The sequence below is a fragment of the Phyllobates terribilis genome, unplaced genomic scaffold, assembly GCF_046119375.1.
Source record: "Phyllobates terribilis strain yellow unplaced genomic scaffold, ASM4611937v1 Scaffold_11__3_contigs__length_659146591, whole genome shotgun sequence".
Taxonomy (NCBI): domain Eukaryota; kingdom Metazoa; phylum Chordata; class Amphibia; order Anura; family Dendrobatidae; genus Phyllobates; species Phyllobates terribilis.
In genome coordinates, this window is record NW_027362771.1 from 353,146,076 (window position 1) to 353,290,254 (window position 144,179).

Sequence of the window (144,179 nt, forward strand, 5' to 3'; positions counted from 1 at the left end):
ATTTTTATCTGCATCTAGCTCTGAAAAAAAATTGGGCTTGTAGCAGTGTGTGGGACTTGTTCTATTAGTCCATCTATACTAACCTCCACCAGGTTGCAAATTAAAAATAATTTTTATCTGCATCTAGCTCTGAAAAAAATTTGGGCTTGTAGCAGTGTGTGGGCCTTGTTCTATTAGTCCATTTATACTAACCTCCACCAAGTTGCAAATTAAAAATAATTTTTATCTGCATCTAGCTCTTAAAAAAATTTGGGCTTGTAGCAGTGTGTGGGACTTGTTCTATTAGTCCATCTATACTAACCTCCACCAGGTTGCAAATTAAAAATAATTTTTATCTGCATCTAGCTCTGAAAAAAAAATTGGGCTTGTAGCAGTGTGTGGGACTTGTTCTATTAGTCCATCTATAATAACCTCCACCAGGTTGCAAATTAAAAATAATTTTTATCTGCATCTAGCTCTGAAAAAAAAATTGGGCTTGTAGCAGTGTGTGGGACTTGTTCTATTAGTCCATCTATACTAACTTCCACCAGGTTGCAAATTAAAAATAATTTTTATCTGCATCTATCTCTGAAAAAAAATTTGGGCTTGTAGCAGTGTGTGGGACTTGTTCTATTAGTCCATCTATACTAACCTCCACCAGGTTGCAAATTAAAAATAATTTTTATCTGCATATAGCTCTAAAAAAAAATGTGGGCTTGTAGCAGTGTGTGGGACTTGTTCTATTAGTCCTTCTATACTAACCTCCACCAGGTTGCAAATTAAAAATAATTTTTATCTGCATCTAGCTCTGAAAAAAAATTTGGGCTTGTAGCAGTGTGTGGGACTTGTTCTATTAGTCCATCTATACTAACCTCCACCAGGTTGCAAATTAAAAATAATTTTTATCTGCATTAAGCTCTGAAAAAAAATTTGGGCTTGTAGCAGTGTGTGGGACTTATTCTATTAGTCCATCTATACTAAGCTCCACCACCTGTGTATGTAATAAAATTGTTTTACTGCATCTAACCCAGCCAATACTTTTGGGCTAATACCACAGTTTGGCCACTCAGCTCTGTTCGGTTCCCATCCATTGTTTTTTGTACAAACAACTCCAGAGTTGTCAATTAGTTAACCACCGAAATGAGTGGAAAAAGGCTTGCTGATGGTGGAAAGGGGAATAGGCATGTTGGGAAGGGAAAAAAAGATTGTGTCCGTGGGGTAGGTGTTAAAGCAACAGTAACATCTGCAGAAGAAAGACCATCTTCCAGCCAAACTAAGATGTCTACTTCTTTTAGCGGACAATGTGATAAGATCCCTTTCTTACGGCCACGCCAATCGCTACAAATTCCAGATGAGGCACAAAAACAGTAGGTGCTTCAATGGATATCAAGTGCTCCTTTAAGTGGGCTCTCCTCCAGCTCAACTTCAACATCACAAATACTCCAGTCCTCAGAGGTGTCACCCCAATCGCACTTGCTTCCTCACAGCTCCCAAGTCTCCAGCTGCCCGTCTGAGTATGGGGTAGAACAGATGGTTGAGTATGCAGAGCTGTTTACTCATACTATAGCCTGGGAATCAGAGGTCGGCTCCAGAACTTCTGTGAATCCAGACTAGGAAATGATCTGCACTGATGCCCAGAATCTTTATGAGTCGGATCCAGGAACAGACGCAGAAGGTTCTGACCATAATGTAGACCCTCGTTCCCAAACTGTAACTCCTGTTGGTGGAGACAATGAGGAAGACGATGATGAGACTCAAATACCTGATTGGAGCGACAACTTGAGTTTTTTGTCAGGGCAGGAAGAGGTTGGCTCTGAGGACGACGGGTGTGATAACACACAGGGTGATGATGACGAGGTTGGAGATCCCACTTACTGTCAACCCACAGTCAGCCAAGAGATGAGGTCAGCAGAGGAGGTGGAGGAGGATGCTAGTGACGATGAGGTCAGGTTGCGCCTTCCTGAACAGAGACATAGTACTGGAAGCACGTCAACAACTGCATCCTCAAACACAACTCTGCCTCTGACCACAAGTCGTGGTGGCTCTTCAGGTCGCATGGGTGCTAAGCCTTGCATAGCCTGGGCATTTTTTCAGATCGATAAGGATGACCCAACTCGTGTTATCTGTAGTATTTGACAGCAAAAGCTAAGTAGAGGCCAAAAAATATATAGTTTCAGTACTTCATGCATGAACCGGCACATGGATATGAAGCATAAGTTGCAGTGGGAAGCTCACTGTGCTACAATGCGGCCTAGCCGGCCGGGCCAACCACCGTCTGCCACATCTTGTGCATCCGCGGCCTCTTCATCCTCTGTGACTGGGGGGACAGCAGTCACACCTGTTTTGGGACACAGACCTGCCACCTCTTTACCCGCAACAGCCAGCGTGATTGCCAGGTCATCATATTATTTGGAGGTGGAAACACCAGCTGGTGTTGAGCGCTCTCCGACATCGATGGCACCACCTTTGGATCAAGACAACCTAACATGTCCGCCTGCATCCTCCTCACAGACCGGCAGTTTACCGGGGACACCCTTATCAACCCCGTCTAAGCACAATAGCCAGCCCTCTGTCCCTCAGATGTGGACAAGTAAAAGACCATTTCCTCCTAGCCATGAGAAAGCTAAGAGGTTGACTTTCACCATCTGCAAGCTCTTGGCTACAGAAATGCTGCCTTTCTGCCTGGTGGAGACAGAGGATTTTCGAGACCTTATGTCCGTCGCAGTGCCCCAGTACCAGATGCCCAGTCGGCACTACTTCTCAAAGAAAGGTGTGCCTGTGCTCCACCAGGATGTCGCACACAACATCACGCTTCTTTGAGAAACTCTGTGTGTGACAGGGTGCATTTCACCACAGACACTTGGACAAGTAGGCATGGACAGGGGCGTTACATGTCGCTGACTGGGCACTGGGTAACTATGGTGACAGCAGGATAAGGGGCTGCTGTCCAAGTCTTGCCATCCCCACGAGTTGTGCGTCAATCCTCTTTATCTCGAAGTTCCTCCACTGCTTCTGCCTCCTCAACCTCCTCTCGGTCCTCCACCTGCACCCAAAGCCTGTCTTGTCATGCCACAAGCTTTCTAACTGCGCAGAAGGGATCCTGCACACCTCCTTACCATGCTGGCAGCAGGGCTCAACGTCATCAGGCGGTTTTTACTTTGAAATGTCTGGGAAATGTGAGTCACACAGCTGAGGAGTTGTAGTCAGCTCTGGAGAACCAGTTTCATGAATGGTTGTCTCCACTGGACCTGAAACCAGGGAAGGCCGTGTGCGACAATGCTGCAAACCTGGGTGCGGCCCTTCGCCAGGGCAATGTCACACACGTGCCTTGTATGGCTCACGTGTTGAACCTGGTTGTCCAGCAATTATTAGGCCACTATCCCGGACTAGATGGCCTTCTGCAGAGGGCACGGTCGCTGTGTGCTCACTTCCGCCGTTCGCATCCCGCAGCTCAGCGACTTACATCTCTACAGAAGTCTTTGGGCCTGCCACTTCACCGGCTAAAATGCGATGTGCCTACCCGGTGGAATTCAACTCTGCACATGTTGCAGCGACTGTGGCAGCACCGACAAGCCCTGGTGCAATACGTTGTGACGTATAGCCTGGGCCAACGAGATCCAGAGGTGGGGCAAATCACGCTGGAGGAGTGGTCTCAGATCAGGGACCTATGCACCCTTCTGCACAGTTTTGAAATGGCGACGAAGATGTTTAGTGCTGACGATGCCATTATCAGCATGACTATTCCGGTGATTTACATGCTGGAGCACATGTTAAACAGAATTCGGAGTCAGGTGGTGGCACAAGAGGAGGTGGAGGAAGTAGAGGAGGAGTTGTATGCGGAAGGGCTAACATCTGCAAGGTCCAGACGGTCGGCAGCACCAAGGCGGAAGGCATGTGAGGGTGGAGGAGATGGTTTTACCAGGGCGCATGGTAGCAGCCAAACTAGTGAGGAAGGTGCAGGAGCCCAGGAAGAAGTGGAGGACGAACTGATCGAAGACTCATCAGATGAGGGACAACTTGATCACATTTCTGTTGTGCGAGGTTGGGGGGAGAGGGCAGAGGAAGGAAGCATGATTGTTACCTCACCAACACAACAGGGACATGGTGCTCCTGGATGCGCAAGACACATGAGTGCCTTCTTGCTGCACTACCTGCAACATGACCCTTGAATTGTGAGAATTAGAAATAATCCTGACTACTGGGTTGCCACACTGTTAGATCCCCGGTACAAAAATAAATTTGCAGAAATTATTCCTGCCATAGAAAGGGATGCACGCATGCAGCAGTATCAGCAGAGACTGTTGCAGAATCTTACATGTGCTTTTCCACAAAACACCAGTGTTGCACGTAGTGAATCTCACAGTTCCAACTTGCCAACCGTGGGACCGTCGAGTGTTCAGCACTCAAAATGTAACAGAAACACAGTATCTGCTGGTAACATCAATTTTGCGGAATAATTTCACCACTTTTTTAGCCCATCCTTTGCAAGGCCACAGGAGACAAGAAGTCTGACACATAGTCAACGCCTATGGTCCAGGAGTATCTCCAAGTAAACATTGAAGCCATGACTGTGTCACTGGACCCTTGCTCTTTTTGGGCTTCCAATCTGGATAAATGGCCGGAGCTCGCCACTTACGCCTTGGAGATCTTGTCATGCCCTGCAGCCAGCGTTCTGTCTGAACGTGTGTTCAGCGCTGCTGGTGGTGTGCTGACAGATAAGCGCACGCTGCTGTCCACTGAGAATGTAGACAGACTCACGTTCATAAAGATGAGCAAATCATGGATCCGAAATGACTTTTCTACCCCTGTGTCATCCTGGGGAGAGTAAAAGCTTGATGATTTGCTAAAATCACATCACCAACCGTTTTAAGCTTTCAAATTACTAATCATGTTTATCTGTATCTTGCCTGTATAATAATTTTGGCCTTGTAGCACTGTGCAGTACTGATTCTGTTAGGCCATCTATACTAAACTCCACCAGATTTAAAATTACTAATCATGTTTATCTGTATCTTGGCTGGAAAATAATTTGGGCCTTGTAGCAGTGTGCAGTACTGATTCTATTAGGCCATCTATACTAAACTCCACCAGATTTAAAATTACTAATCATGTTTATCTGTATCTTGGCTGGAAAATATTTTGGGCCTTGTAGCAGTTTGCAGTACTGATTCTATTAGGCCATCTATACTAAGCTCCATCAGATTTAAAATTACACTGGTCAACGCAATTTTTCTGTCAAAAGGTTTTAAAACATATTTTAAGTCAATTTTGGCTGCTGATTACTAATACGAACTCCGTTTTTGGCTATCACATCAGGATTTCGAGATATTTTTAATGGAAATTACTCCTATCGAATGTTTTTTAATAAAAACCTCATAATATTCATTTCTACATTTTGTATATTTTTAATCAAGTAATAACAAAAATTGCAAAGTCTGTGTACAGCAAATCAAATATACTTACAAAATTAAAACTACAAAATATAAAAACACATATATATGGCACACAGATGAATGGCAAATGGCAGTTATTTGAACTTTCTTTTCTTGGCTGATCTGTGATGTACAGCTTCTGGGTTGTCTCTCATCAAGCTCCAGCAATAGTCAGCCATCATATGTGAGTCCCATCGGCCTTGATATTGTTCTTAAAGTCCATGCCAGAAAAGTTTTTTTTTTTTTGTACACCAGTGTTATTAATAATCATGTTTATCTGTATCTTGTCTGTAAAATAATTTTGGCCTTGCAGCAGTTTGCAGTACTGATTCTATTAGGCCATCTATACTAAGCTCCACCAGATTTTAAATGAATAATAATTTTTGTTCTCTCTGAACGTGTGTTCAGCGCTGCTGGTGGTGTGCTGACAGATAAGCACATGGGGCTGTCCACTGACAATGTAGACAGACTCATGTTCATAAAGATGAACACATCATGGATCCGCAAGGACTTTTCTACCCCTGTGTCATCCTGGGGAGAGTAAAAGCTTGAGGATTTGGTAAATTCATCTCACCAACCGTTTAAAGCTTTCAAATTAATTATCATTTTTATCTGTATCTTGCCTGGAAAATAATTTTGGGCATAGTAGCAGTGTGCAGTACTGATTCTATTAGGCCATCTATACTAAGCTCCACCAGATTTCAAATTATTATTAATCTTGTTTATCTCTATCTTGCCTGTAAAATAATTTTGACCTTGTAGCAGTTTGCAGTACTGATTCTATTAGGCCATCTATACTAAGATCCTCCAGATTTCAAATTATTACTAATCATGTTTATCTCTATCTTGCCTGTAAAATAATTTTGGCCTTGTAGCAGTTTGCAGTACTGATTCTATTAGGCCATCTATACTAAGCTCCTCCAGATTTCAAATTATTACTAATCATGTTTATCTCTATCTTGCCTGTAAAATAATTTTGGCCTTGTAGCAGTTTGCAGTACTGATTCTATTAGGCCATCTATACTAAGCTCCACCAACTTTCAAATTAATAATAATTTTTAGCTGCATCTAGCCTGGAAAATAATTTTGGGGCTCCTAGATGCGCAAGACACATGAGTGCCTTCTTGCTGCACTACCTGCAACATGACCCTCAGTTTGTCAGAATTCGAAATAATCCTGACTACTGGGTTGCCACACTCTTAGATCCCCCACACTCTTCGATCAACCTTTTCATTTTAATAAAGAACAAAAAAATGGTCATTTTTGAAATTATAAGCATTAGCAGGTTATTAGAAACTGAAATCAAACAGTTTTCAACTCAAAACTTTATTCTAGGTGATGTTACATTTTCACATAGGACCCCTTGTTCGAAAGGAGCTTCTGAACTCTCTCGTCCTTTGAATTTGTCAGGTTTTGGATGGTTTCTGCTTCAATTGTTTTGCATGAGGACAGAATACCCTCCCAGAGCTGTTGCTTAGATGTGAACTGCCTCCCGCCATCATAGACACTCCTTTTGATGATGCTCCAGAGGTTTTCAATGGGGTTGAGGTCAGGGGAGCATGGGGGTCACACCATAAGTTTGTCCCCTTTTATGCCCATATCAGCCAGAGATGCAGATGAGTTATGTGCAGCATGAGACGGTGCATTATCATGCATGAAAATGATCTTGCTGCGGAATACACGGTTCTTCTTCTTGAACCATGGCAGGAAGTGCTGTTTGAGAAACTCCACATACATTATGGAGTTCATCTTTACCCCTTCAGGGATCCTAAAGGGGCTGACAATCTCTCTCCCCATGATTCTGTGACACCCTGCTGTGCATGGAGCCACAGATCCTTGAGGAGTGCATTTCAGGTTTTCTCCACAAGAGGCCCTCAGAGCATACACACACCTTCACCTTCCACCTCAGACCACCAGAGGGAGCCCGGATAGGGATATAAATAGGGAAGGTGGAGTGATTCAGCAGTTTCTGCTCAGACACAGGAGGAGAGAGTCTGTGAGTGAGTTCTCCTCAGTAAGACAGTGGAGACAGAACAGTCTGGAGTCCACAGCCAGTTCCTGCAGAGTGAGACACAGAGAAACAGGTCAGTCTGCAGTGGAGCTCAGTCAGACTCAAGCAGCTCTAGTTAAGTGAGCTAGGAGCGTTGCTGACACTCAGAGAACAGCAGAAGAGGCAGCCACCTAACTGCCAATGTGTATAGCCTAGTGAGGGCCCTAGTAGGCCGAAGGCTAGAGGAGTGAGTAGCATTGGGGGCAGAGGAGCTTTACCTGCTCACCCCAAAAGCCATATACCGGACACTGTGTCCGAGTCTGTAGGATTCTTTATACCCAGCAGAAGACAACCAGAACCCCTGGCGAACTACAGGTCCCAGGAATACCAAACGCCGACTGTTATACCAGGGTCAGGAGTTACCGAGGCCCCATATACCAGGGAGTGTGTACTCAAACAGAAGGCCCTACCACAGGATCAGCCGGTGCAGAACAGAGACTAAGTTAGGCCTAGCTCCAGGCAGGCCAGAGACAAACACTAAGCGGTGAAGAAACAGGAGGTCCTACACCTGCTCACTGGGGAGAGTCCTGCAGTGCACCCCTCACCCTACAGTGCTCCGGACGGTACCTGCATTCCCAGCAGTAAAAGGTACAGGAGAAAACCGTGTGTGTGTGTCCCCTGTTCTTCCTTGGACCCGGCTGGGTCACCGCCATATCGTGCACCTCGTCAAACATCACTGCCCTGAGGCCTAGCTCCACCTGTGGAGAGCTACACCACCAAAGCTGCCATAACACCGGCCTCAGTGGACTGCCGCAGCGCTGGTGATCCTCACCAGACACCACAGGTGGCGTCACGAACTTTGACATTTTATTTTCCCCTTTTTTAAGAGAGACCCCAGGGTACGGGCCCGGGAGCCGACCACCGCGACGTCCCCCAAGACCAGGCATTAAGGCCCGGGCGCCGAGTAGTCCCCATCCCCTGGGCGCCACAATTCCAGCCCAAAACATTACTCCACCTCCTCCTTCTTGGCGCCGTAGCCGTGTTTGCATGGGGTGTCCATCAACCAGCCATCCTCCACTCCATCCATCTGGACCATCGAGCGTTGCACGGCACTCATCGATGAACAAAACAGTTTTGAAGTCAGTCTTCATGTATTGTTTGACCCACTGGACCGTTTCTGCTTGTGTACAGTGGATAGAGGAGGTCGACAGGATGGCTTACGCACAGCTGCAAACCTCTGAAGGACCCTGCATCTTGTTGGTCGGGGGACGTTGGAGGCACCAGCAGCTTCAAAAACTTGTCTGCTGCTATGACAAGGCTTTTTTGCCGCTGCTCTTTTAACCTAAGGTAATTGCCTGTAGGAAAGAGTCCTCAATTTTCCCTTATCAGCACGCACACGTGTGTACTGTGAATCAGCTACATACTTCTTGATTGTGTGATGATCAGGATGAAGTGTCTTGGCAATGTTGATTGTAGTCATGCCTTGACCTAAACACTCCACAATTTGTTGCTTCTCAGCAGCCGACACATCCTTTTTCTTTCCCATTTTGGCAGAAAATGTAGGCTGCTTAATAATGTGGGACAGCCTTGTACTCTGTGCCTCCCACCTCAATCCACCTAATATTGGGGTTATGGCGAATTGATGAGAGCAGGTGCTTCGTCACTAGGATGTATAAGAGAGGGGACAGAGGACATCCCTGCCTTGCCCCATTGGTGATTATGAAAGATGATGAAAATGTTCCATTTATCTTCAGCCTAGGTGACGTATTGCTATACAGGGCCGTGATTTTGGCTATAAAAGAATCCCCTAGACCCCTACCCCAAGCTTTTTAAGAGAATAATATATGGCGTGCCAGGAGACTCTATGGAATGCTTTCTCAGCATCCAACGAGAGTATCTAATTACAAATTTCTAACTGCATCTAGCCCAGGAAATACTTTGTGCCTAGTAGCAGTGTCTGCTAGTCAGCGGATTATCCCAGCTGTTAAGCAAGCTACACCACCTGTAGTTTGGACACTTAATTTTTTCAAAGGAAATGCTTCGGGCCCCCGGGACACTCAGTGAAGAGCATCGGGAGGCATCCCAAGCCACAGGGGCTGGGACTGGCGGTAGGATGCCTTGAAGTGGACTGCCAGGATCGATCCTTATAAAAGCTTTTTAACTGCAGCAGCTTTAGTGGACGCTACTGGAGCTGTAATTCCCGCGGCTGCTGGCATCAGACTTGCCCTCCAATAGATCCTTGTAAAAGGATTTAAAGTGTACTCATTCAAATTAGAGAGACAATTTAAATTAAAAAGCTTAGACCTGCCTCCACCGCAGGGGGGCTCGCTCGACCCACCAGCAGACAGGCACCAGTATTGGGAGAGGGGGGCTGGCCGTCAGGGTCCACCGCAGCTCTGGCACAAACCCTGCGACGCGGAGGTCGCACGGGCAGGAACGGACTGGCCGTGTCAGCTTCGCACTTTTTTGGTTTTAGAAGGGCATGACATGCCTATAGCTGTGTCTCCCCCTCCTTTTACTCCTCAACCTCTTTTCTTTTTACATGACTATATGTACTTGTCACTTTTCCATGTGTTAGTTGTGTCTTCTGAGCAGTTTGTCAGCTGTTGGACACCTTTGAAGTGTTTTCTATGTGTTTCTATGTGTTTTTGTTTGCCTGCCATTGGTTTTAACGGTGTTCGACGGTGTTCGACGAACAGTTCGACGAACAGTTCGGCGAACATACGGGTGTTCGACGAACCGAACTCGAACACTACAGGGGTGGCTCAACTCTATAAGAGACTTCTGGATCTGCCTCAATTCCGTCCGGGAGACCAGGTCTGGCTTTCCTCAAAATATGTCCATCTCAAGATACCATCATACAAGTTGGGTCCGTGGTTCATTGGTCCATTCGAGATTCTGAAACAAGTAAATCCAGTGGCTTATAAGCTGAAACTTCCGGCCTACTTTCGGATTCCCAACTCCTTTCAGGTGTCTCTCCTCAAACCTGTTGTCCTTAATTCTTTCTCTGAGGTACCGCTCCAGTAGAGATGAGCGTTGTTCGACTCGAACTGTTCGCCAATCTCAAATTCGAGCTGTTTTGGGCGGTGTTCGAGCCGTTCGGCGAACACGAACGATTTGAGAAAAATTCGGCTGTTCAAGGTTATGTTCGATAACTGTTCGTGCACCAAAATCATAACTGGATTTTTTCTCAGTAATGATGAAAATTAATGTTAATACGCAGTTTGAGTGTACAGCGGGGTGGGAGGAGGGGCAGGGGATGGATCTCTGCAGGAATAATGAAGATCTCCATTTTTTTTTCTCTTTCCCGCATTTACAGTGGGGAGGTGCAATCTGTCAGCCTATCAGCAGCGCACACACGGAGCGAAGTGCTTTTTTTCACACAAGCAAGGGCATGTGTCATTGGCAGTGTATGTCACATGTCCTTGCCCTATAAGACCAAGCCATTTTCCCCATCGCCACCATTTTCTCAGCTGCGTGTTAGACGGCACCGCTGTTGCTGTGTGCGCTATATCTTGTTAATTTCAAGCCAATTTTCGCACAAATCTACAGATAGCTTGGGAGTAGGGAATAGTTGTGATTGTAGTCCTTTTAAGGACTAGGTTACAGCATTTCCTATGACTTTTATCAGGCAGGTCTGTGCTCTTAAATAGATAGATTGTGGGAGTAAAGACTAATTGTAATTGCAGTCCTTTTCAGGACTAGGTTACATCAGTTCCTATCAGTTTTTGCCAGGCAGGTCTGTGCCAGTGCTGTGCAAGTTTTTTTCACAGCATTTGGCTGAATCTAGCAAAGCTAATCCTTTTTGGCCTATTGCAGAGTGTGTTAGTCAGTGGAGTAGCCTATCTGTGTTGCAAGATATACCACCTGTGTATAGAATACCAATTTTTTTACTGCACCTAGTGAAGTAAAATCTTTTGGGCATAGCATCATTCTATTAGTCCATCTATACTGACCTCCATCAGGTTGCAAATTGAATATAATTTTTTTCTGCATCTAGCTCTGAAAAAATATTTGGGCTTCTAGCAGTGTGTGGGACTTGTTCTATTAGTCCATCTATACTGACCTCCATCAGGTTGCAAACTGAATATAATTTTTTTCTGCATCTAGCTCTGAAAAAATATTTGGCCTTCTAGCAGTGTGTGGGACTTGTTCTATTAGTCCATCTATACTGACCTCCATCACGCTGCAAATTCAAAATAATTTTTTGTCTGCATCTAGCTCTGAAAAAATATTTGGCCTTCTAGCAGTGTGTGGGACTGTAGCACCCCGAGGGCTTGGCTGCTACAGGAGTATTGCACCTCAAACCAGAGGTGTGGTATTCCACTCCCGGGTAAGGATGGAGGGTGGGACTGAGCTCAGCTTGTTGCATGCACTACACTCATCCCATTTCCGGGGGACAGAACAACGGTACTCCCACCAGATAGATGTGCAGGTACGACAGCGTCTGTCCCTGTCTGGAGTGGGAGGGGGGGAGGAACATCCCAGTAGTGTAGGAGCAGTCAGGGGAGGGACTCTGGGCATAGGAGGAGCCCATGGTTGCATTGTGACCTGGGCTCGGGTGTCAGAGGGAGTATATAAGGTGGGCACCATCTTAAGACAGGGTCTGTTCAGCCTGGAGGAGTGGAGAGAGGAGCTCAGCCAGAGAGGGCTGAGGGGGAGCTGTGGCTCCGTCTGGGCCCAGCTCCAGAGCCAGGCCTGAAGCAGAGAGAGAGGAAGGAAAAGGAACGCTAAGAAAGGCACAGAGACGCAAGCAGAGGGAACCCTGAGATCCCATGAGTGAACTAAAACGGGTGAAGGGTTGGCAGAGAAGGGTACCGGATCCCAAGCTGGTGGAGGCAAATCATCCTTAGCCAGGAACCGGAGGTCGTGGTCAAGCTTTGGCACGACCCCTCGCCACATCCACCCGGAAGGCACGCCACATAGGGTCAGGAAAACCGGAGAGAGGTTTTGCCCCATAAGGCCCGAGGAAGCCGGAAATAGGTGGGTCCCTGGTGAGGACGGCCAGTAGGAAGGAAGAGAGGGGAGCTCAGGACCACGCTCTGGAACTGCCTGGAAGTTGGCCGAGTCCCGCACCTGGTGGACGCAGCACGGCTCGGGTGGTCACTCTTGGCCGAAGTGACCGGAGCAACACCTGTGAGTAAAAGCCTTGAAACTGTACCACACGTCTCTGAGCTTCCTTGCTGCACCATCACTACCACTATCATCCACATCTGCTGCCCTGAGGCCATACCCCTCCCGTTGGGGGTTATACCATCCATGCTGCACATCCGTACCACCGGCCTCAGCGGACTGTCCTGCAGCGGCGGCTTCATAGCCGCATTCAACGGGTGGCGTAGTCGAACATTCTAACATCTACTGCTAAAGACTGCCGCTCAGTTTGACTCCCTGGGCACGGACCGGGTCACTGCCACGAGACTACTACCCCCATCTGATCCGGCTCCGGGTAAGCCCCCGTGCGCGCGATGCCGCACGACACAGCAGGCCCAGGGGCGCGTCAACTTTGGCGTAGTCGGCAGGATTACGTGCCCGCAACCGACGGGTACTGCGTGCCTGAAGAAAAGTTCACATTTACCGTAAAAAGGAGTCTCCCGCCAATTCCAGAGGGTTCCCGCCATCGGACGCCATCTCGGGTCGTTTCCCGCCGTTTGCCCGCCATCTGCAGCCTTTTCCCGCCATCCACGGAGTTTCCCGCCATAAGGAGACGATTCCCGCCATCTGAGACGATTTCCCGCCCTGGCAGAGCGGACTCCATTGTGGGCGTGCCAGAGGGTGGCAAGAGGCCACCTCCCATCGTGGGCCAGGTCCAGGAATGGCGCCAAAAGCGGAAACCGCCCCCACCAGCAGAGACTGCAATGATAGAAATGTCCATCAGCGTGAGAGGGCTGCCCCTGGAACTGACAATCACTAAGTTGCCACGGGACCACCCTCAATGGGGGCGGATACAGAACAAAACAGAGAAGATGGGTGCGGCCTGGAGGAGTCTGGACAGATCGCACCCGGAGATGGAGGAAGAGTCAATCAACACCGACCCTGTGGTCCGGAACCTGTTGCAGGCTGCCACCCCAGAAGGCCTGGTGGAGATCCTGGCACAGCTCCCCAGAAATCGGGAGCGTGCACAGACCACGCTGGAGGCCTTGGGCCGGAAGATGGCCCGAGTATAGCAAGAAGCACTGGCCGAGTGGAGGAGAGAGATGGTCCAGCAGGCTGGAACCCGCCAGCAGAGGATGCCACCCGCAACGTGGAGCGTGTCTGCCCCTGAGGATGGTGCAGGAGGAACGGAGGCCGGAGACGACGCCGCGGAGGGAGCCGCAGAGTTGGAAGCAGGTAATGGGGACGTCATCACCCCGAGCCCCGTAGCCATAAGCCTGCCCCAGCTCCCCGTCGCAGAGCCCGAAGTTCCACTCACCGCGCCCGTTGCCGCACCGCCGCTGCTTCCAACTAGGCCTCAAGCGGCAGGAGCCGCAGTCGCACCCTCTGTTACGCCACGCCCCTTGACCCTGAGCGCGGCAAAAGAGGAAGTGCCCCCGGCCTGGTCGCAGGGCCGAGTACCCCAGGGCGCCGCCGTCTCCACAGTACCCTTCACCTTCAGAGTGCCACCGGCCTGGTCGCAAGGCCTGGTGAATCCGGGCGCCGCTGCCCCCACCGCGCCCTCAACCTCCACAGTGCTGCCCCTGGGCGAAGATCTGTTTGCGCAGCATACTAGCCCGGACGGGCTGCCTTTCGTTTGGCCACCGGAGTACGTCAACCCCCGACTCCGAAAGGAATGGCCTCTGTGTGAGCCTCTGATCCCGGCTCCGGCACCCGCCAAAATTGTTCCGCTCCCGCTGGAGGAGGCCCAATTTGTATGGGACCCCACCGGCGAAGACCTCATGGGGTTCACCCAAGAGACCCGGGCGGCCGCAGCCCAACGTGAGGAGTGTTGCCGACAACAACTGGAAGTCTTTCAGAGGGAACGGCGAGAGAGGCGGGTCCGCGAGGAGCGGCTGCAGGTCCAAAGCGCGGAGCAGAAAAGCCGGACCCGACGAAGCCGCCGTGCGGCCCACGGTCCCCGCGCCACCGGGACTGTAATAAAGTTTCAAATGGAGCACGGCTGGGGCTTTATCCGGGATCACAGAACCCCCGGCGACGTCTTTGTCACCCGCAGGGATGTCGAGAGCCACCTGCCGGAGGGACATCGCGGACGTGACCTCTACCCGGGTGATGAGGTCACCTTCACCCGGCACCAGTGTGCCAAAGGACCATACGCCCTTCACGTGCACCGGTTGACGGAGGAAGAGTTGCAGTATGGGGAAGATCAAGAGGACCCGGACGGGTCTGAAGACTACCCTCAGGAGGAGACAAGGAGAGGACATCGCTACTAAAGGGGAGTAGCGTAAGCAAAGTACTGTAGATAAGTTACCCGTATGGGTATTTGACATGTTGCTAAATGAAGTGTGGTCCCCGTTGAGACTAGTGTGGAACTGTTTAAAGGGACTATATCCTGTGTGCCCCTAATCCCTTACCAGGTTGAGGACTGTGAGCAGCCATTCCCCTATCCCCACTGGCCGAGGACTGAGAGCGGCCATGCCCTGTAAATAGTTGCGCTTCCTAAAGCGCCCCCTTCTGGTTTTATAAAGAACTGTTTTTCTCTAGTGACTGTTGCACTTTACCCGGTCACAAGTTGCACCGTGGCCGGAAGAACAAGAACGTTTTATATAAAAGAGTTTTATATTGAAAGTTTATACTGCTAAAATGATAATATAAGAAGTTACCTGTAACGTTATATTTTCTGATAATGTTTTTTATAATGTTTTATATGTTAGTATGTACTTTAAAAATTTTGTATGTTTTGGTTTTATTCTTTTACAGCCCGAGGACGTGCTGTGATTTACCAGGGGGGAATGTAGCACCCCGAGGGCTCGGCTGCTACAGAAGTATTGCACCTCAAACCAGAGGTGTGGTATTCCACTCCCGGGTAAGGATGGAGGGTGGGACTGAGCTCAGCTTGTTGCATGCACTACACTCATCCCATTTCCGGGGGACAGAACAACGGTACTCCCACCAGATAGATGTGCAGGTACGACAGCGTCTGTCCCTGGCTGGAGTGGGAGGGGGGAGGAACATCCCAGTAGTGTAGGAGCAGTCAGGGGAGGGACTCTGGGCATAGGAGGAGCCCATGGTTGCATTGTGACCTGGGCTCGGGTGTCAGAGGGAGTATATAAGGTGGGCACCATCTTAAGACAGGGTCTGTTCAGCCTGGAGGAGTGGAGAGAGGAGCTCAGCCAGAGAGGGCTGAGAGGGAGCTGTGGCTCCGTCTGGGCCCAGCTCCAGAGCCAGGCCTGAAGCAGAGAGAGAGGAAGGAAAAGGAACACTAAGAAAGGCCCAGAGACGCAAGCAGAGGGAACCCTGAGATCCCATGAGTGAACTAAAACGGGTGAAGGGTTGGCAGAGAAGGGTACCGAATCCCAAGCTGGTGGAGGCAAATCATCCTTAGCCAGGAACCGGAGGTCGTGGTCAAGCTTTGGCACGACCCCTCGCCACATCCACCCGGAAGGCACGCCACATAGGGTCAGGAAAACCGGAGAGAGGTTTTGCCCCATAAGGCCCGAGGAAGCCGGACATAGGTGGGTCCCTGGTGAGGACGGCCAGTAGGAAGGAAGAGAGGGGAGCTCAGGACCACGCTCTGGAACTGCCTGGGAGTTGGCCGAGTCCCGCACCTGGTGGACGCAGCACGGCTCGGGTGGTCACTCTTGGCCGAAGTGACCGGAGCAACACCTGTGAGTAAAAGCCTTGAAACTGCACCACACGTCTCTGAGCTTCCTTGCTGCACCATCACTACCACTATCATCCACATCTGCTGCCCTGAGGCCATACCCCTCCCGTTGGGGGTTATACCATCCATGCTGCACATCCGTACCACCGGCCTCAGCGGACTGTCCTGCAGCGGCGGCTTCATAGCCGCATTCAACGGGTGGCGTAGTCGAACATTCTAACATCTACTGCTAAAGACTGCCGCTCAGATTGACTCCCTGGGCACGGACCGGGTCACCGCCACGAGACTACTACCCCCATCTGATCCGGCTCCGGGTAAGCCCCCGTGCGCGCGATGCCGCACGACACAGCAGGCCCAGGGGCGCGTCAGGACTTTCTCTATTAGTCCATCTATACTGACCTCCATCAGGTTGCAAATTAAAAATAATTTTCATCTGCATCTACCTCTGAAAAAATATTTGGGCTTCTAGCTGTGTGTGGGACTTGTTCTATTAGTCCATCTATACTGAACTCCATCAGGTTGCAAACTGAATATAATTTTTTTCTGCATCTAGCTCTGAAAAAATATTTGGCCTTCTAGCAGTGTGTGGGACTTTCTCTATTAGTTCATCTATACTGACCTCCATCAGGTTGCAAATTAAAAATAATTTTTATCTGCATCTACCTCTGAAAAAATATTTGGCCTTCTAGCAGTGTGTGGGACTTTCTCTATTAGTCCATCTATACTGACCTCCATCAGGTTGCAAATTAAAAATAATTTTTTGTCTGCATCTAGCTCTGAAAAAATATTTGGCCTTCTAGCAGTGTGTGGGGCTTTCTCTATTAGTCCATCTATACTGACCTCCATCAGGTTGCAAATTCAAAATAATTTTTTGTCTGCATCTAGCTCTGAAAAAATATTTGGCCTTCTAGCAGTGTGTGGGACTTTCTCTATTAGTCCATCTATACTGACCTCCATCAGGCTGCAAATTAAAAATAATTTTTATCTGCATCTACCTCTGAAAAAATATTTGGCCTTCTAGCTGTGTGTGGGACTTGTTCTATTAGTCCATCTATACTGACCTCCATCAGGTTGCAAACTGAATATAATTTTTTTCTGCATCTAGCTCTGAAAAAATATTTGGCCTTCTAGCAGTGTGTGGGACTTTCTCTATTAGTCCATCTATACTGACCTCCATCAGGCTGCAAATTAAAAATAATTTTGATCTGCATCTACCTCTGAAAAAATATTTGGCCTTCTAGCTGTGTGTGGGACTTGTTTTATTAGTCCATCTATACTGACCTCCATCAGGTTGCAAACTGAATACAATTTTTTTCTGCATCTAGCTCTGAAAAAATATTTGGCCTTCTAGCAGTGTGTGGGACTTTCTCTATTAGTCCATCTATACTGACCTCCATCAGGTTGCAAATTAAAAATAATTTATATCTGCATCTAGCTCTGAAAAAATATTTGGCCTTCTAGCAGTGTGTGGGACTTTCTCTATTAGTCCATCTATACTGACCTCCATCAGGTTGCAAACTGAATATATTTTTTTTCTGCATCTACCTCTGAAAAAATATAGGGCTTCTAGCTGTGTGTGGGACTTGTTCTATTAATCCATCTATACAGACCTCTATCAGGTTGCAAACTGAATATAATTTTTTTCTGCATCTACCTCTGAAAAAATATTTGGGCTTCTAGCTGTGTGTGGGACTTGTTCTATTAGTCCATCTATACTGACCTCCATCAGGTTGCAAACTGAATATAATTTTTTTCTGCATCTACCTCTGAAAAAATATTTGGCCTTCTAGCAGTGTGTGGGACTTTCTCTATTAGTCCATCTATACTGACCTCCATCAGGTTGCAAATTAAAAATAATTTATATCTGCATCTAGCTCTGAAAAAATATTTGGCCTTCTAGCAGTGTGTGGGACTTTCTCTATTAGTCCATCTATACTGACCTCCATCAGGTTGCAAACTGAATACAATTTTTTTCTGCATCTACCTCTGAAAAAATATTTGGGCTTCTAGCTGTGTGTGGGACTTGTTCTATTAGTCCATCTATACTGACCTCCATCAGGTTGCAAATTGAATATAATTTTTTTCTGCATCTAACCCAGCCAATAATTTTGGCCTAATACCACAGTTTGGCCAGTCAGCTCTGCTCGGTTCCCATCCATTGTTTTTTTGTGCAAACAACTCCAGAGTTGTGAATTAGTTAACCACCAAAATGAGTGGAAAAAGGCCTGCTGCTGGTAGAAAGGGGAATAGGCGTGTTGGGAAGGGGAAAAAAGGTTGTGTCCGTGGGGTAGGTGTTAAAGCAACAGTAACATCTGCAGAAGAAAGACCATCTTCCAGCCAAACTAAAATGTCTACTTCTTTTAGCGGACAATGTGATAAGATCCCTTTCTTACGGCCACGCCAATCGCTACAAATTCCAGATGAGGCACAAAAACAGCAGGTGCTTCAACGGATATCAAGTGCTCCTTTAAGTGGGCTCTCCTCCACATCAACTTCAACATCACAAATACTCCAGTCCTCAAAGGTGTCACCCCAATCGCACTTGCTTCCTCACAGCTCCCAAATCTCCAGCTGCCCGTCTGAGTATGAGGTAGAACAGATGGTTGAGTCTGCAGAGCTGTTTACTCATACTATAGCCTGGGAATCAGAGGTCGACTCCAGCGCTTCTGTGAATCCAGATGAGGAAATGATCTGCACTGATGTCCAGAATCTTTATGAGTCGGATCCAGGACCAGACGCAGAAGGTTCTGACCATAATGTAGACCCTCATTCCCAAACTGTAACTCCTGTTGGTGGAGACAATGAGGAAGACGATGATGAGACTCAAATACCTGATTGGAGCGACAACTTTAGTTTTTTGTCAGGGCAGGAACAGGTTGGCTCTGAGGACGACGGGTGTGATAACGCACAGGGTGATGATGATGAGGTTGGAGATCCCACTTACTGTCAACCCACAGTCAGCCAAGAGATGAGGTCAGCAGAGGAGGTGGAGGAAGATGCTAGTGATGACGAGGTCAGGTTGCGCCTTCCTGGACAGAGACGTAGTACTGGAAGCACGTCAACAACTGCATCCTCAAACACAACTCTGCCTCTCACCACAAGTCGTGGTGGCTCTTCAGGTCGCATGGGTGCTAACCCTTGCATAGCCTGGGCATTTTTTCAGATCGATAAAGATGACCCAACTCGTGTTATCTGTAACATTTGTCAGCAAAAGCTAAGTAGAGGCCAAAAAATACATAGTTTGAGTACTTCATGCATGAACCGGCACATGGACATGAAGCATAAGTTGCAGTGGGAAGCTCAGTGTGCTACAATGCGGCCTAGCCGGCCGGGCCAACCACCGTCTGCCATATCTTGTGCATCCGCGGCCTCTTCATCCTCTGTGACTGGGGGGACAGCAGTCACTCCTGTTTTGGGGCGCAGACCTGCCACCTCTTTACCCGCAACAACCAGCGTGATTGGCAGGTCATCATTTTCTTTGGAGGTGGTAACACCAGCTGGTGTTGAGCGCTGTCCGACATCGATAGCACCACCTTTGGATCAAGGCAACCTAACATGTCCGCCTGCATCTTCCTCACAGACCGGCAGTTTGCCGGGGACACCCTTATCAACCCCGTCTAAGCACAATAGCCAGCCCTCGGTCCCTCAGATGTGGACAAGTAAAAGACCATTTCCTCCTAGCCATGAGAAAGCTAAGAGGTTGAATTTCACCATCTGCAAGCTCTTGGCTACAGAAACGCTGCCTTTCCGCCTGGTGGACACAGAGGATTTTCGAGACCTTATGTCCGTCGCAGTGCCCCAGTACCAGATGCCCAGTCGGCACTACTTCTCAAAGAAAGGTGTGCCTGCGCTCCACCAGCATGTCGCACACAACATCACCGCTTCTTTGAGAAACTCTGTGTGTGACAGGGTGCACTTCACCACAGACACTTGGACGAGTAGGCATGGACAGGGGCGTTACATGTCGCTGACTGGGCACTGGGTAACTATGGTGACAGCAGGACAAGGGGCTGCTGTCCAAGTCTTGCCGTCCCCACGAGTTGTGCGTCAATCCTCTTTATGTCAAAGTTCCTCCACTGCTTCTGCCTCCTCAACCTCCTCTTGGTCTTCCACCTGCACCCAAAGCCTGTCTGGTCATGCCACATGCTTTCTAACTGCGCAGAAGGGATCCTGCACACCTCCTTACTATGCTGGCAGTAGGGCTCAACGTCATCAGGCGGTTTTTACTTTGAAATGTCTGGGAAATGTGAGTCACACAGCTGAGGAGTTGTGGTCAGCTCTGGAGAACCAATTTCATGAATGGTTGTCTCCACTGGACCTGAAACCAGGGAAGGCCGTGTGCGACAATGCTGCAAACCTGGGTGCGGCCCTTCGCCGGGGCAATGTCACACACGTGCCTTGTATGGCTCACGTGTTGAACCTGGTTGTCCAGCAATTTTTAGCCCACTATCCCAGACTAGATGGCCTTCTGCAGAGGGCACGGTCGCTGTGTGCTCACTTCCGCCGTTCGCATCCCGCAGCTCAGCGACTTACATCTCTACAGAAGTCGTTGGGCCTGCCACTTCACCGGCTAAAATGCGATGTGCCTACCCGGTGGAATTCAACTCTGCACATGTTGCAGCGACTGTGGCAGCACCGACAAGCGCTGGTGCAATACGTTCTGACGTATAGCCTGGGCCAAAGAGATCCAGAGGTAGGGCAAATCACGCTGGAGGAGTGGTCTCAGATCAGGGACCTATGCACCCTTCTGCACAGTTTTGAAATGGCGACGAAGATGTTTAGTGCTAACGATACCATTATCAGCATGACTATTCCGGTGATTTACATGCTGGAGCACATGTTAAACAGAGTTCGGAGTCAGGTGGTTTCACAAGAGGAGGTGGAGGAAGTAGAGGAGGAGGAGTTGTATGCGGAAGGGCTAACATCTGCAAGGTCCAGACGGTCGGCAGCACCAAGGCGGCAGGCATGTGAGGGTGGGGGAGATGGTTTTACCAGGGCGCATGGTAGCAGCCAAACTAGTGAGGAAGGTGCAGGAGCCCAGGAAGAAGTGGAGGACGAACTGATGGAAGACTCATCAGATGAGGGAGACCTTGATCACATTTCTGTTGTGCGAGGTTGGGGGGAGAGGACAGAGGAAGGAAGCATGATTGTTACCTCGCCACCAACACAACAGGGACTTGGTGCTCCTGGATGCGCAACACACATGAGTGCCTTCTTGCTGCACTACCTGCAACATGACCCTCGAATTGTGAGAATTAGAAATAATCCTGACTACTGGGTTGCCACACTGTTAGATCCCCGGTACAAAAGTAAATTTGCAGAAATTATTCCTGCCATAGAAAGGGATGCACGCATGCAGGAGTATCAGCAGAGACTGTTGCAGAATCTTACATGTGCTTTTCCACAAAACACCAGTGGTGCACGTAGTGAATCTCACAGTTCCAACTTGCCAACCGTGGGACCGTCAAGTGTTCAGCACTCAAACCGTAACAGAACCACAGTATCTGCTGGTACCATCAATTTTGCGGAATCATTTCACCACTTTTTTAGCCCATCCTTTGCAAGGCCACAGGAGACAAGAAGTCTGACACATATTCAACGCCTAGAGACGATGGTACAGGAGTATCTCCAAGTAAACATTGAAGCCATGACTGTGTCACTGAACCCTTGCTCTTTTTGGGCTTCCAATCTGGATAAATGGCCGGAGCTAGCCACTTACGCCTTGGAGATCTTGTCATGCCCCGCAGCCAGCGTTCTGTCTGAACGTGTGTTCAGCGCTGCTGGTGGTGTGCTGACAGATAAGCGCACACGGCTCTCCACTGATAATGTAGACAGACTCACGTTCATATACAGCGAAGGGAAAGATGCGATCAAAGCTACACGGCAGGTGATTAATCATAAAATATAGCTTTTATTAAATATATAATTAAGAGAAAATACACCACATAATATGGCAGAGACAGTGCAAGACATACATATCAAAAATATTTAAAATACCATCATGCTCAATGGACGCAGAGGTCCACATATAAAACACCCACCAGGACTATAATATAGACCCTAATGCACCTGATCAACGGATCTCTAATATATATATCCAAGTAGTGTATCACTAGTGGTCAGCTCATACAACCTAGCTGTGTAGCGACCTAACCATGTAAATGAGCATTTAATGTAATAATAGAGTCTACCTGGACAGAGGGCTGACAACGGGGATGCTTACATGTGGACCGCGCGTCCACCCCGACGTGCGTTTCGGCGTTACCTTCTTCAGGGGGCGTGGTTGCAAACTGGGGGTGTGTCCTTATAAACCTATCGCCAGCCAATAGGGAGGTGTGGGCGGACATCTAATGACGCACCCAGCGTCTCCGCTGCCTCGGCAACCCGCGATGCCGGCGTCATGCAAAGGACCTCCCAACAGTCACGCGGGCCCACGTGACCCGCAGGTCCTAGCAGGAAGACGCCGGGCAGCGCGAGCCAGCCTCAGCAACCGAGGGCGCCTGCACGTACCTGTCCAAGTGCCGCACCTATAGAATTAGAATTAGGTAAGGCATTCCTTAACACAACTAGAGGTCCATCTTAAGACTGCCCTCAGCTACCTCGGGGATTGCAAATCGGGATGCATGTGATGAAATGTCCAATTATAGGTGTATAGCTACCCACAACCATCTAGTGGTAGGGCATAGTACTAAAAGTCTCCCAAAGGGAAAGAATGCAAATATACATAGCAATATACATCAATATGGAGACAATCTCACACATATAACGGACATCATCACATGTGTCAAATCATATCTGACATTAGTACAATATTACCACACCAAAGGTACTTATTAAATGTACATGATCATAATAGTCATAATAATATTATGTAATGTAATGTAATAATTAAAGACATATGATCACAGTAATATTGTGTAGATAAATTACAATAATAATGTTGTCCAATAGCCAGGGCCAATAACCACACGTATGGAAGTCCCAACCACATACATCACAATATACAATCACCTCAAAGATGGAAGTGATACAAAATGCAATACTTCATTTAGACGAAGTTCACAATATGAGCAAAGAGGTTTATAGGCATTTGGCGATTGCTGTGCGACAATATCACGAATCCTTCTTCTCCTCCACAAACACTCATCCATAATGGAACGGATATAGTACGGACACAACCCTCCAGAAAGAAAGTTCACAGACCAATAATGATGGATAGAACTGTAAATAATATATGATAAAAAAAAGTAAATAAAACATTAAAAAACACAGCAATGATATGTACTAGGTAGAATGGAAATCAAAGGAACGGAGCAAAACTGAGACTATCATTCAGTCCATGCGGGTGTACAGTACCCAATTTCCAGATCCATCTGGATTCTAGCTGAGCTAGACGTTGGCTAAGTTTACCTCCACGAATACCAATCTTCAAGGCGTCAATCCCCCTCACCCTCAATAGTGAACTGTCACAATTATGGCAGAGTTTGAAATGTCGTGGTATCGTCCTGAGTGTGGAGGGATCCATACAGTCGACTGCCGCCAAAATCCCCAACACATGCTTCCTAACTCTCACTTTAAATTGCCGTGTGGTTAAACCAACATAGATTAGTTCACATGGACATGTGGCGTAGTAGATGATAAAACGTGAGGTACATGTAATACGACTTCTAATGACATATGTCACCGTACCCGCAGCATTAGAAAAGGTATCAGTACGCTCTATGACTCACGTTCATAAAGATGAACAAATCATGGATCCGAAATGACTTTTCTACCCCTGTGTCATCCTGGGGAGAGTAAAAGCTTGATGATTGGTCAAAATCACCCTATCAACCATTTTAAGCTTTCAAATTACTAATCATGTTTATCTGTATCTTGGCTGGAAAATAATTTGGGCTTTGTAGCAGTGTGCAGCACTGATTCTATTAGGCCATCTATAATAAGCTCCACCAGATTTAAAATTACTAATCATGTTTATCTGTATCTTGACTGGAAAATAATTTGGGCTTTGTAGCAGTGTGCAGCACTGATCCTATTAGGCCATCTATACTAAGCTCCACCAGATTTAAAATTAATAATAATTTTTAGCTGCATCTAGCCCGGAAAATAATTTTGGGGCTCCGAGATGCGCAAGACACATAAGTGCCTTCTTGCTGCACTACCTGCAACATGACCCTCATATTGTCAGAATTCGAAGTAATCATGACTACTGGGTTGCCACACTCTTAGATCCCCCAAACTTTTCGATCAACCTTTTCATTTTAATAAAGACCAAAAAAATGGTCATTTTTGAAATTATAAGCATTAGCAGGTTATTAGAAACTGAAATCAAACAGTTTTCAACTCAAAACTTTATTCTAGGTGATGTTACATTTTCACATAGGACCCCTTGTTCGAAAGGAGCTTCTGAACTCTCTCGTCCATTGAATTTGTCAGGTTTTGGATGGTTTCTGCTTCAATTGTTTTGCATGAGGACAGAATACCCTCCCAGAGCTGTTGCTTAGATGTGAACTGCCTCCCGCCATCATAGACACTCCTTTTGATGATGCTCCAGAGGTTCTGAATGGGGTAGAGGTCAGGGGAGCATGGGGGTCACACCATAAGTTTGTCCCCTTTTATGCCCATATCAGCCAGAGATGCAGATGTTTTATGTGCAGCATGAGATGGTGCATTATCATGCAAAAAAATGATCTTGCTGTGAAATACACGGTTCTTCTTCTTGAACCATGGCAGGAACTGCTGTTTGAGAAAATCCACATACATTATGGAGTTCATCTTTAGCGCCTTCAGGGATCCTAAAGGGGCCAACAATCTCTCTCCCCATGATTCCAGCCCAAAACATTACTCCACCTCCTCCTTGTTGGCGCTGTAGCCGTGTTTGCGTGGGGTGTCCATCAACCAGCCATCCTCCACTCCATCCATCTGGACCATCGAGCGCTGCACGGCACTCATCCGTGAACAAAACAGTTTTGAAATCAGTCTTCATGTAATGTTTGGCCCACTGGAGCCGTTTCTGCTTGTGTGAAGTGGATAGAGGAGGTCGACAGGATGGCGTATGCACAGCTGCAAACCTCTGAAGGACCCTGCATCTTGTTGTTCGGGGGACGTTGGAGGCACCAGCAGCTTCAAAAACTTGTCTGCTGCTATGACAAGGCTTTTTTGCCGCTGCTCTTTTAACCTGACGTAATTGCCTGTAGGAAAGAGTCCTCAATTTGCCCTTATCAGCACGCACACGTGTGTACTGTGAATCAGCTACATACTTCTTGATTGCCAAGACACTTCATCCTGATCATCGCACAATGTTGATTGTAGTCATGCCTTGACCTAAACACTCCACAATTTGTTGCTTCTCAGCAGCCGACACATCCTTTTTCTTTCCCATTTTGGCAGAAAATGTAGGCTGCTTAATAATGTGAGACAGCCTTCTTAAGTAGTCTTGCCTTTCATTGGACACACCTGCCAAACTAATTAGCACAGGTGTCTGCAATTGCTTACAGTGATATAAAGAGCCTGACACACATCACCATCAATGAGTTTAACTGACAAACAAACAAATTCTTCCCTTATCACTCCTAAACACTTTTTGCATAATAATTTGGAACACAGTGTACATGTGCTTTTCCACAAAACACCAGTGGTTCACGTAGTGAATCTTACAGTTCTAACTTGCCAACCGTGGTCTGTATGGAGTTGTTCAATAAAGGGCCCAAAATTAAGATAACATAGATGGGAGAGGTCTCTTTGAATAGGAATTCCTAAGTATTTGATACCCTGTGAGGGCCAGGCAAAGGGAAAGTTGGACTGGATGGAATCCTATATGGATTTGGGGAGGGAGACATCGAGGGCCTCAGACTTCGCTGCATTGATTTTAAAATTTGACCATGTAACAAAGTGATCTATTTCAGCCATAACAGCATGGATGGATATATGTGATTGAGTGATATATACTAGGACATCATCAGCAAATAGAGAGCACTTGTACTCGGTGCCTCCCACCTCAATCCACCTAATATTGGGGTTATGGCGAATTGATGAGAGCAGGTGCTTCGTCACTAGAATGTATAAGAGAGGGGACAGAGGACATCCCTGCCTTGTCCCATTGGTGATTGTGAAAGGTGATGAAAATGTTCTGATGCACCCCCTGGGCCTTGGGACACCCGGAGCCGGACCCTTTTTGGTGGATGCTGGTGGTTGTAGTCTTCGTGGCGGCGACCCGGTTCCGTGGCTCAGGGTGGTCCCAAGGCCCAGGTGGTTTAAATGTCCGACTACGCCACCCGTGGATTGCGGTCAGAGTGAACCGCCGCTGCAGGGCAGACCGCTGAGGCTGGTGTTGTGGGTGCAGCAGAGCGTAGCATAACTCCCCATGGGAGGAGTATAGCCTCAGGGCAGTGTATGCGGAGGATGGGGGTGATGGTGCAGGGCAGCAGCAGTAACGACACGGAGTCAGTGATGCAGTCCAGGGCCTTTACTCACAGTTCTTATTATCCAGACCACGTCTGCAGGTAACGGCTGCCCACGTCGTACTCTGCTCACCAGGTGAGGGGCTCAGACAACTCCCAGATAACTTTGGAGCGCTTCACAGGACCCCTTTTGTGTGTCCTTTGTCTGGCCTTTCTTAGCAACCCTTCTGTCCGGCTGCCTCGGGCCTCCTCTTGGTAAACTTGGCGCCAGTTTCCCTGACCCTATGTGGTGCCTTCCTAGCGGGTGTAGCGAGGGGCTGCGCCACATAAAATGTCACAGCCTCCGGTTTCTAGCTGAGGGTCGTTTCCTGCCTCCACTAGTTTCGGGGACTGGTCTCCCCCTTTGGCCTGACCCCTCCACGCAGGTGGATTCGGGCGTGCGGTGGCGACTCGCCCGTCCGCACCCCTGGGATCCCTTCAGTCCTCGTTCCTGGAGCCTTCTCCGCTCCTCTTCCTTCCTTCTCCCTCTTCCAGGCCTGGGCCTCTGTTACTAGGCCCGCCTCCGGAGCAGAGCTCATGCAGAGCCCCTGCTCCCTGCCACTTCTGCTCAGACTTCTCTGCACTGAACTAAGATGGTGCCCACCTTATATACTCCCTTCTCAATGCACCCAGGAACTGCTTCCTCCCTACTCCTGCACTACAGGGTTCCCCTTCCTCAGTGTTCCCTCCCCCCACTCCAGCCAGGGACAGGGACTGTCGTGCCCTTCTCAGAGGCATATTGGTCGCCCTGCCCCACGGCAATGTGGTGTAATGCATGCAGGTGTCGGGTCCTGATCCACACTCCATCCTTACCTGAGAGTGAGATATCACACCTCTGGGTGAGGTGCAATACCTCTGTAGCAACCGAGCCCTCAGGGTGCTACAGTTCCATTCATCTTCAGCCTAGGTGACGTATTGTGATACAGGGCCGTGATTTTGGCTATAAAAGGGTCCCCTAGACCCCTACCCCAAGCTTTTTAAGAGAATCATATATGGCGTGCCAGGAGTATCTAATTACAAATTTTTAACTGCATCTAGCCCAGGAAATACTTTGTGCCTAGTAGCAGTGTCTGCTAGTCAGCGGATTATCCCGGCTGTTAAGCAAGCTACACCACCTGTAGTTTGGACACTTAATTTTTTCAAAGGAAATGCTTCGGGACCACGGGATACTCAGTGAAGAGCATCAGGAGGCACCCCAAGGCATAGGGGCTGGGACTGGCAGTAGGATGCCTTGCGGTGGACAGCCGAGCTCGATCCTTATAAAAGCTTTTTAACTGCAGCAGCTTTAGTGGACGCTACTGGAGCTGGAATTACGCGGCTGCTGGCATGAGACTTGCCCTCCAATAGATCCTTGTAAATGGATTTAAAGTGTATTCATTCAAATTAGAGAGACAATTTAAATTAAAAAGCTTAGAGCTGCCTCCACCACAGGGGGGCTCGCTCGACCCACCAGCAGACAGGCACCAGTATTGGGAGAGGGGGGCTGGCCGTCAGGGTCCACCGCGGCTCTGGCACAAACCCGGCGACACGGAGGTGGCACGGGCAGGAGCGGACTGAACGTGTCGGCTTCTCACTTTTTGGATTTTAGAAGGGCATGACATGCCTATATCTGTGTCTCCCCCTCCTTTTACTCCTCTACCTCTTTTCTTTTCGCATGACTATATGTACTTGTTACTTTTCCATGTGTTAGTTGTTTCTTCTGAGCAGTTTGTCAGCTTTTGGACACCTTTGAAGGTGTTTTCTATGTGTTTCTATGTGTTTTTGTTTGCCTGCCATTGGTTTTAACGGTGTTCGAAGGTGTTCGACGAACAGTTCGGCGAACACACGGGTGTTCGACGAACCGAACTGAACTCGAACACTACGGGGGTGGCTCAACACTACGCTCCAGCTTCAGTCTCCACTGAGGATGTATTTGAGGTAGAGAACATTTTGGCCATCAAGAGGGTAAGAGGAAAGGCAGCTTCCCGGGCACTGTGCTTAGGGCGCGCTCCCTCCCTCTTAAAGGGGCAGCGCGCGCCGTCCCAAAGAGTCCCCGGCCAATGGCCAGAGGACCACTCCTATATAAAGCACCTCCTCCAAAATGGAGGTGCCTGTGCAAGGTTGTTGTTTGTGTGATAACACTCTCCTCAGCCCTCAGGTTCCAGTGCCTGCCAGCCTGTCTATCAGTCGTGCCCACCAGCCTGTCTATTCGCCATGCCCGCCAGCCTGTCTGTCAGCCGTGCCCGCCAGCCTGTCTGTCAGCCGTGCCCGCTTGCCTGTCTACCCGGATCACCTGTCAGGCCACCTGCCATGTCCGCCTGCTTGCCAACCCGGAACACCCGTCTGGCTACCTGCCGTGCCCGCCTGCTTGCCAACCCAGATCACCCGTCAGGCTACCTGCCGTGCTCTCCTGTTGTACCTTTCACCTTCAGCCATCTGACCCGTGGGAGTCGCCTGCTCTCACACAAGGTCAGTCCCTGAGTGGCACCTGGTCCACCTGCCCGGTCCCTCCTTGGTTCACGGAGTCAACTAAGCCGCCGTGCGACCACTGTCGGTCCGAGTAGGCACTTAGTTATGCCCCTCTGGTCCCTCCTTTCACCCCAGCACAGAGATTCCACCACCCGGATCCGTAACATTATGCACACATAGATGGCAGCACGGTGAGTGTGATCCCAATGGGGACTGCAAAGACAATATATCTGTATAAATAATAAATACACACACACTTTAGAGGACATATCAGGCTCTCTTCAATCCCCCCAGGCTCTTTCTTTCTCTTCAGTTCCTCCATTTTCCTGCAGATTAAAGGATCCTTGGTCATATGACTATGATGTCATCAAAAGACCCTTCTACACTTCTCACCAATGAAACTGCAATGATAATGCAGGGCTAAGATTATCAGTGCCGTTTTTGGCTTGTAAAGGCTGGGGTCCCTGAGCAATTGCCCAGTTTGCCATCCCATCTAATGCCAACCCTGAGTGGGATTGACTTATCTATGACTAGTTAGACTGAATATAGACAATAGACTATGGTTATGTGGCAAAGGCTTTCTTAAAGCAATGTGTTTTTAAGGGAGAGGTCCACAACCAATATTGATTTTAATCTTAAATGTTTGTGTATTGTAATAATCTAATTGTTTTTCTAATATACAGGGTGGTCCAAAAGTAGGTGGACAGAAAGTGTAATAAGGTTATGAAGTGGTAGATTTATCAAACACTAAATTGCAGCCGCTTTTCTGGATCATCCTCAAATAAACCATGAATTAGACGTGGACGATAAGCTTTCCACCCAATAGATTTCAGGATTCGCATGATAGAAGCTCGTGAAATTCCCAATTCCAAAGAGGCTCTTCTGGTGGACTTTTTTGGACTCTGAACAAATGTTTCAGCAACAAGTTGTTTATTATCTTCTGTACAGACTGCTTTGGGTCGACCAGTTTTTGGAGCATTAAGGATTGAGCCAGTGGCATTCAATTTGTCACGAATGCGGTAAATGGTTTGTCTCTTTGGGGCTTGAGTACCAAATGTTTCAACCCAATTTGCTCTAATGGTTTCAGCATTTTGAGATTTCCAATACTCTGTTAATATCCATTTTCTTTGATCTGTATTTAAATTATTTGCCATTATGTGTTATCTGAATTATCTGAAAAGAAAACAGATTTGGGGGAGATCTATCTGTGAAAACTAGATCTGTGAAACTGGCTCAGTTGCCCTTAGCAACCAATCAGATTCCACCTTCCAAAGAGTCTTAGAGGAATGAAAAGTGGAATCTGATTGGTTGCTAAGGGCAACTGAGCCAGTTTCACTTTACACCATGTTTGATAAATCTCCCCCTTCATAACCTTATTACACTTTCTGTCCACCTACTTTTGGACCACCCTGTACTTTTATACTTTAATTAAATAGTCCATATTGTTCCCTTTCTACTCTCTCTAACTGCTTTATATATTTTTTTACCTACTTCCAGTCTATGACATTTCATGTGAGAATCCCCAGTGAACGCTGGAATACTCAAACAAGACATATAGTTACATAGGTTAATAAAAGGCCTAGGGCCATCAAGTTCAACCTTCCTCCATAATGGTTTCTTTTTATTCCTTGACATTTTATTACCAAAGGGTATAAGCTTTCTACAAGATCCTAGTAGTATATCCTTAACCATTTACGTTCGGTATCCCCAGTTACTGTGACATGGTACCAGTCTACATGATTAAGCTCTTCCCTTAATTTGCTGAAATTAGTTTTCCTAAAGTTCCAGGTTTTTGCATTTCCTTTTTTTAATGTTTGATTGAAAATTAAATTGAAACTTACCATATTATGGTCACTGTATCCCAAATGTTCCCTGACCTGTAGATCTGAAATTGTATCTGGTCTATTTTACAGAACCAGATCCAGCAGATTTTTTTCCCTGGTTGGTTCATCTACCAGATGAGAGAGGTAATTGTCCTGAACTGTGGATAAGAATTTGCAGCTTTTAGCACAACCAGAATATCCTTTGTCCCACTCAATGTCTGTATAATTAAAATCTCCCGTAATAAGGACCCTATTATTATTTGTTGCCTTTTTAATGTGTTGCAGCATTTCATCCTCTATGTCACAGGTGTGTCAGAAGTGACAGACAGTTGCCCTGCAGTTGGTTGCAGGAGATCTCTACATTTGGCATTACAGACACCTTTTTAGAGGCTGTCTCTAGGACCCAGCGGATACCTTCCTCTGGCTAATTAACACCCTGGCCTGGGTGTATAAATACCTGCTGTGTGTCAGAGGGAGGTGCCCACGATTTTCTTTACTCTTTGTGAAGGCTTGAGTGAGAGCAGCGCTTCTTCCTCTCTGGTGCTTGAGGACATATGCGCATTTGTCTGGAGTCATCTAAAGCTAAGCAATTTTCCCTTGTTTGTCCTCCCTTGTTGTCACTTTTCGTCCAGGGGTCAAAAATGTCAAGGCTGATGCTTTGTCCCGGAACTTCTCTGGTGGTGGTGACCATGAAAACCCTTCCCCAATTTTACAGAAGGGGGTAGTCATTTCGGCACTGTATCCTGAACTGGAGGGTGAGGTGTTGGAGGCTCAGGTGGAAACCCCTGCCTCCTGCCCTTCAGGAAGGTTATTTGTACCATCGAATATGCGCCGCAAAGTAATTAAGGAACATCATAACTCTGTGTTTGCTGGGCATCCAGGTGGTAAGGCAACTGCGGACCTCCTCTCTCGTCACTTTTGGTGGCCAGGGTTGCATCAGGATGTGTTTGAACGCATAGCGGTTTGTAATATTTGCGCGCGATCTGGTACTCTTCTTCTGCTACCTATCCCTAGTAGGCCATGGACACACTTGTCCATGGATTTTACTGACCTACCGGATTTTGCAGGCAAAACGGTGGTTTTAGTGGTAGTAAATAGGTTCAGAAAAATGGTTCACTTTGTCGCATTACCTGCACTTCCAAATTCTTTACTCCTTGTGAAGGCTTCAGGGAGAGCAGCACTACTTCCTCTCTGATGCTTGAGAACGTGTGCGCATTTGTCTGGAGTCATCTAAAGCTAAGCAATTTTCCCTTGTTTGTCCTCCCTTGTTGTCTTTAGTGTTCAGTGGGAATCGACTAGTGCTCATCCCCTTCAATATCCACGGCCAAACGCCAGGGAAAGACAGGGTGAGGAAAGCGTGCGGCGATTGGTGAAGAGTCAATATAGGGACGTTAGGGGAGAGAAGGTGATATTCTATCAGCCAGGAGGTCTCCACTCCCCCCTTTCCGTAGAGTCTGGGCTCCCTTTCCCTCTTCCCCTTGTGCTGCACTAACTATTTCCCACACCCTGCATGACACTCTGCCTGTTCAGCTATATCATGAGGCTTGTAGCAAACTCCAATTAGCATCTTTCTGTTATTGCCATCTCCATGTATATTTATCCATACTGACTCTACATTGTCGAAGCTCCCCCCAATGTCATCATTGAGCATAGGTTTTAAGTTGGATTTTACAAAAATACACACCAATCCACCTTTTTTGTCTTTCCTGTCCTTTCTAAATGTAGTGTGACCCTCTATATGTTTGTTACCCAGTCATGGCTTTCATACAGCCAGGTTTCCGTAATACCCACCTCATCGTATTTTGTGACCGACATAAGATTCATCAGTTCATTAATTTTGTTTGCGAGATTTCTTGCATTTACCAGCAGGCATTTAATACTATTAGCACATTTGTTACTTCTACTCAGCTCCCTACTTTCCTTGCATATCCCAGCGCCCCCTAAATTTGCATTAACCCCTACTGACTCACTCTCTCTGTATATTCTATCTATCCCTTTATTAGCACAACTACCCTCCCCCCCCAGATCCTAGCTTAAAAGCTCTACCATCCATCTGACTATTTTTTTCCCCATTCAGGTGCAGCCAGTCCCTGTCATAGAGTAATCAGTCCAGTTCTCCATGAGTCCAAACCCTTCCTTCCTGCACCAATTTCTAAACCACTTATTTATCTCCCTAAGCTTCCGCTGTCTTTCTAGTGATGCTCGTGGCACTGGCAGTATTTCTGAAAGCACCACCTTGTAGGTCCTGGCCTTCAGCTTTTCTCCTAGTTCCCTGTAATCCTTTTTAAGGACCTTCCACCTGCCTCTAACTATTACATTGGTACCGATTAGTGATGAGCGAGCACTAAAATGCTCGGGTACTCATTGCTCGGGTTGAGCAAACTGAAATGCTCGAGTGCTCAGTCCGAGCAACGAGCCCAATGTACGTCTATGGGAAACTCAAGCATTTTTCTGGCGCCTCCCCATGTGGTCTGCAGAGGGCCTAAGAATTGCCCAAATCAATGGGAACAGTACTCAAATGACATGGGAGCAGCATGGAGAAGACCCCTGGAAGCATCTTTGACTCCCAGATCACTGCTGTCAACAATGTCGTCAGCGTTATTATGCCACTTTTACGGACTCACAATAAAACATACAAAAACTAAACCAAAATGGATTTTCCAAGGAAAAATGTTAAGGAACATCCTTTCCAGGGTAATGACTTGTATATAAGGCAAAATAACTATACAAAAACAAAAATTCTTGTACACACCTTGGGCTATGTTCACACGTAGTATTTTTGATGCATTTTTGCACTTTTGCATTGCTTTCAAAGGTGAAAAATGCATTCACCGGGAAATGTCATTTTAACATTTTACTACCTTATCTGGCCATGTGGTGTGTGAGACATGATCAGACACATTCATACAGTGCTGAAAAGACATGGGAACAGCATGGGTAAGACCCCTGGAAGCATCTCTAAAACTGTGGTCATATCATCAGACATAATCGTATATTTGTTAAAATCTATGTTGTTTTACTATCGGCCATCTTGTTGTGGTTTCTGGCTTCTAGTCTTTTCCTCTGGTGCTGGGTGTCTTGGTCATGTGATCACTTCACTCTCTATTACTCAGCACCTGTCTCCCATTCCCCGCTGGACATCATTTTGTTACGCTTGTGCTCTGGCTAAGTAGCCTTGTTTAGTTCTTTGTGCTTCGGTCAATTGTTATCCTGGGACTTCTTGTTCCACCAGTTTTGTTTCCTTTAATCTTCATTTCTTCAACTACCTTTTCTGCTAGAAGGTCTCCTGATTTTGCTCCCAGTCATTAGATCTTTTAGGGACCCCTTCCCCCTTCCTACAGGTCTTCGTTTGAGTTCAGTGCAGGAGTTTCGGTGGGGCTATTCATAAGGAATAGGGCACCCACCCCAGTGTAGGGTTAAGCTGAGTTTCAGTGCAGGGACAGTTTTCCCCTCCTATTCCTTAGTTCTAAGTTGCCAAACATAACAATATTACTGCGGTAATAATACAGACATTTTTGGCAACGTGACAAATCTTAACCTCCACTTAAAATGGGCAAGGTGTATGTCAAGGGATGGGGAAGTGGACATTATGGTGATGGTGATAGCGCACACAGAGGCCATGGGCAAGATGAAACTGTGCCTGCTGAAGGAGCACAACAAACACCCACATTATGTCGAACTGCCTTCCTGTCTCAATTTTTAGGGGGCCGCGGAAAACCACTATCGAAGCCAGAGCAGTGTGAAAAGGTTGTTGGTTGGATAGCAGATAAAGCTTTCAGTCAGTTTTCCACCACCACCCTGTGTTCCACATTGTCCAGTCTCAGTAGATGTGAGTTTGGACCACATTATTATTATTACTTTATCGCCATTTATTTCATGGAGCTTTACATGTGAAAAAGGGGTATACATTGCAAAAACAATTACAATAATCTTGAACAAAAAATGTGCCAGCGACTGGTACAGGAGAGGACCCTGCCCACGAGGGCTCACAGTCTACAAGGGATGGGTGAGGATACAGTAGGTGAGGATAGAGCTGGTCATGCAGTGGTATGGTGGAGCGAAGGTTAGTGCAGGTTGTATGCATGTCGCAAGAGGTCAGTCTTCAGGTGCTTTTTGAAGGTTTCAACAGTAGGCGAGAGTCAGAAATGGTGGGATAGAGAGTTCCAGAGAAGGGGGGATGCATGGGAGAAATCTTGTATGCGATTGTGAGAAGAGGAGATAAGATGGGAGTAGAGAAGGAGATCTTGTGAGGATCAGAGGTTGTGTGTAGGTAAGTACCGGGAGACTAGGTCACAGATGTATGGAGGAGACAGGTTGTGGATGACTTTGCAGGCCAAGGTTAGGGTTTTGAACTGGAGTCTCTGGGCAATGGGGAGCCAGTGAAGGGATTGAGGAGATAGAGGAGAGGCCAGGGAATAGTGAGGGAACAAGTGGATTAGTCAAGCAACAGAGTTTAGGATAGATTGGAGGAATGCAAGAGTGTTAGAAGGGAAGCCAAGAAGGGAGATGATGAGGGCATGCACGAGTGTTTTTGTAGATTCATGGTTGAGGAATGTGCGGATTCGGGAGATTTTTTTTACTTGGAGTTGACATCTTCTTCACCCTGATCATCCTTCCTCCCACCATTCCGAGTGTCCTGAGACAACTGATCCCACACTTGGACACTCCAAAGAGCTGTTTTGTTCATCTTTCCATTTATAGATTCTGGCCTCTCACTCGGTCCACTCGGAAATGGAAAGAGCTTGGATATGTGGTTTGAAAGAGAGATTAGTGTCCAGTGTTACCCCAAGAGCTGTTCACTTTTCCATTGATAGATTCAGGCCTCTCGACCGGCCAGCTTTGAGCAGGCAACAAAAGATCTCATATAGCGATTTGAGCAGCCATGGTCACCCAAAGGTGACTGTGGGAAAGTGCAAGAGGTGGATAATGATGAGACACAATGGACAGAAAGTCAGGAGGAGCACCAGGGTGCGGAAGTGGAAGATGAAGCAGTGGACGATGAAGTCATTGACCTAACCTGGCAAGGGGACATGTAGAGCGAGGACAGCAGCACACAGGTGGAGGGAGGCGTAGCACCACAACAGGCAGGAACAAGCAGTGTGGTGGCCACAGACACAAGGTGGGCAACTTCTCCCCGGAACGCCAATAAGACAGAAATTGCCAGTACAGATGTTAGGTCTTCTCGAGCCTGCTTCTTTTTTAAAGACTGTTCAGATAACCCCAAAAAGGCCATTTGCAACATCTGTCAGGTCAGCATCAGCAAGAGCTCCAAAACTACCAGCCTGACAACCAGGCAATATTGCCTTTTAGGCTCTTGGAGGTGGAAGCTTTCCACAACCTCATGGCGGCGGCCGGGTGTCCATCTGCCACTATGTCTCCCGGTATCGTTGCCACCTTCCACAAGCACAGGTCACCCGTGCTCTCCCCAATGGCAAGGACTGCCTAACCACAAACACGTGGACAAGTGAATGTGGCCAGGGATGGTTCATCTCACTGACGCATTCCACTGGGTTAATATTGTGGAACCCGGGACCCAGTGGGATCCTGGGACAGAGCACGTCCTCCCGACGCAGAGGATTGCGGGCCCTGGGTCAATCAGGGTTGCCCCTACATTCTACAGCTCCTGCACTACCTCCTCCTCCTCCTTTTCAGCCTCCATCTCCATCACTTGATTCATTTTTTCAGGACATATTCCAGATTATTTACATAAACTTCATGTGTGCCAATAACAATAAGCAGTACTGTATGCTTATATGCTTAGGCGACAAACCGCACACCATTGCAGAGTTGCTGAATGCTGTATCAGAGAACCTGGTGGCAGCTCTGAAGCGAGGCAAGCTCGCACACGTATCATGCCTGGCCAATGTGCTCAACTTAGTGGTTCGGCAGTCTCTCAAAATCTACACGGATCTGCCAGAGCTGCTTGTAAAAGTACTCCACGTGTGTGCCCATTTCAGAAAGTCAGCTACAGCTTCAGTTGCCCTGGGAGGGCTTCAGCAGTGTTTGCAGAATGAAGCTCACCAACTGGTGTGCGATGTGACTACGTGTTGGAAATCAAGGTTGCAGATGTTTGGGATAATTTTGAGCAGCAGAGAGCAGTTGTTGAGTACCAGCTTCAACACATCCGTGGGCATTCAGGTCAGCCTCCGCACATAAGAGATGATGAGTAGGCATGGATGTCTGACATCTGTGCCATCCTCCAAAACTTTGAGGACTTCACCAAGATGGTGAGCAGCGATGACACCATAATTAGCATCACCATCCAGCTGTCTACCGAAACGCTCGCTGCTCACAATTAAAGAGGAGGCATTGCAGGCGGAGCAAGGAACTATACAGGGTGATGCTACCCAGCCCAGCCTCATCTCATCTCAACGAGGATTGGGTGATAATGAGTAGGCGGAGGAGAAAGAGAACATAGACAGTCGTACTCTTGGTGAATACAGGGAAGTCTTGGTTGTTGGCATACTGGCACACAAGGCCGACTTTATGTTCCCCTGCCTTTATCATGACCATTGCATTGTATGCATTTTAGGCATTACAGAAAACTTCACGGTACAAGAGAATTCTTGGAGACGGAGGTGTGAGGTTCTGATTAAGGAGGATGCCAGTCTTAGATCAGTTGCAGAACAGAGGGCACAGGAGGGGTGATATACAGAAATGAGGGAAGATATATAGGCCGGTGCAGAACTGTGGACAGCTTGGTGGGTGAGAGAGATGAGTTTGTTTTGTATTCTGTAGTGATTGTTTAACCTAACCCGTGCAATGACTGGCACAGGGTAGAGGTGTCGATGAAGCGGCTTAATAGAAATACGACCCTGGCTGCTGCTTTCAGAAGGGATTGGAGAGGAGACAGTTTGTTTAGAGGGAGACCGATTAGAAAAGAGTTGCAGTAGTGAATAAGAGCGACAGTAAGAATTTTTACAGTATCAAAGGTGAGAAAAGGTCGAATTGTGAAGATATTTTTAAGGTGCAGGTGACATGAGCGAGTGAGTGATTTTCCACGTTGAATAAAGGAAAGTTGTGTGTCATATGACTCCAAGATAGCAGGCATGCCGAGTGGGAGTTATGGTGGCAGCACCTACAGGAAATTTCAAAGTCAGGTATAGGTAGGTTAGTAGAGGGAGGAAACTGAAGGAGTTCATTTTTGGAGATATTAAGTTCAGGCTGTTGAAGAAATATACCAAAAAAAAAAGTCCCATCTGACAATGCTGGTGGCAGAGGTCACAGTCAGACAGTTCATTGGACAACCAAGGAGTATAAGTGAGGGAGACACAAACCAGATGTGGCAGAGGCAGGAGAATGCTGTCAAAGGTCTGGGACAGTTTTCTCAGACCCTCCCAGTGCCCAGGCCCTGATACACGAGGTACTCTGACAAGGAGGGAAAAATTTTGCAAGATGCAAGCTGGAAACGTGGCATGAACTGTCTTTCTATGCCTCGGAGTTCCTGGCCGCTAGCGTTTTGTCAGAGATGGTTTTTAGTGCCACCGGGGGCATTATAACTGATAAAACTGATAGGCCTGTCAACTGAAAATGCTGACATGCTGACTCCATGCTGACACCACCAGATGATAGCTTCAAACATAAGCTCAAATCCAGTGTTTTCTTTGGGGGGGTCTATTCCCATGCACCCTGTCACATTCAGATATGGGTATACCCTTCAGGAATTGTTCTATTTTATGTCGTCCTTCTCCTTCTCCTCATCTTCCACCACCATATCACCAGGGTGACTGTGATGCAACACCCACATAATTTTTTTAAGGGTGTTTCTGATTAGAGACGAGCGAATTAGTGATGGGCGAGAAGTAAAATGTTCGGGTGCTCGATGCTCGGGTCGAGCACATTGGAATACTCGGGTGCTCGACCCGAGCAACAAGCCCAATGTAAGTCTATGGAAACCCGAGCATTTTTCAGGCGGCTCCCCCCGGCAGTCTGCAGAGGGCCTAAAAATTGCCCAAATCGATGGGAACAGTGCTCAAATTACATGGGAACAGCATGGGGAAGACCCCTGGAAGCATTTCTGACTCCCAGGTCACTGCTGTCAACAATGTTGTCAGAGGTATTACGCCACTTTTACAGGCTCACAATAAAACATACAAAAACAAAAACAAAATGGATTTTCCTGGGAAATATGTTAAGGAACATCCTTTCCAGGGTAATGACTTGTATATAAGGCAAAATAAATATACAAAAACAAAAATGCTCCTCCACACCTTGGGCTATGTTCACACTTAGCGGTTTTGATGCGTTTTTGCATTTTTGCATTGCTTTCAACCAAGACAAATGCATTCACTGGGAAATGTAATTTTAACATTTTACAACCTTATCTGGCCATGTGGTGTGTGACACATCATCAGACACATTCATACAGTGCTGAAAAGACATGGGAACAGCATGGGGAAGACCCCTGGAAGCATCTCTGACTCCCAGGTCACTGCCTAAAAGTGTGCCCATCATAAGTGATCTTTGGCGCATGTGAAGATGCCACCCATCATGCACCTGTCGTTGCAGACTTGCAACAATCACCATCCACGTCCTTGTCCCAATGCAGCATTCAGTTGTCCCTACCCCATTCCTTGGAATGCAAGCTCAAGTATCCAGCCAGAACCACCCACCCACAGGCTGCAATACTATACTGGCAAATTTTTGACAGCAGCTTGGACTTGAAATGTGGCCTTTTAGGCTCGTGGAGGCGGAAGCTGTCCACAACCTTATGGCGGCAGCGATCGGGTATCCATACTCGGTCCCCAGCCGCCACTATTTGTCCAAGTGTCATCTCCGCCTTCCATAAGCACGGGTCCTACAACATTACCTGTGCCCTCCCCAGTTTACTTACTGGGAAGGACCGCCTAATGACAAACACGTGGAAAAGTAAATGTGGCCAGGGACAGTACAGAGCCAATCCACAGCTTGTCGGTGAGTTGAATTTCACCACAGCCATATTTTTTAGCTCGGTGAAAGGACTGATTTTTGGGAAACCATATCTACTCCAGCTGTCATTTCTCCTATAAAGTCCTCTAAAGCTGCTTGCACTCATCTCCGCCTTCCCTATGCCCTCTCAAGTGAACTTACTGGGAAGGAACACCTAACTACAAACGTATGGTCAAGTGAATGTGGCCAGGGATGGTACGGAGCCAGTCCACAGCTTGTCGGTGAGTTGTATTTCACCACAGCCATATTGTTTAGCTTGGAGAAAGGACTTGGGAAACCGTATCTACTCCAGCTGTCATTTCTCCCAGGAAGTCCTCAAAAGCTGCTTGCACTTGAAATGTGGCCTTTTAGATTCGTGGAGGCAGAAGCTTTTCACAACCTCATGCCAGTGGCGGCCGGGTGTCCATACTCGGTCCCCTGTCGCCACTATTTCTCCCGGTGTTGTCTCCGCCTTACTCAAGCAAGGGTCCCTGAACATTACTGCTGGTACTTTTCTGTGGGAATCTGCTTGCCTCCTACCAGCCTATAATATTTCCAGTGAGCTATGCTACAACGTCATGGTATTAGCACTGCCCCGAGTACCAGTAGCGAAGCCATCCCCAATTTCTTTCTCAGGAATTCTATTTGGTAGACTGAGTGGCTGCCCAAATACATTAGTTTCTCACAAAGGAACTGAAGATACTGGGTGGCGGTAGGTGCAAGTTTCTCCAGCCTGTTAGATATTAGATGGAGAATGGCAGCACATTGGATCAGTGGTTAGCCCTGAAGCCTTGCAGTGCTGGGATCCTGGGTTCAAATCCCAGCAAGGACAACATCTGCAAGCATTTTGTATGTTCTCCCCGTGTTTGCGTGGGTTTCCCCCTCAGTAGAAAAGCAGCCTTAGAGTGTCCGGGAACCTACCCACACACTTTTCTTAGCCAGGACTGCTTCTAGACAGGGTTGGACAGTCCCACCAGAGAGTCCACGGGTGGGCCCTGGCTTCTCCATCAGGAGAGTACTTGATAGCGAAAACTTTGCAACAGCTATGGGGCTCTTGAGCGGGGGAGAAAGGTGAGCCCTCAAAATCAAATCCTCTTGTGGGCCCAATGTTTTTCAGTTTGAAACTGCTTCTCAGTGGGAGTTGTATTTCACCACAGGACTGGCATAGAGGGAAACCGTATCTTCTCTGGCTGTCATTTCTCCGTCACCAGGTTCCGCCCATTGTCACACAGAACCATGCCTGGCAGTATGTTCAGCAGTGAGAGCCTCAGATCAGGCTGCTTTCATCAACTTTGCAGTGCTGGGCGGTTTGTCACCTAAGCATTAAGCATGTTATCTTCAGCACAGCCTGTTGCCGCTTAGCCAAGGCAGTGCTGCAGTGCTTTTAGCTTGTGACTGATGTGGTTATTCCGGAGACGGAGGAGGAGGTGCAGGAGCTGAAAAATGTGATTACATTGAGGTTACATTGGCGATTCTGTTTTTTATACTAAAGAAAGGTCCTACTGTTTGTTTGTTTTTACTATATTTTTTAAGACAAATGCATTCACCGGGAAATGTCATTTTAATTTACAGCCTGTGCCATATTAGTACGCACAGGCTGTAATCCCCCGGTTCAGTGAGGGCTCCGGCGCTGAGCCCGCACTGAAGCGAGCACATGTCAGCTGATTATTACAGCTGGCATGTGCCCGCAACAGCTGCAGGTGGAATCGCGATCCACCCGCGGCTGTTAACATGTTAAATGCCGCTGTCAATCTCTGACAGCAGCATTTAATAGCTCCGCGCCGGAAGCGCGTTACTTACCCCACCCTTCGGTGACCCCGTCACGTGATCGCGGGTCACCGATGGGTGGTCATGACAACCCTGGGTCTACAGCAGACTCCAGTGGTTGTCATGAGCTGGTCGCTATGAGCGCCACCTAGTGGTCGGCGCTCATAGCACAGGACCATTTCTGCTACATACAGGTGATCTGCTGATCATCTGTATGTAGCAGAGGCGATCAGACAAGTGCTGCTACTAGTCTCCTAAGGAGACTATAGAAGCAAGCAAAAAGTAAAAAAAAATGTTTTTAAAAATATAAAAAAAATTAACAAAATATAAAAGTTTAAATCACCCACCTTTCGCCCCATTCAAAATAAAGTAATAATAAAAAAATCCTACATACACATATTTGGTATTGCCGCGTTCAGAATCACCCGATCTATCAATATAAAAAAAGAATTAATTCGATCGGTAAACGGCGTAACGAGAAAATAATTCTAAACGCCAGAATTACGTTTTTTGGTCGCTGCAACATTGCAATAAGATGCAATAATGGGCAATCAAAACATCGGATCTACCCCAAAATGGTATCAATAAAAACTTCAGATTGGTGCCCAAAAATAAGCCCTCACCCGGCCCCAGATCCCGAAAAATGGAGACACTACAGGTCTTAGAAAATGGCGCTACTTTTTTTTTTTTACCAAACTTTGGAATTTTTTTTCACCACTTAAATGAAAAAGAACCTATACATGTTTGGTGTGTACGAACTTGTAATGACCTGGAGAATAATAATGGCAGGTCAGTTTTAGCATTCAGTGAACATGGTAAAAAAAAAAAAAAAAAAATCTGTGGTATTGCACTTTTTTTGCAATTTCACCGCACTTGGAATTTTTTTCCCGTTTTCCTGTACAAGATATGATAAAACTAGCAATGGCATTGAAAAGTACAACTCGTCTCACAAAAAATAAGCCCTCACACGGCCATATTGACCAAAAAATAAAAATGCTATGGCTCTGGGAACAAGGGGAGCAAAAAACGAAAATGCAAAAACGGGAAATCCCAGGGTTGCGAAGGGGTTAACATTTTACAGCCTTATCTGGCCATGTGGTGTGTGACACATCATCAGACACATCCTGTTTAATTTATGATTGAGTGACTCTGAAAGTCACAAAGCCTATTTTATAGGGCCATCAGGGGGCCCTTACTATTCTTAAAGGGCCAGCAGTAGGGCCTAGCTATTGTTAGAGAGTAGTGTTGAGCGAGCACTAAAATGCTCGGGTGCTCGAAGCTCGGGCCGAGCTCGCCGTGATACTCGGGTGCTCGACCCGAGCAACGAGCCCAATATTAGTCTATGGGAGACCCGAGCATTTTCGCGGCGGCACCCCCAGCAGTCTTTTAAAAGCCTAATAAGTACCCAAAACGATAGTGACAGTGCTCAAATGACATGGGGACAGCATGGGGATTGCCCCAGGAAGCATTTCTGCCCCCCAGGTCACTGCTGTAAACAACGTGGTCAGAAGTATTAAGCCACTTTTAAGGGCTCACAATAAAACGTTCAAAAACGAAACTGAAACTGCTTTCCTGTGAAATATGTTAAGGAAGTTCCTTTCCAGGGTAAAGACTTGTGTATAAGGTAAAATAAATAACCCCCAAAAAAATACTCCTCCACACCTTGGCCTATGTTCACAAGTAGCATTTTTTATGCTTTTTTGCACTTTTGTATTGCTTTCAACCGTGACAAATGCATTCACCGGGAAATGTCATTTTAACATTTTACAACCTTATCTGGCCATGTGCTGTGTGACACATGCATACAGTGCTGAAAAGACATGGGAACAGCATGGGGAAGACCCCTGGAAGCATCTCTGACACCCAGGTCACTGCCTAAAAGTGTGCCCTTCAGAAGTCATCCTTGCCGCATCAGAAGATGCAGACTTGCAACTATCCCCGTGCAAGTTCTTGTCCCAGGGCACTGTTCAATTGTACCTCCCCCATTCCTTGCAACGCAAGCGCAAATATGCAGCCAACCACCCACCCACCCCCAGGCTGCAATACCATACTGCTTCCTTGCACTTGAAATTGGGCCTTTTAGGCATGTGGAGGCGGAATCTGGCCACCACGTCATGGCTGCGTTGGCGGCATGTAATGTATACTCAGTCCCCAGCCGCCCGGCGGCCGAGTGTCCACACTCGGTCCCCAGCCGCCAGGGGGCGGCCGGGTGTCCATACTCGGTCCCCAGCCGCCCTGCGGCCGGGTGTCCACACACGGTCCCCAGCCGCCTGGGGGCAGCCGGGTGTCCATAAACGGTCCCCAGCCACCCCTATTTCTCCTGTCAACTTTCCCCCACACACTTTTCTTAGCCCGGCTTGCTTTAGGGCAGCATTGGACGAGCCCACCAGAGAACCAGACTCCTCCGGTGGGTCCTGGCTTCTCCATCAGGGGAGTTGAGAGTGCCAAGGTGAGGACCATGATGATGATGATAGAAGTTAGCATCTGCTTTGTTTTCTTGGAATGCAAGCATAAGTGTGCAGCCTGCCACCCACCCACCCCCAGGCTGTAATGCCATACTGCTAGCTTGCACTTGAAATGGGGCCTTTTAGTTTGGAGGAGGCCAAAGCTGGCCACTACCTCATGGCTGCTTCGGCAGCGAGGTATCCATACTCAGTCCCCAGCCACCCCTATTTGTCCCGGTGTGCCTTATGCATAAGATTAAGCGCGCATACCAAAACATTACCTGTGCCCTCCCCAGTGCATTTAGTGGGAAGGACAGCCTATTCTGCTGTAGTGTGTGCATGCCAAACCCCTGTTCATGGTACATGCGAAGATGCCTCCCACCCTGCACCTGTCGTTGCAGACTTGCAACTATCCCCGTTCAAGTCCTTGTCCCAGGGCAGTGTTCAATTGTACCTCTCCCATTCCTTGCAATGCAAGCGCAAGTATGCAGCCTGCCACCCACCCACCCACCCACCCCCAGGCTGCAATACCATACTGCTTGCTTGCACTTGAAATTGGGCCGTTTAGGCATGTGGAGGCGGAATCTGGCCACCACGTCATGGCTGCATTGGCGGCCTGGTATCCATACTCAGTCCCCAGCCGCACAGCGGCCGGGTGTCCACACTTGGTCCGCAGCCGCCAGGGGGCGGCTGGGTGTCCATACTCTGTCCCCAGCCGCCCCGCGGCCGGGTGTCCACACACGGTCCCCAGCCGCCAGGGGGCGGCCGGGTGTCCATACTCGGTCCCCAGTCGCCCCGCGGCCGGGTGTCCACACACGGTCCCCAGCCGCCTGGGGGCTGCCGGGTGTCCATAAATGGTCCCCAGATGCCCCTATTTCTCCTGTCAACTTCCCCCCACACACTTTTCTTAGCCCAGCCTGCTTTAGGGCAGCATTGGACGAGCCCACCAGAGAACCAGACTCCTCCGGTGGGCCCTGGCTTCTCCATCAGGGGAGTTGAGAGTGCCAAGGTGAGGTGCATGATGATGATGATAGAAGTTAGCATCTGCTTTGTTTTCTTGGAATGCAAGCGCATGTATGTAGTAGCAGCTAGGCCTGAGGTGGTCAGAGTTCTGGCGCATATCCTACCTCCTCCTAGGATTGTTGGATGATTTCCTGCTACTATCCCAGTTCTATGACTTCTGTTAAAACAAAGCTTCAGGTGATAAATGGTGGATGAGGTAGTGGCAAAGGAGAAAGAGCAGGAGGAACAGGGACCATTCACATCAATATCAGGCCAGTCAATCACATATGTCTTGTAGGATATGTTTCTGTACCAAAAGGAGCGGTTCGGCTACACAGTTATAGAGCATACAGTGAGTGCAATGCCTACCAAAAGTTTTGAGGCACTCCAATGCCCCTTGGAAATGACATGGAGGTCAGAGGGCCTTAACTAAACCATTTTTTCCATTTATAGCAACTGGGTCTCCTGTACACTGTTGGCCTAAGCAGTGAATGGAAGGCTTTCCAAAAATTATGAGGAACTGCAATGCCCCTTGAAACAGACGTGGATTGCAGCATACTAAAAACCTTCTACCCATTATTGGGGAGTGGGTCTCTCTTAGTTTTCGCCTTTGCATTCAAAAGCAAAAGCTGACTAAAATTAGGAGGAAATGCAATGCCCGTTGGAAGAGTCGTGGAGGTTAGAGGTAATTAAAAACAACATTTCAATGCCCCTTGGAAGAGCTGTGTAATTCAGAGTGGCTTAAGAAGACGCTTTTAATGCCCCTTTGAAGAGATGTGGAGGTCACAGTAGCTTAACAAGACGGTTTTAATGACCCTCGGAAAAGACGTGGAGGTCCCAGTAGCTTAATAAGACGGTTTAAATGCCCCTTGGAAGAGATGTGGAGGTCACAGTAGCTTAACAAGATGGTTTTAATGCCCCTCAGAAAAGTGGTGGAGGTTGCAGTAGCTTAACGAGACGGTTTTAATGCCCCTTACAAGAGTCATACAGTACAGCATATTACAAACATTATTCCCATTATTGGGGAGTGGGTCTCCCATAGTATTTGCTTATGCCTTCCAAGCAAAAGCTGCCAAAAATTAGGACGGAGGAACTTGCAATGCCCCTTACAAGAGCCATGCAGTACAGCATATTACAAACATTATTCCCATTATTGGGGAGTGTGTCTCCCATAGTCTTTGCTTATGCCTTCCAAGCAAAAGCTGCCAAAAATTAGGACGGAGGAACTTGCAATGCCCCTTACAAGTGCCATGCAGTACAGCATATTACAAACATTATTCCCATTATTGGGGACTGTGTCTCCCATAGTCTTTGCTTATGCCTTCCAAGCAAAAGCTGCCAAAAATTAGGAGGAAATGCAATGCCCGTTCGAAGAGTCGTGGAGGTTAGAGTTAATTAAAAACAACATTTCAATGCCCCTTGGAAGAGCTGTGGAGTTCAGAGTGGTTTAACAAGATGCTTTTAATGCCCCTCAGAAGAGACGTGGAGGTCCTAGTAGCTTAACAAGACGCTTTTAATGCCCCTCAGAAGAGACGTGGAGGTCCCAGTAGCTTAGCAAGACGCTTTTAATGCCCCTCGGAAAAATGGTGGAGGTCACAGTAGCTTAACAAGACGCTTTTAATGCCCCTCGGAAAAGTGGTGGAGGTCGCAGTAGATTAACAAGATGCTTTTTATGCCCCTTACAAGAGCCATACAGTACAGCATCTTAAAAATATTATTCCCATTATTGGGGAGGGGGTCTCCTACAGTCTTTTCTTATGGCTTCCAAGCAACAGCTGACAAAAATAAGGACGGATGAACTTTCAATAATGGCAACATGGACCACGGTCACCCTGGTGGTATAGTGGAGGTGGAGGCTGAGGATAAGGAGAAGAACATAAAACAGCCGAAATGAGGAAGCGTATACCCATGTGTGGGTGTGAAGCCGTGCATGTGAATACACCTCCCGAAATAACACAGTGGATTTGACTTTATGTTACTCTGCTGTCATTTGGTGGTGATGAGAAGTCTGGCCCAAGCCAGCTCTTGTTCATTTTGATAAGGGTCAGCTTGTCAGCATTGTCAGTTGACAGGCGAGTGCACTTATCAGTTATAATTCCCCCAGCGGCACTAAAAACACGCTCCGATAACACGCTAGCGGCAGGGCAGGCCAGGACCTTCAAGGAGTATAGAGCGAGTTCGTTCCAAGTGTCCAGCTTGGATACCCAATAATTAAAAGGCACAGAGGGATCACGGAGGACACTGGTACGGTCGGCAAGGTACTCCCTCACCATCTTTTGAAACTTTCCACTCCTTGTGAGAGTACCCCACGCCTCAAGGCCTATAAGCTGGGCTAGTTTCAGAAAACTGTCCCAGAACGTTGACAGTGTTCCCCTGCCTCTGCTGGATTGGAGTTGCCTCTCTCTCGCTTGTACGCCTTAGTTGGTCAACGAACTGTGACCTCTGCCGCTGTTCAGATGGGAATTTTTTTAACAGTTCTGCAGCAAGGGCCTTCTGGTACTGCCCCATTTTTGCAGACCTCTCCACCTCAGGAATAAGAGAGTGAAAGTTCTCCTTGTAGAGGGGGTCTAAAAGTGTCACCAACCAGTAATGACTGTCACCCAACAGGAGGGTCACGGTTAAGGCAGAGTAACATAAAGTCAGCCATGCGTGCCAGACTGGTGACGGGCAAGACTTCCGTGTCCTCACCAAGATGACGACTGACTATGCTCTCCTCCTCCCCCCTGTCCTCAGACCACCCACGCTGAACCGACTGAATGACAATTGTACAGGTACTACCGTCTACAGCGCATGATACAAGCTCCTTTTCTTCCTCCTCCTCCTCTCCCTCATTGTCCCCCAATGCACGTTGGGATGAGATGAGGCTGGGCTGTGTGTAATCGACCGCTACGGCTTCTTGATCCATCTCATCATACTCTGGCTGCAATGCCTCCTCTTTAATTCTCTGCAGACAGCATTGCAAAAGACAGACAAGTGGAATGCTGATGCTAATGATGGCGTCATTGCCACTCACCATCTTGGTGGACTCCTCAAAGTTTGTCAAGATGGTACATATGTCAGACATCCAGGTCCACTCCTGAGGTCTTATGTGTGAAGTAGGACCTGAATATCGACAGCCTTGTTGCAGCTGGTACTCCACAACTGCTCACTTCTGCTCACAAATCCTTTGCAACATGTGGAGAGTAGAGTTCCAACGTGTGGGGACATCACACACCAGTCGGTGTGACGGAAGCTGCAAACGCTCCTGCAACACAGCAAGGGCGGCGGAAGCTGTAGCCGACTTGCGAAAATGAGCTGACAGGTGGCGTACTTTGACGAGCAGATCTGGCAACTCGGGGTACGATTTAAGAAACCGCTGAACCACGAGGTTAAGCACATGAGCCAGGCATGGTACGTGTGTGATCTCGCCTCGCCTCAGAGCCGCCACCAGGTCACGGCCATTGTCACACACGACCATGCCTGGATGTAGGTTCAGCGGTCTCAGCCACAGATCTGCCTGCTCTTTCACAGCTGTCCACAACTCACAAGCAGTGTGAGGTTTCTCACCTAAGCTTATGAGTTTCAGCACAGCCTGTTGCCGCTTGGCGGAGGCAGTACTGCAGTGCTTCCAGCTTGTAACTGATGTGGTGATATCTGAGATGGAGGCTGAACATGAGGAGGAGGAGGAGGAGGATGATGCGCAGGAGCTGTACCCTGTGGGGGCAACTCTGACTGACATAGGGCCAAAACATCCTCGGTGTGGGGAGGATGTGTTCCGTCCCAAGGTCCGACTGGGTCCCGGCTTCCACTATGTTTACCCAGTGTGCCGTCAGGGAGATGTACCGTCCCTGGCCACAAGCACTTGTCCACGTGTCCGTTGTCAGGTGGACTCTCCCAGTAACTGCGTTTTTGAGGGCACGGCAGATGTTTTGGGACACGTGCTTGTGTAGTGCGGGGATGGCACACCAGGCAAAATAGTGTTGGCTGGGGACCGAGTACCGAGGAACGGCCACCGCCATAAGGTTGCGGAAGGATTCCGTCTCCACCAGCCTAAAAGGCAGCATTTCCAATGCAAGCAGTCGTGAAATGTGCGAATTTAGGACTGTGGCCGGTGGGGCGTTAGCTGCGAATTTCCGCTTTCATTCAAAGGTCTAGGATATGGACAATTGAACCCTGCGGTGGGACGTGGATATGGACGGTGATGCTGTTTCTTGAAAAACTGCCATAACAAGTGAAGACTGAGAGGAGGGGGCATCTTTGCATGCAGTATGGACAGGGGATTGCCTTGCACACACAACAGGGGGTTCTATTGCATGCACAACAGCAGAAGAAGCAGTGGTGACACCCGCTGACACTGGTCGTGGACCCTGGGGTTCGCCCCACAAAGTCGGGTGCTTTGCTGCCATGTGCCTGATCATGCTGGTGGTGGTCAGGCTGGTAGTTTTGTCACCCCTGCTGATGCTGGCATGGCAGGTGGTACAAATGGCCTTTTGGGGTTATCAGCAGAGTCTTTAAAAAAATTCCAGACTCTGGAAGACCTACAGGTTGTACTGGCGACGTCCCTTGTGTTGGTGTTACGGGGAACTGTTGCCCGCCTTCTGTGTGCGGCCACCACACTGCTTCTTCCTGCCTGTTGGGGTACTCTGCCTCCCTCACCCTGTGTGCTGCTGGCCTCGCTCTGTATGTCCTCCTGCCACGTTGGGTCAGTTACTAGATCATCCACCACCTCGTCTTCCACTTCCACACTCTGGTCCTCCTCCTGACTTTCTGGCAATTGTGTCTCATCATCGTCCACCTCTTGTGACACTTTCCCACTGTCGCCTTCGTGTGACCGTGGCTGCTCAAATATTTGGGCATCGCTACATGCGATCTCCTCTTGCCCCGCTTCAAGTGGACCGGGCGAGAAGCCGAATCTATAAATGGAAAAGTGAACAGCTCTTCGGAATATCCAAGTGTGGGATCAGTTGTCTCTGTGCACTCAGCATGGTGGGAGGGAGAAGTTTCAGGGTGAGGAATATGCGGTCCAGACTCACGGCTACTGAGACTAGACCGTGTGGAAGACAGGGTAGTGGTTGTGGATAAGTGACTGGAAGCATTATCTGCTATCCAACCAATAACCTTTTCACACTGCTCTGTGTTCAATAGTGGTGTTCTATTAATTGGGACAGGAAGGTCGAGCGAGAAGATGTGGGTGTTTGTTGTGGCACAATTTCAGCTTGCCCACGGCCTCGGCCTCTGCTTGCACCATCACCACCATGTCCAGTTCCCCGTCCCTTGCCACGTGCCTTGCTCATTTTAAATGGAGGACAATATCTTCCATGCTCACTACAAACGGCTGAATTTGGAGCGAACTTATATGTGATTCGTGTGACGGAGAAAACACAGTTTTAAATACCTGGCCTGTAGGTAACTATTTTGAACAGCAAACTGGTGTCAATAGCTTTACTGACACACTGAAACAAATTTTTAATGGAGGCCAGAAATGGCAGTATTTTCTGAAAACGTATATGTGATCCGTGTGACGGAAACAGCACAGTTTTAAATAGCTGGCCTGTAGGTAACTATTTTGAAGAGCAAACTGGTGTCAATATCTTCGCTGACACACTGAAACAAATTTTTAATGGAGGCCAGAAATGGCAGTATTTTCTGAAAACGTATATGTGATCCGTGTGACGGAGAAAACATGGTTTGAAATAGCTGGATTTTTAGCACTGTAATACAGAAAGGACCTGGCTGTATTCTGTAGTGCCAACATGACTGCAGCATTACAGTGAGTGGCAGACAATCCCTGCATGTTCATTGGCTCTGTAAAGAGCACCAAACATGCAGGGAGGGGACCCGAGCTCCCTCTGAGCAACCCCGGAAATACTCAGCGAGCGCCGAGCATCTCTAGCAGTGAGATGCTCGGGCGAGCACCGAGCAGTAGCGAGCATGCTCGCTCATCACTAGAACGAATATTTTGACTTACAATTGCCGTTTTTGCAATATTTGCCAATGTATTTATCGGTTATTTGCCGAACATTGCCGAACGCCATTGGATTCAATGGGTGCCAAAACCAAATGTATACACAACACCTTCAAACGGGACCAAAAGCTGCCAAAACACATCAATTTAGGGGCAGTCACCAGAAAAGTGCCATCAATTGACCCAGAGTACAAGTAGTATAATTATTATTATTTATTATTATAGCGTCATTTATTCCATTGCACTTGTGAAAAGAGGTCACTGACTGGTACAAGAGCAGAGAGGACTCTGCCGGTGGGGGCGCACAAACCGTCTATAAGGGATGGGTGTGGATACAGTAGGTGAGGGTACAGCTGGTCATTCAGCGCTATGGTGGAGCGAGGGTTACTGCAGGTTGTAGGCTTGTCGGAAGAGGTGGATCTCCAGCTTCCTTTTAAAGGTTTCAACAGTAGGCGAGAGTCTGATATGTTTGGTACCGAGTTCAAGAGTAGAATGGATGCACGGAAAAAATCTTGTATGCGATTGTGGGAACAGGAGAGAAGACAATCTTATAGATTGCTGGAGCCAGTCCACAATAAAAAAGCAGCCTTTTAGTGTCTGGGAACCTTCCCACAGACTTTTCTGAGCCAGGGCTGCTTCTTGGCAGGGTTGGACAGGCCCACCAGGGAACCGGAGCATACTCCGGTGGGCCCTGGCTTCTCCTTCAGGAGAGATCATAGTGCCGAGGTGAGGTCGTGATGATGATAGAGGCCACCATCTCCTTAGCCTGCTGTTGGTACTTTTCTATGGGAATCAGCTTGGTTCCAACCAGCCTTGAATATTTCCAGTGAACTATGGCACGACCCCATGGTATTAGCAGTGCCCCCAGTACCAGTAGCGAAGCCATCCACAATTTCCTTCTCAGGAATTTTATTTGGTAGACTGAGTGGCTGCCCAAATACATTAGTTTCTCACAAAGGAGCTAAAGATACTGGATGGTGGTAGGTGCAAGTTTCTCCAGCATGTTAGATATCAGATGGAGAACAGAGAGGGCAGCACAGTGGCTCAGTGGTTAGCACTGAAGCCTTGCAGCGCTGGGGTCCTGGGTTTAAATCCCACCAAGGACAACATCTGCAAGCATTTTGTATGTTCTCCCCGTATTTGCGTGGGTTTCCCCCTCAGTAAAAAAGCAGCCATAGAGTGTCCAGGAACCTTCCCACACACTTTTCTTAGCCAGGGCTGCTTTTCGGCAGGGTTCGATGAGCCCACCAGAGAATCCTTGGGTGGGCCCTGGCTTCTCATCAGAAGAGTTCATGATAGCGCAAACTTTGCAACTGCAATGGGGCTCTTAAGCGGGGGAGAAAGATGGGACCTCAAAATCAAATCCTCTGGTGGGCCCAATGTTTTTCAGTCTGACACTGCTTCTTGGTGAGAGTTGTATTTCACCATAGCCATATTCTTTAGCCCGGTGAAAGGACTGGCATAGAGGAAATCGTATTTAGTCCGGCTGTCATTTCTCCGCCACCAGGTTCCGCCCATTGTCACACATGACCATGCCTGGCTGTATGTTCAGCGGTGAGAGCCACCAATCAGGCTGTTGTGTTACAGCTTTCAACAACTCTGCAGCAGTGGGCAGTTTGTCACCTAAGCATTAAGCATATTATCTTCAGCACAGCCTGTTACGCTTGGCCAAGGCAGTGCTGTAGTGCTTCCAGCTTGTGACTGATGTGGTCATTTTGTAGATGGACGTCGAACAGGAGCTGAACAATGTGATTACATTGAAGTTACATTGGCGAGTCTGGTTTTTATACTAAAAAGATGCTACTGTGTTTTTATTTTATTTATTTATTTTTTTACGTCTCTCCAAATGTGTATTGGAGTTCGTCCTCATTTTTGGCAGCCCTTGAAATTGCTGCATATGCAATAACAGTATAGGAGACACACTCCTTAATAATAGGAAGGACAATTCAAATAGATTCTATATTCTAGAATATTAAATGTCTTATCTGAAATTATTTTACAGGTGAGGTATCACAGTATGGATAGCGTATTACATCGATGCAGCCAGGTATTATTGCCTTATACTGTGTTCTGGTGCTGCCCAAAAAAATGTAAAATCTATTCTATACCCCATCGACAATGCTTTAAGATGCATTTACAATAGGGACAGGTGCTGCTAGGTGGTATCATCACCAGCTACAGATGAGTTTTCATTCTGGTTGCATAAATGTCTTCCACAGTCCATAACTTTATTTTTTTTTTATTTCTTTGGCCTTATATACAAGTCATTACCCTGGAAAGAATGTTTCTTAATATTTTTTCCATTTTAGCTTGTTTTTTGCATGTTTTTTTTCGTCAGTCTGAAAAAGTGACGTAGTACTCTGACAACATTGTTCACAGATATGCTATTTGTCAGTGGCCAACTGTGAATAGGTTTGAACCCACAACTGCAATACTTTAAATGGAGTGTAATCTTTGACTTGCTAACAATAATTCCTGGATTATTAGGGCAGTCATATGGGATAATGTCTGATGGCCACGGTTTCAAGCAGTCGCCTAATAGTATGGTATTTGTCAGTGACTACAAAATTTCTATATTATTACGGCAGTCATATGGATCACGTGCGTCTGATCATTGAAAATAGTTCCTCTGTTCCACAGTACAGTAATATGAATAAAACTAAAAAATCTGACTGTATTCTGCGAACAAGCAAATGGAGCTGTAAAATGGTGTACACTGATGCACTGCTACAATCTTTAAATGGAGGACAATATTTTCCACGTTCACTACAAATGGCTGGATTTGAACAGCAGTTATATGTGATACGTCTGACAGAGAACCACAGTTTTAAATAGCAGGCCTGTAGTTTACTAATACTATTCTTCACAGAGACCTAGTGTGAATAGCTTGAGCGACACACTGCTACGAAATGGAAATGGAAGCCAGAAATGGCTGATTTTGGAACGCTGCTATATATGATACGCCTGACAGAGAACCACGGTTTTAAATAGCAGGCCTGTAGTTTACTAATACTATTCTTCACAGAGACCTAGTGTGAATAGCTTTACCGACACACTGCAACAAAATGGAAAAGGAGGCCAATATTTTCCACGTTCAGTTCAAACTTCTGGATTTTTATCGCTGTAATATGGAAAAGATCTGTCTGTAACAGTGCTAACAAGCAAATGGAGCAGAAAAATTGTGTACTCTGGATTGTTTTTTAAGCAAATAACCAGGATTAAGTTAAAAAAAATTTCTCTGGCCCCTGATACCTGGGGCTTTGTCTACAAATATTTGTCACAGCAGGATCAGTCAGAAGTTGAACATGCAATGGACCCTCTTGTGCTGTATTATGCACTGCAGTCTGTCACATACCTTGCCTGCCTTGGTTTTTAAGCAAATAACCAGGGTTAAGATAAAAAAAATATTCCTGGCCCCTGATATCAGGGGTTATGTCTACAAATATCTGTAAGAACAGCAGCAGCAGGAACGTTCAATGGACCCTCTTGCACTATATGCACTGCAGTCAAACACATACACTGCCTGCCTAATTCCTGCTATCACCACTGAATATATGCAGCTGGATTAGTCCTCAGAAGGACTGTTCAGATGGATGTATATATATATATTTTGTGGAATACCTATGCTAACTGTAAACAAGCAAATCTCTCCCTTACTCAGCAGCAGCTCTCCCTACTCTGCCTGTTTCTGGGGTAGACTGTGACGAGCATAGCGGCGCCAGGTCTTATATAGACCTGCTGACACTGTGCGGCCAGCTAATCACTGTAATGCCCACAACCAACATGGCTACGGCATTACAGTGCGTGGCAAGCAATCCCTGCATGGCTCTCTAAAGAGTGCTAAACATGCAGGGCGGGGATCCGAGTTCCTGCCCGAGCAATCCGGAAATACTCACGGAGCACCGAGCTTGTCGAGCGCCGTGATGCTCGGGCGAGTACCGAGCAGTGGGGAGCTCATTCGCTCATCACTAGTTATAATATATAACTCAGCTCTGTTGTATTTATGCTCAGTAGCTGCTTAGATCAGGGATGAGAGGAGGGTGTGTTATTTTCTCCCTTGATGCTGCCTGCTAATAATTGGTCAACTAAATGCAGAGGAACAATTACATGCCCCAGGGACAAATATCTGTTAACACCCACTTGAATTTAACATAAATTCTAATTTAAATTTTACAAGGTAACATCTCCACAATGGAGCGAAGACTCTAAAAAATAAAACTATGTTTTACTGAGCTCAGCAGCAACTATTTCATGATGTGGCGAGTTTAACATGCTGGTGAAAGATCCTCTTTAAAGTATACTTTCATTTAAACTTTCTATTAATTAATTTCCTTTTTTTAACCCCCTCTTCACATCCACCTTAAATGTATAGGTCCGTGTGTACCAGAAGAGGCTGTGTTGCACAGCTAGCATCGGCCTCTAAAAGCAACAATCAGAGCTCCGTTCATTTCTGTTAACCACTTAAATATCACTATCAATCTCTGTCCAAAAGGTTAATATTCTATGTGCCCCCTATCAATCCCCTGGCAACATGATCTCCACATATTGATGGGTTATCATTTCAGTTGAGAGTCTAATGAAGACTTTGTCCCTGCCATGACTGAATTTCTGCATTGCACCGACTGATCAGGGTATTAATTTGCTGGGACATCCACTCCTGGGATCACTATTAATTGTTGTGACTATTTTCTTTTATTGCAATAATCTTTTTCTAATTCAGATGTCTTTGGCATTATAGTTTACACATGCCTGAACGCTCCAGATCAGCAAACAGACAAAACTTATGAATTATAGAGGTGCTCATACTACCTGATAAAAAATTAATCAAGCACATAAGATTAGCAGCACAAGGCTGCTACTTACCCTGCTAATTCTTGTTGACGGTGTTCTTAATCTTTCCCACTCTGTTTCAACATTTTTGCTTACATTTTACCATAAATAATGAATTTTGCAATTTGTACATGTTTTTGTTAATCTGGTATTTCACTAATTTAATTTTTAAGTTCTTCTAAGGAAAAGATAAAATACGATAAATTATGTCCTAATACGAAAAGCCATAAAAATCAACTTAGTTTTTGTCTTGACTGTATGGTGGAATATGCTAAAAAGAATATTAGTGCAATAACATTGATATAAAAGGCCTGCTTGAGGTCACTGTCCAACTCAATTTAATTCTCGGTGTATAGGAGTATAGGAGATATGAGTAATCCTGCTAATATTCCTTTCAAGGTACATCAGGCCCAAGAATATACTGATCCTACCTCAGATGCAGTGTGCTGGATTCATCTGCTTTAAGTTAAAACACCACTCCAGCGGGTTTTTCTATTGCAGCACTGGAGTGGTACAACTAATCTAATTGCCTTGACCCTAATATACAAGTGGTGTTCAAAAGTCCTGCATAGGCGTGAAGAAAACTATATATTTCATACTTCTGTGAAACCGGTGGAACATATATGTTTTTGTAATCCCTCATTGTATGCCATACTCATTTTTGAATGTCCCAAGTGTATAAATTGTTATAGTATGCGCATTTTTGATAATTTTTTTTACAGCATAACCATACCTACACCAGTACAGTGTGTAGAATGGTGAACAGGTTTCTAAGTTCATTAACTTCCAATGCAAGTTCACCCAGACTTAAATTTTACTTTTTAAGATTTATTATTTTTTATTTAATTCAGAGTCCTGAAAAGGGCCTTTTGAGTGCATCTTTAGCTTCTAATACTTTATTGGCCAGCCTTTGCTCTTGAGCACCAACTTGCATCTCTGTGGCATTGAGTGAACAAGCTTCTGCAGATGTTCACGAGTGATGATGTGGTTCCAGGCCTGTATCAGAGACTCAATCAACTCTCTCTTGGTCCTTGGCTGTTTTTTACATATCTCTATTGATACCTTGTGCCACAAATTTTCAATTGGATTGAGGTCCGGGGACTGGGCTGGCCAGTCAATAGTAGCCACCTTGTTCTTTTCTTTCCATTCTGTTACTGTCTTAGCTCTGTGACAAGGAGCATTATCATCCTGGAAGATATAATCCCCTGAAAACAGGTGTTGAGCAGAAGGCAGCATTTTCTTATTAAGGATGTCTATGTATTTTTTTGCATTAACCATACCCTCCACAATATGAAGCCTTCCAACACCATTGGCTGCCATACAGCCCCAGACCATCACTTTCATCGGATGTTTCACAGAGAAGCTCAAACACTCTGGCTTGTACTCTTCATGTGGAAACCTTCTCACATAAGACTTGCCATCATTTCCTAAAATGCAAAAAGTGCTTTCATCACTAAATAGCACTTTTTCCCACTCCTCCTTCCTCCATTTTGAATATTTCAATGCCCACAGTTTTCGCCTTTGTCTTTGTATGGCTGTCATCAATGGCTTCTTTCGGGCCTTGCACCCTCTCAATCCTGCTTCCAAACATCTCTTCCTAACAGTTGATGTTGATACCTCAATATTGCAGTTTTCTTGCCATTCTCGCAGAAGCTGAGGAGAGGTGAGCTTTCGATTGGCAATGGATGTTCTTATCAGTACTCTATCCTCCCTTTTAGTTGACTTTCTGGGCCGACCAGATCTGGGCCTGTCCTGGGCAATTCCAAGCTGCTTATGTTTCTGCAAAATTCTTACGACTGTACTCTGATTACAGCTGACCTTCCTTGCGATCTGGGGGCTAGTATAACCCTCTTCATGTAGCACCACAACTCGCACACGATCCTCCGCTGACAAAAATCTGAAGGCTCCCATCATAAAGCTCTACAGTATGATTCACTAGATAGACCAACAGATAAAACAAACAAACAAAGCAGCAGATGTGATGTAATGTAATGGAATGTGATTGGCTGCCATATCCAGGTTATGATTGGCCACAAGAACCTCATCTGTGATTGGCTAATTTTGGATCTGAAGCTGTACAATATTTAGTTGTGCTTTCAATTCAATTGTTGCAATAATTTCAGGCAAAACTGCTTCAAAAGCTAAAAATATTACAGGGAGAGAATGCAAAATTGTATTCTGAACAAAACCATATATAATATGTCATATTAGCATCGAAGATATTCGACAGAAAACGTTTAAAACTTGAAAAATCAATTTATCCTATGCCTATGCAAGACTTTTGAACACCACTTGTACTTACCAGCCTCGGTCTTCAGCTGTTCCTGGCATCGCTCTAGTCCCTATTCCGCCATCTTATAACTGGAACTTGTGACTGACAGGAAGTCAGAGGTAATGGTCACAAGCTCTCAGTGTCAATCTATAAGGACTTCATTCTGGCCTTGTTCTGGCTCTCACTGACTTACATTGAGTTGTGACCTCCGGATCACCCAGCAAACACATGAGCGATCCAATAGGTCACAACCTGCAGAAGACCAACCGGAGCGACGCTGATAAAATATGAAGACAGTGACTGGTAAGTAAAATACTAGGAGCAAAAAACGTGGATTAGTTGCACCACTCCAGCACTGTAATAAAAAAAAACGATGGCATAGTGCTCTTGAGAAGGTGTCATGAAGCAAGCAAAGCAGAAAGCGAAGAATTGATCAGCTTGAGTCTTATCACATACTAGTAAAAAAATAGTGACAGTATATGTCCTAAAAGCAATCAATCAGAGAAAAGGGTCTCAAATATTCTTGGAGATAACTATTTGATTACAAATAAAGGGGAGCACAGCTCTCTACTTTCAATCCCAATTTACCTTAGGAATTACATGAGATATTTTTTCAGACTGGCCTCCTCTCCCTCCTCAGGGAGTTATTCGTAGAAAGAGGATACCACAAGTCCTGATTAGTAGGAGGTCTACTCCCCAAAGAATATCTGAATCAGATGAAAAATCATAGTGCTGAAATATGAAAAGGTCAATCCAGAGACATTAATTTTCATCCCAGATAAATGTATTCAAACCTGCACAATGAGCGAACTGATCAGAGCTGCCAGTACACCTATTCAATGAATGGAGATGTGCAGATTTTAACTAGAACAATAGCAACAACAACAAAAAAAACTACAAAATAAGCTGAGGACTAATAATATTTCTGTACTATCTACAGACATGAAAGGCTTTTGTCCTCTTTAATGCAAGCTTCATTTCTCTATTCCGTAAACTGTATATTAAAGGGTTCAGCATAGGAATAACCAGGGTGTAAACTACAGAAACAATTCTGTCTTGTTCTAAGGAATATGCTGAACTAGGTCTCATGTACATAAAGAAAACTGTACTGTAGAAGAGAATCACACAAATGAAGTGAGAGCCACATGTGGAGAAGGCTTTACGTCTGCCTTTAGTAGAGTTACTTGTAAATACAGCACGTAAAATGGATGCATAGGAGATGACAATGACAATAATGGATGTGACAGTAACAGAAGATGCAAAAATAGAAAGAATAAATTCATTGATTGTGGTGTCAGAACAGGATAGTTTCAGCACAGGGGGAATGTCACAAAAGAAATGGCGAATATAATGAGAACCACAGAACGAAAGGCGAAAAGTACAACACGTCTGTATTAAAGAGTGAAGAAAGCCCGCTCCATATGATCCACTAAGTAACTGAAGACACTTCATCCTGGTCATGTTCTTCAGATAAAGGAGAGGAATACATATTGCTACATAGCGATCAAAGGCCATGGCTGCAAGTAGAAAACTCTCAGTACTCCCAAAACCAATAAAGAAATACATTTGGACTGCACATCCAATGTACGATATGCTTTTATCCACCGTAATAAAGTCAACCAACATTTTAGGTGTAATGCCTGAAGAATACCAAAGATCCACGAATGCCAGGTTAGATAGGAAAATATACATTGGACTGTGCAGGTGAGTATCTGTCGCTATCAGCAGAATGATCGCTAGGCTCCCAATAACAGTGATGAGATACATGAACATGAACACCAGGAAGAGGAAAATTTGAAGGTCTGCTTGATCACCAAATCCTAAGAAGGTAAAAGCTCTTAGTGATGATTCATTATATACCGGTACATGAAAATCTGCAAGAGAGATTAAAGTGTATTATAAATGATATTGTCAATTAATAGAATTGACACCAAAGGCACAAGTACTTAAATGCACTAAGACTGCAATTTGCTTAGAATTGGTGTTCTAGTGCTCTGGATGTTATACCTACTGATGTCCATCCTAATGTTCATGGTTCCTGTAAGAAACGCCAGAACAGTAGTGTAGACTGAGACACTATTGTATGCATGCAGTACAGTAGACATGAGTCAGGAAGGTTAAAAACAAGAAAATAACTGCAAACATATGTTAAAATGTGGTAATTGTGTTTAAAAATATCTATATATGCATATTAGCGTCTTCCAGATTAACCTCTCTGGTGCTAATTGGAGACCCACTATAAGTCAGTGTTATAAGTGATGAGGCAAGGCTCATATTAGGTTTAATACTCAACCAAATCAGAGTCTTCTCTAAAAAGAAAATACCTGTTTTGAGGTTCCTACCCCTCATCAGTGCAAAGTAGGATACTTGTTGGCCATGCATTGGCCTAGGGGGTTAAAGGTTCTCCTCAAGGAAAGAACCAAGATGGCATTGGGAGAATCATAAGCCAGGCAATTCTTCATGGGTAAAAGGTATTTAAGTTAGCCTCTTCCAAGAGAAGAATAGTTGGCCTCCAAATATCACCTATTGGGGGTACCCAAATAACTTATTTGGAGAAGGTGAGGACAGAAACTCTAGTGCCATCTATTGCAAGTAGAAATCCTAAAAGTCAATATTGATCCTTTATAGGGTTTTGTCATTTCTCCTGCACTTATGGGACAAAAACTCCCAAACACATGTCTGTAAATGAAGTTTCTGGTTTAGCTTGTTATGCTAAGTCAGGTGTCAAGGTCCTTTTAAGGGTCAATATTGACTTTTAGGGTTGCTACTTCCAAAAGATGGTACCAGAGTTCCAGTCTTCTTTCTCTGAAGAAGATATTTGCATACCTCCAATAGGTGATAATGAGGAGGACAACTTTTCTTCTCCTGGAAGAGGCTATTTGCATATTTAAATTTCCAGAAGAACACTGTATGGCTTACAAGTCTCCTTAAGCCAACTTTGCAATCCTCGCAAGGAGACTCCTTAGACCCCCTTTTGGAGGTACTCACCTTTAGTAAAATCGATTCTTATGCTGCAGAAATAACTCAAATCAGATGTATGGAAAGAAATTTCAGGCAGAGAAATTACTACAATAAACCTGCAGTCTGTAACACGATCTAAGAATTGCTTAAATAAGGAACGTGTACTTTGTCTTATTTTACGGCTGTTGTTTCTTAAGTTTAAAATGAATTGCCTATGTGTCTGTTATACAGGACTCTGTGCATGAACCAGTAGAAGAAGACTATAGTGGTACCAGGGAAAGAACAGATGTAGCGCTGTGTGCAGCAACTTACTATAAGATTTATTTTGCAATAGGTGAATATTAGAAATTCGGATAACTAATGTATTAATTGAGAAATATATATAATATATAAAAGCAATAAAAAGTCATCTGGAAGTCACATAAAATATAGTATACAATAGACAGAAAAACCACACTGACGATTGGTAATTTTATCCATGAATTGGGTCTTGTTGATTTCTTGTTCTTGTGGTAATTGTTCAGGTTTCCTGTTAAGAATATGTCTTGATCATTATGGAGAGCTGCAACTACTTATATTTTCACTGAATATACCATTTTTATATATCTGTGTCTATGCCTGGGGATAAATTAACTAGGGTGTAGGTATCAAGAAATATAGTTCAAATATTAAATAGAATGTAATTACCAATGTCCCTAATGTACAGAAATTATTCTTGATCTTTCCTTCCCACATGATTCCTATTTACAATAATTGGTAAAATAATATTATGTAGTTCTCAATACCCCTGTATTTGTGTAGTTAGAGAGGTTATCCAGGATTTTTTTCTATGGGCCCAAAACCTAACAGGCAGGTAGACAGGAACTGACCGTTCTACCAGATGGCGACTCAGAGCAGTCAGTGAACGTGCCTGTGATTCAGCTGCTCCACATCAACGGAGCCGCAGTTTCTTCTCTGGTCTGCCCTGTCGAACGGGCGTTACTTCTGATGTCATGCTGAATGACAACCAACTGAACACAATTAGGCCTTCTTCACATGTCCTGGTGATTTCTGTACAGGAAAAAACAATACTGGTAAAATCCTTGGTCCATGTCCGTGCGCCATCTGTGTATACATATGTGACGTCTGTGCGACGTCCGTGTGCTGTCTGTGTGCAGTCCGTGTCCGTACGCCATCCGTGAATACGTATGTGACATCTTTGCAACATCCATATGTCCGTGTGCTGTCCGTATCCATGTGCTGTCAGTGTGACACTTATGGAAAGAAATGCAGAATAGAAATGAAAGAGTTTTAGGTATTAATAAATTTCAAAGATATGTATAACGATGAGAAACATGATAGGTAGATGATAAATATATATATAGATAGGTAGATAGATAGATATAAATATGTCAGTGTGATATATAATCAGTACTTTGTGTTTTTTTTTTAATTATTATTTAATTAAATAAATAAATAAAAATGTTGTGGGCTCCCGTGTAATTTTCAAAACCAGCAGAGTGAAAGCTGACCACTGGGGGTTGATGTTAATATTCTGGGAAAGAGCACAATATCCCTAAAGGTTCCCAGTGTATTTACAACAGCTCACTCAGCTGTTTCATTAGCATTTACTGGTTAGTTTACAGGTGACCCCAGAAAAAAAATGACGTAGGGTCTCCCTATAAATTCTGACCAGCAAAGGCTAAGCAAACAGCTGTGAGCTGATATTAATAGCCAGTGAAGGGTTCATGGATATTGGCTCCCCTCCCAGGCTAAGAACATCTGTCCTCAGCCTCCCCAGAAATGGTGCATTAATAAGATGTGCCAAATCTGGAGCTTAGCCTCGCTCTTCCCACTTGTTTTGGAAAGCTGGAACGTGGGCTAATAGGATTGGGGTTGATGTCAGCTGTTTTATGGCCGCTGACATCAAGCCCAAGGGTTAGTAGTGGACAGATGTCTATAAGACGCCCCAATTACTAACCCCATAGTCAAATGTAATAAAGACACATAGTAAAGTCCTATATTTGAAAGAAATTCTCCCCACCCTCTTTTTCCCATTTATTACTGTAAAATAAAAAAAAAAACAGCATATTCTTCACCTGTCCATCGATAATCCATATGTCCCACGATAAGCCAAACTCAGCTACATCTGGATGCCTTGCTGAATGGTGGCATGATGCGACCATTCAACCTGGCAACCAGGAGACACTGCGCTGAGCATCAGAACATAGCTTCAGTGACCTGCGGTAACATCATTGAGGTTATTGCAGGTCACAGGCAGCCGCGTTTCCACGGTCAATTCAATGCTAGCTGACCAATAAACTGCGGTAACCTATATATCATCAATACTAGCACCTAGGAACAGCGCGAACTGTACCGTTGTTCCCAGGCAGTATGCGTCACACTGATGACACACTGCTGTCATCTCCGTGTCATCAGTGAGCACATGTGCACCATGCATTTTGTCCGTGGTGTGCGTAAATAATTGACGTGTCTGCGGGTTTTTCCCATGGACACACGGTCGTGTGAAAAAGCTGACATATGCGCAACATCTTTGAAATCAATGGGTATGTGTGGGTCCATATATGAGGTCTTTAAAAACGGACTGCATACGGACACAAAAAACATGTGAAGGAGGCCATAGGCAGCAGGAAGTCGGCTGTCAATCAGCATGACATCGACAGTCACGCCCTGTCAACAGAGCAGAGTGGAAGAGAGAGAGCTTCTCTGTCTAGTTAGTGTCGAAGTAACGTCAGCGGAAGTCTCAGAATTGCCGGCAGGAGCGATCATTGACCACTCTGTGCCAGCAGAGATCAGCACTGGACACAACCGGCAGATAGTTAGCAGCTACGTGCCTGTTAGCTCTTAGGCACATTGTAAAAATAAAAACTAGGAGAGGTAACAGCCCTTGGGTGAGATAAAACAACACTGGCTAATACCAAGTCCCAGTGATAGAAGTGGAAAGTTGTCTGTAAGATACATTACTAATGCTGTAATAAAATGTTAAAAGTAATGACACTGACAAAGACCCAAAGGGTCGAAACATTGTTTTGGAATGGTGGAATAAATACTTTTTTGCAAATGAACACCATGCATGGACGCTGTCTTCTCTTTTTCATGTACCAAAAACCAAATGTCATATAGTAAAGCTACAAAAAGATGAGAAAGTTCTGGCGGCTACAGCTGTGATTGAATGAACAAAAAATAAATCCATAGGTCTCAACTAGAGATGAGCAGGACGCACAGATGATGCAGCACCAGCCTGGGTGAGCAAAAGCTGCACCGAGGACACTGGAAGGTAAGAGATTTGCGGCGTCCCATCCAGCCGCCAGGTACCACTGATCTGGATGTTGGACCAGAGACTAATGAATCAATCTGCTCACCTCTAGTACCAACAGTCCTGGATACAGCAGACAGTCGCAGATTTAGGTCTATGCCCTGCAGTCTCGAGCGTCTGCTGATTTTAGTGATGAGCGAGCACTAAAATGCTCAGGTACTCGTTGCCCGGGTCGAGCAAATTGGAATGCTCGAGTGCTCGGTCCCTGTAACGAGCCCAATGTAAGTCTATGGGAAACTCGAGCATTTTTTCGCCGGCCCCCCAGGCGGTCTGCAGAGGGCCTATAAATTGCCCAAATCGATGGGAACAGTGCTCAATTGACATGGGAACAGCATGGGGAAGACCCCTAGAAGCATTTCTGACTCCCAGGTCACTGCTGTCAACAACGTTGTCAGAGGTATTACACCACTTTTACAGACTCACAATAAAACATACAAAAACGAAACCAAAATGGATTTTCCTGGGAAATATTTTAAAGGAACATCCTTTCCAGGGTAATGACTTGTATATAAGGCAAAATAAATATACAAAAACAAAAATGCTCTTCCACACCATGGGCTATGTTCACACGTAGCGTTTTTGATGCGTTTTTGTACTTTTGCATTGCTTTCAACCATGGCAAATGAATTCACAAGGAAATGTCATTTTAACATTTTATAATCTTATCTGGCCATGTGGTGTGTGAAACATCATCAGACACATCCTGTTTCATTTAAAAAGGAGGGACTCTGAAAGTCACAAACACTATTTTTACAGCCTTACTATTCAAAAAGGGCCAGCAGTCGGCTATACTTTGTTGTTCCCATTATTAAAGAGTGGATCTCCTATACTGTTATTGCGTATGCAGTGACTGCAAGGGCTGCCAAAAATTTGGACGCAATCCAATACCCCTTTGAAGAGACATAGAGGAGGGTCTCAGAAAAAAAAATTCCCATTATAGTGGGTCTCCTATAGTGGCAATTCCCATGCTGTGCCTGCAAGGGCTGCCAAAATTTGGTAAAAACCCCAATAACAATTTAAAGACACATAGAGCTGGGCCACAGTAACGACATGTTCCCATTAGAAAGGAGAGGATCTGCTTTACAGTTATAGGGTATGCAGTGAGTCCAACGGCTACCAAAATTTAGGAAAAAACACTAACAATTTAATAACACATAGGGCTGGGCAAAAATAAATATACAAAAACAAAAATGCTCTTCCACACCATGGGCTATGTTCACACGTAGCGTTTTTGATGCGTTTCTGTACTTTTGCATTGCTTTCAACCATGACAAATGAATTCACCGGGAAATGTCATTTTAATATTTTACAACCTTATCTGGCCATGTTTCCATTAGAAAGGAGAGGGTCTGCTATACAGTTATAGGGTATGCAATGAGCCCAACGGCTGCCAAAATTTAGGAAAAAGCCCACTAACAATTTAAAGACACATAGCGCTGGGCCACAGTAACGACATGTTCCCATTAGAAAGGAGAGGGTCTGCTATCCAGTTATCGGGTATGGAGTGAGTCCAGCGGCTGCCAAAATTTAGGAAAAACCCCCACTAATAATTTAAAGACACATGGAGCTAGGCCACAGTATCAAGTATGACATGTTCCCAATAAAAAGGAGTGCGTCTCCCATTACTTTTGCCTATGGAGTGAATGCAACGGCTACTAAAAATGTGGAGGAACTCCAATGCCCCTTGCAAGAGATGTAGAGGTCGGAGGACTTCCTGAAAACAATGTTCCCATTATTAGGAAGTGGGTCTCCCATACTGTTTGCCTATGCAGTGAATGCAATGGCTGCCAAAAATTAAGAGGAACTTCAATGCCCCTTGCAAGAGACGTAGAGGTCGGAGGGCCTCCTGAAAACAATGTTCACATTATTAGGAAGTGGGTCTCCCATACTGTTTGCCTATGCAGTGAATGCAACGGCTGCCAAAAAATTGGAGGAACTCCAATGCCCCTTGCAAGAGACGTAGAGGTCGGAGGACCTCCTGAAAACAATGCTCCCATTATTAGGAAGTGGGTCTCCCATACTGTTTGCCTATGCAGTGAATGCAACGGCTGCCAAAAATTTGGACGAACTCTAACGCCCATTGCAAGAGACGTAGATATGGTGATATGGTGGTGATATGGAGGATGAGGAGAAGAAGAAGGACAAGAGAAAAGAGACAAAATCAGGAAGCGTATACCCATGTCTAGGTGTGAAGACAGAGGTGCATGGGAACAGAGTTAGACCTCCCCAAAAAAACCACAGTATTTGAGTTTATGTTACGCTGCTATCATTCGGTGGTGTTGAGAAGTCTGGCCCATTCCAGCCCTTGTTCATTTTTATAAGAGTAAGCCTGTCAGCATTTTCATTTGACAAGCAGATGCGCCTATTGGTTATAATTCCACCAGCGGCACTAAAAATCCGCTTTGACAAAACGCTAGCAGCAGCGCAGGCCAGGACCTCCAAGGCGTAGAGAGCCAGTACATGCCACGTGTTCAGCTTTGATACCCAATAATTATAAGGCACAGAGGAATCACGGAGGACGTTGGTATGGTTGGCAAGGTACTCCTTCACCATCTTCTGAAACTTTTCACTCCTTGTGAGAGTACCCCGCACCTCAGGGCCTGTGTGATGGGAGGGTCTGAGAAAACAGTCCCAGAACTTTGACAGTGTTCCCCTGCCTCTGCTGGATTGCATTTGTGTCTCTCTCGCCTGTACTCCTTGGTTGTCCAACGAACTGTGACCTCTGCCGATAGCGTTTTCAGATGGAAATTTTTTTATTAATTCAGCAACAAGTGCCTTCTCGTACTGCAACATTTCATTAGGCCTGTCCTGTAAGGGAATAAAAGACAGAAAGTTCTCCTTTTAGAGTGGGTCTAGAAGTGTCACCAACCAGTAATGACTGTCACCCAAAATTTGGACAATGCAAGAGTTACGGGAAAGGCAGCATAATATAAACTCAGCCATGTGTGCCAGACTGCTAACAGGCAAGATTTCCGAGTCCTCACCAAGAGGACGACTGACCATGCTCTCCTCCTCATCCTCCTCCTCCTCCTCCTCCCTGTCCTCAGGCCATCCACGCTGAATAGACGGTATGACAGTTGTGCAGGTAATACCGTCTATAGGGCAGGAAACTAGCTCCTGTTCTTCCTCCTCTTCCTCTTTGTCACCCAACCCACGTTGTGATGAGATGAGGCTGGGCTGTGTGGAATCACCCTGTATGGTTCCTTGCTCTATTTCATCATGCCCCGCCCGCAATGCATCCTCTTTAATTGTGAGCAGACATCGTTTCAGAGGACAGAGAAGTGGGATGGTGATGCTAATTATGGTGTTATTGCCGCTCACCATCTTGGTGGAGTCCTCAAAGTTTTGGAGAATGGTACATATGTCTGACATCAATGTCCACTCCTGAGGTCTTATGTGCGGAGTCTGACCTGAATACCGATGGCCTTGTTGATGCTGGTAGTCAACAACTGCCCTCTTCTGCTCACAAATCCTTCCCAACATCTGCAATGTAGAGTTCCAACACATGGGGAGTGGGGACATCGCAGATCAGTCAGTGAGCTGGTAGCTGCAAACACTGCTGAAGCACGGCAAGAGCGGCGGAAGCTGTAGCTGACTCTCTAAAATGAGCACACAGTCGGCGTATTTTGACAAGCAGATCCGGCAGATCCAGGTAGGTTTTTAGAAACCGCTGAACCACGAGGTTAAGCACATGGGCCAGACATGGTACGTGTGTGAGCTCGCCTCACTTCAGAGCCGCCACCAGGTTCCGGTCATTCTCACACACGACCATGCCTGGCTGTAGGGTCAGCGGTGTCAGACACAGATCTGCCTGCTCTTTCAGAGCTGTCCACAACTCTTCAGCATTGTTTGGTTTGTCACCTAAGCATATTTGCTTCAGCACAGCCTGTTGCCGCTTGGCCGAGGCAGTGCTGCAGTGCTTCCAGCTTGCGACTGATGTGGTCATTTCGGAGATGGAGGCTGAAGAGGAGGACGAGGTACAGCAGCTGTAGAATGTGGGGGCAACCCTGATTGATCTAGGGCCCGCAATCCTCATTGTCAGGAGGACGTGTTCTGTCCCAAGGTCCGACTGGATCCCTTATTCTAGTATATTAACCCAGTGTGCCATCAGCGAGATGTACTGTCCCTGCCCAAAAGCACTTGTCCACGTGTCCGTGGTTAGGTGAACTTTCCCAGTAACTGCATTGCTGAGGGCACGGCTAATGTGGGACACGGGCCCATGTAATCCGGGGACGGCACACCAGGAGAAATAGTGGCGACTGGGGACCGAGTACCGAGGGACGGATGCCGCCATCAGGTTGCGAAAGCTTCCATCTCCACGAGCCTAAATGGCAACCTTTCGAGCACAAGCATTCGTGAAATGTGTGAATTTAGTAGTGTGGCCTATGGGACGTTGACTGCGTATTTGCTCTTGGCTTCCAATGACTGGGGCAGGGACAGCTGAACGCTGCGTTGGGACAAGGATGTGGACGTGCTTGCTGATGGTGCTCATTGAGAATGTGCAATGACACGTGGAGGGCGGGAGGCATCTTGGCATGCGCCATGGACAGGGGATTGGCATGCACGCACAACAGCGGAAGAAGCAGTGGTGTCACCCGCAGACACTAAGTGGGCCGAACTCCAGGTTCCAGAAACAGTCGGGTGCTTTGCTGCCATGTGCCTGACCATCCCGGTGGTAGTCAGCATGCTAGTTTTGCTACCCCTGCTGATGCTGGCCTGGCAGGTGCTGCAAATGGCCTTTTTGGGGTTATCAATAGCAATCACAGAAATAGGTGATAACAAAGGTTTGGATTTCAATTTAAGTTTTCCCAAAAACACTTTATCAATCACATTAAGTGTTGAACCACAATCCACAAATACCTGAAATTCTATCAAATTTTCCAGCAAAGTAGTACTCCCTGAAAGAAATGCTCCTGCAGAGCGTAAACAAGCTATATGGGCGTACCTGACCTTTTTTTTTTTTTTTACTTAAACGAAGCTCACAATACTTAATCAAATGGTCAGCTTTACCACAATAAAGACACAATCCCTTGGCGAACCTCCGGTCTTTTTCCTGAGAGCGGAGCGACATCGCTCCAACCTCCATCGGTTCTCCGCCGTCTGAGCAGATTTTCTGGGGACTAGGATCTGGCATTACAGGAGTCTTTACCTCATTCTGCCTAGATCTCAGCCTCCTATCCACACGAACAGCTAATTGCATGGCATCCTGCCGAGTCTCAGGTGCGGGGAATGCAATTAGCAAATCCTTAACCCTTTCACTCAGACCAGCAAGAAATACACTGTGTGCAGAATTTTTAGGCAAGTTGTATTTTAGAGGATTATTTTTATTATTGATCAACAACTATGTTCTCAATCAACCCAAAAGACTCATAAATATCCAAGCTTAATGTTTTTGGAAGTTGGAGTAGGTTTTTTTAGATTTGGCTATCTTAGGAGGATATCTGTTTGTGCAGGTAACTATTACTGTGCAGAATTATTAGGCAACGTAATAAAAAACAAATATAATCCCATCTCACTTGTTTATTTTCACCAGGTAAACCAATATCAGTGCACAAAATTTAGAAATAAACATTTCTGACATGCAAAAACAAAAACCCCAAAAATTAGTGATCGGTATAGCCACCTTTCTTTATGATGACACTCAACAGCCTTCCATCCATAGATTCTGTCAGTTGCTTGATCTGTTTTCGATCAACATTGCGTGCAGCAGCCACAACAGCCTCCCAGACACTGTTCTGAGAGGTGTACTGTTTTCCCTCCCTCTAGATCTCACATTTTATGATGGACCACAGGTTCTCTATGGGGTTCAGATGAGGTGAACAAGGGGGCCATGTCATTATTTTTTTTTCTTTTAGACCTTTACTGGCCAGCCACGCTGTGGAGTAGTTGGATGCATGTGATGGAGCATTGTCCTGCATGAAAATCATGTTTTTCTTGAACGATACCAACTTCTTCCTGTACCACTGCTTGAAGAAGTTGTCTTCCAGAAACTGGCAGTAGGTCTGGGAGTTGAGCTTCACTCCATCCTCAACCCGAAAAGGTCCCACAAGTTCATCTTTGAGGATACCAGCCCATACCAGTACCCCACCTCCACCTTGCTGGTGTCTGAGTCAGAGTGGAGCTCTCTGCCCTTTACTGATCCAGCCTCTGGCCCATCCATCTGGCCCAGCAAGAGTCACTCTCATTTCATCAGTCCATAAAACCTTTGAAAAATCAGTCTTAAGATATTTCTTGGCCCATTCTTGACATTTTATCTTATGTTTCTTCTTCAAAGGTGGTCGTTTTTCAGCCTTCCTTACCTTGGCCATGTCCCTGAGTATTGCACACCTTGTGCTTTTTGATACTCAAGTAACGTTGCAGCTTTGAAATATGGCAAAACTGGTGGCGAATGGCATCTTGACAGCTTCACGCTTGATTTTCCTCAATTCATGGGCAGTTATTTTGTGCCTTTTTTGGCCAACACGCTTCTTGCGACCCTGTTGGCTATTTGCCATGAAGCGCTTGATTGTTCGGTGATCACGCTTCAAAAGTTTGAAATTTTAAGACTGGTGCATCCCTCTGCAAGACATCTCACAATTTTGGACTTTTCAGACCCCGTCAAATCTCTTTTCTGACCCATTTTGCCAAAGAAAAGGAAGTTGCCTAATAATTAAGCACACCTTATATAGGGTGTTGATGTCATTAGTCAACACCCCTATTCATTACAGAGATGCACATCACCAGATTTACTTAATTGGTAGTTGGCTCTCCAGCCTATGCAGCTTGGAGTAGGACAACATGTATAAAAAGTATCATGTGATCAAAATACTTATTTGCCTAATAATTCTGCACGCGGTGTAAACATTTCAGAGCAGGATCATTCCATTTGACTTCTGAAGCCCAACTCCTAAAGTGTGTGCAATAATTTTCAACATCACCTGACCCCTGATTCAAACGCCTGAGTTCTGCCTCAGAAGATGAGATTCGATCAGGATCGTCATATAATAGACCCATAGCAAAAAAAAATTCTTCTACCAACCTTAAGCATGGATCATTAGGTTGGAGAGAAAAAGCCCACCCTTGTGGTTTATTGTGAAAAAGTGACATAATAAAACCAATGCGCTGTGATTCATTCCCAGAGGACCTTGGTCTCAACCGAAAATATAACAAACATTTTTAAAGGAAAAAAAATCTTGCTGTTTACCATAAAAAACATCAGGCAGTCCTACCTTGGGTTCCACAAAATGCGCTCCAGAACAGCTACTCACGTGTTGCTGGAGCTCGGCCACCTCCAGAGACAATCCCTGCAGGCGTTGAGCCAAATCCCGGACGGAAGCCATACTGATCCCCGAATTTTTTTCCTTTTAGTTTTTTGTTGGGCTGGACTTACTGTTATGATCTGCAACAAGTACTAAGGAAAGAAAGGGGAAAGCTATCCCTACAGTAAGACTAAGTTGAATCCCTACGATGTAGTGGGCTGCCTGTTCCTTGCGAACAGACCCGCCTTAGTCCTCGGCTAGTCTGAACGAAGACCTATAGCATAAAGGAAGGGGTGCCTAAAAGAACTAAGGATTGGAACAAAAATGGGACACCTCCTGAACAGAGAAAGTTGTTGCAGAACACAAAAAGATAAGCTGACAAAAAGGTACAAGAGGTCCCAGAAGGACCAAGCAAACTGACAGAGATAGGCACAGAAGCACCTGGCTAGCAAAACAGTCAAACAACACTGAAGTCCAGCACAGCCAAAAGGGCTTAACTGGAAAATAAAGGCAGATGGTCACGTGATCGCAAAACCACAAGATGGAAAAAACAAACAGGAGGGTTCTAACAGTGCCCTAGTAATTGGGACAGGAAGGTCGAGTGATAAGATGTGGGTGTTTGTTGTGGCACAATTTCAGCTTGCCCACTTCCACGTCCTCGGCCTCTGCATACACCATCACCATCACGTCCACTACCCCGTCCCTTGCCACGCACCTTGCCATTTTAAATGGAGGACAATATTTTCCACGTTCACGAGAAATGTCTGATTTTGAATCACAGTTATATGTGATTCGTCTGACCGAGAAACAAGGTTTTAAATAGCAGGCCTGTAATTTACTAATATTATTCTACACAGGGACCTAGTATGAATAGCTTAACATACACACTGCAACAAAATGGAAGGCAGAAATGGCTGATTTTAGAACATTTGTGATATGTCTGACAGAGAATCACGGTTTTAAATAGCAGGCCTGTAATTTACTAATACTATTCTTCTCAGACACCTAGTGTGAATAGCTTGACTGACACACTGCATCAGCATGGAAAAGGAGGCCAATATTTTCCACGTTCAGTTCAAATTTCTGGATTTGTATCGCTGAAATATGGAACAGATCTGGCTGTATTCTGCAGTGCTAACAAGCAAATGGAGCAGAAAATTGGTGTACTCTTGATTGCTTTTAAGCAAATAACCAGCATTAAGATAAAAACGGCCCTGGCCCCTGATATCTGGGGCTATGCCTACAAATATCTGTAAGAACAGCAGCATCAGACAGAACGTTCAATGGACCCTCTTGTGCTGTATCATACACTACAGTCTGCCACAAACACTGCCTGCCTGCCCAACTCCTGCTATCACCACTGAATATATGTAGCTGTGTTAGTCCTCAGAAGGACTGTTATATATATGTTGTGGAATACCTATACTAACTGTAAACAAGCAAATCTCTCCCTGACTCAGCAGCAGCTCTCCCTACTCTACCTGTTTCCGAGATAGACTGACGAGCATTGCGGCGCCAGGTCTTATATAGACTTGATGATGCTGTGCCGCCAGCCAATCACTCTAATGCCCACAACCAACATGGCTATGGCATTACACTGCGCGGCAAGCAATCCCTGCATGTTCATTGGCTCTCTAAAGAGTGCCAAACATGCAGGGCGGGGACCCGAGTTCCCGCCCGAGCAACCCGGAAATACTCGCCGAGCTTGTCGAGCACCGTGATGTTTGGGCGAGTACCGAGCAGTGACGAGCACATTCGCTCATCACTAGTTATAATATATAACTCAGCTCTGCTGTATTTATGCACAGTAGCTCCATAGATCGGGGAGGAGAGAAGGATGTGTTATTTTCTCCCTTGCATGACGCTGCCTGCTAATAATTGGTCAACTAAATGCAGAGGAAGAAGTGTATACCCCAGGAACAAATATCTGTTAACACCCACTTGAATTTAACATAAATTCAAATTTTATTTTTACAAGCTAACATCTCCACAATGGAGCAAAGACTCTAAAAAATAAAACTATGTTTTACTGAGCTCCGCAGCCACTATTCCATGTGGCCAGTTTAACATGCTGATGAAAGATCCTCTTTAAAGTATACTTTTATTTATACTCTCTATTAATTAATTTCCTTTTTTAACCCATTCTTCACATCCACTGTAAATGTGTGAGTCCGTGTGTACCAGAAGATGCTGTGTTGCACAGCCAGCATCGGCCTCTAAAAGCAACAATCAGAGCTCTGTTCATTTCTGTTAACCACTTAAATATCACTATCAATCTCTGTCCAAAAGGTTAATATTCTATGTGCCCCCTATCAATCCCCTGGCAACATGATCTCCACATATTGATGGGTTATCATTTCAGTTGAGAGTCTAATGAAGACTTTGTCCCTGCCATGACTGAATTTCTGCATTGCACCGACTGATCAGGGTTATAATTTGCTGGGACATCCACTCCTGGGATCACTATTAATTGGTTTGACTGTTTTCTTTTATTGCAATAATCTTTTTCTAATTCAGATGTCTTTGGCATTATAGTTTACACATGCCTGAATGCTCCAGATCAGCAAACCGACAAAACTTCAGAATTATAGAGGTGGTCATACTAGCTGATAAAAAATTAATCAAGCACATAAGATCATCAGCACATGGCTGCTACTTACCCTGCTAATTCTTGTGGACAGTGTTCTTAATCTTTCCCACTCTGTTTCAACATTTTTGCTTACATTTTACCATAAATAATGAATTTTGAAATTCGTACATGTTTTTGTTCATCTGGTATTTCACTAATTTAATTTTAAGTTCTTCTAAGGAAAAGATAATTTATCGTATTTTATGTCCTAATACGAAAAGCCATAAAAATCAACTTAGTTTTTGTCTTGACTGGATGGTGGAGTATGCTAAAAAGATTATTAGTGCAATAACATTGATATAAAAGACCTGCTTGAGGCCACTGTCAAACTCAATTTAATTCTTGGTGTATAGGAGATAGGAGTAACCCTGCAGATGTCCCTTTCAAGGTACATCAGGCCCAAGAATATACTGATCGTACCTGAGATGCAGTGTGCTGGATTCATCTTCTTTAAAGTTAAAGCACCACTCCAGCGGGTTTTTCTATTGCTGCACTGGAGTGGTACAATTAATCTAAGCGCCTTGACCCTAATATACTTACCATCCTGCCTTCAGTTGTTCCTTGTGTCGCACTAGTCCTTATTCCGCCATCTTATAACCGGAACTTGTGACTGACAGGAAGTCAGAGGTAATGGTCACAAGCTCTCAGTGTCAATCTATAAGGACTTCATTCTGGCCTTGTTCTGGCTCTCACTGACTTACAATGAGTTGTGACCTCCGGATCACCCAGCAAACACAGGAGTATCCAGTAGGTCACAACCTGCAGAAGACCAACCGGAGCGACGCTGATAAAATATGAAGACAGTGGCTGGTAAGTAAAATATTAGGAGCAGAAAACGTGGATTATTTGCACCACTCCAGCACTGCAATAAAATGGCATAGTGCTTTTGAGAAGGTGTCATGAAGCAAGCAAAGCAGAAAGGGAAGAATTGATCAGCTTTTATGAGTCTTATCACATACTAGTAAAAAAATAGTGACAGTATATGTCCTAAAATCAATCAGAGAAAAGGGTCTTCAATATTCTTGGAGATAACGATTTGATTACAAATAAAGGGGAGCACAGCTCTCTACTGTCAATCCCAATTTACCTTAGGAATTACATGAGATATTTTTTCAGACTGGCCTCCTCTCCCTCCTCAGGGAGTTATTCGTAGAAAGAGGATACCACAAGTCCTGATTAGTAGGAGGTCTACTCCCCAAAGAATATCTGAATCAGATGAAAAATCATAGTGCTGAAATATGAAAAGGTCAATCCAGAGACATTAATTTTCATCCCAGATAAATGTATTCAAACCTGCACAATGAGCGAACTGATCAGAGCTGCCGGTACACCTATTCAATGAATGGAGATGTGCAGATTTTAACTGGAACAATAGCGACAACAAAAGAACTACAAAATAAGCCGAGGACTAATAATATTTCTGTACTATCTACAGACATGAAAGGCTTTTGTCCTCTTTAATGCAAACTTCATTTCTCGATTCCGTAAACTGTATATTAAAGGGTTCAGCATAGGAATAACCAGGGTGTAAACTACAGAAACAATTCTGTCTTGTTCTAAGGAATATGCTGAACTAGGTCTCATGTACATAAAGAAAACTGTACTGTAGAAGAGAATCACACAAATGAAGTGAGAGCCACATGTGGAGAAGGCTTTACGCCTGCCTTTAGTAGAGTTACTTGTAAATACAGCACGTAAAATGGATGCATAGGAGATGACAATGACAATAATGGACGTGACAGTAACAGAAGATGCAAAAATAGAAAGAATAAATTCATTGATTGTGGTGTCAGAACAGGATAGTTTCAGCAGAGGGGGAATGTCACAAAGGAAATGGCGAATATAATGAGAACCACAGAACGAAAGGCGAAAAGTACAACACGTCTGTATTAAAGATTGAAGAAAGCCCGCTCCAAATGATCCACTAAGTAACTGTAGACATTTCATCCTGGTCATGTTCTTAAGATAAAGGAGAGGAATACATATTGCTACATAGCGATCAAAGGCCATGACTGCAAGCAGAAGACTCTCAGTGCTCCCAAGTGCAATAAAGAAATACATTTGGACTGCACATCCAATATACGATATGCTTTTATCCACCGTAATTAAGTCAACCAACATTTTAGGTGTAATGCCTGAAGAATACCAAAGATCCACGAATGCCAGGTTAGAGAGGAAAATATACATTGGACTGTGCAGGTGAGTATCTGTCGCTATCAGCAGAATGATCGCTAGGTTCCCAACAACAGTGATGAGATACATGAACATGAACACCAGGAAGAGGAAAATTTGAAGGTCTGCTTGATCACCAAATCCTAAGAAGGTAAAAGCTCTTAGTGATGATTCATTATATACCGGTACATGAAAATCTGCAAGAGAGATTAAAGTGTATAATAAATGATATTGTCAATTAATAGAATTGACACCAAAGGCACAAGTACTTAAATGCACTAAGACTGCAATTTGTTTAGAATTGGTGTTCTAGTGCTCTGGATGTTATACCTACTGATGTCCATCCTAATGTTCATGGTTCCTGTAAGAAATGCCAGAACAATAGTGTAGACTGAGACACTATTGTATGCATGCAGTACAGTAGACATGAGTCAGGAAGGTTAAAAACAAGAAAATAACTGCAAACATATGTTAAAATGTGGTAATTGTGTTTAAAAATAACTATATATGCATGTTAACATCTTCCAGATTAAACTCTCTGGTGCTAATTGGAGACCCACTATAAGTCAGTGTAAAACCTAATATGAGCCTTGCCTCATCACTTATAATAACCAAATCAGAGTCTTCCCTAAAAACAAAATACCTGTTTTGAGGTTCCTACCCCTCATCAGTGCAAAGTAAGATACTTGTTGGCCATGCATTGCCCTAGGGGGTTAAAAGTTCTCCTCAAGGAAAGAGCCAAGATGGCATTGGGAGAATCATAAGCCAGGCAATTCTTCATGGGTAAAAGGTATGTAAATTAGCCTCTTCCAAGAGAAGAATAGTTAGCCTCCAAATATCACCTATTGGGGGTACCCAAATAACTTATTTGGAGAAGTAGAGGACAGGAACTCTAGTGCCATCTATTGCAAGTAGCAATCCTAAAAGTCAATATTGATCCTTTATAGGGTTTTGTCATTTCTCCTGCACTTATGGGACAAAGACTCCAAAACACATGTCTGTAAAGCCCCCGTCTCACATAGCGAGATCGCTAGCGAGATCGCTGCTGTGTCATGGTTTTGGTGACGCAACAGCGACCTCACCAGCGATGTCGCTATGTGTGACACTTTGCAACGATCAGGCCCCTGCTGTGAGGTCGCTGATCGCTGCAAAGTGTCCTGGACCATTTTTTGGTCGTTGCTCTCCCGCTGGTCAGCACACATCGTGTGACCAGTGGGAGCAGCGATCAGGTTGGTAACCATGATAAACAGCGGGTTACTAGGGGCACACGCGCTCCTAGTAACCCGTTGTTTATCATGGTTACGAGCCTGCTAAAGTGAGCGGTAACCTCCCGCTCACTGTAGCAGAGTGGTAACCATGATAAACAACGGGTTACTAGGAGCGTGTGTGCCCCTAGTAACCCGATGTTTACCATAGTTACCAGCCTGCTCCTGCTTCAGCAGGCTCGTAACCAGGAGCAGGACATCGTGGAAAGATTCTTTCCACGATGTCGCAGCTCCCCTGATCGTTGGTGAGCCTGCCTGTTTGACAGCTCACCAGCGACCACATAGCGACGCAGCAACGATCCCTGACAGGTCGTATCGTTGTCGGGATCGTTGCAGCATTGCTAATTGTGACGGGGCCTTAAATGAATTTTCTGGTTTAGCTTGTTATGCTAAGTCTGGTGTCAAGGTCCTTTTAAGGGTCAATATTGACTTTTAGGGTTGCTACTTTCAAAAGATTGTACCAGAGTTCCAGTCTTCTTTCCCTGAAGAAGCTATTTGCATACCTCCAATAGGTGATAATGAGGAGGATAACTTTTCTTCTCCTGGAAGAGGCTATTTGCATATTTAAATTTCCAGAAGAACACTGTATGGCTTACAAGTCTCCTTAAGCCGACTTTGCACTCCTCACAAGGAGACTCCTTAGACCCCCTTTTGGAGGTACTCACCTTTAGTAAAATCGTTGCTTATGCTGCTGAAATAACTCAAATCAGATGTATGGAAAGAAATTTCAGGCAGAGAAATTACTACAATAAACCTGCAGTCTGTAACACGATCTAAGAATTGCTTAAATAAGGAACGTGTACTTTGTATTATTTTACGGCTGTTGTTTCTTAAGTTTAAAATGAATTGCCTATGTGTCTGTTATACAGGACTCTGTGCATGAACCCGTAGAAGAAGACTATAGTGCTACCAGGGAAAGAACAGATGTAGCGCTGTGTGCAGCGACTTACTATAAGATTTATTTTGTAATAGGTGAATATTAGAAATTCGGGTAACTAATGTATTAATTGAGAAATATATATAATATATAAAAGCAATAAAAAGTCATCTGGAAGTTACATAAAATATAGTATACAATAGACAGAAAAACCACACTGACGATTGGTCATTTTATCCATGAATTGGGTCTTGTTGATTTCTTGTTCTTGTGGTAATTGTTCAGGTTTCCTGTTAAGAATATGTCTTGATCATTATGGAGAGCTGCAACTACTTATATTTTCACTGAATATACCATTTTTATATATCTGTGTCTATGCCTGGGGATAAATTAACTAGGGTGTAGATATCAAGAAATATAGTTCAAATATTAAATAGAATGTAATTACCAATGTCCCTAATGTACAGAAATTATTCTTGATCTTTCCTTCCCACATGATTCTTATTTACAATAATTGGTAAAATAATATTATGTAGTTCTCAATACCTCAATATCCAGGATTTTTTTCTATGGGCCAAAAACCTAACAGGCAGGTAGACAGGAACTGACCGTTCTACCAGATGGCGACTCAGAGCAGTCAGTGAACGTGCCTGTGATTCAGCTGCTCCACATCAACGGAGCCGCAGTTTCTTCTCTGGTCTGCCCTGTCGAACGGGCGTTACTTCTGATGTCATGCTGAATGACAACCAACTGATCACAATTAGGCCTCCTTCACATGTCCTGGTGATTTCTGTACAGGAAAAAACAATACTGGTATAATCCTTGGTCCATGTCCGTGCGCCATCTGTGTATACATATGTGACGTCCGTGCGACGTCCGTGTGCTGTCTGTGTGCAGTCCGTGTCCGTGCGCCATCCGTGAATATGTATGTGACATCTTTGCAACATCCATGTGTCCGTGAGCTGTCCGTATCCATGTGCCGTCAGTGTGACACTTATTGAAAGAAATGCAGAATAGAAATGAAAGAATTTTAGGTATTAAAAAATTTCAAAGATATGTATAGCGATGAGAAACATGATGGATAGATGATAAATATATATATAGATGGGTAGATAGATATAAATATGTCAGTGTGCTATATAATCAGTACTTTGTGGAGTTTTTTGAAATTATTATTTAATTAAATAAATAAATAGAAATGTTGTTGGCTCCCGTGTAATTTTCAAAACCAGCAGAGTGAAAGCTGACCACTGGGGGCTGATGTTAATATTCTGGGAAAGAGCACAATATCCCTAAAGGTTCCCAGACTATTTACAACAGCTCACTCAGCTGTTTCATTAGCATTTACTGGTTAGTTTACAGGTGACCCCAGAAAAAAAATGACGTAGGGTCTCCCTATAAATTCTAACCAGCAAAGGTTAAGCAAATGACTCGCCCCCTGGGCCGTGGGGCACCCGGAATCGGGCTTCTGTGCGATGCTGTGGGTAGTAGTGGCAACCCGATCCCGTGGCTCAGGGTGGTCAGACCAAATGCTGTGGCAGTCTATTTGTAGGGTTTTGAATGTCCGACTACGCCACCCGTGGATTGCGGTCAGGGATGACCGCCGCTGCAAGGCAGACCGCTGAGGCTGATGTTGGTATGCAGCACAGGGATAGGATAACTCCCCACGGGAAGAGTGTAGCCTCAGGGCAGTGTAATAGGATGCTGGGGGTGATGGTGCAGGCTGCAATAATAAGGGTTCAGAGTCTGCTTCAAACAGTCCAGGGTCTTTATTGCAGTTAGTACTAATGACCCAACAGGAGTACGGGGTAGGAATGGGCCTGGGTGTCTGAGAGCATTCGGGCGAGCCCCACTGGTCAGGGTGAGTGGGTAGGCCTACCGTTCTCTCTCTGCCCTTGCTGACTATCCCCCTTTTCGTGGTGTGATAGCCCACGTCCCTGAGCTGGCCGTGTACTACGCCTGTATCGCTTGCGACTCGGGCCTTAGGTACCTGTTGCTTCTCCGTGCTGTACCGGTCCCTCTGTGTGGCGGAGCCTCCAGGCATCTCAGGCAAAGGGACCTTAAATCCCTCGCGGGTTGGTTTTCTGCTGCCGGGCTTGCAACCCTGACAGCCTCGGACCCCAGTGTCCGGTTGTGTAGTTCTCTCTCAGCCAGGACCGGCTCTCGTCGCCTCTGTCCCTGGCTTACTGTTCCTCCTCTGCCTCCTGGACTCCTCAGCTGCTGCTGACCTGTCCCTTTCCTCTGGGAACCCTTCTGGATGCTTCAGAAGTGGGTCCTGGTCTCTCTAACCCTGCCCTCAGTTCCAGCTTTTATAGGGGCAGCCTGCTCCGCCTACTGGCCTGGGACACGAGGTGCTGCATGCTAATGGTCCCTGTCCAGGGAACCTCCCTCCTGCTCTCAGACACAGCCTTTAATATTTGTGGCATCCAGGCCTGGGGTGACACACAAACAGCTATGAGCTGATATTAATAGCCAGGGAAGGAACCATAGATATTGGCCCCCCTCCAGGCTAAGAACATCAGTCCTCAGCCTCCCCAGAAATGGTGCATTAATAAGATGTGCCAAATCTGGAGATTAGCCTCGCTCTTCCCACTTGTTTTGGAAAGCTGGAACGTGGGCTAATAGGATTGGGGTTGATGTCAGCTGTTTTATGGCCGCTGACATCAAACCCAAGGGTTAGTAGTGGACAGATGTCTATAAGACGCCCCCATTACTAACCCCATAGTCAAATGTAATAAAGACACAGACACAGAGTAAAGTCCTATATTTGAAAGAAATTCTCCCCACGCTCTTTTTCCCATTTATTACCGTAAAATAAAAAAACACACACCATATTCTTCACCTGCCCATCGATAATCCATATGTCCCACGATAAGCCAAACTCAGCTACATCTGGATGCCTTGCTGAATGGTAGCATGATGCGACCATTCAGCCTGGCAACCAGGAGACACTGAGCTAAGCATCAGAACATAGCTTCAGTGACCTGCGGTAACATCATTGAGGGTACTGCAGGTCACAGGCAGCCGCGTTTCCACGGACAATTCAATGCTATCTGACCAATGAACTGCGGTAACCTACAGTACAGACCAAAAGTTTGGACACACCTTCTCATTTAAAGATTTTTCTGTATTTTCATGACTATGAAAATTGTACATTCACACTGAAGGCATCAAAATTATGAATTAACACATGTGGAATTATATACTTAACAAAAAAGTGTGAAACAACTGAAAATATGTCTTATATTCTAGGTTCTTCAAAGTAGCCACCTTTTGCTTTGATGACTGCTTTGCACACTCTTGGCATTCTCTTGATGAGCTTCAAGAGGTAGTCACCGGAAATGGTCTTCCAACAATCTTGAAGGAGTTCCCAGAGATGCTTAGCACTTGTTGGCCCTTTTGCCTTCAGTCTGCGGTCCAGCTCACTCCAAACCACCTCGATTGGGTTCAGGTCTGGTGACTGTGGAGGCCAGGTCATCTGGCGTAGCACCCCATCACTCCCCCTCTTGGTCAAATAGCCCTTACACAGCCTGGATGTGTGGTTGGGGTCATTGTCCTGTTGAAAAATAAATGATGGTCCAACTAAACGCAAACCGGATGGAATAGCATGCCACTGCAACATGCTGTGGTAGCCATGCTGGTTCAGTATGCCTTCAATTTTGAATAAATCCCCAACAGTGTCACCAGCAAAACACCCCCACACCATCACACCTCCTCCTCCATGCTTCACGGTGGGAACCATGCATGTAGAGTCCATCCGTTCACCTTTTCAGCGTCACACAAAGACACGGTGGTTGGAACCAAAGATCTCAAATTTGGACTCATCAGACCAAAGCCCAGATTTCCACTGGTCTAATGTCCATTCCTTGTGTTCTTTATCCCAAACAAGTCTCTTCGGCTTGTTGACTGTCCTTATCAGTGGTTTCCTAGCAGCTATTTTACCATGAAGGCCTGCTGCACAAAGTCTCCTCTTAACAGTTGTTGTACAGATGTGTCTGCTGCTAGAACTCTCTGTGGTATTGACCTGGTCTCTAATCTGAGCTGCTGTTAACCTGCGATTTCTGAGGCTGGTGATTTATCCTCAGAAGCAGAGGTGACTATTGGTCTTCCTTTCCTGAGGCGGTCCTCATGTGAGCCAGTTTCTTTGTAGCGCTTGATGGTTTTTGCAACTGCACTTGGGGACACTTTCAAAGTTTTCCCAATTTTTTGAACTGACTGACCTTTATTTCTTAAAATAATGATGGCCACTCGTTTTTCTTTACTTAGAATTTGTATTATGGCAAGAAAAAAGCAGCTAACAGTCTATTCAGTAGGACTATCAGCTGTGTATCCACCAGACTTCTGCCCAACACAACTGATGGTCCCAACCCCATTTATAAGGCAAGAAATTCCACTTATTAAACCTGACAGGGCACACCTGTGAAGTGAAAACCATTTCCGGTGACTACCTCTTGAAGCTCATCAAGAGAATGCCAAGAGTGTGCAAAGCAGTCATCAAAGCAAAAGGTGGCTACTTTGAAGAACCTAGAATATAAGACATATTTTCAGTTGTTTCACACTGTTTTGTTAAGTATATAATTCCACATGTGTTAATTCATAGTTTTGATGCCTTCAGTGTGAATGTACCATTTTTAAAGTCATGAAAATACAGAAAAATATTTAAATGAGAAGGTGTGTCCAAACTTTTGATCTGTACATAACATCACTGCTAGCACCTAGGAACAGCGCAAACTGTACCGCTTTTCCCAGGCTGTATGTGCCATACTGATGACACACAGATGTCATCTCTGTGTCATCAGTGAACACATGTGCACAGCGCATTTTGTCCGTGGTGTGCGTACAAAACTGACATGTCTGCGGGTTTTTCCCATGGACACATGGTCATGTGAAAAAGCAGACATATGCGCAACATCTTTGAAAGCAATCTGTATGCATGGGTCCATATATGCGGTCCTTAAAAACAGACTGCATACGGACATAAAAAACATGTGAAGGAGGCCATAGGCAGCGGGAAGTCGGCTGTCAATCAGCATGACATTGACAGTCACGCCCTGTCAACAGAGCAGAGTGGAAGAGAGAGAGCTGCTCTGTCGAGTTAGTGTCGAAGTAACGTCAGTGGCAGTCGCAGAATTGCCAGCAGACGCGATCAGTGACCACTCTGTGCCAGCAGAGATTAGCACTGGACACAACAGGCAGATAGTTAGCAGCTACATGCCTGTTAGCTCTGAGGCACATTGTAAAAATAAAAACTAGGAGAGGTAACAGCCCTTGGGTGAGATAAAACAACACTGGCTAATACCAAGTCCCAGTGATAGTAGTGGAAAGTTGTCTGTAAGATACATTACTAATGCTGTAATAAAGTGTTAAAAGTAATGACACTGACAAAGACCCATAAAGGGTCGAAACATTGTTTTGGAGTGGCGGAATAAATACTTTTTTTGCAATTGGACCAAAGACTCATGAATCAATCTGCTCACCTCTAGTACCAACCATCCTGGATACAGCAGACAGTCGCAGATTTAGGTCTATGCCCTGCAGTCTCGAGCGTCTGCTGATTTTAGTGATGAGCGAGCACTAAAATGCTCAGGTACTCGTTGCTTGGGTCGAGCAAATTGGAATGCTCGAGTGCTCTGTCCCTGTAACGAGCCCAATGTAAGTCTATGGGAAACTCGAGCATTTTTTCGGCGGCCCCCCAGGCGGTCTGCAGAGGGCCTATAAATTGCCCAAATCGATGGAAACAATTCTCAAATAACATGGGAACAGCATGGGGAAGACCCCTGGAAGCATTTCTGACTCTCAGGTCACTGCTGTCAACAACGTTGTCAGAGGTATTACGCCACTTTTAAAGACTCACAAAAAAACATACAAAAACGAAACCAAAATGGATTTTCCTGGGAAATATTTTAAGGAACATCCTTTCCAGAGTCATGACTTGTATATAAGGCAAAATAAATATACAAAAACAAAAATGCTACTCCACACCATGGGCTATGTTCACACGTAGCGTTTTTGATGCGTTTTTGTACTTTTGCATTGCTTTCAACCGTGACAAATGCATTCACCGGGAAATGTCATTTTAAGGCTGTGTGCCCACGTAGCATTTTTCAAGCGTATATGCTGCGGAATTTCCGCAGCGTAAACGCTTGAAAAATGCATATATATCCGCACCCCATGGTCCCCAATGGGATTCCGCAAGTTCTATGCACATGCTGCAGATTTTTCCGCAGCGTTTATGCCGCGTTCAAAAATCCGCAGCATGTCATTTAATTTTGCGTTTCCGCAAGCGGAATTGCCTTTGTCCAATGCATAAAAAACGCAAGGCAATTCCGCATGTGGAAAACGCGTGATAAACGCGCGAAAAATGCGCGATAAACGCGTGCGGAATTCCGCATGCGTTTTTCTGGGAGAGGACTTGCATTTATGCAGCAGAAATTTTCTGCTTCATAAATGCAACGTGGGCACATAGCCTTACATTTTACAATCTTATCTGGCCATGTGGTGTGTGAAACATCATCAGACACATCCTGTTTCTTTTATGAAGGAGGTACTCTGTGTTTGTTACTTTAAATTTTTACAGCCTTACTATTCTAAAAGGGCCAGCAGTCGGCTATACTTCGTTGTTCCCATTATTAAAGAGTGGGTCTCCTATACTGTTATTGCGTATGCAGGGTCTCAGAAAAAAAATATTCCCATTATAGTGGGTCTCCTATAGTGGCAATGCCCATGCTGTGACTGCAAGGGCTGCCAAAATTTGGTAAAAACCCCAATAACAATTTAAAGACACATAGAGCTGGGCCACAGTAACGATATATTCCCATTAGAAAGGAGAGGGTCTGCTATACAGTTAAAGGGTATGCAGTGAGTCCAACGGCTGCCAAAATTTAGGAAAAACCACACTAACAATTTAAAGACACACAGAGCTGGGCCACAGAAATGACATGTTCCCATTATAAAGCAGAGTGTCTGCTATACTGTTATAGAGTATGCAGTGAGTCCAACGGCTGCCAAAATTTAGGAAAAACCCCCACTAACAATTTAAAGACACATGGAGCTGGGCCACAGTATCGAGTATGACATATTCCCATTAAAAAGGAGTGGGACTCCCATTCTGTTTGCCTATGGAGTGAATGCAACGGCTGCCAAAAATGTGGAGGAACTCCAGTGTCCCTTGCAAGAGACGCAGAGGTCGGAAGGCCTCCTGTAAACAATGTTCCCATTATTAGGAAGTGGGTCTCCCATACTGTTTGCCTATGCAGTGAATGCAACTGCTGGCAACATTTTGGAGGAACTCCAACGCCCATTGCAAGAGACATAGATATGGTGATATTGTGGTGATATGGAGGAGGATGTGGAGGATGATGAGAAGGAGGAGGACAAGAGCAAATAGACAAAATCAGGAAGCGTAAACCAATGTCTGTGTGTGAAGACAGAGGTGCATGGGAATAGAGTTAGACCTCCCAAAAAAAACACTGTATTTGATTTTATGTTACGCTGCTATCATTCGGTGGTGTTGAGAAGTCTGGCCGATTCCAGCCCTTGTTCATTTTTATAAGAGTCAGCCTGTCAGCATTTTCACTTGACAGGCGGATTCGCCTATTGGTTATAATTCCACCGGCGGCACTAAAAACCCGTTCTGACAAAACGCTAGCGGCAGCGCAGATCAGGACCTCCAAGGCATAGAGAGCCAGTTCATGCCACGTGTCCAGCTTTGATACCCAATAATTATAAGGCACAGAGGAATCACAGAGGATGTTGATACAGTCGACAAGGTACTCCTTCACCATCTTCCGAAACTTTTCACTCCTTGTGAGAGAACCCCGCGCCTCAGGGCCTGTGCGATTCGAGGGTCTGAGAAAACCGTCACAGAACTTTGACAGTGTTCTCCTGCCTCTGCTGGATTGCATTTGTGTCTCTCTTGCCTATACTCCTTGGTTGTCCAACGAACTGTGACCTCTGCTGCCAGCGTTTTCAGATGGGAATTTTTTTATTAATTCAGCAACAAGTGCCTTCTCGTACTGCAATATTTCATTAGGCCTGTCCTGTAGGGGAATAAGAGACAGAAAGTTCTCCTTTTAGCGTGGATCTAGAAGTGTCACCAACCAGTAATGACTGTCACCCAAAATATGGACAACGCGAGGGTCACGGGAAAGTCAGCATAATATAAACTCAGCCATGTGTGCCAGACTGCTAACAGGCAAGACTTCTGTGTCCTCACCTAGAAGATGACTGACCATGCTCTCCTCCTCATCCCCCTCCTCCTCCTCCTCCCTCTCAGGCCATCCACGCTTAACACACGCTATGACAATTGTGCAGGTAGTACCGTCTATAGCGCAGGAAACTAGCTCCTGCTCTTTCTCCTCCTCCTCTTCCTCTTTGTCACCCAATCCACGTTGGAATGAGATGAGGCTGGGCTGTGTGGAATCACCCTGTATGGTTCCTTGCTCCATTTCATCATGCTCCGCCTGCAATGCATCCTCTTTGTCTTCTGAATAGATCGCTGCTCACAATTAGAGAAGTGGGATGGTGATGCTAATTATGGAGTCATCGCCGCTCACCATCTTGGTGGAGTCCTCAAAGTTTTGGAGGATGGTACATATGTCTGACATCAATGTCCACTCCTGAGGTCTTATGTGTGGAGTCTGACCTGAATACCGATGGCCTTGTTGATGCTGGTAGTCAACAAGTGCCCTCTTTTGCTCTCAAATCCTTCCCAACATCTGAAATGTAGAGATCCAAAGTGTGGGGACATCGCAGATCAGTCAGTGAGCTGGAAGCTGCAAACACTGCTGAAGCACAGCAAGGGCGGTGGAAGCTGTAGCTGACTTTCTAAAATGGGCACACAGGCGGTGTACTTTGACAAGCAGATCTGACAGATCCAGGTAGGTTTTGAGAAACCGCTGAACCATGAGGTTAAGCACATGGGCCAGGCATGGTACGTGTGTGAACTCGCCTCGCCTCAGAGCTGCCACCAGGTTCCGGCCATTGTCACACAAGACCATGCCTGGCTGTAGGGTCAGCGGCGTCAGCCACAGATCTGCCTGCTCTGTCAGAGCCATCCACAACTCTTCAGCGTTGTGCAGTTTGTCACCTAAGCATATTTGCTTCAGCACAGGATGTTGCCGCTTGGCCGAGGCAGTGCTGCAGTGCTTCCAGCTTGCGACTGATGTGGTCATTTCGGAGATGGAGGCGGAAGAGGAGGAGGTGCAGGAGCTGTAGAATGTGGGGGCAACCCTGATTGACCTAGGGCCCGCAATCCTCGGTGGTGGGAGGACATGTTCCATCCCAAGGTCCGACTGGATTCCGGCTTCCACTATATTAACCCAGTGTGCCGTCAGCGAGATGTACCGTCCCTGCCCACAAGCACTTGTACATGTGTCCGTGGTTAGGTTGTGGGACATGTGCCCATGTAATGCGGGGATGGCACACCAGGAGAAATAGTGGCGACTGGGAACCGAGTACTGAGGGACGGCTGTCGCCATCAGGTTGCGAAAGCTTCCATCTCTATGAGCCCAAATGGCAACCTTTCGAGCACAAGCATTCATGAAATGTGCGAATTTAGTAGTGTGGCCTATGGGGCGTTGGCTGCGTATTTGCTCTTGGTTTCCAATGACTGGGGTAGGGACAACTGAACGCTGCGCTGGGACAAGGATGTGGACGTGCTTGCTGATGGTGCTAGTTGAGAGTGTGCAACGACACGTGCAGGGCGGGAGGCATCTTGGCATGCGCCATGGACAGTGGATTTGTAAAAAAAAGAGAACAGGGCGCAATGGGTGACTCAGTAATAAAATATGTAGGGGGAATGGCTACTAACCTTATGGAGTTGTGCACCTCTGCACAACCCCAGTGTGAAGCTCCTCAGGCTGCGCTCAGTTCGTGGCTGTCATCTGCTTTCAGCAGCGTTCACAGATCCTGATCTTGCGATGGTGAGTCACGTGATCAGGTTAGTTGCGCTTACCGCCGAGATGGACGCCCAGCTTCACCACCACTCCCGGCAGCGTTCCGGAGGGGTTAGGGCAGCGCAGCTTGGAAACCAAGGTAGTGACTACTTAATTATCTTCATCCCACAGGCGGATGAACAGGTAAATGGAGGCAGCTCTACCGCACCCCAACCTCTTGAAGCTCATCAAGGGAATGCCAAGAGTGGGCAAAGCAGACATCAAAGCAAAAGGTGGCTACTTTGAAGAACCTAGAATATAAGACATATTTTCAGTTGTTTCACACTTTTTTGTTAAGTATATAATTCCACATGTGTTAATTCATAGTTTTGATGCCTTCAGTGTGAATGTACCATTTTCAAAGTCATGAAAATACAGAAATTTGTTTAAATGAGATGGTGTGTCCAAACTTTTGGTCTGTACTATATATATATATATATATATATATATATATATATATATATCTCTGTATAGATAGATAGATAGATAGATAGATAGATAGATAGATAATATATGTTGTGGAATACCTATACTAACTATAAACAAGCAAGTTTCAGCAGCACCTCTCCCTACTCTGCCTATTTCCAGGGTAGAATGTGACAAGCCTAGCAGCGCCAGGTCTTATATAGCCCTGATGATGCTGTGTGGCCAGTCAATCACTGTAATGCCCACAACCAACATGACTACGACATTACAGTGCGTGGCAGGCAATCCCTGCATGTTCATTGGCTCTCTAAAGAGCAAAGCAAGATGGGAGGGGACCCGAGTTCCCGCCTGAGCAACCCGGAAATACTCGTTGAGCTTGTCGAGCACCGTGATGCTCGGGCGAGTACCGAGCAGTGGCGAGCATGTTCGCTCATCACTACTTATGTGTATTGGAAATCTATCTTTGTAAATTGTGAGGCAGTGACTGGGATCGTATACGAGGGACGGTATATATCCCCCAGAAAGACCTATTAAATCCATTGGAGTGCATTGCAGTCACAAACTTACCTGCGGCTGCAATGCAGGAATGAAGGTGAGCATTGACCTGGTCAGGCTATCTGGCTAAGGTAGATTAGTAAGACCCAGCAGGGCATTCATTTCTTGGGGGAGGCTACAGGAAGGCAGTGGGGCGGCCTCTTCCCTCCAACCCGGGTTTTCCAGTGGCTCTTGCCACAAGTCCTTTAAAAACCCTGCATTAAGGATTGGGTGTTCAGTATTGGGACCTGCTAGGAGCATAGCAGGAATGCTTGGCAGGACTGTCTATAGCTGAACCCACACCTGGGAAGGCTCTGCACCTGTCAGGCTCTGAGCGGCCCGGCGCAGCCATTGCCCACGGCAACCATTGTATATGAACTTCTGTTAAACCGGCTGTGAACCGGAGGACTTTTTGTTCACCCGTGAGTTGCTTAAATAAAAGCTGTTTATGTTGGACTTGCTTGGGTCACTGCCTCAGTTACTGCACGGTGTGAACACCGCCGACTTACAGAATATAATTGTCATGTTATGTATGTAATGCACCAAACAATTTTATACCTTTTCCTATAGATGGCACTAAAAGACTAAATTATATAAAAGGCAATAGTTACTGTATATACAGTAAGTCTAGATATTATATTGTCTGCCCAATAATGTAATAAACTGAATATATAATTCCAGTAACGCGACTGATCTTCCAACAACACTGCATGACCTAAAGTGGTTGTAAATAAATCTGAAATATTTTTCATCCGTGTGAATGCATAAAAACAGTTTGGGATCTGCTGTGTTTGCTCCAAATATATGAACATTCAGCATGCTTTAAGTTATGTCCCCACAGAAAATTTGCAATGAATATGCACTGGCAAAATTTGTACAAAATTATGCGAACTTTACTGTATCCTCTGTGAAAACCCGTAGTATAAATTGCTATGCTGTGGCTGCCAAATGTGCATCGTCGGACAGTTTACATTGCACATTTTCTCTGTAGTGTGTAGATGAGATTTCAAACAAACTCTGGTACTGAAATACACAATGGATTTTCTGCATTGAAAATCAGGACTGAAAATTTCTTGCGTAGCTGACACTGACCCTTGTGTACATATACTTAAGAGTCTCTCATTACCCTTTTCTATACAAATACATTTTTTGTTTGTGACAGTAAAAAGAGGTCATATTCTTTATAAAAAAAAATATATTAGACCTTTACTGTTTAAATGTGTCCATCTATTGTACAAAAAAAAGCCTCTTATTCCCTTATGCAGTATTAATTAGGGTGCTCAGTTTAACTTTGACATCGCCGAGCAGCATCAGTGCACTTTTCCATCCCCTATATTTGGATACCTTAGTAGTGTTGAGCATTCCGATACTGAAATATCGGGTATCGGCCGATATTCGCGGTATCGGAATTCCGATACTTAATTCCGATACATTTACAATATCGAATACCGGAATCGGAAGTTCCCATAATGCCTGCGCTCTGCAGTGTCTCTGAAGGATGACAAGCTGGATGGCAGCGCTCAGCTGCGATCCAACCTGTCATCAGAATGCCATCCCAGCGTGGGAGAATTCTCCTGATCGTTTAAAAGCCGGCGGGCGGTAAAAAGCCGTCGGCTTTTAAACAATCACACAGCCCCATACTGCTTCCCCGCAGCCTCCCACCCCGATCCTCCGCTCCCCTCACCACCTCCCATCCCGATCGTAAGTTAGGACCGGGCGGGGAGCGCAGCACCAAGGAGCTAAGGACCCGGGCGGGGAAGCCGGCAGTGAAAAGACTTCACCGCCGGCTTTCCCGTTCTGTGCTGCGCTTTCCCGCCGGTTATTTCAAATGAACAGCTGAGGTATCAGGTGATGCCGATCAGCTGTTCATTTGAAGTCGCCGCGGTGCCCTCAGAGGGTTCATGTGAGTTCATGCTTGACTGCATTGCATGAACTCACATGAACTTTCCCACGGTCGCACAGGTCAGCCTCACTTCCCAGACCCGTCATGATTGGTGTGTGTGGGTGTCTGTGCGATGTGTGCGGGTGAAAGCGGTGTGTGCGCGGTGTCTGCGGATGTGTGCGGGTGAAAGCGGTGTGTGTGCGGTGTCTGCGGGTGTGTGCGCGGTGTCTGTGCGATGTGTGCGGGTGTGCGCGGTGTCTGTGCGATGTCTGCGTGTGTGTGCGGGGTGTGTGTGCGGTGTCTGCGGGTGTGTGCGTGGTGTCTGTGCGATGTGTGCGGGTGTGCGCGTGCAGGCAGACATAGGCCGATGTGACACTACTACTCCCATCGGCCTATGTCTGTCCCCGGTCCACTCGTGCTAGCAGGATCAGCTCGATTGGAGCAGTAGTTCCCATCAGCCTGATCCTGCTATATAAATTGCCCTACTGTGTCCCCAATAAATGTTAAATACATGTCATTGGTGGCCAGTGGTTGCCTACAATAAATTAGTTCATACATTACCTGTCCCCGCCGATCGCCACCTAAAATAAAGTAAAAAATAAAAAACTACACCTATACTCACCTAGACACCTAATTCCCCAAAGCCACCGATCTCCTGTAATAAAATATAAAATAATAAACCACAACCTTATCCTTACCCCTCCGTAGTAGTCCACGAGTGTCCCACGATGATCTCCAGTTTAGAGCAGCCACATAGAATGTGACCGCTCTGAACCGCTGCCGCCGCTAGAATGACGGGGCCGTAAAGCAGCCCCGTCATTGTATAAGCGGGTTCACCGGAGTTCAGGCAGCGCTGCTCCGGTTAGCTGCTTTACGGCCCTGCTATATCGTGAGAAATTCCCACGGTACAGCAGTGCCGTAAAGGAGGTCTCCGGAGCTGTGCTGCCTGAATGCACTCCGGTGACCTCAGTCAGTGGCTCCCGCTGCCGGGAGCGGACGTGTTCCCGGCAGCGTGAGCTTACAGCAGCCATGCACAGCTGTCACCATCTCCAGATGTGACAGCTGTGCATGGGAGATCAGCGCAGGAACGTGGACAGGTAACTTTTTTTTTTTTAGTAAACTAAGAATTAAATAAAATGGTGTGTTTTATTTCAAATAAATTATTTTTTTCTGGGTGTAGTGTGTTTTTTCTTTTTAACACTTTGTAGGTTAGTAATGGGGGTGTCTTATAGACGCCCATCATTACTAACCTGGGCTTCATGGCAGCTGGCGCTGACATGAAGCCCAGCCCTATTACCCCCTGCCACCGCACCAGGGCAGCGTGGAAGAGCGAGGCTAAGTGCCAGAGTTGGCGCATCCTATGGATGCGCCATTTCTGGGGCGGCTGACGGCTGGTGTTTCTAGCCTGGGAGGGGGCCAATATTCATGGCACCCTTCCTGGGCTATTAATATCAGCCCCCAGCTGTCTGCCTAGCCTTTGCTAGCTATTAAAATAGGGGGGACCCCACGTCATTTTTTGGGGGGGGTCCCCCATTTTAATAGCTAGTAAAGGCTAGGTATTCAGCTGGGGGCTGATATTAGTAGTCTGGGAAGCTCCGTGGGTATTACCCCCTTCCCAGGCTTCAAACATCTGCCCCAGCCGTCTGCTTAACCTCCGCTAGAGACTAAAATTATGGGGGATCCCACGCCAATTTTTTTTTTAAATAAATCCTTTATTTTAACACTAAATGACATTTGAGGAGTTAATAAAGATGCAGTCCCTAAATTATTATTTATTTTTTAATTAATTTTTCCCAAAAATTTTGACGTGGGCTTTGCCATATTTTTGTATGCCAGCCAGGTACAGCATCCAGCTTCTATGAACGCGCCATTTTCCGGGGTGGCTGCGGACTGCAATTTGCAGCGGGGGGGGCCCAGAAAGCTTGGGTCTCCCTGCACTGCAGATTCCATCCCCCAGCTGCCTAGTTGTACCTGGCTGGACACAAAAATAGGGAGAAGCCCCACGTATTTTTTTTTTAATTATTTCATGAAATTCATGAAATAATAAAGAAAAAAAGGGCTTCCCTATATTGTTGTGTCCGGCCAGGTACAAATAGGCATCTGGTGGTTGGGGGCAGCCCGTTCCTGCCTGCTGTACCTGGCTGGACACAAATATAATGCGAAGCCCCACATAATTTTTTTTTTAATTATTTCAGGAAATTCATGAAATAATTAAAAAAAAATTGATGTGGGGCTTCGCCCTATATTTGTGTTCAGCCAGGTACAGCAGGCAGGAACGGGCTGCCCCCAACCACCAGCTGCCTATTTGTACCTGGCCGGACACAACAATATAGGGAAGCCCTTTTTTTCTTAATTATTTCATGAATTTCATGAAATAATTAAAAAAAAAAATACGTGGGGCTTTGCCCTATTTTTGTGTCCAGCCAGGTACAACTAAGCAGCTGGGGGCTGGAATCCGCAGCGCAGGGAGGCCCAAGCTTTCTGGGCCCCACCCGCTGCAAATTGCAGTCCGCAGCCACCCCGGAAAATGGCGCGTTCATAGAACCGCCATCTTCTGGCGCTGTACCCAACTCATCCAGGGCCCTGGTGCGGTGGCTCACTGGGTAATAAAGGGGTTAAGGCCAGCTTGGCATTATCAGCTGGCCCTAAGCCCGAAATTCATGGGGTCACGCCAATATTAGACATGACCACCATGAATTTCTAGTAAAGTATTTAAAAAAAACACAACACCCAGAATAAAGTCCTTTAATTGAAATAAAGACACAATTCTTTATTGTTCTAAATTAAACCATACTTACCGTCACGCCCATTCCAGCTGAAGCCAACGATCTCCTGCAATAAAAGTAAAATAATAAAGCAACCTCATCCTTACCTTTCCATGGTTCCCACGATGGCTCCAGCTCTGCTACATCGAGATGACAGGCTGGACCGCAGCAGAACGCTGCCATCCAGCCTGTCATCCCGCGGACACTGAGAAGCGCAGGAATGCTTCCGCTCATCAGCGTCTCTCTGTGACGGCATCCAGATGAGCCGACAATGAACTTGGCTCACCTCATGCACGTCACTGACAGCGTGGGAGAATTCTCCTGCACTCAGCGCTTCAGCGTGAGAATTCTCCCACGCTGTCAGTGACGTGCATGAGGTGAGCCGAGTTCATTGTCGGCTCATCTGGATGCCGTCACAGAGAGACGCTGAGGAGCGGAAGCATTCCTGCGCTTCTCAGTGTCCGCGGGATGACAGGCTGGATGGCAGCGTTCTGCTGCGGTCCAGCCTGTCATCTCGATGTAGCAGAGCTGGAGCCATCGTGGGAACCATGGAAAGGTAAGGATAAGGTTGCTTTATTATTTTACTTTTATTGCAGGAGATCGTTGGCTTCAGCTGGAATGGGCGTGACTGTAAGTATGGTTTAATTTAGAACAATAAAGAATTGTGTCTTTATTTCAATTAAAGGACTTAATTCTGGGTGTTGTGTTTTTTTTTTAACTTTCACTATGGGGTTAGTAATGGGGGTGTCTTATAGACGCCTCTCCATTACTAACCTGGGCTTGATGTCAGCTGGCATTATAAGCTGACATCAACCCCAGCCCTATTACCCCCTGCCACCGCACCAGGGCAGCGTGGAAGAGCGAGGCTAAGTGCCAGAATTGGCGCATCCTATGGATGCGCCATTTCTGGGGCGGCTGACGGCTGGTGTTTCTAGCCTGGGAGGGGGCCAATATTCATGGCACCCTTCCTGGGCTATTAATATCAGCCCCCAGCTGTCTGCCTAGCCTTTGCTAGCTATTAAATTAGGGGGGACCCCACGTCATTTTTTTTGGGGGGGGTCCCCCATTTTAATAACTAGTAAAGGCTAGGTATTCAGCTGGGGGCTGATATTAGTAGCCTGGGAAGCTCCGTGGGTATTAACCCCTTCCCAGGCTTCAAACATCTGCCCCAGCTGTCTGCTTAACCTCCGCTAGAGCCTAAAATTAAGGGGAACCCCACGCCAATTTTTTTTTAAATAAATCCTTTATTTTAACACTAAATGACAAGTACAGTAATCAACACTGTCACTGTACTTCATATATATGTGACTGACATGTTTCTATCTATCTAATCTATGTGTGAAGCTCTATTCTGTCTGTTATGAATTGTCGGGTACCGCTGCTGAATTGCCGGCCGGCTTTTTTAAAGAGACGGTGCATGAAAACACTATTATTTTTTTTAATAAATCCTTTACACTAAATGACAAGTACAGTAACCAACACTGTCACTGTACTTCATATATATGTGACTGACATGTTTCTATCTATCTAATCTATGTGTGAAGCTCTATTCTTTCTGTTGTAAATTGTCGGGGACCGGTGTATGCCGCTGATGAATTGCCGGCCGGCTTTTTTAAAGAGACGGTGCATGAAAACACTATTATTTTTTTTAATAAATCCTTTACACTAAATGACAAGTACAGTAACCAACACTGTCACTGTACTTCATATATATGTGACTGACATGTTTCTATCTATCTAATCTATGTGTGAAGCTCTATTCTTTCTGTTGTAAATTGTCGGGTACCGGTGTATGCGCTGATGAATTGCCGGCTTTTCGCATAATACATTCTACATTATTCTTAGTTGTTTTACTTCATGTAGAATTAACCTACAAGGAAAGAAAGGGTTTATTTTCATTCCGATATTAGTGTCCCATTGACTTGCATGGGTTTCCGGTATCGGAATCGGCGATATCCGATACTTTTTGAGTATCGGTCCGATCCAATCCGATACGATATTTCCTGATATCGGAAGGTATCGCTCAACACTATACCTTAGCCTACCTCTCTGATGATGGAGAGCAATGGCATGCCTAGATTGACAATTGTCTCTGCAGAAGCAAGTGCTTGTTGCTCTGAGAATGGATAGCGCTTTCTTGCAAAGAGCCAGCGATGTCTCAGGAGAAAGTTCTACGGTTTGAGCTTATGCACAGCCCTCTCCTCTCTGCTTCAGGAGCTCCTCTACACTGTGCTTGCAAATTGCAGTCAACTTTTCCATGATAAATTTCAGTGTGACTTATTCCCATTTTTATTTTTGTTCCAGGCAATTCACACACATTTTGAAATTACAACTTGATGTCGTGCTACCAAAGCAGCCATGTGGCCCTGGCCTATTTTTCACCTTTTCTCAAAAATATTCCGGACTTCACTGATATCCACTACACTCTGTCTCAATTCTGTTGTCTATCTTGTATCTGCTCCTCCCTTTGGCACCATTGCTTTGTAGTCACAACACTTCTAGGTGTTCCAAGTTATTATTATCATTATTATTATTTATTTAAATAGCACCATACAAAATACAGATATCACTTACAGTAAACGAACTAACAATGATAGACTGGTACAGAAGGAAGAGGACCCGGCCCTTGTGGGCTTACATTCTAATGGATGATGGGGAAGGAGACAGTAGGTTGGGGCGTTGCAACAGCTCTGGTTTTGGTGAGGAGGCAGCGTGGTCATTGCAGGTTGTACGTTTTCTTGAAAAGATGGGTTTTCAGGTTCCATCTGAAGGATCCAAATGTGGTGGCTAATCGGACGTGTTGAGGCACAGAATTCTAGAGAATGAGGGATATTCGGGAGAAGTCTTGGAGGCGATTGGGTGAGGAACGAATAAGTGTGGAGGAGAGAAGGAGGTCTTGGGAGGACTGGAGATTACATGAGGGAAGATATCACGAGATTAGTTCGGAGATGTATGGAGGAGAAAGGTTACGGATGGCTTTGTTGGTCAGTGTTAGTAGTTTGAACTGGATACACTGGGGAATTGGGAGCCAGTGATGGGATTTGCAAAGTGGACTAGCAGAGGAGTAGCGAGGAGAGAGATGAACTAGTCAGGCAGCAGAGTTGAGGATGGACTGGAGAGGGGCAAGAGTGTTATCAGGTAGACCACAGAGGAGGATGTTGCAATAGTTGAGGCAGGAGATGATGAGAGCATGTACAAGCAGTTTAGTAGATTGAGGGTTGAGGAAGGACGGATTCTGGAAATATTTTTGAGCTGAAGGTGACAGGAGGTGTCGAGAGCTTGGATGTGTAGTTTGAAGGACAGGGCAGAGTTAAGGGTTACTCTGAAGCAGTGGATTTCCAGTACAGGGGAAAGTATGATGTCATTTATTATGATAAAGAAAATGAGTTCGGATTTGTCCACATTGAGCTTGAGGAAGCAAGAGGAGTAGGAGGATATGGCTGATAGACATGATGGGATTCTGGACAGCAGATAGGTGACGTCTGGGCCAGAGAGGTAGATTTGAGTGTCATCAGCGTACAGATGGTACTGGAACCCATAAGACTTTATGAGTTGTCCCAGGTCAAGGGTATAGATGGAGAAGAGTAAGGGTTCTAGGACAGAGACTTGAGGGACTCCAAAAGAGAGAGGGTGGGATGAGGAGGTAGTGTGGGAATGGGAGACGCTAAATGTGGGGTTGGAAAGGTATGAGGAGATACAGTACAGGGCAAAGTCTTTGACACCAAAGGAAGAGAGGATCTGTAGTAGGAGGCAGTGGTCAACTGTGTAAAAGACAGAGGACAGGTGAAAAAGGAGGAGTATAGAAAATTGTCTGTTAGTTTTGTCTATAAGTAAGTAGTTAGTAATTTTGCTCAGGGCAGTTTCAGTGGAATGGTGGGGACAGAAGCCAAATTGTCGGTTTTAGAAGAGAGAGTTAGATGAGAAGTGAAAGGAAAGTTCAGCGTGAACATGTTGCTCATGGAGTTTTGAGGCAAATGGGAGCAGCAATATGGGGCGATGGCTGGACAAAGCGTTTGGGTCGAGGGATGGCTTTTTGAGGATGGACGTGATTATGAAATGTTTGAAAGCTGAGGGGAAGGTACCAGAAGTTAGTGATAGGTTGAAGAGATAGATTATTAGGCATGAGATGAGTGAGGGGGTGAGGTTGCGGTCAAGTGCACAAGTGGTGAGGCTTACTTTGGAGAGGAGATGAGTAAGCTCTCCTTCAGTGATGTTGAAGAGGGATGTTATGGTGGAAGGGCATTGGTCTGGTAAACAAAGGGGTTGTGGTGGTCTAACAATAAAGACTTACCTTGTTTGGTCAATCTTGTTTTTGAAGTATGTGGCAAAGTCCTCAGCAGAGATAAGGGAGATCGGAGGAGGCAGCGGGGGGCGGAGGAGGGAGTTAAAAGTGTTCAATCACATTTTGAAGTTATAGGATAAGATAGATATAAGGGTTGTGAAGTAGGCCTGTTGTGATGTGAGAGTGGCATTGAAGAAAGTAGTCGCGCTGTCTGTGTCGTGGAGTGAGAATATAGATGCCAGTGGTACAATAGAGTCAGAGATTGCGTGTGTGTCTAGATGTGGAGGATTCTTCGGGGGTTCATTAGTTGCTGGACATTGATGGAAGGTGAGGAGGACAGGGATGAGAATGTGAGTAGATGGTGGTCAGATAGGGGAAGAAGGTTGTGAGGTTAGATTGGGAGCAGAGTCAGGTGAAGATAAGGTTCAATGTATGTCCGTCTATGTGGGTGGCTGAGGAGGACCACTGAGTAAGTCCAAAAGATGAAGTGAGCAACAGGAGTTTGGAGGCTGCTAACTAGTGGATGTCAGTGGGGATGTTGAAGTCACCCATGATGATGGTGGGAATGTAAGCAGAGAGAAAGTTGAGATGCCAGGGGGAGAATTGGTCAATAAAGGCAGTGACTGGGCCCGGAGGTCGGTATATGACGGCCACTTTGAGGTTGGAGGGAGTGTAGATGCCGACAGAGTGGACTTGAAAAGAAGGGAGGATAAGGGAGAGTAGAGATGGGATTGGGTTAAAGGTGAAGTTGGTAGAAAGGAGAAGACCCACTCCTTCACCAAGTCTGTTACCAGGGCAAGGAGTGTGGGTGAAGTGGAGGCCACTGTAACACAGCGCAGAAGGGGAGGCAGTGTCAAAGGGTGTCAGCCATGTTTCGCTGAGGCCCAGGAAGGAGAGATTATGAGAGGTAAAGAGCTCATGAGTCACATGGAGTTTATTGCAGACAGAACGGAAGTTCCAGAGTGCTCCAGAGAGAGGAAGCAGGGGGGTGGGCATCAAGGGCACAGGTATTATGTCGGAGAGGTTGAGGTAGTTTATATTGGGTTGGGAGCGATAGGATGGGGAATTAGTGGAAGGTATCAGATATGGGGTTCCAGGATTGGGAGATATGTCGCCAGCAGTGAGGCGAAGCAGAGGGAGGGAGAACAGGTGGAAGAAGGAAAGTGGCCGGCTTGTTTTATGTTTTAGTAGAAGAGATCTGAGGTTGAAGAGCAGGTCTGCAGATGAGCTAAAATGGGAAGATAAGAAGGAAGGAGAGATAACCATTTGGTTAAATGGTACTGGGGTTTGGGGATAGCGAAGGAGAGTGAGTTAGTGGAGCAAAAACTAAGGGCAAATGTAAGCATGGTGAAAGAGTAAGTGTGGGAAAAAAAGAGAAGACCTGTATCTCTCAATTTATATTGCTTTAAATGCACATGGAATTTGCCAGGGGTGAGCAAGAGGGAGGAGCCACAGAGAGACAGTCACAGAAACACAGAAGTGGATAATTAGGAGACAGATGCAGCATAAACACAGACACAGTTTTGAATGGGGTTCAATGAATATGCAGAATATTGCACATTGGGAACATACCATCATAAACAGAGATGCAGTTTTGAATGGGGTTCAATGAATATGCAGAGTATTGCACATTGGGAACATACCTGCAAATGAAACAGATGTATTGTTAGGAGTGAAGGCGATATTAAAGAATATATATCATGAGATTATATTTCTGGCATATTTCTTCTGCATACTTAGAGAGCCACACTTATGGAGACAGACCACGGTCATAATTGTAATATAATCTGTTGTAATATAATCTATACTGCAAGTTATTCTGTTCACAACTATTATATATCTTCCACTGATAAAGATGGAAGATCTGATTAGACACATGGTATATAGATTCTTAAGCTCTTCTAGAAATGTACAAAATGCTATTTTTCTAAATTCAAAAATGTTTTATGGCATCTCAATTGCTTCCTTACGTTTTTCTAAAATGTATAATTAAAAATAAAATATTAATATTAAATATACTAATATAACTACAGCTAATGCATCAACATCAACCCAGAGTGCACGTTTACTGCTTAGAAAACACTTATTAATTTAAAACACAAATCCTCATATAAAAAGCTCTTTTGCAAGATTAATAAATTGTCCACTTACACACAGGATAGTGCTGTATGAATAATTGTATTGTCCAAAATTCAGCTGAAGACTTCAGTGTTGACTGTAACTATCAATAAGATAAGGAGCTATGCATTAAAAATTGTTTCAAGTCTTACATAGGAAGGCATCATTCTTGAAACTGCTGAGATTTTGGGGCGTAATCAGAGAACCATGAAAGTTTTGTTGCAAACAGTCAACATGGTCACCAAAAATTACGCACATTAATTGCCAAAGATTAGAGAAGAATCGAATCTGAAGTGACCAGGAACCTATTATCCTCAAGTGCTGTCATATTCCAGAACTGCAACTTCCCTGGAGTACACAGAAGTAAAAGGTGTTCAGTGCTTAGAGACATGGCCAGCGTAAGGAAGATTGAAATCCAACCAAGCAGTGAACACGACACCGAAGTTGGACTTTGAAAAATCTGTCTTCAGATATTTCTTAACAAAGTATTTATGGACGGATGAGATGAGAGTGATTCTTGATGGACCAAAAGAAGAGGCCCTTGGCTGTGTAAGGGTGGTGAGGATGGCGTTCCACTCCTCTGAAATTCTACTGACATTCTTTTCTGGCATCCTACTGTATTGTATTGTAATTGTCCTGCAATGTAGTTAAAAGTTATCTTCCAATGGGCTGCAGTACTAACCAACAGTCATAAGATGTCACTTTCTTCCTCTTTGTTCTTGTACAGGACTAGGTGAAAAGTTTAGTCTGCCCAGCATCAGACAGCAGGGACAGTGTTAGGATTAACTGTAAGGCTGGACCATAGTGGGGAGGAGCATTGGGAATCGCTGGGTAGTTAGAGATTTTGTAGGAAGTTCAGTCAGTTAAGAGAAGAATAGAGAGTAGTTTAGAAAAGGAGAAAAGTGAGGACGCTCTCTGGTCCAAGAAAACTGTACCGGAGTGTTTGTGTGTGAGAGAAGAAAACAGCAGAGACAACAGTGGAAGCAAGAAAAGGGAACAACTTGAAGAACTCCATTTGTTGCAATGTGCTGCAATCCCAATCCTTACCACTGGAAGCTGCTGTTGTGTTCGGCAATTGCCCTTTACTAAGATGGCAGATTTGGAACCTGTGGGATCAATCTTGTTTCCTGTTTGGGCCTACTTAAAACCACTTGGTTCCCTCTCTCATTGCTTGAGTATTTTGTCTAGCTGTTAGTCTAGTTGCAGTCTATAGCTCCTGAACATTCTTACCCAAACTGTTCTCACCTATCTACGGATTGTTTCCTACAACTCCTTTGCTAACCCCAAGAACTTCTACTACCGCTTGCTGTTCCTACTCGTGCTCCTTTGACCACTGGTTTCCAGCAGTACTACACCAGTATCGTAACAGCAGCTTTGCCCTACAGGCTTCTGGGAATGGGAAGTGTCAGCCAAGTCTTGAGAGCTGTGGGTCAGAGAAGAGACAAGTCAGCGAGGCTGGGGGCACATACAGTAAAAGAGGTAGCCACAGGTGCGTCATTTATGTGGTTCCTGAAAAGTGGACTGAAGATAGAGAACACAGGAAGGTACAGCTAGAGTGTCACTGCTAGCTTGTAAGATTGAAAGTCCCTATCTCTGTTTGTGAAAAGTTTCACCAACTGTGCAGCTAAATATGAAGGCTGGAGACATGCCACTGTTATGTCACTTAAAGAACAATGTCAAACAATTCCTGTTTTCTGCTGTGTGTTTCTACAACTGTGAGTAAAGAAGAGTTTGATTTTATGGACTGTTGTCCATTCTTGGGGTAGTGAGGAATCACGGACATGCAATGGGTAGAGGGCCAGAGGAGTGTGAAGTGTCCACGGTAACAACAGCATCACACACACGCCGGAGTTGATCCCCATTTTTCTGTAACTTGCCGGGGCATGGAAACGGAGTCCCTTGCCCATGATTACCATCCCAGACACGTTTATAACTGGAACAGTTATGGCTACAGACCTCCACTTTGACTCAAAAGCCAGCAACGTTGAGATCTGGTACTACTATGGGCTGATATTATACCCCTTAGTGATCGCCAATATTTCTTTTTACTGACCTGCAATATAAGAGACTAGCATCCCTCGACAGGTGACTATCCTGTAGCTGTCAGCTGTACACTATATGACAACTTGAAAAGAGGAGGAGCAAAGGAAGTGTGTATAAAATATAAACTGGGGTAGGGAATGCAACATTCAAGTATAGAAGGTATTATATTATAACTGATAGGTGGAACCATGACATGTAGAGATTAGTCTCATTTCATTTTAATCTCCAAAGGGCCACCATCGTAAGAGGAATGCAGAAGAGTGGAGGAAATAGAAAAAAGAAAGAAGACAAAATGCCTTGTGTGTTTACATTATGTATGCAATACATACAATAAATATGCCATAAATGCAGTAAACATACAAAAATCATCATCATCATTATATAATTAAAAATATTACATTTTGACTAGACAAAAGTACAAGAAAATTATTTAGTGTCGATCCTTCACTCAAGCTGATCATTCCTAGAACAGTATGAAGGTATGCATAAACACTGTAAGCATCTGCAGATATTATCCACTGCCTCAGATTGCCGGAAGAATGTGCATGGAATCAGTCTCATGTAAAAGGGAACCAGAAACTGCAGATGGATTCACAAAAGAAAATTATATTAGCATAAAATTAAAAATAATAGGAAAATTAAAAACAAGACACAAACTGCTTAGTGACAGTGGTGGCAAGTGTCAATAAAGTCATAAATTATAAAAAGGACGAGAAGCTGAGTGCTTCATTAAGATCACAGGGTCTTAATGGGGTCCCCAGGGTGACAATCCATTTGGTCTCGCACTGCTCCAAAAGTTTCCCTATATCTCCTCCCCATATGCCAGCATGGATGAGGTCAATCCCCCTCACCATTCCTTCCTTACTCTTAACTTTTTGGTTTTCAAAAATATATTTTATTTACAGATGCGCGGCACTGCAATGGGAGCGGCATGTGCGCCTTCATACGCTAACCTCTTCCTTGGTTTTTGGGAGAGGACTTTTTTTTGCGGTGAGGGCGCACTTGCCATGGAACCCATCCAGTGCTGGTACAGATATATGCATGATTTATTTTTTCTTTGGAAAGGGACGGTGGAGCAGCTTGAGCGGTTCATGGGTCGTTTAAATAAAAATTCAATTAATATCAAACTCACATACAGGGCGGATAAGAAGAGGTTGGACTTCCTGGACATTAAGTTGGAAGTAGATGATGATGCATTTATGCAGACAGATGTGTTCAGGAAGTCCACCTCTGTTAAAGCCTTGTTACCTGCGTCATCCACACAGTGCGGCGACTATTCGTGCTGTCCCAGTTGGTTAGTTCCTCAGGATGAGGCGGATTTGTTCATCCAAGGCTAAGTTCGATATACAGGTGAGGGACTTTAGATCTCGCTATGTGATAGGGGCTACAGTCTGAGATGCATCAAGGCGGGCTATAGACGGGCCAAGAATACCTCACAGAACTCACTTCTTTACACTTCTTCTAAATGACAGAGGTGCGATGGGAGAATTTGATTCATCTCTACTTACAATCATGAATGGCATAATATGAGAACTATTATAGAGAAACACTGGCCTATTCTTAAGACAGAATCGTCTTTGCAATCAGGTCTACCAATCGCCCCTCTAATGACATCTAGACGTTGTAGAAATTTAAAAGATTTGTTAGTTAAAAGGCACTATACACCACCGGTGGCAAATTTGTTTGGAAATAGGGGTCCTAATTTGGGATTTTTTCCATGCGGCCGCTGTCTCGCCTGCAGCAATGTCTTTCGCAGTTCTTCCTTCACGTTGGCCGATAGACTCCGCCAATTTACAATTAAACATCATATCACTTTTACTAGTACAAATGTAGTTTATTATGCTACCTGCGGATGTTCAAAGATTTACATCGGACTTAAAACCCAAGAATTGCGGGTACGCATGGGGGAACATGTGAGGGACATTGCTATAGCCAGGACAGCGGCTGATATTACCCAATTAAAAACTATCCCCCGACATTTTAAGATGCATCATGAATGTAGCCCCAAGTCCTTCAAGGTGAGGGGGATTGACCTCATCCATGCTGGCATACGTGGAGGAGATATAGGGAAACGTTTAGCGCAGTGCGAGACAAAATGGATGGTCACTGTGGGGACCCTAGTTTCATGTGGTCTTAATGAAGCACTCAGCTTCTCGTCCTTTTTATTATTTATGACTTTATTGACATTTGCCACCACGGTCACTAAGCAGTTTGTGTCTTGTTTTTTAATTTTCCTTTTATTTTTAATTTTATGCCAATATAATTTTCTTTTGTGAATCCATCTGCAGTTTCTGGTTCTCTTTTACATGAGACTGATTCCATGCACATTCTTCAGGCAATCTGAGGCAGTGGATAATATCTGCAGATGCTTACAGTGTCTATGCATACCTTCATACAGTTCTAGGAATGATCAGCTTGAGTGAAGGATCGACACAAAATAATTTTCTTGTACTTTTGTCTAGTCAAAATGTAATTTTATTAATTATATAATGATGATGATGATTTTTGTATGTTTACTGGATTTATGGCATATTTATTGTATGTATTGAATACATAATGTAAGCACACAATGCATTTTGTCTTCTTTCTTTTTTCTATTTCCTTCCACTGTTCTGCATTCCTCTTATGATGGTGGCCCTTTGGAGATTAGTCTCATTTCATTTTAATCTCTACCTATACTCACCACTGGTGAGCGCGTGCCCTCTTTGCTTCGTGAGCGCGCGGTGCCCTGGCGTCTTTATGCTGGTCTGGGCATGCTGGAAGTCATTGTGCCTCCTGGTATGCTTGGATTCAGCTTGACAGCTGGGGGCGGACGTTCTATGAGTGCAGTGATTTATGCATGCGCCGCCCACCCGCTCTTGTTGGTGAGATAGGACCATGTGATGAAATCACATGGTAGAAAAGGTCCTACAGATGGGATTCCTCTACTTACCCTTGAGAAAGCGTGTGTTTAACATGCGAAATGCTTGTAGGGGCTCTGCACTTTCTGCTTAAGCATTCCCCGGGGGGGGGGGCTTCACCTGCCACATGGGTAAAGTTTCTTTTATTGAAATATTCAATAGTGTTTTTCTACATACTTTCATTGATACATACGTATGTGACATAGGATTGATTGTATACATGTCAAGGTTCTACCTACACACGTGGTCAGAATTGTTGGTACCCCTCATTTAATGAAAGAAAAACCCACAATGGTCACAGAAATAACTTGAATCTGACAAAAGTAATAATTTAAAAATCTATGAAAATGAACAAATGAAAGTCAGACATTGCTTTTCATCCCTGCTTCCACAATTTTTAAAAAAAAAATTAAACTCATGAAATAGGCCTGAACAGAAATGATGGTACCCCTGAAAATAATGTGACAAAGGGGACATGCTAATTAGTGGACACAACTTGATTTAACATCACAGTTGTCTACAATCTTGTAATCAGTCAGCGGGCCTGTATATAGGGCTATAGATACTCACTGTGCTGTTTGGTGACATGGTGTGTACCTCACTCAACATGGACCAGAGGAAGCAAAGGAAATAGTTGTCTCAGGAGATTAGAAAGAAAATTATAGACAAGCATGTTAAAGGTAAAGGTTATAAGACCATCTCCAAGCAGCTTGATGTTCCTGTGACTACAGTTGCATATATTATTCAGAAATTTAAGATCCATGGGACTATAGCTAACCTTCCTGGATGTGGCCGCAGGAGGAAAATTGATGAAAAAATCACAGACGGATGATACGAATGGTATCAAAAGAGTCCAGGAAAACTTCTAAAGAGATTAAAGGTGAATTTCAAGCTCAAGGAACATCAGTGTCAGATCGCACCATCCGTCGTTGTTTGATCTAAAGTGGACTCCATGGGAGACGACCAAAGAGAACACCATTGTTGAAAAAAAACAGCATAAAAAAGCCAGACTGAAATTTGCCAAACTACATGTTGACAAGCCGCAAAGCTTCTGGGAGAAAGTCCTGTGGACAGATGAGACAAAAATGGAAGTTTTTGGCAAGGCACATCAGCTCTATGTTCACAGATGGAAAAATGAAGCATATCAAGAAAAGAACACTGTCCCTACTGTGAAACATGGAGTGGAATCTGTTATGTTCTGGGGCTGCTTTGCTGCATCTGGTACAGGGTGTCTTGAATCTGTGCAGGGTACATTGAAATCTCAAGACTATCAAAGGATTCTAGAGAGAAATGTGCTGCCCAGTGTCAGAAAGCTTGGTCTCAGTCACAGGTCATGGGTCTTGCAACAGGATAATGACCCAAAACACACAGCTAAAAACACCCAAGAATGGCTAAGAGGAAAACATTGGACTATTCTGAAGTGGCCTTCTATGAGCCTTGACCTAAATTCTATTGAGCATCTTTGGAAAAAGCTGAAACATGCCGTCTGGAAAAGGCCACATTCAAACACGAGACAATTGGAGCAGTTTGCTCATGAGGAGTGGTCCAAAAAACCTGTTGAGAGGTGCAGAAGTCTCATTGACAGTTACAGGAATCGTTTGATTGCAGTGATTGCCTCAAAAGGTTGTTCAACAAAATATTAAGTTAAGAATACCATCATTTCTATCCAAGCCTATTTCAATTTTTAAAAAATTTTGTGGAAGTAGGGTTGAAAAACAATGTCTGACTTTCATTTGTTTATTTTCATAGACTTTTAATTTATTATTACTTTTGTCAGATTCAAGTTATTTCTGTGACCATTGTGGGTTTTTCTTTCATTAAACGAGGGGTACCAACAATTTTTACCACGTATGTATCAGTCATAATATAATACTTTCTATACTTGCATGTTGCATGTGTTTTCCCTACCCCAGGATCTTTGCTTGTTGCTATTTTGCCTGTCTTGGTTATTTGTAAGATTGAATCTTTTTAACTAGCATTTAATAAACATTTATATTTTATACATACTCCCTTTGCTCCTCCTCTTTTCAAATATTCATTTAGGAGTGTTCTAGATTTCTTTACACGCATGAATGATCTATGATAATCTAATTATTTGTATTTCATTATGCCTATTCCCACTATATGACAACTTGCAGCATCAGCCATAATCAGTGTTGGCACCGACTATTAACCCCTTAGATACTGCTGTCAATAGTGACTACACAATATAAATAGTTAACAGAGTGTGGGGGCTCCCTCTTTAACCCCATAGGCAGCCTAAGATCTTGATTGTGTGGTCCTGATGTTTGGCATGGCAGTTCATAGCCAAAACACGGCCTTAAGAGCCTGACAGCTATAGCAGCCTATTCAGAAGTTTAGGTAGTAAAAATTTATTGACAACTAAGAAGAGGTCAGATTGGACACCTCCACCTGGACGCAACTCTCATTTGGATACATATATAGACTCCTTCAGACATATTATAAAATCCACCATCCTAAACACAAACAGGAGACAAGCATCCAATATCAGTGCCCAGGAGAGAAAGGCCATACAATCGTTGAAAACCAACAAAGAAATCATCATTAAACCTGCTGACAAGGGTGGTGCAATAGTGATGATGAACATATCAGACTACATTAAGGAAGCAAGCAGACAACTGATGGACATACGCTACTACAAAAAATTGGAGTCTGACTGCACACAGGACTATTACAAGGATCTAAACAAGTTGGTATGTTGTCTGCCTGATGACTCCATAAGAGCCGATAACCTGATACCAGAGAGTCCAAGAATAGGGACATTTTATATGCTTCCCAAAATCCACAAATCTGGAAATCCGGGAAGACCAATTATTTTATGTGTTTGCACCCTTACTGAGCAAGTTTCTGGATGGGTAGAATGTGTTCTTAAACCACTGGTAAAGAATACACCCAGCTACATTCAGGACACGACGGACTTACTGAATAAACTAGCAGCAATAGGTCCTCTACCAGAAGGAACCATCATGGCCACCATGGATGTGAAATCTCTGTACTCTAATATCCCACACCAGGATGGATTACATACCTGCGAAATCTTCATGGAAAATACAGGGTTTGATGCTGATTCTGTGGTGAAACTTACAAAATTCATTCTCACCCACAATTACTTTGAATTTGATAAAAATATATATCTACAGGAGACAGGTACAGCGATGGGAAGTAAAATGGTTCCACAGTATGCAAATATTTTTAAGGCCAAGCTTGAAAGTGACTTTTTGTCCTCATGTCCCATAAGGCCTCTGGCCTACTATCGCTACATTGACGATATTTTAATCATCTGGACGAAGCCTGAGCAACAGCTGAAGACGTTCCATGAACACTTTAATCAATTTCATCCTACCATCAACTCTACTACTCCTGTACTGAAATTAACTTTTTTGACACCATCATTAAGCTACAGAACAATGAAATAGAGACATCTCTGTACTGGAAGCCAATCGACAGTCCAACATACCTTAAATGGGACAGTTTCCACCCAAAACACATAAAAAACTCTATTGTCTACAGCCAAGCCATCAGATACAATCGGATATGTTCTAACCCTATGGATAGAGACAAACACCTTGGTGGTGTTGTGATATGCTACAAGAACTAAGGAAAGAAAGGGAATCTGTCCCTACAATAAGACTAAGCTGATTCCCTACGTTGCAGCGGGCGACCTGTTCCTTGTGAACAGACCTGCCTTCGTCCTCAGCTAGTCTGAATGCAGACCTATAGAATAAAGGGAGGGGTTCCTAAAAGAACTAAGGACTGGGACAAAATTGGACACCTCCTAGCAGAAGTTGTAGCGGAGCAAAAAGACAAACAGACAAAAAGTACTTAGAGGTCCAAAGGACCAAACGAACTAGAGAGATAGGTACAAAAGCACCTGGCTAGATAGAGAGTCAAATAACACTGAAGTCCAGCAAAGCCAGAAGGGTGGAGGTGGAAAAAATAGAAAAAAAAGTAACAGGAGAGTTCTAACAGTACCCCCTCTTCTATGAGGATCCTCCGGATCCTCCAGGCCCAGGCCTATCAGGAAACCTCCTGTGGAACGCTCTGACAAGTCTAGGGGCAGAGACATCATCCGCCCTTACCCAGGAGTTATCCTCAGGACCGAAACCTTTCCAAGCGACGAGATACTGCAATCTCCCTCTATGTCTTCTGGAATTCAGGATACGAGAAATTTCATATTCGCCGTCTTCCACCACCGGAGGAACTGTGACAGCAGCATCCCTATCCGATACATCAGCCTTTTTTAACAAGGAAACATGAAACACAGGATTAATCTTCCAGGAGGTGGGGACCTCCAACCTAACAGCAGACTGATTAACCACCTGAAGCACCTTAAATGGCCCCACAAACTTCGGACCCAATTTTTTAGAGGGAATCCTCAACCGCAGATTCTTTGAGGACAACCAAACCATGTCACCCACCGTAAACAAAACGTCTTTACGTTTCCTGTTAAAATACTTCTTGGACTTTTTGTTAGCCTCTTGAAGGTTACAACGTACGTCAGTCCAAACTCTCTCCAAATCACCGGAAAAATTCCCCTCCTCCGGCACAGCAGACACCAACTTGGAGAACGAACCAAACGACGGATGTCTACCAGTACAACAAAAAAAAGGAGAACACCCAGCAGAAGAGGACGTATGGTTGTTAAGAGCAAATTCAGCAAGTGGCAGAAACTCAGACCACACCTCTTGATTGTCTGCCACAAAACAACGCAAAACCTGTTCAACATCCTGGTTCTTTCTTTCTGTCTGTCCATTAGACTCAGGATGATACCCAGATGAAAATGACAAATGGACTCCCAACCTGTCACAAAAAGCACGCCAAAAGCGAGCCACAAACTGAGGTCCCCTATCAGAAACAATGTCGGTGGGAACGCCATGTAGTCTGACAATTTCCTTAACAAACACCTTAGCGAGTGTCTTAGCGCAGGGTAGTTTAATGAAAGGAACCAAATGACACATCTTGCTAAAATGGTCCACGACCACCCAGATGACAGTGAAACCCTTGGACACAGGAAGGTCAGTAATAAAATCCATTGCCAGATGCGTCCAAGGCGCACTAGGAACCTCCAGAGGGCAAAGCAACCCCGCAGCAGGGGTATGCGAAGCCTTTGACCTAGCACACACCGTACATTGACGCACCCACTTGATGACTTCCTTCTGCCACCCAGGCCACTAAAAACTGCGACTTATAAGTCTCTTAGTCTCAGAAATTCCTGGATGACCTGCCAACCGAGACTCATCATATTCCACAAACAAATCTTTCCTAAAGGTTCTAGGCACAAACAACCTCCATGGGGAGTGTTAGATGGGGCATCCTCCTGGGCTTTCAGAATCCCATCTTCCAAAACGGAGTCCAATGCTGCTACCACAACTCCTTCCTGTAAAATGCTCTCCTCCTCCTCGGTACCAACCATGGGAGAAAAACTGCGAGATAAAGCATCGGCTTTAACATTCTTGGTACCAGGGATGTAAGTAACAGAAAAATTAAACCGAGAAAAAAAAAGTGCCCACCTAGCTTGACGGGCATTCAAGCGCTTGGCAGCATGCAGATAAATCAATTCTTTATGATCAGTGAAAACCTGAACCGGAAATTTAGCACCTTCCAAGAAATGCCGGCAATGTTCAAACGCGAGTTTAATAGCCAGCAATTCCCGATTACCAACATCGTAATTAAGTTCGGTTTCTGAAAATTTTTTTGAAAAAAAGCATAGGGATGTACTACAGCCTTGTTCTTCTGAGACAAAACCGCACAGACCCCCACCGAAGAAGCATCAACCTCGACCAAAAAAGGCTTGGTTTCATCAGGCTGCATAAGGATAGGGGCAGAACTGAACCTCTCCTTGAGATACACAAAAGCTTCAATGGCCTCAGTAGTCCACTGTACAGTATTCGCACCTTTCCTGGTGAGATCGGTCAGCGGCTTAACAATTATAGAAAAATTCTTAATGAATTTTCTGTAATAATTGGCGAAACCCAAAAATCTCTGTATCGATTTCAAACCAATAGGCCTAGGCCATTCCTGCACAGCCTGAACCTTCACCGGGTCCATCTCAAAGCCCTCGCTGGAGATAATGTAGCCCAAAAAACTAATTCTCTGCACAGCGAACTCACATTTCTCCAGCTTAGCAAAAAGTGAATTGTCACTTAATAACTGCAATACCTCACGTACGCTCTGCCAATGAGACTCCAGATCTGGCGAATAAATCAAAATGTCATCCAAATACACAACCACATTCTTACCAATCAAAGGTCTCAGGATGTCATTAATAAGGTTCTGAAAAAACGCGGGTGCATTGGTAAGACCAAAAGGCATCACCAGATTCTCAAAATGACCTACCGGAGTGTTAAAAGCAGTTTTCCATTCATCACCCTCCTTTATGCGTAACAAATTGTATGCCCCCCGGAGATCAATTTTAGAGAACCACTTGGCCCCCACTAACTGGTTAAACAAGTCAGGAATTAATGGCAATGGGTAGGAATTGCGTACGGTAATTTTATTAATTTTGCGACAGTCCAGACATGGACGTAAACTGCCATCCTTTTTTTTTTACAAAAAAAAAATCCAACAGCGACAGGTGACTTAGAAGGTCTATTGTGACCAGCAGCCAAGCTCGTCTGTATGTATTCCTCCAAGGCCTTTCTCTCAGGGATAGTCAGATTAAATAAGCGACTCTTGGGAAGAGTAGCTCCAGAAACAAACTCAATGGTGAAATCTTAGTCCCTATGAGGAGGTAAAACTTGCGACTCCTCTCTGAAAAATCCTTACAAAAATCCTGAATAGGTACAGGTAATTCCCCTTTTTCCACCGCCGCAATGCGACCGTTACAACACTTATCATAGCACTTAGGACTCCATGACTTAATCTCATTAGTAGACCAGTCCAGTAAAGGATTGTGCAGTTTTAACCAAGGCAAACCTAAAACTACTGGAGAAGGTAAATTATTTAATACCACCAAATCCAAATTTTCCTGGTGAATACCATTGATAGTGAGGGGAAATTCAGCAACCTTGTGAGTAATACATTTCAAAGGAGTGTTGTCAATAGCAATCACAGAAATAGGTGATGGCAAAGGTTTGGATTCCAATTTAAGTTTTTCCAATAACCCCTTATCAATCACATTAAGTGTTGAACCACAATCCACAAATACCTGAAATTCAATCAAATCTTCCTGCAATAAGGTACTCCCTGAAAGAAATACTCCCTTAGAATTCAAACAAGCAATATGGGCGTAACTGACCTTTTTTTTTCTTTGCTTAAACGAAGCTCACAGTTCTTAATTAAGTGGTCAGATTTACCACAGTAAAAACACAATCCCTTGGAAAACCTGCGGTCTTTTTCCTGAGAGCGGAGTGACATCGCCCCAACCTCCATCGGTTCTCTGCCATCCGAGTAGACCCTCTGAGGACTAGGAGCTGCCATTGCAGGAATTTTCTCATCAATAACCCTGGCACGCAGTCTCCTGTCCACACGTATAGCTAATTGCATGGCCTCTTGCAAGGTCACAGGTGCAGGAAATGCAATCAGCAGATCTTTAACCCTTTCACTTAGACCGGCAAGAAACGAACATTTTAACGCTGAATCATTCCATTTCACTTCTGAAGACCACCTTCTGAAGTGTGTACAATAATTTTCAAAATCACCTGACCCCTGCTTCAAACGTCTCAGTTCTGTCTCAGCAGATGAGACTCGATCAGGATCGTCATACAATAACCCCATAGCAGAAAAAAAATCCTCCACTGATCTAAAACACGGATCATTAGGTTGGAGAGAAAAGGCCCACCCCTGTGGTTCCTTGCGCAAAAGTGACATGATAAACCCAATGCGCTGTGATTCATTCCCAGAGGACCTGGGTCTCAAACAAAAATATAATAAACAAGCATTTTTAAAGGAAAAAAAATCTTGTTGTTTACCATCAAAAATATCAGGCAGTCCTACCTTTGGTTCCACAAAATGCGCTCCAGGACAGCTACTCACGTGTTGTTGGAGCTCGGCCACCTCTAGAGACAATCCCTGCAGGCGTTGAGCCAACTCTTGAACAGACACCATACTGATCCCCGGATTTCTTTCCAAGTTTAGTTTGGGCTGGACTTACTGTTGTGATCTGCTACAAGAACTAAGGAAAGAAAGGGAATCTGTCCCTACAATAAGACTAAGCTGATTCCCTACGTTGCAGCGGGCGGCTTGTTCCTTGTGAACAGACCCGCCTTCGTCTTCAGCTAGTCTGAACGCAGACCTATAGAATAAAGGGAGGGGTCCCTAAAAGAACTAAGGACTGGGACAAAATTGGACACCTCCTAGCAAAAGTTGTAGCGGAGCAAAAAGACAAACAGACAAAAAGTACTTAAAGGTCCAAAGGACCAAACGAACTAGAGAGATAGGTACAAAAGCACCTGGCTAGATAGAGAGTCAAATAACACTGAAGTCCAGCAAAGCCAGAAGGGCGGAGCTGGAAAAAATAGGCAGCAGGTCACGTGACCAAAATAGAAAAAAACTAACAGGAGAGTTCTAACAGGTGGCCTCAGAAAGACCTTTTTGAATCAGGGCTACCATCCAAGAAAAATTGAGAATCAGATAAGAGCCACCAGAATATCAAGGAATCATCTCCTACATTACAAAGCTAAACAAGAAAGCAACCGGGTGCCTCTAGTAGTTACCTACAATCCAAATCTGGAGGCGCTAAGGAGAGCTGCACAGAAACTACAGCCTTTACTACAAAAAGATGCCCGATTACAATCCATATTTCCAGTCCCCCCACTTCTGTGTTTCAGGTTGCCCCCAAATTTAAGAAGCATCATTGTCAGAAGCTCCCTGTCATCTCCACCAGCTACAGGTACCTTTCCTTGCAGCCAGAAGAAATGTAAAACCTGTCCATTTATAATGACCACAGACAAGATAAAGATTCTCAATTCACATCAGGATTATAAGATCCCAGGTACTTTCAGCTGCATCACATCTAATGTAGTGTATTTAATTATATGTACCAAATGTCCAGCTGGAGGTCTGTATGTTGGGGAGACAGGGCAAAAACTTAGGACAAGGGTGAATCATCATCGCCACACAATAAAAGAAAAAAGAATAGATCTACCTGTGGCAAAACTTTTTTGTCTCCCTGAGCACAACACACACGGACATGAAATTACTGGTATTAAAAGATAATTTCAAATCTCAGAGAGATAGAAGAATCTGAGAATATAAACTTATTGCATCCTTCAACACACTCAATGCTGGAATGAATGTGTCGCATGGATTTATGTCATTCTACATCAACTAAGGAATGTGCAGTTCAGACCTGTGGGGTCATCACAAAACTCGACCAGACCTCTATCACCGAACAATAAAACTTTTACAGTCCTTATCTATGAACTGCTCTAATATTAACGGCCACAGCTATTTATCCCCTCTCCTATACTCAAGGTTCTGCTTTACTTCACATGTCTTATCTATTGCATTATTTCTGTGTCCTATTGTGTATAAATATGTGATTCTTCCGATTTCACATTTCATGTTATACTACACTTGATGAAGAGGCTGAAGTAGTCTCGAAAACTTGCAATTTGTTAACACCTTTTCAGTTAGCCATTGAAAGGTATCAACCACTGAGGACTCTCAAATCAAAATATTTTTCTAGGTAGTAAAAAAACTTTTTTATTCCAGTCATGCCTCTTTACATTAAAGGGGTTGTCCAGTACTTTTAAAAATATGCCAATGTGTTTTAATGATAAATACACTGTGTGCAGAATTATTAGGCAAGTTGTATTTTAGAGGATTATTTTTATTATTGATCAACAACTATGTTCTCTATCAACCCAAAAGACTCAAATACCCAAGCTTAATATTTTTGGAAGTTGGAGTGTTTTTTTTTTTAGATTTGGCTATCTTAGGAGGATATCTGTTTGTGCAGGTAACTATTACTGTGCCAAATTATTAGGCAACTTAATAAAAACCAAATATAATCCCATCTCACTTGTTTATTTTCACCAGGTAAACCAATATCAGTGCACAAAATTTAGAAATAAACATTTCTGACATGCAAAAACAAAAACCAAAAAAATTAGTGATCAATATAGCCACCTTTCTTTATGATGACACTCAACAGCCTTCCATTCATAGATTCTGTCAGTTGCTTGATCTGTTTTCGATCAACATTGAGTGCAGCTGCCACCACAGCCTCCCAGACACTGTTCCGAGAGGTGTACTGTTTTCCCTCCCTCTAGATCTCACATTTTATGATGGACCACAGGTTCTCTATGGGGTTCAGATCAGGTGAACAAGGGGGCCATGCCATTATTTATTCTTCTTTTAGACCTTCACTGGCCAGCCACGCTGTGGAGTAGTTGGATGCATGTGATGGAGCATTGTCCTGCATGAAAATCATGTTTTTCTTGAACGATACCAACTTCTTCCTGTACCACTGCTTGAAGAAGTTGTCTTCCAGAAACTGGCAGTAGGTCTGGGAGTTGAGCTTCACTCCATCCTCAACCCAAAAAGGTCCCACAAGTTCATCTTTGAAGATACCAGCCCATACCAGTACCCCACCTCCACCTTACTGGCATCTGAGTCGGAGTAAAGCTCTCTGCCCTTTACTGATCCAGCCTCTGGCCCATCAAGAGTCACTCTCATTTCATCAGTCCATAAAACCTTTGAAAAATCAGTCTTAACATATTTCTTGGCCCATTCTTGATTTTTTATCTTATGTTTCTTGTTCAAAGGAGATCGCTTTTCAGCCTTCCTTACCTTGGCCATGTCCCTGAGTATTGCACACCTTGTGGTTTTTGATACTCCAGTAACGTTGCAGCTCTGAAATATGGCAAAACTGGTGGCGAATCTTGGCAGCTTCACGCTTGATTTTCCTCAATTCATAGTTATTTTGCGCCTATTTTGGCCAACACGCTTCTTGCGACCCTGTTGGCTATTTGCCATGAAATGCTTGATTCTTCGGTGATCACGCTTCAAAAGTTTGGAATTTTCAAGACTGGTGCATCCCTCTGCAAGACATCTCACAATTTTGGACTTTTCAGAGCCTGTCAAATCTCTCTTCTGACCCATTTTGCCAAAGGAAAGAAAGTTGCCTAATAATTAAGCACACCTTATATAGGATGTTGATGTCATTAGTCAACACCCCTCCTCATTACAGAGATGTACATCCCCAGATTTACTTAATTGGTTGGCTCTCAAGCCTATGCAGCTTGGAGTAGGACAACATGTATAAAAAGTATCATGTGATCAAAATACTTATTTGCCTAATAATTCATCACACAGTGTAGAAGCTTCTTTCTAATTACCTCCTGGTGCTGTTTCTGCTTGTGAGCGGTGCTATCAGTGGCCGCTCACAGGCAGCACGTGACCCCTGACATCTGCAGACGTCACGACAAGTCCAGGCTGCAGCCGAGGGTCCCTCTTCCGCGTTCCACCAGTGGATGCTGGGTTATGGGCGGGGTTACACCGCGCATCACACCCAGCATCCACCGTGCGCTCTCCCTGTCCCCATTCATTGGGAAAGCACGAGGTAGATGCTGGGTGTGACACAGGGAATAACCCCGCCCACAACCCAGCAGCCACCGCGGGGACTCCAACGCTGCATCACTCCTCACTTGACGTGGCGTCAGCAGGGGGCCACATGCTGCCTGAGAATGGCCACCAATAGCACTGCTCACAGGCAGAAACAGCACCAGGAGGTAATTAGAAAGAAGCTTCTATTTATCATTAAAACACATTGGCATATTTTAAAACTACTGGACAACCCTTTTAATTACTGAAAAGCATCTGAAGAGTTAATGAACTACTTTAAAGAAATTTTGAATACATTGAGGGGTGCGGTTTTTAAAATCGTATCACTTTTTCACTTTTGTGTGGTTTCCAACATATAGGACCCCCAAAGTAACTTCAAAACTGGTCAGGTCCATATAAAAATACATTTTGTAAATTTCCTTGAAAAAATGAAAAATTTCTGCTACATTTTTAAACCTTCTAAAATGTTAACAAAAGAAAACAACATTTTACAAATGGTGCTGATGTAAAGCAGACATAAGGGAAATGTTTTGTTATTAATGTCCTGCAATGTCCCCCGATGATAATCTGCATGTGCACATGCTGCGGAAATTTCAACTGCGGATTATCATTGCGGAAAAATCCACAGCATGTCCATTAATTTTGCGGAATCGCGGCATTTTTGCCGCCATTGACTTGCATTGAATCGCTTAATATCCGCATGACTACATGTGCATATGCGGATATTAAGCGATTCAATGTGCGGACTCTCATCCAGACCCGGGTACCATAGTACCTGTTAAAAAAAAAAGAATTTAAAATAAATAAAAATTATACTCACTCGCTGACGTCGGCAGTTGCGTGACCTGTCACATGACTAAATGACGTCATGGAAGGGCCTTTTACCCCACCGCGAGCCACCGGGGAGACCGGAGAAGGAGATCGGGGGCCATCAGAAGGTGAGTATAATGTTGTTTTTTTTTTTATTTTTTACCATTTTATTCTTTTTTTTTAACTATTAACTTGGTCACACTATATAAATCCATGCCAGTTGATTTATATAGTGTGACCAAGATGTCAATCACTTTTCCAAGTGATGCTAAAATCGCTTGGAAAAGAGCTTGACAACCCGCATGCGGAAATGCATGTGAAGAACGCTTCACAAACGCTTCTACCTGGCAGGAAAAACACATGTAAAATCTGCATGTGTTTTTCCTGCCAGGAAGATGCAGAAACGCTCAGGAAAAATCTGGAACATTTCTGCATCGTGGGCACTTAGCCTTAAGGGATAAACATTCAAAGTTTGAAAATTGCAAATGCATTAATTTTTTTGTCAATTTTTTTTTTGTAAATGAGCGCAAAACAACCTAAATTTACCATTATTATAAAGTATAATGTGTCACGAAAAAAAATTCTCAAGATCAATGGGATATGTTGAAGCATTCCAGAGTTATTACCACATAAATTGTAGCATACCTGGCGGCGTTCTTGCATGGTGTTCCATCTCTCATCATGCAAGATCGCAAACTTCATCTCCCGCCCAGCTTCCTGGTCTGGCTTCTTTCCTTGTGCTCTGCTCTGCTCCACTTTGGCTGCATAGGGCGATGCCCGCTGAACTTCCTGTTTCTTGTACCTGCTGCGGACACGCCCCTGTTGCACCTTCAGCCTATTGCTGTCCATCTTTGGGTATTTATACCACCTTCTTCCTCAAGATGGCGCCTGAGCATTGTTTCTTGTCAGTTGGCTTTTTGTCTCTGACATGCCAGGTCCTATCCTGTTTTCCTGCCTGTTTTCCAGTTCTGTGTCTGAACTGTGGTCTGTTCTTGTGAACACGCTTCTTGCCTGTTCTTTCGCCTTCTAGGGGCCGTATTCCTAGATCTGCCTGTCTGTGCCTTGCGGTATCTGTTCCCGTCTGAACAGAGTCCTGTTTGTGTCTCTGCCTTGCGGTGTCTGTTCCCGTCTGAACAGAGTCCTGTTTGTGTCCCTGCCTTGCGGTATCTGTTCCCGTCTGAACAGAGTCCTGTCTGTGTTCCTGCCTTGCGGTATCTGTTCCCGTCTGAACAGAGTCCTGTTTGTGTTCCTGCCTTGCTGTCTCTGTTCCCGTTCCTCTGTTCCCTGTTGTCTGTGCCTCGTTTCTACTTTAACCTTGTCTCCCTTTTCCCTCTATGTCTGTTTTCTGCGTCTTTCTGCAGAGTCTGAACCCACTCCTAAATTCCTTCTCGTTGTCTATGTACCTCTGTTGTGAATTTAGTGTACGCTCGCTACTTCTATGTAAGTACTGTGCGTGCTTCTGGTTCTGCCTTTCCTTCTCCGTCTGTTCTTTGTGAACAGAGTCCTATCCCCTTGCCTTGTTTACCGCTCTGCGGTGTCCGCTCTGCTCCTGCTTAGCTTGCCGCTCTTGCGGTTTCTGCTCTGCTCCTGCCTTGTTTACTGCTCTGCGGGGTCCGCTCTGCTCCTGCTTAGCTTGCCGCTCTTGCGGTTTCTGCTCTGCTCCTGCCTTGTTTACCGCTCTGCGGTGTCCGCTCTGCTCCTGCTTAGCTTGCCGCTCTTGCGGTTTCTGCTCTGCTTCTGCCTTGTTTACCGCTCTGCGGTGTCCGCTTTGCTCCTGCTTAGCTTGCCGCTCTTGCGGTTTCTGCTCTGCTCCTGCCTTGTTTACCGCTCTGCGGTGTCCGCTCGGCTCCTGCTTAGCTTGCCGCTCTTGCGGTTTCTGTTCTGCTCCTGCCTTGTTTACCGCTCTGCGGTGTCCGCTCTGCTCCTGCTTAGCTTGCCGCTCTTGCGGTTTTCACTCTGCTCTTGCCTTGCTTACTGCTTCTGCGGTTTCCGCCCTGCCCTGCTTCTGCCCGCTGCTCCGGCAGTCCTGTCCTGCCCTGCTTGTGCTCGCTGCTCCTGCAGCCCCATCTTGCTCTGTTCTTGCCCACCGCTTCGGGCGTTCCCTCTCTGCTGTGGTTGTCTACCGCATCTGCGGTTCTGTGACCCAGTCTGTACTGGGTCTTAACCTCTCTGTGCTCCAGCCCGTCCTTTCGGCCAGTACCTCCCTGCCTGCATACTCGCCTGTATCCACCCATCTGCATACCTGCCATGTTTGCTTGCATCCACCAGTCTGTGCCAGCCTACCTGCCTGTTCCAGTAATCCCAGTGTGGGTCAACCCCCGTGTCCGGAGTTTGACCTGGAGTAGCACCTGGTCCCTCTGCCCGGTTTCTCCCTGGTGCACTGGCGTCATATGCCATCGTGCCACCTTGGTCGGATCGGCCAGATACTTAGTCACGCCCCTCCAGGCACTCTCCGGTCCATGGTCCAGTGGAACCACAACACCCACACACGCCAGTCAGTCCGGGCGTGTGCATAACATAAAGCGACATGTCAGATTTTAAAAAATTGGTACGGTCACTAAGGGGTTAAATATGAGCTAGTTGGATCTATTTCGGGTTGAAGATGGACTCAAGATCAACTCCCAAACCGATTGCCAGTTTTAGAAAACAGTTTCTTCAAAAGTGGAACAGGAGAAAGTCTGCATCTTTCAAGAAAACTATCAATTTTATTCAGGACAATGTTCCATCACCGGCACTGCTTGGCTAGCCAGTAAAGGACATTTTACTTCAACTTTTTGGTGCTGACCAAAAAGTTGATCTTCAACGGATTAAGAAGCTGACACCCTCCATAAATGAAAGGCTTATGACTGTTATTGAAAAAATGTTGACTATATTTAACACGGATTTCTTCTTCTTTGGTTATTATTCTCACTCTAAGGCTGTGTGCCCACAATGCGTTTTTCAAGCGTTTAAGCGGCGTAATTTGCGCAGCGTAAACGCTTGTAAAATGCTTGGTAATCCGTCCCCCATGGTCCCCAATGACAATCCATAATTTCAATGCCCATGCTGCGGATTTTTCCGCAGCGTTTTTGATGCGCTGAAAAATCTGCAGCATGTCCATTATTTGTGCGTTTACGCTTGCGGATTTGCCTTCTCTATGCATTAAAAAACGCAAGGCAATTCCGCATGTGCAAAATGCTTAAAAAACACGTTTCAAATTCCGCATGCGTTTTTCCGGGAAAGGACATGCAGAAATGAAGCAGAAATTTTCTGCTTCATTTTTGCATCGTGGGCACATAGCCTTACAGAAGAAAATAAAAATTGAGATTTGTGTTTCTCATTTAGTTACGCAATTCTGCACACTAATTGTTCTCCAATAATTTTGCACTCATAGATATTCTCCAGACAAAACCTCACTTTTACTATTTTAAATATTCAGATTTCAGGTTTATTAACCTTTTGGACTGACCGACAGCATTGTAGTTCTTCAATAAAAAGAATCATCATCAAAAATACGAATTGCCTAGTTTTCACACAGTGTATACATAAGCTATTCTCCTGTTCTGCTCCTTTTGTTTGAGCAAATTTCATACAAGAGTACATACTGTACAACCTTACCATTAGAGGGAATCTGTAACCAGGTTTTTACTACCTAATCTGACACCAGCATAATGTAGGAAATGAGACCCTGATTCCAGTGATGTATTAATTACTGATTTGCTTTGTGTAGTTTTTATAAAATCACTGTTTTACCATCAGCAGATTATCACTAGAGGACTAATAAACGCACTGCAGTGTAGTCAAACAAAACCCTGACTACTAATTGGCAGTTTTTGCCTATGCACAGTGTATACAGAAAGCTATCAATCAGTAGAGGTGGCGGAGTTATCCAAAGCTCAGCATTCGTAGAACTGGTAGATCTATGGCAAATAAAATAAAGTTGCAGCAAGCAGCCCAGTAAGTGATTCATCACTTGAATCAGGGTCTTTGCCACTATGTCATGCTACTGTCATATGGGGTAGCAAACCTGGTGACAGATTCCATTGAACCCATTCCACTGGTTGGAACATTTATCAAACATTTTTCTGGATGTTTAGTGGTAAAAACTATTGATTTGGTTGGTCAGAAACATTCACGTGGGACAATAGGAGAGAATGCTTTTCACAATGTGAAAATGTCTCTAACTTCCTGACTCCTAAAATATGTTAAGGATACAGCTAGACACATCTCAAATGATTGATCCAATGATACATTTCTACAGCTTGTGTATCATAAACATGTCTTACTTCTTATTTGATGATATTTTACAATAATTGAAGCTAGAGCAGATTTAATGTCTTTATTTCTTGAACTATAAATGATTGGATTTAACATGGGTAATACCACAGTATAAAAGATTGTGGCTATATGTACATTATCTGTAGAAGACAGAGATTTAGGGCTGACATACACAGAGAGTAATGTGCCATAAAATAATGTTACTGCTGTGATATGGGAGGTACAAGTAGAAAAGGCTTTCTGTCTTCCACCTGCTGCTGTAATTTTTAGAATCACGATAAAAATTGAGCCATAGGACACTAGAATGAATATAATACAAGGTGTTATGATAGAAGATGAGCAAATGAATATAATCATTTCATTAATTGTAGTGTCTGAACAGGAGATCCTTAATAATGGGGGGAAATCACAGACAAAATGATGGAGGACATTGGATTCACAGAAGGAAAGACGGAAAGTGCAACAAATCTCTATTAGAGAATGCAGAAAACCAGGGATATAAGCTAGAAGCATGAGTCTCAGACATGTATTGTGCTGCATTATCAAGTTGTAGTTTAATGGGTTACAGATTGCCATATAACGATCATAAGCCATAACAGCGAAAAGGATACATTCAGTACTCCCAAGGGCACAGTAGAAGAAAAGCTGTGTAGCGCAGCCAAAGTAGGAAATAGACCTTTGGTCAAAAATTAGACCAACAAGAATTTTTGGAATAATATTAGAGGAGTACACAAGATCTATAAGAGACACATTACTTATGAAAAAGTACATGGGAATATGAAATTTTACATTATTAGATATAAGAAACAGTATTCCTCCATTTCCCAAAACAGAAGTTAGATAAATGAATAACAATAAAAGGCTCAAAAAGATTCTTAGCTCAGATCTTTCAGAGAAGCCAATGAGAATAAATTCATTTATAAAGGAATGATTGCTTGCTTCTGATAATCCCATCAGGAATTCATACCTGAACCATAAAATACAGTAGATCGTTAGCCTATTAGGCCCCTTTTACATCACATACAATTGATTTATTTTTCTAATCATCTATTTATTAGAAGAAGAAAAAATGCACAGAAAAGCTGAATTTCTAAAAGTGATGTGCAAGTATTCTTATTCGGAAAGAATGTTTTGTAAAATAACTAAAGGAATCTATCACTATTTAGATGATGCCATATCTGAGATTAGGGTGATAAGTACTTCTGAACATCTCCTGAGCCTGTATTGGATGTGGTTGTCTATAAAATGTATGACACAACCTCTGACTGATAAATGTCTATGCGAAAATACTTATACTTCTAGGTCGGAATAGAGCTGGAATCTGACAGAACATGGCACAACGGTTTTCCTTCCTTATTCCATTTGAATTCACAGTGGCTCAGTGATCATCATGCGGCCCCGAGTTCAATGGAAAACATCTGCATGGAATTTAAATATTCTTCCATGTTTGTGAGATATTCTCTTGGTGCTCATATTTCCCCCACACCCCTCAAAAACATACCGAGAGCTTGGAGGATCAATGCGAACAGAAACCATACCTTACATCCATTCTGGACCCAGCGAGACAATACTGTGTGTGAGGAGACCAGTGTGTACATCATTCTTTGTGTGGGGACATCGTACTGTGTTTTGGGGGGAATGTACCATGGGGGCATCATATTGTGTGAGGAGGAGCTGTGAGTGAATCATACTGTGTGAAGAGAATTTACAGTGGGGACATTATATTGTGTGGGGAACTGTGGGCCTCCATACTATATGAGGAAGAGCTGTGGGGTCATTATACTATGTGGGAAGAATATACTATGGAGGGCACCATAAGTAGGCCAGTACCATACGGTGTGGAATTTGGTGAGGGAATGTACTATGATTAGCGCTTCATAATTTGCCTGGGGAGCTGTGGGGACATCATACTGTGTGGAATAATGGAGTGTGTGGACATTATACTGTGTGGGGGGGATGTACTGCCAGGTGGCATCATACTGTGGGGAGGAATTTTCTGCGAAGGAGCATCATACAGTGTGGGGGGAATGTGCTGTTGAGGTATCATAACGTGTGTGGTGGCATGTGCGGCTGGGGCATCATACTGTGGGTGTGTGGCAGGGGAGGTGATGGGAAGGGGATGGGTACCAAAGGCAGTACCAAAATATTTTTCTTTTTAGTGCTTCTTTTTGTCAAATATTAAATAGCAATGTACCATTATCTTTCGTATAGCTTCTGCAAAATACTATCACTTCTGTCTCCATGGTGTAGGAAATCGACAAAGACAAGGATGAGGTGTGAGCGAAGCAGAAAACTACATTCCAGTTAGATCAAGAAGAGATGCTGCATTAGGGCTCGCTCACACAAGCGTATAACACGGTCTAGTGCTTAGTGATGTTTTATTGGTAAGCAGTCAGCCCAATGTTATACTAGGGGCAGTGCTGATCTGTGAGTGGCTCCGGAATGCGGATCACGTGCTCCCATACAAGTCTATGGGAGAATATGAAACACCGGACTGCACTGGGATGTCATTCGAGTGCGGTCCGACATCCACACACTCAGACAATACAGAAGATGGAGAAATTACGCTCTTCATCTTCTCCGCATCTGTGATACAATTCTCTCATGTGTGAGAATCTGATCACACTAAGGTAACACTGTCAGAGTTTCATCCGAGTGTCATTAGCATAATCAGCCCGATTCTCTTGCATGAGAGAATATGCGCTTGTGTGACTCCGGCCTTAGGGACAGAACGTTCACACCTATGGCAATGTTTCAGGGGTCCCTCCCTTACTCAAGTACTTGAGGAAATACCGCACAGTTTCAGAGAAAAATGTAACTTGCTGCTATAATTCAGCTAGGCTCCGATTCATGCTCCCCATGGATTGGGCATAATAAATCGCATGACAAGTTCTCTTCAATTACCTAATCAAACTATTTTATAAAGCTGTTCTTAATAGACCTTTAGCTGTATTCTAGTGTTGGGCACCATAATTGTTACAAATACTACATAATGATCTTTGCTATTTTTGTATTAATAATATTCCTGGTGCAAATACATAGGCTAATTTTGTACAGGAGAACAATACAGACTTATTTCTATTTCTTAACTATACAAAGAATACAATGAGTATTGGAAATCCATTTTTGTCAATATAACTTTACCAAAGGATTTTATTGCATTCCACTTCCTATAGAGGGCACTAAAAGATTAAATCATACAAAAGGCAATAGTTACACACAGTAAGTGCTCATTCAGACCTCCATTTTTCACATACCAGATATATCTGTGATTTTCTCAGATAGGCTATGAGGCTGTTCAAATAACAGATTTTTTTGTCGGACCAAGTGGTCCGTGCAAAATTGGGGAGATATGTTCAATGTTTATTCGAGCGTCAGATCAAAATTGGCAATGGGTCCACAAAAAAAGAAAATGACAGCACTCGGATGCCATCTAAGTTTCTGAGTGCTGTGCTATCCATTGTTTCATGGACTGATAAGAGAAGCTTAAGAAACTTGTTTTTTTTTTCTCCTCCAAGAAAAACTGATGAAACTTGGACCAATCTCTGATGACTCTGCTGAGACTCGGGAGAAACTGGGATCAAAAACACTGATGATACTAGGTGCATTTTTCTCTACATGAAAACAACAGACATCTGAGTGGGCCCTAGAAATTACATTGGCTGCCCAATAATGTAAAAAACTGATTTTTATCATTTCAGGAACACGATGGAGCTGCCAACACTGCATGAATTAAAGAGGTGGTAAATAAATCTGCAATGCTTTCGTCAGTGTGGCTAAATAAAAAGAGCTTGGGATCTGCTGTATTTGCATCAAAGATATGGGCATTAGGTTTGCAATGGGTTACGTCACCACAAAATATTCTGCAGTGAATATACATTGACAAAATTTGCATAAAATTGTATTCTTTGTAAAAATTTAAAATCTGTGGATATCAATTGTGCTGCGTCAGTTTATGTTGCAGTTTTTCTCTGCACTGTATGGATGAGATTTCAAACAGCCTCATCTACAACGCTGGTACTGGAACACACAGTGGATTTTGTGCATTGAAAATCAGGATTAAAAATCCACTTCGACCCTTGTGGACATATCCTTAAAGAGGTTTTCCCACAAACAAAAGTTCATTTTAATCAATAGATCTTGGAATGATAATAAGTTCCACAATTGAATGTATTTAAATAAAATGTTCCTGTGCTGAGATAATCTTATAAATGTGCCTCTGCTGTGTACTGTGTAATGGTGGTGTCTGACCGTGCAGAGACATGGTCTGATCATACCACATCTCCTGGGCAGAGGGAAAATTAAAAGTGTATACATACAGGACAGCATGGGATAACAGCTGATTCTTTCTTTGAAGTAAAACATTGTTTAAAAACAGGCAGTGAAATGTTTTATCTCACAGAAAGAATCAGCTGTCATCCCATATTGTCCTGTCTGTATACTCTTTTTCTTCCTCACCTGCCAAGGAGCTGTGGTATGATCAGACCATGTTCCTGCACAGTCAGACACAGCCATTACACAGTACACAGCAGGGGCACATTTATAAGATTATCTCAGCACAGGAACATTTTATTTAAACACATCCAATTATGGAATTTATTATTATTATTCCAAGAGCTATTGATTAAAAGGAACTTTTGTTTGTGGGAAAACCCCTTTAAGGATCTTTCACTAACTTAATCTATACAAATACATTTTAGTTTGTGTCAGTAAAATCCTATTATCCAAATGTGGCAAAAGTTCGTATGGAAGTCTAATGTTAGGGGAATCCAGAGCTCACCACACTGCTTCTCAGATTATTATGCAGCACTAAAGTAACAGGACAGGAGTCTATGAATATGATCCTTATTCCGGGATCAGATGAACGATGAAATTATCGAGCTACTAACATCTGTCAATTGTGGACGTGACTGGGATCATGTGCAGCGCTGTGCCATTACATGCTCTGTTCTCATCTGGAAAACAGACAAGAATAGTTCAAGCTGTGATTTTTCAACACAGATCTTAGGTCCATGTGGAAAATGACTCGTGCTTGTACGTGGACTAACACTGGTGAGTGGACTAACACTGGTGAGTGGACTAACACTGGTGAGTGGGCTCGCACACAGAGAGAAAATACTCGCCTGAACGTGCACTAATCGTGCGGGTTACATGCAGTGTCACATGTTATATTTTCAGCATGAAAGGAGAGATGTTTCTTCATTACAAATAAAAAATATTCTAACAAAGACTTTCTCTAAAGAATCTGTGAATATATAAGAAGGAAAACAAACCTTTGTAACTAATTTCAATGTTTGTATAGCTTCTGGTTAATATCTGAAAAATAAATCATTCATATAGATTATCGCTGTCCTTCCTACTGCTTTTTGGTTATTACAAGCTATACATTTGCATCTCAGAAACAAGAATATTTCATCATCTTCAGAGGTTTGCTTTTATTCTATTTAACACCACTAATTAATCCATGAAGAGTATTATAAATAACAACAATAACACTATGGGAGTTGAATAAACCTTGAATTCTGTTATTATTGTCAATTATTCTGATTATCATTTCTGTAATGATTACTAATCTCATTTTTGTGAATTTATATGGCTGGGATTGATGCTGGACAGAAATTGGTCAATTAACTGGCATCACACCAAGCCACTCATAAACTAAATTATCTCAAGGATACGTCATCAAGCAGATCAGTGGGGGACCGACCCATGGCACCCCACCAATCAGTAGCTATAAACTCTGGCACTGGAAACAGTGTATGGAATTGGAGAAGCATGAACTCGTCCAGTGTATTTTGTATAGCTATGCTGTTTCGCCTCCGTATACCATTTACATCTGGTTGCCTGAACTCATAATAGCTGATAGGCGATGGTGCCCGGTGTCAGCCCTTCACCAATATGATATTAATAGTATGCAGTATTATTTGTCTTTTATTGTCCTTAATCTGTGCCAGAATGACCAGCACTAATGGACACCAAGTCAGGTTGGCTGTATTTTATTTTCCTGGTATGCTGTATGTTCTATACTGGATCCTGAAGATGATCCTGCTCTCAACATAGAAGGGGATTTACAGTTTTATCCAGCACAATCTGATTGCTATATTATTTATATTGACTTGTTTTATGCTACAATCAGTGGCGTACCGCCAATGGTGACAGGCCACGCAGCTGCTATGGAGCCCGTGAGCCAGAGGGGTCTGGTGCCAGCGCTTGCACCGCCCCCACCCCTCCACCCATTATCGCAAGTTCAACTCTATCAGCAAAATGCTGATACCCTTGAAAGCAATGATGCAGGAGAGAGCATCAGCTGACGCTTCCTCCCCCATCATTCTCCCTCTGCGTCTGATGTTTCAGTGCAGCGGGTGTGATGACGTCACTACATGGCGCCCTCTGTGCTGAGATATGCGGGTGCTTCAGAACGCTTTCGGCAGGGACGGAGCAGCGGTGGAACGAGAAGGAGAGGTGAGTATTGTATTTTTTTTAAAATCAATTATGTGAAGACCCGGGGTCTTCCGTGGGCGTAATGCTACTTAGACAACACAGGGTGATGGCAAAAAACAGCGTGGCAATATTTTATTGAACCATACAGCAGACAATAAACACATAAAACAGTCCCAGCAAATACCCAAGATGGTACAACACTACACAGTCTCACCCTTCCTTCTCCGCCCGCCTGGAATAGAACAGCTGCGACTTTGGAGACTTTCAGGGCCGACTACCTCAACCAGTGGCCCCCCGCTTCCGGCGGGCCCTCACAATAGAGAAGTTAGCAGCAAGCTTAGGAAGCTAGCAGTCCATCAAGGTACAAGGCCAGGAGACCCGAGGGTCCCAACCTGGCCTCTCCGAGAGTTTCCATGGGGCCAGATGACTGGTGGGTCCCAATATGGTTCCTCCAAACAACATATCCATTGGGCCAGGTGACTTCTTCGTCCCAACCTGGTCTCCCTAAACTGTATCCATGTCTCTCTGATGGTCAATGGAGCAGATCCGAATCTTTCTAGTCAGGGCCGATACCCTTAGACTAGAGTGCCGATACCCGTAGACTAGAATCATGTAGAATTCAAATCTGTATCTCTTTATATGGAGCCACCATGCAATACATCTACTGTCCTGAAGGATGTCCTTCATTCTCCTTGTAAAGTCTTTCTGATGCCCCTTGATTATGCTTGCAGCACTACAGACATCCCTGTTTAAAGTCTCTCTGCTACAGAAGCACAAGTCCTTTTTAATTACACATCCACAGGTCAGGGGTCATTAGTCACAGGTAAGAGGTAAAGGTGCAGGGCTCACCTATGATTGTTTGAGCTAATCTATTTACATGGTTGGTATCACATGGGCTATTTTGTAAATAAACCTCTAGTTGAATCTTAGTACAATTTGTCATTAGCATAGTAAACATGATTGTTTCCAAAGGAATAGAATTCAACATTCAGGGTTATATAAATACTGGTCTGTTCTTATTGACCAGACACAAATGCACAAAGATAATAGAGTATGTCTCTTGGATTAACAAATCTAAATGTCTGGCTTAATAAGATTTTAGGCTGTATCGTCACAAATAAGTAAATTGTTGTGGCTATAATACTGTATAGGGGACTATGGGGAGTGCATTATAGTGCATGGTCTATGCTATGCATTATACTGTATGGAGAACTATGATGTGTAATTAGCAAAAGGCTAGTTAAGGACGTCTGTTTCAGGGAGTTAGAGTAGATGCTATAGCAATAAATCAGATAGATAAAATTTAACCTTAGTATAATTAAAAAATAGGTATATAAAAGTGCAAAGTGCTCAAAACAACAATCAACAGAAAGGGGGAGTGAACTATTCACTCTATATTTACAATAGTGATCATTTGACCAAAGGTCTTGGTTAACACTATGTCTCACAAAAAAAGTGTCATAAAAGGGGATAGGAATATCCTACTGCATCCTAGTGTGCTCATATTTTATATCCAGTATGTTCAACGACTAGGTCCCTTAGTAAAGACACAGTACATCATAAATTTGAACAATGTTCATTCAACAGTAAGGTTTAGGAGAAAGGTTCTTAACCAAAAAAACTAACAGAGATACTGAACCAGAATGTAAGACACAACACAATCAAACATTCATATGAATTTCCATATATTCATGAATAGAGAAGAAATTAAGATATACACATAGATATGTGCAATTCCCCCTGGCTTTATGAATAGTGATGGGGGAAACTGTGACTGTTCGGGTTCGGTTAATTGAGCCGAACGCCGATCAGTATTTTTAAATTTCGGGTTCGGGTACCCAAACCTCATTTATGTGAATGGAAGAGCCAAATTTACCTGGTTTCACGCGCTGTCATTTGCGTGACAGCGCAGGAAACACAGGCTCTGATCGGCGGTAATAGCATTACCGCAGTCAGAGCGCTGTGGCATCATGCTGACAGGTATCAGCATGATGCCACAGCTGTGACAGTGACCCACGGTAAAAAGCTTATCGCGAGTCAAAGGCGTCGGCTGATGGTACTACTACCACCATCAGCCGGCGCCTACTGCCATAGGAAACAGCGAGCGCAGGCACCGCTGGATGGGAGCAGTAGTCTCCCATCCGCCGGCGCCTGTGCTCTGCTGAAAGTAAAAAAAAAATGTTAAAATTAATAAAAAATATTAAAATAAAAATAAAACACATTATACTCACCTTCACCTTATCCCTAATGTTCTCCGTCCCTGCAAAAAAAAAAAACATATACTCACCTTACAGCTAATCCCCGAAGCCCATGATCACTTTTAATAAAGTTAAAATAATAAAGCAACATCATCCTCACCTATCCAACGCAGTCCAAATAGCGAGGGTCCCACGAAGATCTCATGAACAGAACGGCCACATAGTAAAATGTGACCTCTTTGTTCATTTGCCGGCAATAGACTGAGCTTATTGCCGGCAAATGAGGTCAGTGCATGCGCGGTGAGTATTTTCCCTCGTCATGACAAAATTAGACTTTGCTTGTGAGAAAACCCCTTTAACCCTTTTCCGGTCCAAGGCGTACTAATATGTATCTGTGCCCTGGGCCTTATGGGCCTGATACGTATTAGTACGCCCTAGCAATTTCGCCCGCACAGAAGTGGTGGGGCGAGATCGCCGCCAGGTGTTAGCTGATAGCACCGGGTGTCAGCTGTAACAATGTGCCAGGAGTGGTCCCGCACGGCTCCCGGCACATTAACCCCTGAAATGCTGCGATCGAAATCGATCGCAGCATTCCGGTGGCAAGAGGAGGTAAGTGCTATACTTACCTTCTCTGCCGGTGTCCCGCGGCGTCTGAGTCCGGTCCTGGATGTTGCCATGGTGACCCGACATCATCATGACAACATCCGGGTTACCAGGAGGCAGGAAGTTGCTTTGGTCATGCGCAGTGCACAACCAAACTAACCTCCCTGTGCAGTGCTGACTGGCTGCATAGCACAGGGATGGTTCTGCATTCCTGTGCTATACAGCCGATCAGGCTGCAAAAATTGAAAGTCCCATAGTGGGACAATGTGTAAAAGATCAAAAAGTGTCAGAAAGTGAAAAAAAATAAATAAATTGTAAAAATATAAAAAAAATGAAAATAATAATAAAAATATATATATATATTGTGCCCACAAATAAATATTCTTATGAAAAGTAAATGTAAATAAAAATGGTACTGCTGAAAACGTCATCTTGCCCCGCAAAAAACAAGCCACCATACAGCTCCAACAACTGAAAAATAAAAAAGTTATAGCTCTCAGAATAAAGCGATGCAAAAACAATTCTTTTTTCTATAAAATAGTTTTTATTGTGTAAAAGTGCCAAAATATAAAAAAATATATAAATGCGGTATCACTGTAAATGTACTGACCCGAGGAATAAAGCTGCCTTATCAATTTTACCACACGCAGAACGGCATAAAAAAAATAAAAAAAAAAACAATTCCTGAATTGTTGGTTTTTGTTTATTCTGCCTTCTAAAAATCAGAATAGAAAGCGATCAAAAAATGTCACGTGCATGAAAATGGTAGCAATAAAAACGTCAACTTGTCCCTCAAAAAACAAGCTGTCACATGACTCTGTCGGCCGAAATATGGAAAAATATGGCGATGCAAAAACTAGTCTTTGCAAAAAAAATGCGTCTTTTAGTGTGTGACAGCTGTCAATCATAAAAACCCAATATGAATCTGGTATCACTGTAACTGCACCGACCCGAAGAATAAAGACGTCTAATCACTTGTACCGCACGAGGAACGGCGTAAAAAATAAAACTTTAGGGTTAATGTTGAGCTAGGGTTAGGGTTTTGCTAGGGTTTGGGTTATGCTAGGGTTAGGGTTGTGCTAGGGTTGGGCTAGGGATAGGGTTGGGCTAGGGTTGTGCTAAGGTTAGGGTTGGGCTAGGGTTAGGGTTGGGGTTGGGCTAGGGTTAGGGTTGGGCTAGGGTTGTGCTAGGGTTAGGGTTAGGCTAGGGTTAGAGTTGGGCAAGGGTTGGGCTAGGTTTAGGGTTGGGCTAAGGTTAGGGTTGGGGTTGGGATTTTTTCAGAAGTAACGAAAAAAAATGACGATATGGCAACTAGTGTTGAACGCAAGTGCTCGCTACTTGAGTTTGCATCGGGTGCTCGGGTATGCACCGAGTATAGCGGGTGCTCGAGTGACATGCTCGAGTCTCCATCCCAAATGTTTTGCAGCTATTATACAGCCAAAAAACCTTGCGGGGATTGCCTGCCATGCAAGAGCAATCCCTGCATGTTTTTTTTGGGTGTCTAATAACCGTGAAACATGCGGGGCAGGGACTCGAGCATGTCACTTGAGCACTCACGATACTTGGTGCATACCCAAGAGCCTGATGCAAACTCAAATAGCGAGCACTTGCACTCAAGACTAATGACAACTTATTCAATATGATGACCTAATGTTATCAAATTCTGTGTCGTACCTCTGGGTTCAAAATGTTCACTATACCCCTTGATAAAATCCTGGAGGGGTGTAGTTTCCAAAATGGAGTCACTGAGGGGAGGTGGGGGTGGTTTCCACTATTTAGGCACATCAGGGCTCCCCAAACGCCACATGGCGTCCGCTAATTATGCAAGCAAATTTTACAATCAAAAAGTCAAATGGCGCTCCTTCCCTTCCGAACCCTGCCGTGCGCCCAAACAATGTTTTTTCCCCACATATGGGGTATCGGATTACTCAGGAGAAATTGCACAACAAATTGCATGGTGCAATTTCTCCTGTTACCCTTATGAAAATGCAAAATTGGGGGCTGAGAAATATTTTTGTTGGAAAAATGTGAAAATTTTATTTTTACGGCTCAATGTTATAAACTTCTTTGAAGCACCTTGGGGTTCAAGGTGCTCACCACACATCTAGATAAGTTCCCTGGAGGGTCTAGTTTCCAAAATGGTGTCACTTGTGGGGAGTTTCCACTGTTTAGGCACATCAGGGGCTCCTCAAACGCAACATGGTGTCCGCTAATTATTCAAGCAAATTTTACATTCAAAAAGTCAAATGGCGCTCCTTCCCTTCCAAGCCCTGCCGTGCACCCAAACAGTGTTTTTTCCTCACATATGGGGTATGTGCGTGCTCAGGGGAAATAGCACAACAAATTTTGGGTTCATTTTTTCTTGTTACCCCTGCAAAAATTAAAAAATATGGGTCTAAAGTAAAATTTTTGTGAAAAAAGTTAAATGTTCATTTTTTTCTTCCACATTCCGAAACTTCCTGTGAAGCACCTGAAAGGTTAATAAGCTTCTTGAATGTGGTTTTGAGGACCTTGAGGGGTGCAGTTTTTAGAATGGTGTCACCTTTGGGTATTTTCTGTCATGAAGGCCCCTCAAAGTCACTTCAAATATGATGCCATCTCTAAAAAAATGGTTTTGTAAATTTTGTTGTTAAAATGAGAAATCGCAGGTCAACTTTTAACCCTTATAGCTCCCTACTAAAAAAAAATTTGGTTCCAAAATTGTGCTGATGTAAAGTAGACATGTGGGAAATGTTATTTATTAGCTATTTTGTGTGGCATATCTCTGATTTAAGGGCATAAAAATTTAAATTTTGAAAATTGAGAAATTTTCTAAATTTTTGCCAAATTTCCGATTTTTTCACAAATAAACACAAGTGATATTGAAGAAATTCTACCACTATCATGAAGTACAATATGTCACGAAAAACAAACTCAGAATCAGCGGGATCCGTTGAAGCGTTCCAGAGTAATTACCTCATAAAGTGACAGTGGTCAGAATTGTAAAAATTGGCCGGTCATTAACGTGCAAACCACCCTTGGGGGTAAAGGGGTTAAAGTGTGGTCAACTTTCACTTTTTTTTTTTTTTTTTACAAATGTACAGAGGACATGATTTTGCGTACCCCACAAATCAGATAAATCTATAAGAAATCTGCATGTTACACATGCATTTCAAAGAATGAAATCTGCAATTAAAATCCACCACTTTTCCATAATATAATGAACATGAGAATGTATATACCCTAAGAACAACAGCTCAGACTAAGGATTTCAAATGGGCACACTATAGCTGCTGAAAGAAAAGAAAGAAGAGTCAAAACAAATCAACCATGTTCAGAAGATTTCAGTATCTGCCCCATGCACATATTTCTATGGTGATCACTTCTGATAGGTGTGAATGAGTTTTTCAAAATGCCATCCACATGAAAGACCACCTTCAGTAATTTCAGAGAATGGGGGAGACATGTTGAACAAGGGCTCTATAATCAGGACATCGGGGAGACACTATTTGTCAGGGCTCTGAAGCGCGGGGCTTCTTGGGAAATGAAAAGTGGAAGGGATGGGGAGAGGCCATAGGAGGTGACAGTGGTGAGGCAGGAGGTTTGCACCAGTACTCTTGAACTGTGAGGGCTTCTATGAAAAAAATAATATTGGTGCATGGTGGGGGTATTTGGAGACTAAAACAACTCCCATTATACTCAAGAGTTTACTAGTGCTCACTCTATTGGTTGATGCGGACAAACTTCTAGATGTCCTGCATCTTCACTCAAGCAGCAGCAAGGCATGTACAACAGTAGATGGAGAAGCCTCCAGGCAGCCACCTAGTTTTCCATTAGGGAAGAGGGAGTAGGGAACTGCTGATTTTAGAAGTCAAGCAGGAATGAGCACATGAACTTTAGAATATGCTGCAGCAAGGCAAGTTGAAGAATAAAGCATGGATGTTCTTTGTGATTAAAGGGAATCTGTCAGCAGATTTCTGCTATGTAATATGAGGACAGCATGAGGTAGGGGTTAAAATACAGATTTCAAAGATGTGTCACATATCAGGTGTTGTGCTGTTGTTTGCTTACTATAAAGGTTTTATTACCAGGTGATTATCATTGCCTGGACTACAATAGTTACAGCAGCACGTGCATGCTAGTCTGACTCAGCCCCCTCCTGTGATAAGCAGCTTACTGTCTATAGACAATATATATATATAGAGCCTGGGGCCACTGATGACAGTAGCAGCCATAACACCCTGTGGCCCTCCTTATATCTACTGTAAAGAAAACTGCATTAAATTCTGTGCAATTCAATCAGTAAGTAGCCGCATGTAGCATCAGCGTCTCTGTCCCCTGCCAGGCAGAGACGCCGTCCCCCTTACCGCCGTGGTCCTGCTCCGGCGTCTTCCGGCCTCCTTGCAGCTGCTGCTGGTGCACGCAGCTTCCCTGGCCCTGTGCTTAGGACGCGCGTGCCCTCCCTCTTAAGGGGCCGCGCGCGCCGTCCTAAAAAGTCCCCGGCCAATGGCCGGAGGACTTTCCCTATAAAAGGCACCTCCTCCAATATGGAGGTGCCCGTGCAAGGTTGTTGCTTTGTGATTCTTTCTTTGCTTCAGCACTCAGGTCCTCTGCAAGTCAGTCCTGTCCGCCAGTCTGATCTTCAGTCCAGTCCGCCAGCCTGACTACTCTCCAGCCCGACAGTCTGTCTACAGTCCAGTCCGCCAGTCTGTCTATGGGCTCTGCCCGCCTGCTTACCTGGAAGCACCCGCCTGTTACCTGCCGTGCCCGCCAGCCTGCTTTACCTGGAACCACCTGCCTGTTACCTGCCATGCCCGCCTGCCTGCTTACCTGGAAGCACCTGCCAGCTATCTGTTGTGCCCGCCTGCCTGCTTACCTGGAAGCACCCGTCAGCTACCTGTTGTGCCCGCCAGCTGGCCTACCCGGAATACTCGCCTGACTATCTGCCTAATCAACCTGCTTGTTTACCCGGACCACCCGTCAGTCTGCCTGCCGAAGCTCATCCACTGTACCGGTCAGTTCCTGCCTTCAGACCCGTGGGAGTCATCTGCTCTCATACAAGGTCGGTCCCAGAGTGGCACCTGTTCCCTCTGCTCGGTTCCTCCCTGGTTCACGGAGTCGACTAAGCTGCCGTGCGACCTTGGTTGGGCCGAGTAGATGCTTAGTCACGCCCCTCTGGCCCCTCCTTGCACCGCAGCACAGAGGTTCCACCACCCGGATCCGTAACACCGCAATTCTATCTTTTCAAAATTGGACCTTTCTGTCCCCCTGGCCTTGGCTATCAGTATTGTTACAACAAATTAGTATGAATAATACAGTGGATCCTCAAGTTACAATTCTAATTTGTTGTTGGATAACATATATAAGTAGAAAATATTGTAGCCGCCAGGGGTATACATAGAAATCATGGGGCCCCATAGCAGAAGTTCTAATTGGCTCAAAAAAAAAAAATATTTTGTAAGGTCACAGAAGAGCTTATCTCACCACTTTACAGCCTTTACAAAGTCATTTTCCTTCTACTGAACCCCTCGATTCCCCTTTCATTGCACCCATAAAGTATGATGCCAACAAAAGTTCCTCCCAAACACTGTATGATAGCCCCACAGTGAATTCCTCCACAGTACCCTCCATACGCCAGTATGATGACCCGACTGTACCCCTCCTTAACTCCCCCAGCAAAGTATGTTGACCCCAATACAGTATGATCCCCAAACTGTGACCCCAACACAGCCCTACATGCAGTACTGTATAATGGGCCTACATATAGTATTATGGCCCCCACATCTCACCACACTGTATAATGGCCTCCGCCAGCCCTCCAAACAATATAATTGTGCCCACAGAGTCCTCCACACAGTAATGATGGACCCCACACAAACCTTCACACTGTGTAATTTCTTGCATACAGTATAATGGCCCCCACATAGCCCTCCATAAAGTACAAAGGCTCCCACATAGCCCTTCAGATATTACAATGGCTCTCACATAGCCCTCCAGATATTACAATGGCCCACAGAGCCCTACAAATATTATAATAGCTCCCACATATCCCTCCATGTAGTATAATGGGCCCCATAGTCCTCCATATTGTATACTGCACCCTATAATCCTTCATATAGCATCTGCACGGCATAGTCCTCAATATATTATAATGTACTCCCCACAGTTCTCCACATAGTATAATGCACTCCTCATAGTACTCCATATAGTAAAATGCACTCCCCATAGTCCTCCATAGACCATACAGTATAATGCACTCCCCATAGTCCTCCATACAGTATAATGCACCCCATAGTCCATACAGCATAGTGCACTCCCCATAGTCCATACAGTATAACTCGCACCACATAGTCCATACAGTATAATGCACTTCCCACAGTCCTCCATACAGTATAATGCACTCCCCACAGTCCTCCATACAGTATAATGCACTCCCCATAGTCCCCCATACAGTATAATGCACTCTCCATAGTCCCCTATACAGTATAATGCACTCCCCATAGTCCCCCATACAGTATAATGCACTCCCCATAGTCCCCCATACAGTATAATGCACACATCCTATTCCCCCATACAGTATAATGTACTCCCCATAGTCCCCCATACAGTATAATGTACTCCCCATAGTTCCCCATACAGTATAATGCACTCCCCATAGTCCCCCATACAGTATAATGCACTCCCCATAGTCCCCCACACAGTATAATACACTCCCCATAGTCCCCATACAGTATAATGCACTCCCCATAGTCCCCCATACAGTATAATGCACTCCCCATAGTCCCCCATACAGTATAATGCACTCCTCATAGTCCCCCATACAGTATAATGCACACATCATATTCCCCCATACAGTATAATGTACTCCCCATAGTCCCCCATACAGTATAATTTACTCCCCATAGTCCCCCATACAGTATAATGCACACATCATAGTCCCCCATACAGTATAATGCACTCCCCATAGTCCATACAGTATAATGCATTCCCCATAGTCCATACAGTATAATGCACTCCCCATAGTCCCCCATACAGTATAATGCACACATCATAGTCCTTGCTATAGCAATAAATCAGATAGATAAAATTTAACTTTAATAGTATAATTAAAAAATTCAAAACCAAAAGTCCTGGTTAACACTATATCTCAGAAACCTTATAGTATTGAAATTTATACATGAAGCCAGTACATCAAAATTGGCATTCCTAGTCGTCTTTATACAGAAAAATGAGGGAGGTTCTTTAGTCACAGATACATACAGGAAGCCAACGGCCACTAACTCTCTCTTGAGGTGGGGCAGTAGTCACCCTGTCCCCCTCAAGAGAGAGATCCCTAAAGGACAGTACCTTAGGATGAGAAGAAACTGTTCTGAAGTAGGACTGTTTAAGAATATGTACAACTTTACAAAGAACATAGGACCCAATTAAAACGGTGCGAGAAGATAGTATTCACGCAATGCGTATATGAAAGTGGGTCAAAACAGTACGTAGTATTCAAAAAAGAGGGATCTGAATAATAATGACCTGATAGATCCACATCAGGGATAATGTATTGGCCCCTACTGACTTGCATTGGCGAGTGCGATTCGATTCTCGCATCCACTCACAGCATTTCCTCTGAATGTCCAATTAGAGCTGAGGAAAGACTTGCAGATGAGCACTGCCTCAATGAATAACATTGGTCAAAGTGCAATGCAATGTTTTCTCGCATTGCACTCCTCTGTATTATATGCCAGTGTGAGCAGCCCTTATAGGCAGGTACTGGCTTTATATGTTGGTGTGGAAGTTACAGTTTTTTTGCCAGGATGCCAGTAGAACCGCAATGTTTTTACTGCAATTTTCAAAAATTACTATTTTGAAAAAACAAAAATAAACCTCAATATGCCTGCAACATGTGAATGCAGGTTATCAAAGCTAGCTCCTACACTATATGGGGCTTGCTCAGCCACTAATCCCATTCCATACACATGCACTCTTAATAAAATGCGCTTAGATAACCCCTTCAAAACATATGACGTACATGTACGTGTTGTGTCCCTGCCTTTGATGGAAGCTCCCACGCCGAACCCGTATCTTTCCCGGCAGATGGCTGATTTTGTCAGCCATCATGTGTTTTTAACAGCGGAGCTCTGCCATGACTGTTAACCTGTTAAATACTGCTGTTGATTGACAGTGGCATTTAACAAGTGCCTGCAGTGGGGCGCGTCATTCCACACTATCATTGGCACGCCCATTAAGTTATCAGAACTGCACGGCCAACTACAGACCTGTTTCCAATCTTCCATTTATCTCTAAACTCCTGGAACGCTTGGTCCATTCCCGTCTAATCCGCTATCTCTCAGACAACTCTCTTCTTGACCCTCTACAATCTGGTTTCCGCTCTTTACATTCTACTGAAACTGCCCTCTTTAAAGTCTCTAATGATCTACTAACAACTAAATCTAATGGTCACTATTCCCTGCTGATTCTCCCGGATCTCTTTGCAGCATTCGACACTGTGGATCATCAGCTCCTCCTCACTATGCTCCGCACTATTGGCCTCAAGGACACTGTTCTCTCCTGGTTCTCCTCCTATCTCTCTGACCGCTCCTTCTCTGTGTCTTTTGCCGGCTCCTCCTCCTCTCTCCTTCGCCTTACTGTCAGGGTTCCTCAAGGATCAGTCCTAGGCCCCGTTCTCTTCTCCTTATACACCACTCCTATTGGACAAACAATCAGCAGATTCGGTTTTCAGTGCCATCTCTATGCTGATGACACCCAATTATACACCTCTGCTCCGGACATCACCCCTGCATTACTACAAAAGACCAGTGATTGTCTTTCTGCTGTGTCTAAAACTGAATCTGTCAAAAACGGAACTACTCGTATTTCCTCCCTCCACTAACCTACCTGTGCCCGATATTGCCATTTCCGTTTGTGGCTCAACCATTACTCCCCAGCAACAAGCCCGCTGTCTTGGGGTCATTTTTGATTCAGATCTTTCCTTCACTCCTCACATCAAATCACTCGCTCATTCATGTCATCTACACCTCAAAAACATCTCAAGAATCAGGACTTTTCTCACCTTTGACTCGGCAAAAACTCTTACTGTAGCTCTTATTCATTCTCGTCTCGACTATTGCAACTCTCTACTAATCGGTCTCCCTCTTACTAAACTCTTCCCTCTCCAATCCGTCCTTAGCGCAGCAGCCAAGATCATATTCCTCACCAGCCGCTACACCGATGCCTCTTCCCTGTGCCAGTCATTGCATTGGTTGCCCATCCAATATAGAGTTCAATTTAAACTTATCACGCTTACCCACAAAGCGATCCAGTACCCCCCTACATCTCCTCCCTTGTCTCAGTCTACCACCCTACACATGCCCTTCGTTCTGCCAATGACTAAAAACTAAAATCCTCCATAATCAGAACTTCCCACTCCCATCTCCAAGATTTCTCGCGTGCTGCGCCAATTCTTTGGAATGCACTACCCAGGACAGTTTGATTAATTCCCAATACCCACAGCTTCAAGCGGACCCTAAAAACCCATTTCTTTAGACTGGCGTATCGCCTCAACACACTATCTGTCCGTCCCAGTTTTCCCCCATATTAAAATCTTCTTCAATTTCAGGTTCATACCATCCATGCATTTAATAGCCTCGGTCTGGACTGTACATATACTGGCTGGAGACCAGTCCATGTATTATTATTTATCCTATTTAGTATATCAAAGCTGCATTATACAATATATGTACATTTTACCTTTTGCGTCTCCTTCATTTCCTCATAGACTGTAAGCTAGCAAGCAGGGCCCTCACTCCTTTTGATTTGAGATATGTTTATTCTGTATTGTTTGTATAAATCCCCCTAAAACTGAAAAGTGCTGCGGAATATGTTGGCGCTATAAAAATAAAAATTATTATTATTATTATTATCACAGGCTGCTGATAGGTTGCCATGACCTCCGTGCTTGTCATGTGAAAGCCTGTAGCTGGCGTTCGTAGGAGATTGTGATTTTAACTATACATAGCAGTGCTAATGCACTGCTATGTATAACACAAGTGGTCAGATGATCACAGCTTCAAATCCCCTAGGGAGACTATTAAATACAGTAAGAAAAAAAAAGTTTTAAAAAAATATGAAAAAAAAAGGTTCAAATGATTCCCCTTTTGCCCCATTAAAAATAAAATCTATTAAAATATAAAGCAAATTAATCCAATTAGTGAACAGCATAACAAGAAAAAAAGTCAAAACAACAGAATTACGGTAGGTTTTTTAACAACCGCAACATTGCAATATAATGCAATAAGAGGCGATCAAAAAATCGTATCTACCCCAAAATACTATTAATAAAAATGTCAGCTCAGGGCTGAAAAAATAAGCCTTCACACAGCACAATATCCCAAAAATTGAAAGCATTACGGGTCTTGGAATACGGCAAGATAAGTAATGTTTGTTTTTTTTTACAAATTGTTTATGTTTTTTCATCAATTAAATAAAAAAACAACATGTTTGGTATATGCGTAATTTTACTAACCTGGACAATCATATTGCCAGGTCAGTTTTACTGTATAGTGAAAATGTTAACTAAAAAGCAATTGTGAAATTGCACTTATTTTACAATTTCAATGCACTTGGAATTGTTCACTCACTTTCCAGTGCATCACATTATGTTATTGAAAAGAACAACTCAGCCCGCAAAAATAAGCCCTCATTTGATTACGTGGATGGAAAAATAAAAAAATGTTGTGGCTCTTGGAAGAAGGGGAGGAAAAAACAAAAATTAAAAAAACGAAAAAAAAAAAAAAAAAAATCACTTGGGGGTGAAGGGGTTAAGGAATAAATAATTAAATCGGTGCTCATATATTGATGCCCTATCCATAGTCTATTTACAAAATGGGGAGAACCCCAAAAGAGACCCCTTTGTAACCAGCCTTTGACTGATCTTTGCCAGTGTCCCATCCCCTGATGACGCCACACATGCGGTGAAACATGTTGGGGGGACTTGTGCTATGAGTACAGTTTGTCCTATTCTGACGTTTGAATGAAGGCCCCCGGGTGCCGCTAAGTGTATGTAGAAATATGAATACCACTATAAAATACTAAAGGCAGATTAGGGACAAAGTTCTTTATATACTCCTAGGCGTTTTTAATCAAATATGAAATAAAAGCTAAGTTTTATGCTTGTTAGAGAGAGGTCTCTTTTAGGGTTCTCCCAATTTTGTAAATACATCATCAATGTACCCCTCCCAGCCCATTGTTTTCCTCACAGTTTGTTATATCCTATCCATAGTCTGATCTGTCGGGGGCCCCTGACACCCAGACCGATCAGCTGCTATTGGTGTTGGCGGCTGGGCCTGTGGCCGTAAGTACCTACTGGCTGAGCTTGGCTGTCTAGTTGTAGTGGCCGTGGCTGGGTGCTAGACATCCGCCTCCCATTGAATTGAATAGGGAGCGGATGTGTACTACCCCACGACGGCCATTAGAACTAGACAGACAAGCTCAGGAAGTAAGTACTTCCGGCCGGCATTCGCCGCTGATACCGATAACAGCTGATCAGTGTGGGTGCTGGTTGCCGGACCCCAGCCTATCAGACGGATAGGGCATCAATGTATAAGTAATGGACAACCTCTTTAACCCCTTTCCAACGTGGTACATAATAGTACGCACCACGTTGGAACCCCCGATTCAGTGCGGGCTCTGGCGCTGAGCACGCACTGAACCGGGCACATGCTGCTGATTTATACAGCTGACATGTGCCCGCAACAACCGGGGGTGGAATCGCGATCCACTCGTGGTTGTTAACTAGTTAAATACCGCTGTCAATCTCTGACAGCGGCATTTAACTCACGCAAACCGGATACGCGTCACTTACCCCGCCCATCCGTGACCCCGTCACGTGATCGCGGGTCTCCGATGCGTGGGCATGACAACCCTGGGTCTGCAGCAGACTCCAGTGGTTGTCATGAGCTGATCGCTATGAGCGCCACCTAGTGGTCGGCGCTCATAGCACAGGACCATTTCTGCTACACACAGGTGATCTGATCACCTGTATGTAGCAGAGGCGATCAGACAAGTGCTGCTTCTAGTCTCCTATGGAGACTATAGAAGCAAGCAAAAAGTAAAAAAAATGTTTTAAAAATATTAAAAAATAAAAAAATATATAAAAGTTTCAATCACTCCCCTTTCGCTCTATTCAAAATAAAACAATAAAAAAAAACAACACATAAACATATTTAGTATCGCCGCGTTCAGAATTGCCCGATCTATCAATAAAAAAAAAGAATTAATCCGATCAGTAAACGGCGTAATGAGAAAAAATTCTAAACGCCAGAATTACGTTGTTTTGGTCGCCGCAACATTGCAATAAAATGCAATAATGGGAGATCAAAACATCAGATCTACCCCAACATGGTATCAATAAAACTTTCAACTCAGCGCGCAAAACATAAGCCCTCACCCAGCCCCAAATCACGAAAAATGGAGACGCTAGAGGTCTCGGAAAATGGCAACTTTTCTTTTTTTTTTTTAGCAAACTTTGGATTTTTTTTTCAACACTTAAATAAAAAAGAACCTATACATGTTTGGTGTCTACGAACTTGTAATGACGCTGAGAATAATAATGGCAGGTCAGTTTTAGCATTCAGTGAACGTGGTAAAAAACAAAACAAAAAACAACTGCGGTATTGCATTCATTTTGCAACTTCACCACACTTGAAATTTTTTTCCCGATTTCCAGTGCACGATAAGGTAAAACCAGTGATGTCGTTCAAAATTACAACTTGTCCCGCAAAAAATAAGCCCTCACACGGCCATATTAACCAAAAAATAAAAAAGTTATGGCTGTGGGAACAATGGGAGCAAAAAACAAAAACACCAAAACGGAAAATGGCCCGGGGGTAAAGGGGTTCATCGATTTTTTGCAGTGTTCTTTGGTGACGATTATGTGTGTCATATATCTACAGTACATGTTTAATAAAATTTGTTGTATGCACCAAAAAAGCTGTGAAA

The 144,179-nt window shown here is 44.7% G+C and overlaps 3 protein-coding genes across 3 annotated transcripts; all 3 read right to left on the reverse strand.

Moving 5' to 3' along the window:
• Positions 1-58,962: 58,962 nt before the first annotated feature.
• LOC141167281 (olfactory receptor 5AR1-like) lies at positions 58,963-60,065 on the reverse strand. The gene is made up of 2 exons (XM_073654712.1): positions 60,044-60,065; positions 58,963-59,906 (listed from the first exon to the last, which is right to left on the reverse strand). The coding sequence occupies exons 1-2, from the start codon at positions 60,063-60,065 to the stop codon at positions 58,963-58,965; spliced, it is 966 nt and encodes a 321-aa protein (XP_073510813.1).
• Positions 60,066-74,253: 14,188 nt separating this feature from the next.
• Positions 74,254-101,043, reverse strand: LOC141167282 (olfactory receptor 5F1-like). The gene is made up of 5 exons (XM_073654713.1): positions 100,853-101,043; positions 99,887-99,957; positions 75,614-76,545; positions 75,470-75,539; positions 74,254-74,351 (listed from the first exon to the last, which is right to left on the reverse strand). The coding sequence occupies exons 1-5, from the start codon at positions 101,041-101,043 to the stop codon at positions 74,254-74,256; spliced, it is 1,362 nt and encodes a 453-aa protein (XP_073510814.1).
• Positions 101,044-121,962: 20,919 nt separating this feature from the next.
• Positions 121,963-122,925, reverse strand: LOC141167283 (olfactory receptor 5I1-like). Its single transcript, XM_073654714.1, has one exon. It carries the CDS (start codon positions 122,923-122,925, stop codon positions 121,963-121,965), a length of 963 nt encoding a protein of 320 aa, XP_073510815.1.
• Between the last annotated feature and the right edge of the window lie 21,254 nt (positions 122,926-144,179).

Coding starts and splice junctions, on each gene's coding strand:
- LOC141167281 (XM_073654712.1), bottom strand. CDS start 60,065: ATGAACATTAGGATGGACATCA. Junction 59,907..60,043: donor GAACATTAGGATGGACATCA/GTAGGTATAACA, acceptor TCTCTCTTGCAG/ATTTTCATGTACCGGTATAT.
- LOC141167283 (XM_073654714.1), bottom strand. CDS start 122,925: ATGGGATTATCAGAAGCAAGCAATCATTCCTTTATAAATGAATTTATT.
- LOC141167282 (XM_073654713.1), bottom strand. CDS start 101,043: ATGCCAGAAAAGAATGTCAGTAGAATTTCAGAGGAGTGGAACGCCATC. Junction 75,540..75,613: donor AGAGGACAAAAGCCTTTCAT/GTCTGTAGATAG, acceptor CTATTGTTCCAG/TTAAAATCTGCACATCTCCA. Junction 74,352..75,469: donor TCAGTTCGCTCATTGTGCAG/GTTTGAATACAT, acceptor TCTTTTCCTTAG/AAGAACTTAAAATTAAATTA.